The 144,179-nt window shown below is 37.0% G+C and overlaps 1 long non-coding RNA gene across 1 annotated transcript; it reads left to right on the top strand.

Moving 5' to 3' along the window:
- Positions 1-53,253: 53,253 nt before the first annotated feature.
- LOC118729452 lies at positions 53,254-112,985 on the top strand. Its single transcript, XR_006742765.1, has 7 exons — positions 53,254-53,670; positions 54,200-54,389; positions 55,426-55,553; positions 82,817-83,021; positions 102,854-103,053; positions 111,611-111,774; positions 111,878-112,985. It is a non-coding gene; the product is annotated as an uncharacterized LOC118729452 (long non-coding RNA).
- The last annotated feature ends 31,194 nt before the right edge of the window (positions 112,986-144,179 follow it).

The following is a 144,179-nucleotide window of genomic DNA, read 5'->3' as shown; positions in this document are numbered from 1 at the left end:
CTTTAAAATGTTAAAGAATTCAGAGAATATTTCAATGAGAACTTCCTGAAGAATCTAATAGAAAATAAACTTTAAATTTTTTCTTTAAAAATTATAGCAAAATACCACTACTGAACATTAAATATATTTGACTGAAAGATTAAGATTCTAAAAACTATAAGGATTATGTTTATATAAGAGAATATAATGACCTAAATACTGAAATTAAAAAATGTTATAACTAACAAAAGTTTGAGGAAAATAGGATAGAAAGTGAAAAGTTTAATCAGTGTTTTTTCTTATATGTAATAGAGGTAAAAGAAAAATCAGAAGAAACTGACACATCATAGTAAAGAAGTAAAAGTTTTATTTTACCAAAAAGTAATAAAAAGATAAGATGATTATATAAAACTTGGTAGCGAAAGAGAAGGAGAAAAGAGAAGGATGAAAAAGTAATAAAAATTTTATTGCTACTCATGGTAGGGATAATAACATCAAAGGAAATGGAGATTAAACAAATTATGAAAAATTATTATAAAGATAAACAAGTACAAAAATATGTATATTATATTTTCAAATTTATCAGAAAATATAGCAATAAAAATAAGCTACACTGTGAAAGGATTTAAAATAAAAACAGAATCTAAAAAAATAAAGTAACAAACCTAATTAGAATAAAACCTTTCTCATACAATTAAAAGCAAATGGTCTAATCACATTAAAAAATGGTGTAGATAGTCTCACACAAAAAACTTCATGTATGCTACATAAAAGACAGAGATAAAGCAAAGAGATTCAGAATGATTGGGAATAAAAAGATGGGCAAATGTATAGCAACTAAGCATAAATAAGAACAAATCAGGGTTGTGATCTTAATCTCAGATACCGGTTAGTTCAGCACCCAAAATATTAACTAAAACATACAAATGGCAAGATATATAATACCAAAGGGTACAATCCAGAAAGAAGTCCTTAAATCAATATGTATCTAGCAAATATCATTCCTAAAGTCAAAACTACATTTGATATAATAATAAACAGATGTAGACTTACTGTACTTTAATCCATAATACATCAAAAGTACAGAATACAAATACTAGTAAGTATGGTGGCTCTAATAAATATATATATCAAGACCTATAACCTGAAAGTAGGGAATGTCTCTATTGTTAAAGGTCAAATGAATAGTCATAAAAAAATTCATATTTTAGGTCAAAGGAAACATAAAAAAATTCAAAAAAGTTGAAGCAGCAGTGGCCCCAATGCAGCATAACAAAACCAGAAAACACCTAACAAAAGTTTGAGGAAGATAGGATATAAGGTGAAAAGTTTAATCAGTGTTTTTTCTTATATGTAATAGAGGTAAAAGAAAAATCAGAAGAAACTGACACATCATAGTAAAGAAGTAAAAGTTTTATCACCTATGAGGGAAAAAACGAGGGACATCTGTAATACTATTAACAATAAATAAAAATAAACAATCACCCACAACCCAGAAATTCTTTCTCAAACAACTCTTAGGTCAAAAAAGAATATTCAGAAATCAAAATTACAAATGTCTAAAAATCGACAGTTCTATGTATAAGAACTGTGTGATTTAGGTAAAGAAGCAGTCATTATACTGAGGTCATATTTAAGTACTCATATTAATAAACAAAAAGAAATTAAAATAAATTAATTGAGCATTCAACTCATGAAATTAGAAACAGATTAATAAAATAAACACAATGAATCAGAAGATGAGTACATATTAGAGCAAAAGTTAGTAAGTTGGAATACAGAATATATGAGGATCTAACAAATAAATCTAAAAGATGGACTTTAAGAATAATGCAAAAAGGAAACTTGGATGGCGGCATAAGGTATACACCTGTATGTGTTGTCTCTCACAACAACACCAGAACTACAACTAAAATACAAAATGTCTATCATCCAGAACTACAGGAAAGCTGGCTGAGTAGAAGTTCTACAACTGGAAGGAAAGATAAAAGTGTATTGAGGAGAAACCAAGATGGCGGCATAGGGTAGACACCCGAATGCAGCCTACCACAACAAATTTGAATTTAGAACTGAAAAACAGGGGAGGCATTGCCCTGAAGCGCCAGACGGCTGGCTGAGAGGAGGCTCTGCCATCTGGGAAGGAGAGAGAAGGCACGCTGAACCTCAGGAACTGTGAAGGTACAGAGAACTGTGTGCGCGAAAAGGCGCTGGCTTAATCCCAGTGAGAAGAGGAAGGGCCGGACTGAGATTGCTGCTGGCTTACTCCTGGCGCGGAGAGGGCGAACAGCTAACGCGGCTGGCTTTCTTGTCCGAGAGGAAAACAGAATCACCCTATTGCTCTGATAAACGGCCCCAGACAGGGAGAGGCCAGACTGTCAGGCAGTGGGCAGAGATCTCTTGAAGGTATGTGAAGCCAGAGGACATTACTGTGGGAATTGGGGAGGAGCCGAAGGGAAAACAAAGTTTGTCTGCACCAACCCGAGACTCCGCCCTACCTGTGGCTGAGCACAGAAGCTCTCCCACAGGCTGGCTTTCTCTAAGGAGGGACTTGCAGGAATCCAAAGCTTGTCTGCGCCTTTACCAAAGAGGTGCGTGCGCCTGCAACCAATCTTCCAAAACTCTCCATGAACAGGACTTTTCTAAGGTGAGACTGACAGGGAACCAAAGATTGTCTGCGCCACCCCGAGACCCCGCCCTATTCAAGCAGGTATGGAAACCCTCCTAGCTGAGACACTGCTGATCCTCACAGCCAATTGGCTTGGAGATCAACGCTTCCCAGTGATACCAACAATAAGCAAGGCTTAACAACAAGACTGCACACACAGCCCACAAAGGGCTACACCAAGACTGTCCACTGCAGGTAACTGGGAAGGCTGTGCTACTGGGCTCTACCAGAACACCTAGCACACAAAGCTATTCCATCAAATCAGGGAAACAACTAAAATGCAGACAAGAAGAAGGACACAAAGGAAGGAGATGGAGGAAAAGAAAAGATTGGACATTGAGTTCAAAACTAGTTATAAGGTTATTCAACAATATCCTAAAAAAGGCCGATAAAATAAATGAGACCTATGAGGATATGAAAAGGGAGCAACTAGAAATAATAAGGGATCAACAAGAAATGAAGAAAACATTGTCTGAAATAAAAAATATTATACAAAGTCCTAAAAACAGACTGGAAGATCGCAAGAATCAAGACAAAGATTTAGAACACAAAGAGCCAGAGAACACTCCTCTGCAGAAGGGAAAAGATAAAAGAATCCAGAAAGTTGAAGATAGTGTAAGAAACCTCTGGGACAATTTCAAGTGAACCAACATCAGAATTATGGGGATTCCAGAAGAGAGAGAGCAAGATACCGAAAAAGTACTAGAAGAAATAGTGACAGAAAACTTCCCCCACCTGGGGAAAGAAATAGACTTACAAGTCCAGGAAGCCCGCAGAACCCCAAACAAAAGGAATCCAAGGAGGACCACACCAAGACATATCATAATTCAAATTCCAAGAGCAAAAGACAAAGAGAGAATATTAAAAGCAGCAAGAGAAAAGCAGGTAGTGACCTATAAAGGAGCACCCATAAGATTGTCAGCTGATTTCTCAACAGAAACCATGCAGGCCAGACGGGAATGGCAAGAAATATTCAAGGTGATGAATAACAAGAACCTACAGCCAAAAATAATCTACCCAGCAAAGCTATCACTCAGAATCAAAGGACAGATAAAGAGCTTCACAAATAAAAAAAAGCTAAAAGAGTTCATCACCACCAAACCAGAATTATATGAATTGCTGAAGGAGGTTATTTAGGAAGAGGAAGAAGATAAAGATAAAAATTATGATCAACAAATATGTAACTATCAACAAGTGAATCAAAAACCAAGAGAATTTAAAAATCTGATGAACAATATTAACTGGTGAATATAATAGAATCAGAGGTATGGAAGGGGAGTGGACTGACAATTCTCAGGGAAAAGGGGAGTGGGGGTGCGGGAAGAGACTGAACAAAAACTGTGTACCTATGGATGAGGACAATGGGGGATGGGGAAAGGACAGAGGGTGGGGTGGAAACCTGGTGAAGGGGAGCAATTGAGGAGGGGGAAGAGGATCACATTTGTAATAATCTGAACAATAAAGATTTATTTAAAAATAATAAAAATAAATAAATAAAAGTGTATTGAGACTGAGTAGGAAGTGCAGAAGCTCGGAAAAGAAGAGGTACAGAGGCATGAACCTTGCTGGCAACTGGGTGCACTGTTTTTAAGTTCCCAGACTGCTCTGAAGAGTTTCCTGAGAGACTCTGGGGACCTAGACTCCTACAGGGAGAAACTGGACTATCTGGCATTGGATTGGAAAGCAAGGGTGGCTTTCTCACAGAGGTGCTCACAGGAATTGTTGTTACTGCATGGGGGGATAGGACTTGGGGACACAGAGATGCAGGAATGCAGAGACCCAGAGACTGCATACTGGCAGCCATCACTGTTTGTTCCTCCCTGGTGACTCCCTGAGACCCCACCCCAACCTAAGCTGTGTACAGCAGTATTTGCACATGAATGGCCTGCTCTTTCACAGCCTAACCTAACAAACTGCAGCTGGGTCAGAGAGCTCCAAAACTTCCAAACCCCATACAAAGAGGAGAAACCTGCAGATCTTGCTTTAGTTCCTGCTGGGTGGCCTCAGGCAGTGTTGATTTTGCACTTCCTTGGAGATCCAGGAGCCAGTATATGGTAGTGGTTGGAGCAAGACAATACCAGATTGCAATTCCTTACATCCATAAGTGACAAATTCAAGAGGCAGACTCAGTGAGCACCAAAGCCCCACTGAAACAAGTCCTGCCCCATAAGAATATCTCCAGCACAGCAGTTATTTTATTATCGACCCAGTGGGTCCTCACAGCCAATTGGCCTGGAGGTCAATTCCTCCCAGTGATATCAACAGCAATAAAAGCTTAACTACAACAGACTGTGCACTCAGCCCACAAAGGGGTGCACCAAGAATGTCCACCTCGAATAATTAGGGAGGCTGAGCCACTGGCCCCTATAGGTCACCTACCACACAAGACCACTCTATCAACACAGGGAAGCAGCCAAAATGTGGAGACAAAGAAACATGTCATGAATGAAAGAAATGGAGGAAAACAAACTACTGGATATAGAGTTCAAAACCACAGTTATAAGGTTACTCAAGAATCTTTTAGAAACCTCCAAGGAACTTAGTGAGACCTTCAAAGATCTTAATGAGAATGCAAAAAAAAAAAAAAAAAAAAAAAAAAAAAAAAAAAAAAAAAAAAAAAAAAAAAAAAAAAAAAAAAAAAAGGAAAAAAGAAAAAAAAAAAGAAAAGAAAAGGACCAGTCAGAAATAAAGTATGCACTATCTGAAATAAAAAAAACATAATATACAGAAATTCAACAGTAGATCAGAGGATCCCAAGAATCAAGTCAAAGATTTAAAATACAAGGAAGCAAAAAACACCCAACTGCAAAAGCAAAAAGCAAAAAGAATCCAAAACTATGAAGATAGTGTAAGGAGCCTCTGTGACAACTTCAGATGTACCCACATTCAAATTATGGGGGTACAAGAGGAAGAGAGAAAGCAAGATATTGAAAACCTATTAGAAGAAATAATGACAGAAATCTTCCTCTACCTAGTGACAGAAATAGACTTACAAGTCCAGGAAGTGCACAGAACCCCAACCAAGAGGAATCCAAAGAGGACCACACCAAGATACATCATAATTAAAATTCCAAGGGCAAAAGACAAAGAGAGAATCTTAAAAGCAGAAAGTACTCATAGCACTATCAACTGATTTCTCAACAGAAGGGAGTACTCATAGCACTATCAACTGATTTCTCAACAGAAACTATGCAGGCCAGAAGGGAGTGGCAAGAAATATTCAAAGTGACGAATAGCAAGGACTTACAACCAAGATTACTCTACCCAGCAAAGCTATCATTTAGAATTGAAGGTCAGATAAAGAGCTTCACAGACAAGAAAAAGCTAAAGGAGTTCATCACCGCCACGGTATTCTTTAAGAAGAGAAAGAAGAAAAAAAAAAGTTAAGATAAAAATTATGAACAATAAAGTAACAACAAATACATATCTATCAACAAGTGAATCTAAAAATCAAGTCAATAAAACACCTGATGAACAGAATAAACTGGTCAATATAATAAAATTGAGGGCATAGAAAGGGAGTGGATTGACAATTCTTGGGGGGAAAGGGGTGTGAGGGATGCAGAAAGAGATTGGGCAAATATCTTATACCTATGGATGAGGACAGTGGCAGAGGGTAAGGGCATGGGGAGGGGGAGGAACTGGATGGAGAAAAGCTATGGGAGAAAAAAGAGGAACATCTGTAATGATCTGAACAATAAAGATTTATTAATAAATAAAAAAGAATAATGCAATAACATTCCCACATATAATAAACTAAACTAAATATAATCCAAAAAGGAGGGGACCTAAACAAAGAAAATAAGAAATAATTGTAGGTAAGGAGAAAAATTAAGTAATCATACCAGATGACTTTGATCAACGACTTTGCAAATTAATTTGAAATTTTGGTTGTATGGATAACTTTCTAGGAAAGTGTATTTTATGAAAACTGGCTTCAAAAGAGAGGAAAAAAAACTAAACTAGTCAAATACTATAGAAGAAATTTGTTAAATAGCTTAATGTTCTCCCCATCCTTTAAAACAAACAAGCAAACAAAAACAAAAACAAAACAAAACAACACAAAAAACTACTCCAAGGTTTAGTGAAATCACAGTAGTTCTAACAAGCTTTTTAAAAAATAGTTAATTTTCATGCTATTTTTAGTTGTTCCAGACTATTGAAAAGAGAAAAAACTTCCATTAAAAAAAAATGTAGTAACAAAAACACTGATTCAAAATGTCAAAAAAAGAGGTTGTCCTGAAAAAAACACACCCTACAAACTACAAATAGTTTTATGAAAATAAATAAAAGAATCCCATAGATAGCATTTTTATAAAGAACTAGCAAGCATATTAAAAATAAAATACTTTTCCCGGGACCGGTTTAGCTCAATGGATAGAGCGTCGGCTTGGGGACGGAAGGGACCCGGGTTCGATTCTGGTCAAGGGCATGTACCTTGGTTGCGGGCATATCCCCAGTAGGGGGTGTGCAAGAGGCAACTGATCAATGACTCTCTCTCATCGATGTTTCTAACTCTCTATCTCTCTCCCTTCCTCTTTGTACAAAATCAATAAAATATATTTTAAAAAAATAAATAAAATACCTTTCTTTTATTTTAGAAATGCATGATTGATACTTTATTTGAAAATTTATTATTATAATTAATTGTATCAAATCTAAGAAGAAAAATTCTAATTATTGCCAAATTTGCTAAAATCAGGGTATGATAAAATAAAACATATATTATTGAGAGACACTCTTAATAAAATAGAAATATATGGAAAGTATAATAATATAGTCTTCTAGCTTCAATTTTTATCCTTCTCTTCTGACAGTCTATTTTTCACATGTCAACCACAGTGATGGTTTATAAATGGAAGCAAAATCACATTATTTCTCTTTTGAAGACCCTCTAATGTCTCTTCATTTCATGCAGAGTAAAAACCATCATCACAATTGCTGTGGGCTATCCATGATCTGTGATGCTGCCTCTATGGTATAGTCTCCTGTCACTTTCTGTCTGGCTTCTCTCTTGGACATACCAGGCACACTTCTGTTTCAGACCCTTACTACCCACCTTTCCTCTGCCTGGGAAATTCTTAGCTCACATAACTATATGGTCATAGATTTCAGAGAGGATGGGAGAAGGAGAGAGAGAGAGAGAGAAACACTGATGATGAGAGAGAATCACTGATCAGCTGCCTCCTGCACGCCCTTCACTGGGATCAAGCTCACAACCCAGGCATGTATTAGGTCTAGTAATAATCAATGTCGTTTTCTAATACTTTTTTAAATCGATATTATTTAAACAATACAACAAAATTTAATCAACAATATAGTTGCCGTTGTTTTCTACTACTTGTGCCCAATGCTCAGGAAGCATTTTAATCCCTCTGTTGTAAAATTCTTGTGATTTTGATGCAAAAAAATCGGTCAATGCATTTTTGAGGCATTCTTCATTATTAAATTTTTTTCCAAGAAGAAAGTTTTGCAAAGAACGAAACAAATGGTAATCGGAAGGGGCAATATCAGGAGAATATGCAGGTTGAGGGAGAACTTCCCATTCCAACTGGCGCAGTTTTTCAGCAGTGATTCTTGCAGTATGCGGTCGTGCATTATCGTGGTGAAGAATTACGCCCTTCCGATTAATCAGCGCGGGTTCTTTTTCTCTTAAAGCTTGGGCTAACCTTTCCAGTTGGGCACTATACACTGCACTTGTAATGGTTTGGTTAGATGGTAAAAATTCATAATGAAGAATTCCTTTAAAATTCCACCAAACACACAACATCACTTTTTTCGCATGCAAGTCAGGTTTTGGCGTGGGCTGTGGAGCCTCATTTTTGTCCAACCATTGAGGCCGCCTTTTCAAATTAACATACAGCACCCATTCTTCATCTCCGGTAACAATTTGCTCTAAAAACGGCAAACGGTTTTGACGAGAGAGGAGCGAACTGCAAATTGTGACTCTTTGATTAAGGTTGTTGTCGGTCAACTCATGAGGAACCCATTTTCCAAACTTTTGGACTGTGCCAAGTGCACGCAATTGATTGGAAATTGTTTTTTGTGAACAATTTAAAGTTGTCGCAAGCTCTTATTGGGTAATTTGAGGATTTTGCACCAAAAGAGCTTGAAGAGCTTCTTGATCAAAATTGGACACACGGCCTCTACCACTCTTGTCATCTAACGAAAAATTTCCCTCGTGAAATTTCTCAAACCAATGCTGGCATTTTCTGGCGCTAACTGCATCTTGACCAAGAGCACTACAGATGTTTTTTGCAGCCTCACTTGCTTTTCTTCCTAATTGGAACTCGTAAAGCATGCAAGCCCGAGGTAGCAAGAGAAAGATACATTTTTTAAAAATGTATTGTAATTTAGGCTTTTGTTTTTTGGAACCTAAGGAGAAGTTTGCTTTGGGTTTTGATTTTTCATTTGTCATATGTATAATATTTTAGGGTGCCTGTTTGATATGCCCCCATACAGAGCTATTTTGAATTTTAAGAGAAGAAAGTGTAGAAATTAAAATTTATGGGGGGTTAGAGGTAGAAGGGGCTATAGAAATGGTCTGTTCAATGCTTCTCATTAACAGATGAAGAAATGGCTACCCAAGGAGCATATCTGCTGAAAGAGTGGTGAAGAACTCTGGTTTTCATACCTCCTTTCCAGTGTCCATTCCCAACTACACGTGGTCATAGAGAAAGACTAGGGAAAGACCCAGTGTTAAACCTTACTTGTACATCAAAATTGGTTTTCTCCTTGATCTGGCTTAAAGATACAAAGATGAAAATAATCACATCTTGAAAATACATGAAATACATGGGTTTTATACAAACACCATCTAATAACACAAAAGCATTTCAACTTTCAAATGTATTTTCATTGAATTTGATTTTTTTATATTGTAGAGAAGGTACCACTTTCTATCTAAATGGCATCTATACAGCAGGAAGAGTTCACAAAGCTTGGGCATAACACATATACATGCTCAATTCCTGGCCTCTCCATTTATTAGCTAAAACCTTGCTCACTCTTAGAAACTTAAAAATTTGAAATATTACTTATACTTAGAAGTTTGTAATTGAATTAGAATTTGGTGTATTTATTTAAAAAATCAAAATATCAGTACCTATTTCATAGACTACCTGAAATATTTCTTGGGAAGTCAATATATAGATAAATATGCTTTTTAAGAAATATTAATAAATACTTCACAGTTGCTGTAAGAGGAATTTGATATAACAGTGCCTGGCATATAAAAGCTGTATGCTAAATCTCAATTTCCCTTCCTTCTAAAAGTATTAGAGCCATTTATGTCAGCTTGGGTGAGTTGGTTTTACATCCTATAGACGCAGGCTATTTGAGATCTCTTAAGAAGGCACCAATGAAAATATTTCATGTCAGTGTTATCTGACATGGAGCAATTATTGAGAATTTTTTATATTGAATATTTATTAGATGACCCCTGTAGTAATGGCTGCTTTAAAGGACAAGAAATCATGCGTGTGCTGTGATTGAAAATTACTGCTTGCTGGCACACCAAACTTTTGTTAATGTATTGATGGAGAGTATTTGCATACTAGGTTGAAAGTTATGTTGGTTTAATAGATTTGACTATCAACCAGAAAATCACAGATTTTTAGTACAAAACAGCAAGTCAAATTCAGTCTGCCTCATGAAGCATATTAAATTCTTCAAAAGGAGGCAATTGCTACATGACATTTGAAGAATATACCACTTCAGGCTGCAATGTTGTTTCAAACCTGGAGATTCTGGCTTTTTCCACATAGAACCCTATAGCTTTAGAGGAAGGCAGAATGTAGTGGGATAATTAACTATATCTTCCTCTGATTCCAGGTGCCATAGTGTTGAAAAACCATTGAACTCTGAATCTTGGGTTTTCTCCTAGCACTATATTAACATTGGACAAAAATGCCTTTCACCTTCAGTTCTCAATTATCCTATATAATAAAGCCTAATATGCTAAACGTCTGGTGGTCCGATCAGTCATTCAACCAATGGAAGTATAATATGCTAATGCCGCTCAACCTAATGCTGGCTATGATGTGCACTGACAACCAGGGGACAGACAGTTGACCAGTCACTATAACGTGCACTGACCACCAGGGGGCAGATGATCCGTCAAGTAGGTTAGCTTCCTGCTGTGGTCCAGCCAATTGGGACTGAGCGAGATAAGCAGGACACGCCCTGGAGCCCTCCAGTGGTCCCTCCCCTGCTGGCCAACCTCTCACATCCCTCCCTGGCCCTGACTGTGCATCAGTGGGGTCCTTCACCCTGGTCTGGGCCCTTTCACAATCTGGGAATCACTCAGGGGATGTCAGGGAGCTGATTTCGGCCCTATCCCACAAGCCAGGCAAAGGGACCTCACTGGTGCACAAATTTATGCACTAGGCCTCTAGTCTTATTAATAAAATCATAGAACTGGAGTAGACTTGCACTAAAGGAATAAAATTCTGAGTCAGTTTCACTAGAAAGATATTTTGCCAACAGTCATAGTGATCCAGTACCTGGATTGCATTATTCTATAAGGTAGTCTATAATATGTTTTTGTACATGTTACTCTTCTTCCACATAACTCACCTTAAAGCTTTTAAAGACACTGATATGTCCTCTGGTTAAACTCGCACTGCTCATGATCGCCTGTCAGCTAGATTCCTTAACTTTCCATAATACTCCTTATAGAAATTTTTCAGGACAAAGGATTGGAGGCCACAGCTTCTTAGCTGTAGGTCTATCTCAGGTTCAATATCTTGTCCATAAGAGGTTTTAAAATAACAATCTACTACTCTGGAAAACTCTTATCAAAAAAAAAAAACATATTTTGTTTGGAATAACTTACTTTTTAAAAAGTCCTGGGGGAGAGGCTCCCAATTAATTTTATTTGTTAATTAGTCATAAATTATGTAGTCCATCATCTCTACTAGAATTTTTCCTAGAAATTGACATCAAAGTCATTGATATGTAGTCTCATATAACCAACCTCTGTCTCTCTCTCTCTCCTCTCTCTCTCTCCTTTTTTTTTTCTTTTGTACCAGTACAATGTTTACCCAGATCTATAATATATTCTAGATTTTTCTCATTCATTTTTTTATTCCATAGTAAGAGGACCCAAAATGGTCCTGTTCATCATTTTCCTGACTTGACTTTTTTCAAAGTCCCGGAATGCTTTTTAAAAATTATCTCTAAATCCCTGTAAGTGAAAGGATGCAAAACTAGACTTCCAGGAAGCCTGAATCTGAATGCCTTTGAGTAGGGAATCCACTCTCCAGTCCACCCAGTCCTCCTTAAGCTTTCTACTTTCTTAACCTAGCATTTCCAAATAGTTATGCTACTGGACTAATTCATGAAGTGTTTTGAGTTTGCAACTCCTGTTAGTTTTATTCCTTTCAACCTGAGGTTTATTTTCCTTGTTAGTGAAAAAGGAATCACAAAAGGAGTTGCTGCCAAAGATTTCCTACCTTTACTCAACTATACTCTCCTAACTGTTCAGAACTGTTCCTGCTTATTTCATCCTAGTGACCAGGTGCAGGGATCTATGCACATTGAAAGGAAATTAATTAGAGGTTGGCCAGTGGGGCAGGACTGAGGGACATGGCCCAAGATGGGCCAGACACTCCTTGGAGTCAACCTCCCATAGTCCCTCCCCAGCACCATGGCTCGAAGGGCTCTGCAAAGTGAGTGGGATCCCTCTGGCAGGTGGAGTACCTCAGTCTGGCCTACAGGTATTGGGCTAAAACCAGCTCTCTGACATCCCCCAAGGGATCCTGAATTGTGAGAGAGCAGTTTTCCAGTGACCCACCCCAGAATCGGGCTCCCTCCTTTCTGGTTCTGGATGCATCATCCGAGAACCTCTGCTGCCAAGTCACCACAGCTCGGCAGTTCCTGCATTGCATGTCACAGCTACTGGTCAGATAGTGGGATGGTTGCTTAGCTATAGATATATTATAGATATAGATAGATATAGATAGATATAGATATAGATATAGATATAGATATAGATATAGATATTGATAGATATAGAGATGTAGAGATGTAGAGATATAGAGATATAGAGATATAGAGATAATATCAGCAATAACAACAGCAGTGTATTGTGAACATACTATAACCAAAGGCACTGTGCAGGGGGTATGGAAATGAATAAGATCTGTTCCAATCTCAAATCCTTGGTATAGAGTGGGGGAATGATATATAAAACTACACTTACAATGTGATGTGTGCAATGTAGTAGTTTTGCACATGGATTCAGAGGCCACACTGCCTAATTTCAAATCCTCTTTCCAACACCTAGTAACCATTTAGCACACAAAACATTTTTAAATTACTTTGTGTCTGTTTTCTCATCAGTGAACTGGAGGTAATGATAGTAATGATAGATAATGGTAGAGCTGATTAAATAATTAATGCATATAAAATATGTTGAATACTATTTGGCATATATAAAATCCTAATCAGTGTTTGCTATCATTTTTTATTATTAAAGTATGTGTAGTGAGAAAACATCTGACCCTCTTTGTGCTCATATAACCTCTCCCAAGTATTAGAAGTTCCTTTTCTTTGCTATAGCACTCTATGCATACTATTCCTTTAAAAATATATATATATATATATATATATATATATATATATATATATATATATATATATGTTATTTCAGAGTGGAAGGAAGAGGGAGAGATAAATAGAAACATCAATGATGAGAGAGAATCATCAGCTGCCTCCAACACACTACACACTGGGGATCAAGCCAGCAAGCAGGCCATATAGCCTGACTGGGAATTGAACCATGCCCTCCTGGTTCATAGGTGAACACTCAACTGCTGAGCCACGCCGAATGGCTAGTATGCTTTATTGAATCAAGCACTTTTAAATTGTATACTGTCAAGCAATACTGCTTTCTTCACATTTTTATTGATTTTTCTTCTTTATTTTTCACCAAAAATGAAGTTGAAAGAATTTCTCATCATCCTTGAGACATCTTCACTCTTCTGCTCCTTCTGCAACACACAGACTCTCACTTATGTTTCCCCAAAACACTGTAAAACCTGCATACATGGAGTATACATGTCCCCACTGTGGCTCCCACAAACTACAAAAAATAGGGGTGCTTTTCCTAGGGTACCACCAGTTTAACCCCCCCCCCCCAAAAAAACAAAAAAAACATTACACTTGGTACTTAGGGTCCACTTTTGGTTTCCGGCAAAACACATAATAACATCTCAAAAACATTTTGTTTTTAAAGAATTCAATGTTTTCTTATGGATTAGAATAAAACTCAGGGAATTAGTCCCAGTCATTGCTTATTCTATCATCTGAGAGGCAAAATGTTAGGACTGACTATAAATTCTCAGATTGTTCTTGGACTAGAAAGAGATATTCTGCACAAGTCCAGATTCTTGGTGTTACTCATCATTATGGCTTTCTTCTGTGGTTATTTATTTTATAAATTGTGTTCCCCAGCAATAAAATCTCCAGCATACCCAATGGCATAATTCTTTCCTCACTCATTTTCATTCAAGTCTTTTCTACTTGCAGGTTGATGCAGTTCTCTACTGGTATCTTCTTTCTTGACATACTTTGTTTTACTTCCACCGCTTTCATTATATATGTTGACTTTGAACAACGTTTACCTTTTCATTGTCATCGTCTAATCATGATGGTTAACATGTCAAACACCAGGAATACCTCAGAATAATTCTTTCTTCCTTGGTTGAATGCTCCATTTCAATTATTGTTCAAATAATGCTCATTGATATCTATGTGTTGGACGGTACATTTATTATTTATGATACATTTCCTGTTACTTGATAACTTGAGTACTTATTTCCTACTGTTCATTATTGAGCATAATAGCTTCTTCTCTACACTCTTGGGTCTTTTCCTCTCTCCCAAGTATCATTTTATCATCATTATAACCTGGTTAAAAAGTATCTGCTAAGAACATTTTTTCCAGAACACATCATTTGTTACCAAGAGTCCTTTATTCAGGAAATGTTTATCATGTTCCAGAAAGGCAGCCCTGTTTCTTGACCCCATAGATTTCTAAGGTTCTTAACTTTCTTGTTGTCTATAGCCCATTTTTCCACTCAATCTCAGTTATGCATGGTCATTACCCTTAACCTTGATGGAAACCATACTATCTCAATCCCAAATATCTCAGAGCTCCATCTCCCTTCTCTTCATTTCAATTATTTCTTCCATCATCAACCTTTTCAAAACATGTAATTCATGGATCCTAATTATTCTCATTCCTGATGATAAAAGAAAGGCTTCTCTTCTCTCCTTCCCGGGACAGGATTCCATAACCCATTAATAAAACCATGCTCTAGCAATTGGTCCTAATTCATTTTATCTAATTCTCTTTGTTGTTTTTCTTGGCAAAGCCCAAGGCCAGAACCTTCTTAAATCAAGCAGTTAAAGTTCATCAGGGGGAAAAAAAAATCAAATGCGCATCCAGGATTTTGTTTCATTTTAAATTCAGGATTATAAATCTCAAATCTGCCTAACAATCCTTCTATATATTTGATGAGCTCAAATTTCTACTCCACCAATGACAAAGACTCTTTGTGACAAAACTTTGGACAGGCTCCTCTGAGCCCTTTTGCGGACGAGGCTCTGACCTCACACTTTCTTTTTGTCTCAGTCCAATTTTAGGAAGAATCTTGCTGAGTCACTTTAGAGAAAATTCACCATCTTTGGTATGTGATCATCTTCAATATCTAATCAAATCCCTCATCCCTCTACCCTCTCTATCTTATCACCATGGCCTGCCTTCAGCAAAAATGATGTCAAGTTGTCTTACCCTTATTCTTGATGTTTTTTCTTAGTAATTTTCTATCCACTGATAACCACCCTCATCCTTGGCTATACATCCTCACTTGACTTTGTTGGATTTTGAGGTGAGTGAGTGGATCTCTCACTCTTACTGAAAACCCCCATTTCAGTAGTCCCTCTCAAATAGTAAGTCTTCTTTACTATTTTAACAAGTCATATTTTTTTGACACAGATGATATATTTCATACTTTCTTTTCAAACTCCCACATCTTTTCTTCTCCCCTTGTTCTTAGTTGATCATCTTGACTGGCACTTCACTTAATATATAAAAGCTTTTGGTCACTCAAAATGTATCCTCCTCTACCACCAAATCTACACACCTCCTGCTTCTTCACCCATCTTCTCCCCTGTTAGCTGTCCCTTCTCCGTAGGGGTGTCGAACTCAATCAGAGAAGGGGCCAAAATCTAAAATCCAGCCTAAATCGCGGGCCGAATGGTTTACTGAACAGTCATAAACTGTCATTGTGATGGAAACGCAGCGGAGTGCAGTGATGACAGCGCGGTGCGGGCCACATTGCAAGGCCTGGCGGGACGGATTTGGCCTGCGGGCCTTGTGTTTGACACATGTGTCAGTCCTGCCATCTGTGTTCCAAATCCCATTCCCTTTCCCTGTCAAAAAGCTAATTTCTTCCTCATTCTCTTTCTCTTCAATCAATAAATGATTTTTTAAATGAATGGATTACTCCCATCACTGTTAACATGCTCCAGAATCCTCCATATTGGAAAAAAAGAAAAAAAAGAAAGACATATCCCTTAACTCCATCTCAACCCTAAAGCTGCAGTACTATATGCTTTCTTTCATGATCAAACTCCTCAAAGATTTGTCTAAATATGAGCTCTATAGTTTCTTACCTCCTTATCATCCCTCAACCCAAGCTCCATGGAGGCAAAGATAATGTTTTTCGTTCACAAATGGAGATACACCCAATTACCAAAATGTCTGGTACATGATATATTCAGTAAGAATTTGTCCAATGACTGAATTAATAAATTTTAGTTGACAAGGTCTCTAGTGCTTCTTTGACTCCCATGTTAATCTCTGTGAAGTTCAAGAGTATGATTCTATAGATTGCTGTGAGATTTCCATGTTAATTATTAATTTGTGTCTTCTCACACTTGACCATTAGACACGGTAAATCAAGGGACTTCCTATTCCTTGACCTCCAAAGAATGTAACTAAAACAGTGTCTTTTTAAATGCCTACCTACCTTATCATCTCTTGGAATTCTCATCATGTAAGTCAATTTATATTTTTCTCTTTCAAAATCCACTTTACAGCTTATTATCACTAATGAAAGTGTAATGAAAAGGAAAAGAAACCTAATTATGGTATATAATTTGTTCCCACTGAATAAAAAAATCAGAAACAGCTAGCCTATTTAGGCTACATATTCTTTGAAAATTAGAAAAAAATATGAGGTGGAATAAAGTATATGTTATAATAACCATTATAAGATAGAATCCATAGATCTCTATATCTTATAGAAATTCAAGATTTTAATATAGAATATGTAATAATAAATTATATCTTAAGCACTTTCATGGAAATGTTCTTTTCTAAAATTACAATTATTTTTATATGTATTGCTATTTCAATAGTTTAATGTGTATATAAATAGAACATGAACTTTGGTGGTAACTGGCATTGGTGTTATTTTTCTCACAGTCTTAAAAAACATTCAGAACTATTCATGGTCAGTGTGACTTAGTTGCTTGAGCACTATTTCTTGCACTGAGAGGTCACCAGTTTAATGACAGTCAGGGCACATACCCAGGTTGTGGGCTTGATCCCCAGTAGTGGGAGTGCAGGAGGCAGCTGATTGATGTTTTTCCTTCATCGATATTTCTATCTCTCTCTCCCTCTCCCTTCCTCTCTCTCTAAAATCAATAAAAACATTTAAAAAATCATATTCAAAGCTAAAAGTTTACTTGCAAAACATCTGCATCATGACAAGAATTCAGTATGTAGGGTGGGGCAAAAGTAGGTTCCAGTTTTTTGTATGGGAAACAACACAGTAATTCATAAGTAATAATACAAGAATAAACTGTTTCACATACTCCCAACAGTAAACCTACTTTTTGACCCACCCAGTATTTAATAACATTTCCTTCAGGAAATGATTAGAATTATTCAGGTGTTAACATTATTGAGTAATATGAGAGTTGAAAGAAAAATCAGTATATTATTTAAAATTCACTCAAATGTTCAATGTTCATAGAGAGACATACATAAAACAACACAGAAGTAAATGAAGAACTGATCCCTCCCTTTATTAAGTATAGATAGAAATGCATGGACGTCTTCCATGGGCCTTAACTGTTTTGCTGTGGACAGACTAAATTAATTCACAAATGCAGCGCAGTTTTTTCCCAACAGAAAAAAAAAAAAGGTGAATCAGCTGAAAGATAAAAATGAGAATAAACACTGAAATAAACACTGAAGCCGAAACTAAAGGAACTGAAGTGAAAATGTTTTCATAATGAACTTTTATGTTTAACAAGCCCAGACACTTGGAACAGTGTGAGCTACATTAAACCCTTTTATGAAAAGATTATGTTTTGTATGATGAGTGTTTTAATATAAGTATGGCACACAGCGTAAAGTACAACTACATTTAACTCAAAGTAATTACAAGAATGCAGGCAACATTATTTTCTCCTGTACTGTCACATTGATACGGGAGAAAAAAAAATATATAATTCTTCTGGAACCTTCCACCAACATGTCTCTTTTCAATTATTTTTGGCAGTATATATATTGCGTCTCTGCCTCAGCTACCTTTTATATCGACAGTTGGTAGCACAAGCCTTGTAATGTACAAAGGGTAGCAGCTCTTCAACCAATCTGTGATAAAAGGGGGGGGGAAATGAAATCACTATGGAAACTGCAGGAAGGATCTAAAAGCTCTCTTTATAAAGTAAACGTCTGATGTTTGTGACTGCAGGGGTAAAAAATTCATAAATCTGTATGATGCTATCATTTCTGATTTGTTATCACTGCAAATGCCAACTGGAAGCCGCCTGACCTTCGCTTCATTAAGTGCGGTCTATTCAGAAAGAGTTACTGTTCAGCAGGAGGAGGGAGACGTGGTCTGCGGAGAGGTTGGGGGCTTTAAGGGAACAGTGTGAGATTCAGAGAAGAAACTAATTTGCTTAGAATGTTTCCTTTCTCTTCTCATTTGATTGTCTCTTCCTTTTAAATCCTGGTGACTTGATGGAATCAGGCACACGACTTGTTCTGCTTTGTGTTTTATTTTGCTTTGTTTTTTTCATTCAGAAATGGAGCAAATCTCAGACCTAAATTCAACTTAGAAAAGTATGTCTGTCTTTGATTTTGAATTGGGGGGCGAAAGGAGGGAGGGAGGGAGACAGAGAACAAAAACAAAAACAAAAAATGTTAACCTTTTCCTTTCAATCAAAATAGCACCCTGGACCCCCAGGCGGAACAGAATGAAGGTGGGGGTGACTATGCAAGCTCTGGTGAATTTGCTCAGACAGCAGACAGCAGCAGACACCTGTGTCATGAGAGAAACTGCAGGATATTCCGTTCTCAGAAGTTAAGTGAGTTGTTTAAATAGGGAGCTTTATATTTGATATTAATTCACCTGTGGAGGAGGGACGGTGGGCTCAAGAGGACACTAAAAAATTCTCATATGGGAAATTCTACAAATCCAAGAATAGCCTTAATTCAGAGGAAGATGAATATTCAAGTAAGTAGACCAGTTTCACGCTACGACACCTATTTCTGCAATGTTTATAATTGAATACTGCTTCACTGGTTAGAATTTCAGGCAATAGAAACTGGCTTTTTTTTTTTTAAGTTTATGGCAACTTTATTAGAGTTGTAATGCATTGAAATGTCAAAGATTGATGTGCATGGTAATTGATTTTTTATCGTCATGCTGTATTTAGACAATTATAAACATTGCTAATCTAATGTTTCAGGGTACTTAGGAACAATTAGCAATTCTGCTCTAATATCTCAAACACACTTTTGATGATAAATAATATACTGAGCTAGGTTCTATAAATCCTAAAAGGGATGTTGTGTAAATGATGATTAGAAAAATATATTTTGAGCCTTTCCCCCGCCCCCAGTGAAATGATGAAGGCTTTGAAAATAAAAACATAAGTATTCGGAAAGTGAGCTAACAAAAATTCAGCACAATAAGAAGGGAGAATGCTTTGCTTTATATTAATATGCTTGTTTAAGAGCAAAGAATATGACAGCTGCCATGCTAACTTTATTGAACTTCTACTACTGACTACTAAAGACTAACTTGCCTGCTTGTACAGCCTTTTCAACTTCCAGTGCTTTCTCTCCTGTTAGAAGAGTGTTAATGGTCAGTGATGCAGAAACAAATGGAAGTGTGTGTTTGGCCACCCAAACATAAGTACATGCATACTTTCATTTGAAAATATTTAAATGCCTCATACATACTGACTTCACGGATGTTTTTTTGTGCATATAATGAAAAGCAATTATCTGTGGAGAAAACTTGACTGGGTGGAAGGAAATTAAATTGGTTTTTAAAGACTTCCTTAAACAGCAGTAGCTCAGAGAAGCTCCAACAACATTTTAGCTTTAGGATTGTAATGACTTTGCTATGTTAATAAATCATGCTTTATCCTGATTTTTATCAAAAGATTTGGATGGGAAGATGGCACATGTTAGAAGGAAAGGGGAAGAGCACTTTCAAGCTAAAGTTTTGCAGGTATCGGACCAATATCTTAATGCCTGCAAAGCCCTGGAAACAGTTGTTGGAGAAGATAGATAGGTCCTGATTAAAAAAAAAAAAAAAAAAAAAAAAAAAAAAAAAAAAAAAAGGAAACAGGATAATATATGTCTACTAACAAAACTTCCAAATTGTAATTCCTGAAGGAAATAATTCATGTTTTAGAATATTCCGTGATGTACAAAATAAATGTAAGGAAATCTTTACCAACTTTTCTGCCTAATTTCCTTCTGGGAGTTTCCCAATGTCTATGATATGCTTTGAGTATCAGCTCCATGTTAACTTTTTTTATTGTGCTACAAGTCTGAGACCACTAGAGGACATTCACAGAAACATGGAAAACATATAGTTTCATTTATGCGTGCAACAATACAAAAACTTTACCTTTGTTATTATTCAAAATGTTAGCATTCTAGTCTCTGCATGTATGTTTTCAGAATTGACTTCCAGCAGCTATTATAGAATAAGAAAGGCAAAATACTCAAAATAGCTGACTGTTGACTAATTGATGAGTAAAATATTTCATTGAGCTTTTCTTAAACCACATATTTACCTAATTTAAATTCTGTGAGCAAGTTGATCAGAGAGACTCTAATATATATATATATATATATATATATATATATATATATATATATATATATATATATGTAATTCTGCTTCGGTGAAGGGATTGGCAGGGAAAATAAAAATAAATGCTTAAATAAATGCTTTTTCTTCTATTAATTGTCAAATGACAAATGTATTGTAGGTGTTTGAATGGTGTAAAATAGCCCCTAATATTTTCCACTACATTTTCACAGTCTTCTGTGAACAGTGTTTTTAGAGGTAATGTTTTCATTAGAAGCATACCTTATCCTTGATCTTAAACATTGAAAAGTTTGAGTTTATATATTTCATTTCATATATTTTAATTTATATCTCTCATGTTTTTCAATCAGTGATGTTACATGATCAGATTTTGAACATTTGAATGTAATCATCCTAATGCTTTCCTCTCAGACCCAGTAGAAATTTTGCCTCGCATCTTTCTCTCTCCAACTCCCAAGAAAGTGAAGTTCTGCAGAATAAGTTACTGGGGAATCTCTAAATCCCCTTGTCCAAAGGAGGTCTCAGAAGTCATTCATGGTTTTTGCCTTATTTTCTTTCTATTAGAATCACTTTGTCATTCTGCCATAAGCTTCTAAATTGCAGCCAGCCCAAATTTCGTGTCCATACGAGCTTTCACTCTCAACCAGAATCCACTCTCTCATCTCAAATTGGCCCACCGAGATGAGACAAAAGCTTTTAATTAGAATTTTAATATGTAATCCAAGCCATTTATAGATTATGCACAGAGGTGATCTCCTCTGTATTTAATAACTGTGTGAAGAACTTAGATAATGTTTAATTCGGTGGAGAGACTATTTTTAACTTTTCCTGGAGTCAGGTTACCTGCAATGTTCCCAGAGAGTCTCTTAGAAGTTCTGTAGGCATGAGGTTTATTGTGTGAATGAGTAACTGACTGTGTCTGTAGCAAATCCTGGGGGAAAATTATAAAAACTTGAAATATTCTGTAATAAAAAGAAGATTTTTTTTCTATTCACATTGCTTCTGGGAAACCTCATTTCATGTCTCTCAATTCAAGCTAAGTGGGTGAAAAGAGATGAATACCCAGTGGAGTGCCCGGGGAATTAGCCTACCTGTTAATGAGTGTACCCCTAACCTCATGTGTTTAGTCCTTAAAAACTCAGCACATAAAACCGTGGGTTGTTGTTTTTTCAAGAAACAGTTGGCACTTCATGTTGGATTTATGCTTGGCATGAATTATTTGGCAAATTGGGCACTGAGGTGTGAATTATAAACTTAGGGCTCTATAATAGGCTTTAGGGGTGTTCTGGGAGAAAACCATCTTTGTAGGGATTTCACCAAAAAACTTGATTGAGAAAAAAGGAAGGTCTTTTTCCCTCTCATGAAACAACAGAACAATATGTGCCTTGCAAAAATACCATTACCCATTTACACATACATACACACACACTTTGCAGGAGTGTATCCTGCCTTTTATTGAAATGTTCACGTGACTCTCATTAATGTTGATAACCCTCTGCACATGCCACCAAAAATAATGGACCCCCAACTGTGAGAACTGTCTGTATTCCAACATGTTAAGAGCTGAATATTTAAAATCTGTTTGGCACACCAAGCTTGGTTTTCTGAAGACAACAGAAGTTGGACAGAAAGATCAAAGAAGAAGAAAAAAAATCAAAAGCACCATAAAAGATAATGACATCTGGATGGGGCCTGGATAATGCTCTAATTAAATGTACTTACACCCAAGTCTTATCACATGCTCTGGAGGGAGAGCTTCGCTGCCCCTTTAAAGCACAGCATTACAGGCAGCCGTGGGAGCCTTGTATGGGAACTGCTACCTCTGCTGGGATCAGCTCTATTCTGTATGTGTGCCTGTAATCTGTCCTAATCTGTCCTCTACCTTCTTGCTCTTTTATTGAATGGGTTTCTGATATGTTGCTATTAAGAATATTGTGATAAATTAGGTTATCCCTACAGTTTGAAAAAATCAGCTTATCACTTAGATAAAGTAGGCTACAAGATTCTCTCGTTTCATTGCTGGCTCATAGGGTAAGATAGGTTTAGGAAGAAAACTTGTCTACTATTCTCCCTGTCCAGATAGTGTCTTCCGACATCGTTTCTCTTCAGAATGTAATAGAAGTTCTCCCAAGTACAAAGCACAAGGCAGACTTTCAGAAGTCATCAAGTCAAGCACTTTTAATTTCAAAAAGAATTTCTAAAGTTTACCTAAATGGGACAAAGTTGTAGTTAAATTAGTGTGACTTTTTCCCAAAAAAATGCTGGGATTTAGGACAAGAGACAGTGTAAAAGGAGGGAACTGTGTTTTCTAGGTTCTTTTTCTTTTTTTAATGGAGTTTTTGAAATGTCAGGATTTCTTCTAAGGTTTTCAAAACAATAAAATATACTCTAGATTTTCATAAGAAGATGGTGGGGAGTACATAGATATATACCGTGTATCTCATTACCGTTAACAGTCATGCTTGGTGAAACCTCATACTATTGCACTGAGTATTTGCCCTTTTAAAGTGATGCTCTGGAGTGTGGGTTTTACAAAGGAATTTCATACCTATCATAGACTCTGCAACACACCTACTATAGCTGAATATATAGCATTTCCTGGGGAAATGATAACAATGAATGAAATTGGTGTTTGTTCTAGAATAAAAGGCCAACATGCTTATATATCAAGTCTTTAGGGGGAGTATAAGTCCATTTCTTATCTTAACTCAATGAAAAGCTACTTTTCTCTCTTGTTTTCCTATTCCAAGCTTTTTAAATAGTGCTAAATGTTCAAATGTAAAGCATCGTGCCTTCTCTCACTCCTTAGAGGAAAATTACTTAGTTAATACACAAAGATAATTTGAAAAACCACTGTAATCTAGAAAGGTCCAGGAATTTAAAGAACCAAATGTACTCTGGGTCTCGGGGTCTATCAGGAGAACGTAGAACGAGTTAATTCTCTCTGACTTCCTTAATTGTGTTTTCCTGCCTTAGGTATAACTTTAACACTGGTGAGGCTTTGGAAAAGCAGGGTGGTTGGGGAGTGCTTGAGAAAGCAGTGTTAGAGACAGAGAGAGACCAAAAAGACTTTAGCTCCCAGAAAAATGAGGGGGAAGATTTTTGTGTGAAAAGTATTCAATGTACCACACCCCCTAGGCAAAAGATTGGGCCCCTTTGGTTTGGGTAACCCATTTATGTTCTGGAGTATATATATTTATATCCAGGATGCTTTGAAAAAACACAATTCCTATCTTCCTTTTAAAATTGGCTGTGCTGTTCATCATGGATATCAAGGTTTTCTTTTACTTCCCAAGTCTTCCCTGTGTAATCTAATGCTTCATTTCTTCCCAGAAAAATAAGATGTGTGCATTAAACTTAGCATTTCAATAACAGTCCTGAAGAGTTTCTCTTTGTGAAAGGCACAGGCTTAGTTCCTACCATGAGCTCATCTGCCTCATCTCCATTTATTTCTCCTGGGTGATGAGAAGACCTTTGCGTTGTCCAAAAAGCACTAGGAAATAAGGAGTTAAACTGAAGGCAGGCTCACTGGTTTGCTGAGATCTGTCAGAGTCTGACTGGCTGGCTACATATCTGTCTCTGGAACAATAGGTACCTGTATTCTGCACGGGCTGCTGGGCAGCACTGACACTCAGGAGAAGGTCTGCCTCTGTCTGTGCTTTCCTGATGAGAACCCCAAATGACAGTTCCACTTTTCAGTGGAGGAAGGAAAAAAATATCTGTCTGCTCTCTTGATGAAGGACAGAGCTTTGATCATTTTTATTCCCGCTTGTCTTGGCCGGAGGTTTTAGGTTCTTAGTCTCAAGTCAGCATTCTCTCCCTTTTGCGCGCTCTCTCTCTCTCTCTCTCTCTCTCTCTCTCTCTCTCTCTCTCTCTCTCTCTCTCTCTCTCTCTCACACACACACACACACACACACACCCCTCCCTCTCCTTTCCCTCTCTCCATCTCTCTCGCGCTCTCTCTCTCTCTCTCTTCCTGTCTCCCTTTATAGGTTCTGTGCAGGCAGATGTGTGTCACAGCTGTAACTGAGGCACAGAGCAATAAACATAGTGGAGCCAATTTCCACGATGGCAAGAGGGGCCACTGGAGGTGACAACAATGACAAGGACTCAAGGACTGTCCTTCTGACAAGTTTCAGGTAAGAATGTATTTCTACCTCGATTCTTGTGCTTTTGCATCCCTATGGCTGAGAGCGAGTCTCCATAGGGGAACATTTTTGTGAGGGGATCATCTCTGCTGTCACTGCCTGCAAACCTGTGTTCTCGGGGCTTTGTGTTACTAGAATCCTTGGAGATGAGGCGTGAACAGACTGGGCGAAAGGGTGAGCCGCTTTTTATGTCTATCTGGTGACATTTATCATGCTGTTTAAATTCATATCTGGAAGAAATTCTGTTTGACGATAATGAGCAATGTTTTGTGCAGCGTAGAGCATATGGCCATGTAGAATTCAAGCGATGCTCTTTCATTCTTAATTTGTAATTATTTTTACACTCAACTGTACTGAGGTCAGAGAGTTTTAAAAATTAATGAGCTTCCCTGTGGAGTTCAAATACTAACGTTCTGTGTGAGCTGCCACAAAAAGATAAGATTATGTTGGTATATTTTTAACTTAGACTTAACTGTATTATTTTGAACGCACTCCACTTGAAATATGTGAATTGTACATAAGTTTATGGAAGTCTAAAGTATATTCAGATATTAGTTCTTAAAAATTGTTTTCAATCATCTGGAGACAGTTTGTCAAAATTAGCCTATAGAAAATGATTACTTTGTGCAGAGACATTGCTAAAACTTAATGGACATGATTGTTGTGACAATGGAGAATACCTTTTACTTTCGAGGAAATGACAATAATGAATGAGCCACATGCTCCAAAAATCTGCAAAAGGGCTTTCCTTGTAAGTAACATACAAAAATTCAGGGAATAGTTAGTGTGAAATTTTGCTGGCACGAACAAAGAAACAAGTGGGCACATAGATGAGAATTCTTTGTCACAAAAACGAACCCGGGGCATGGATTTAGGAGGTTAAGTGATTCTACATTCTCAGTGCCCCTCTAACTGGGTGAGTCCGGACACTTAAAAATGTACCCAAAACTTTCATTTCCCACAATTTAAAAAGCATTGTTTATGTTCCAGATCCCACACATTGTTTAAAGGAGAGGGATTTAAAGCAGTCTGAGTATACAGTAATCGGGGCTAAAGATGCTTTTTATCCGGAGTTCCCCATTTACAAGACCCATTCTGAGCTTCCCGTGATATATTGTTATGTAAATACTGTGCAGCCAGGGAGAGCAGCTCTATGGAGATTCAATTTACTTTGAAAGTTGTTCATTATAGCCGGGATGAATGTTATTTATTTGATGTGATTCAAAGGCTGGAAATGACTTTTTCATTGTGGCACCTTTTGTAACGGGTGCAGGGTGATCTAATCTTTTTAATTTTGGCTTTCACACCAGTGAAGATGAAAAGAGATCTGAACTCATTTATCCGTTGCTAGGTCCTCTGGAGACCAAGTCCTGTTCTTGGTTGCTATGGCCAGTCTGACCTCAATCTCTGTGGTTTGGGGTGGGTGAGTGGGTAGTGGGGGGGGGGGGGGGACTGAAGCTGTTTCTTCCTCTTCTTTTTTATTTTTTATTTTTATGAGGAGCATGTACCTTGATTTATGTCCAAAACTGTGGCCGAACATCTTTGTCTGCGAGCGATAAATGGTGCCGAGCAATTCATCAGCTCTTACAAGTAAACACTGCTGCCCGCTAAAAATATGTTTTGTTCCGAGTTAATGGTATGGAACAAGGCAGCCTCCACCAACAGCTATCTTTTCCTTGTCGAGGGGGGGGGGGGGGGGGCCCTGGAATTTGGAGCGAAGTGGAGGAAATTGGCTTTCATTTTCCTGGGCATTAGCATCTCATTTGTGATTCAGCTGGTGCAGCTCTGGGTGGATCAGAGGAGGAGGATTGAGGATGAGAGGATAATCTTCCTCTTTCCTCACTTTCTCTCTCTCCAGTCTGGGCTGCGGATGCCTGGATTCCGCTGGGCGCTGGGAAGTCAGGAGTAGTGTCTGCTCTGGGGTGGGTCTTGGATCTGCCAAGTGCTAAAGGCACAGACAGGCAGGTGGTGTGTGGCTCTGGTGCCTTCAGTCCCAGGCTGGTTGTTGGAGGGGAAAGTTGTATCTCATTTTGGTGACTCCCAGGCATGTTCTACTAGTGTGCTAATGACGGGTCCCAGGACGCCCCCTTCCCCTCCAGAACCCCGATAGCAGAGAGCCCTGGTGATTAGAGGCTGTGGAGTGGACAGCCGTGCTCGGCAGATGAGCCCTCATACATTCATGTCCCCATCCCTTTCAAAACTGCTTAATTGAGGCTGCAGGGAGCATACTCTGCTAATAAGAGCGACTGGGACGGAGGAGGTGTCTGGAAAGGCATTTATTGCCTACCAGCACCAACAGCTAGCTTCCTTCCGAGAGTATGGCTCTGCTAGTGTAGCTCATTCCTTTTAATAGTGATATGCTAATGGTTTTTATTCTAAACCGGCCAGCAAGGAGCATCTTCAAGAAAAATGGGTTCCCCGGAGAAGAATCATCCTCCTCGAACTGAAAGGTAAGAATTCAACTTTTTTTTTTTTTAAAGTGCCGTTTTGCAAACCATATCATGCACTCCTTGTCGGCAGGCAGCTTTGGAAAACTGCCCTCTCAATAAAACTCTTCAAAATCTAAACTATTCTCTTGAAAGTGATGGTTTTAAGGAAGAGACTACCTTCGGGGAATTTTATTGTTGGTCATTGGCTGAAATCGCTTAGCTCTTTATTGACAAAATGCGATCAGGTACTTGGCTTACTTTCTGCCTTGAAAATAAGCAGTTTTTAAATTTTTTTTTTTTTTTTTTTTAGAGAAAATGCTCATCTTAGATAAATGATCTTTATTGTGTTTAGATTTTCTTCCTAGAACTAGTAAATAAGAGCCAGGATTTAGTAATGTGGAAGGTCTCCTCTGCCTTGAAATGCTTGGAGTTTTCAGAAAGAAGGCATAAGAATGCCTTTATTGGGTAATCACACTTACCCAACTAATGCTTAGTTCTCTTTACTTGAGCTGCAGTTAAAAGTTCTGTGCTCTATTGTACGGGTAATCATTTTGACTAGAAGCAATTTCTAAAAAATTGATTTTTGAAGGCATTTTTTAAAACTGCTGCTTACCGCTTTATGAAGACTGGGGTTTTGCAAAGCTCAATTGTGGCTGCTTAACTTGGGTTTCTTCAGGTCTTCCTGAAGATAATACTTTATTTAAGTGGTTAATGTCACAAAAAATATTTAATTCTAGCTATCCGAAGAAGACAAATACTCTCCGGTATGTGGTATGTATCAATGTATATATATGAGTATCTTTTAATATAAAGTGTCGTATAAATTTCTCATTGTGTTTTGCTTTGCTGTTATGTCAAAAGATTAAAGTGAATATTGGATAGTGCTCAATTTCCTGAAGTGATTAAATTCAGTCTCTGAAGAATCTGGGGAGAAGGCCTGTAATGACATTTTGATAGCTTTCATTTTAAGGTGTAATAGAAATTGAGTAAAATATTTTAATAGCTATTCTCTAATATCTCATTTCAAATACAATGTTTTTATTGCTCATTCTAGCTTACAATTTTCTGGTGATGATAATGTTGGCTGGTAATTGTTTCTTACATAGAAATCATTTTATCCTTATGTGAAAGTTATTTCTGAAAAGTCTTCATGCATATATTTCAGCTGAAGCAATTGCATTGAACTCGAGATAAAACAGTATTTCCAGATTCCTCCTATTTTAATTGGGTACTTCCTTACAAGAATTAGGTGTATCTTAAAGGGAGCAATATTATATATAAGATAGTTTGTTAAAGATGAAAAAGAGGCATACAAATCAGGGAAAGACTGAGAAAACAGAAGGAATAAATACTATGCCTATTACAAAATTGACTGTGCTTTCCAGTGGCATGTCATTTTTTAAGATTTAAATATGGGTTGAGAAATAATACATAGGTCTGTAAATATCTAGTTATTATGTATATCGAGACAGAAATGTAATAGGATTGCAGCCAACGATACAAGGACGATCTTGGCCCCTCAGGACTTTCAAGAGACGGAGACCCAGTAAAGCTAACCACATCACTTTTTAAGAATCAAATCTTTTGGGAACCAGAGTTGTGACATATTAGATCAAATTATGTAAGTCAAAATGAAATCCTTAAATCAGTCATTCTGTGCAACTTACACAGAGCCATTAGCTTCCAGACTGCATTGTTCTAAACTCTAGATGGAAATATTTTTTTTTTATTCAATCTAACTTAATGGCAGTGAATATTTAAAGTCAAGATAGAATATTTGTGCTGAATTGACACGCCTTCTGTGCAAATATTTATAGGAATAAAATTAAGCTCTAGGATCCGATAATTCTCCCCTCCTAATATGTTTACTAAATTTTCCCAGGTTTGCTTTCTTTTTGTAATTAATATTATTTTCCAAGAACTAGTGTGGCAGGACAATTTGGTCACTCTTCCTTTATTTCTGCCCACTATAATTTTGTCTTTTGTCTTTTCTTGGTGTGCCAACATTATCTGTCACCTAGAAAGTTCTATTGACTTTGAGGCTTTTTAATATATTTATCTAATTTGAGGGGGAACCCCAAAACTAGTGTCATTAGAAATTGTGTATAAAGTGCTGAGAGACTTGAATTGGCCGTGGGTTGATATTAGGCTATAGACTTTTCCCAGTGGTAGCAGGTAAATTCAATAACATCTTTCAGCTGCTTTGGTTTATTTTGTACAAAAATGGCAAACCTTTTATTTACATTGAGCATAATCTAGAATATTTAATACAGGGAAGGCATCACCCCAAATTCCTATTTCAGCATGATGTTTGATGCATGGTAAAGTTTTACCTACTGTTGCTTCGTGTGTTCATCACCTCTGAGATCCAACAGCAGATTTTAATTTGCGATGCCATCCGTGAGATACTTTGATTTCAATGTTAACAGAATAACTGAAGAAAATAAATGTGTGCTAAAAAGCTTAACTATATACTCTAGCATCCACTGATAATGAATTGAAATATTTAAAAATGTATTCAGATTTTTAAATGTGAACAATGTAGTTTGATTAATGGTGCTTGTAATTTTATTTTTTTTATCAAGAGATGGCCCGGGTATGTTCATAATGACCCAAGTCCTTCTAAAGTTGCTAGACTGTCTGACCTTACACCATATCTGTCCTGAACAGAAACTTTTTACATTCTTAATAAGTCTCTGAGCCATCATTTATATTATTAATGTTGCTGAGTGTTATTTAAGCGCATGTACATATGGTTCATAAATCCTTGGATTTCCTGTATTTTTCTGACAGTGGAGTTCACAGTCCAACTGCAAAGACTAAAATATACCATAAGGCTGGGAGTTTCCTTAGAGAAAGAAAGGCAAGGCAACACACCGTGGTCAGGGACATATGGTGTTTAATTATCACAGTCTCAAGGGTTTGTACATAGTTTACTGCATGCATCACAGAAAATACTGGATTTTCCAGAAAGATTTGAAGAATTCAATTTGCTGGAAATCTGAAACATGGAAAGAAATTAAGTAGTATAAAAACGTTCACGTTTTCTAAATAGATTTAGAAATCTAAATAGATTTAGAAATCTAAATAGATTTAGAAAACATTCATTCATTCAACAAACATTTATTCAGTGCTTATCCTGTACTAGACATTATTCTTGAGGCTCTTAATTTAATAGTCACCATTAATTTAATATTCATTATTTGGCTGATTTTATAGATTATAGGAGTGTCACCAGTTATTCATACATCATCAGCTAATCACATCACAATCCATATAATTTTGGATCTTGCATTTTCCTTGTCTGTTCTTTAAATGACTCTAAATATAATGTAGACATAAATACCAATTCAAAAGAATACATTGGTAAAAACAGTCATAATGTGTTTTAAGATGTTATCTTATTGATATGTATTTAGAAAAGCATTTCACATCTAAAAGCATCACACCTTTTCCCTCACTGCTCAGGCCCGCACTGCAGCAGACACTATGCTGGTTTCATTATTTTTACACTTCCTTCCAATGCTTCTTATACATCTTACACTTAAGGGACCTCTAATTCTAATTATTAATGTCTGACAGTTATGGTCTACATGCCAGTTAATGTGCTGGGCCTTTTGCCTTTGTTTTCTAATTTAACCCTTTGGATTACATTATGAGAAAGGTAGTATCACTCAACTATCCCTGCTTGTAGATGAGGAAACTGAGGCTTGAAGAAATTAAGTAACTCCCTGGAGATCACAGAGCTACTAAGCATCTGAGATGACTTAATACTGAGGTCTTTCAGCTTCCATTCATTCTTTTAGTCACTCACAAATATCATAGCGCCTCTTTGATACCGTAGGCCCATGGTGGGGTGGTGTTCAGAAGAAAGCAGTGGCTCTATCAGGCAAGTTTCTGCCCTTGGAATATGAGCTCAGAGCCACCTTGATGCTTTCATTATGTTAGCCCCTTTTGCATCTATGTAATGTCCAGAGGCAATGAGATAAATTTTTTAAATTTCAAAACTTCACTGGACTTCTCACCATTTGGCTTTCCTCTTCTCAACTGCGTTATTTCAGATTCCTAAATAGGAGCTTCCTGTGCTGAAAGACCGAGCAATTCAATGCCCTCAGGAAGTCCGCCTTGTGTTTGCGCTCATTGCTCCTGCCACTTACACACGTCGCCACTGCATTCTCTATCCCTCCCATCCTTCAGTGTCTGGCCAAAGCCCATGGATCCCACAAAGCCTTATAAATGAAATCCTAAAATTATTTTATCTGCATTGATCGGTGGACACATGACATTTTCAACAACGAATGTGATTTCAGGCTAGGTAGCTTTTCACCCATTTCCTGTGTCCCGGCAAAGAGTGCAGGGAGCAATCAGTAAAAGAAGAGACGAAAGTAACCAAAGTAAGATTGGAAGGTTTAGAAGGCAAGAACCCCATTGCCTAGCACAGTGTCTGGCATAGAGTATGTAGTTAATACACATTTGAGGCTGGGAAGAGGGGAAGAGGGGAAGAGAGGTGTTAAGGAGGGGAGAGACTGACAACAGTAGGAAGCAGCAGGGAAAGAAAAAGAATGTTTCTAACTTTGTAGCCGGGATCTTCAAAGGTCTTTACATTTTTGAGGGTCAGAGATTCTATTAAGGCATATATAGGCACACACAAGAATTTTTACTTCCAAATATATTTTTTGCTTCTTCTGAGAATAATTGCCACCCATCGATATTAATACCTCACATGTAGAATGAACTTTCTGCTTTTTTTTTTTTTTAAGAAAAGTGCAACTGTGATATGTTTGTATGTTTCCCATCACTATTCATGTCCATGAAATAGCTGATTCTAAATGTAGTTTTATTGTTTTATGCTGTATATGATTATTTCTCTCTCCCTGGGGATATTTTTCAGTATCATAGAAGTTTCTGACCACCCTCGTCCCCAAAAGAGCCATCTTCTTAACCTCTATAAAGTTTTTGTATGTGCGCTTTTTATTTTATTTTATTGATTTCAGAGAGGAAGGGAGAGAGAGATATACAAGCATCAATGTAGAGAGAGGATCATTAATAGGTTGCCTCCTGCATGCCCCTCTCCCTCCCCCCAACACACACCTAGAATCTATCCAGCAACCAGGGCATATACCCTGACCAGGAATTGAACTGTGACCTCCTGGTTCATGGGTCAACCATTTAGCCACACTGGCGAGGCATAACGTTTTATTAGTTAATACTTTGTGATGGATTTTTTCCCAATAAAAGGCAATTTAATATTCAAAATCCTAGTGCAAAATTTCTTCTATTAACAAGCAGCTCTTTGGTTAAATTTGACTTACATTTTTTAATTGTATTGAAATCTCAAGTATGAATACATTTATCAAGCCCAGTGCCTAAGGTAAAATTGAGGTAGAAATTTTACTTCGTAGGAACATCTAGATGAATATTTCTTAAAGCAACTATTACATCTGACCTCTGCTATGGAGTTACTTTATTGGCTGTGAGAGCCATGACTTGTGTACATAGATACAAATATTGAGCTTCCTTCAAGAAAGTACTACTAATATAATACATGTGCGACACGACCTAGTACTCCTGGGTGAAGCAAGCTAGAAAGGCTGCACCTTGATGCAGAGAGCATAGCCGGTGTGCACTCTCTAATTTATAGGGGAGCATTCTGCTGAAGTAGCCCCATTCTCTGGGAATTTCTTGCTGCTAGTTGAGATAAGTGAGGATAAAGCCTTGCCCCTGAGGCTTTCTTTGAGCCAACTTCTGCTTTGAAGACATAAGAAGTATTTCCACCAGTCTGTATTGTAATAGTAGCAGTTGAACAGTCCAGGGGAGCTCCAAAAAATGAAACAGTGCTCCCCATGCTTGCTGCAAGCTGCGTTGATGTCAGGGAAGTGCAGGGGATGGGCTTGTCTCCCCTTTAACCCTAACCATCAATGGCCCTTTCATTTTGACACTAATTTCAGGCATGAACCTTGGCACTCAGCTACAGTGTGTAATCGTTGGTATCTTGCTGCCACCTGGGTGCACAATGGAGAACAATATTTAGCCCCTGTGATTTGCCATAAGAACACACCACATGCAGTTGGAAAGGGAAATGTTTAATCAGCCAGTTTTCTCCACACAGCTCCAATCAGTTAGGTCGGTTGAAGATTTTATTTTCTCTGGATTAACCGGTTGTTCAGTCACTGTGACGATAAAGACCTTGGCTCCCTCTTGAATTCCTATCAGGAATCTTTGGGGACACTGCATATCCATTTGAATGCGCAAACAAAAATATATTTTTAAGTATCCTAAGGTAGAAACTCATTTAGGCCAAATTATTTTTTTTTAAGTTTCCCCAGTCCTCTGTTTTGTTGTTTGGCTATAAATTTAATATGAAAATAAAAAGTGGTGTATGAATAATATCCTTCCATTTTTTAAAGGATATTGTATGATGACGCTGTTGATCTTTAGGAGACATTTCGTTTGGTGACATTTACAAATATAGTTCCACGTCAGCAGCTTTTAATTTTAATTTTAAAAAATAACGAGAATGGTATAAATTTCAAGTGCCAAGGAAGTCACCTTGGAGATGTACACTTACATAAAGAAAACGTGAAACCTACCTCACTTCCCATCAGATGTTGTGTTATATTTAGTTTAGAAAAATAGTCTTTAAAAGTATTAGCATGGTATAAGAATAGGGCCATCTGTATAAATAAACAACATATCATCATATAGACTTTCAAAGTGTCAGAAATATTTACATCCATAGTTTAATCCTACTAATTCAATGCAGTGTAGCCCACTACAGTTCACCAAGGTACTCATTGGATTTCTAACAGTTCTAACATTTTAACCTCCCCCAGCCAATTATCTCTTTGGTGATGTTATTATTTGTTGTAGTTGTTGGATAAAGACAATATAGGAAATGTTGGACCATATGGCAAAGAATGTCTAGCTCTTTACCAGAAAACAAAATATTTTAATGAGCTCAGAATTTTTACATGGGTTGGGATTTTTTTTTTTCTTCATTCCAAGATGGGTAAAAATTGGTACAGAATATGATCTTTTTAATTAAAATGACATTTCTTTTACTCAAAAAATGTGATTATTATCATAAATTTGAGAACACTTCAAGTATTTATTTACTCAATTATTCAATTGACCTTTTATTTTTTCTCTTCATGGTTTTGTCTGACCAGTGTTGCTAAAGTCACTGGGGAAGATTTTACAAAAAGAGAAAATATGATCTTTCCCTTGTCAACTATAGCATAATTGGAGAGAGAAAAACAACTCAAAAGAACATATTGGGTAATGTAATAAAATTACTCTTAGCAATCAAACTTCAGTACTGTGAATGGAGAAGCTATTTCCTCACAGGTAGAAAGCAATCCTAACAATCAGATTAGCTTTTTGGCTCAGAATATTGTTTCAGATTATTTGTTGTGAGAACAATAATAGAACATTGAAAATAAAGACGAGTTCTTAAAAATAGATTTTACAATTTTCACCAATTGACTTCATGAGGACTCAAAATTAAGGAACTGTCACATGGTTTGTGATTAATTCAGTGAAACTTACAAGTATTTATTGTTGGTTTATAATAAAACTAGAAGCCTGGTGCACAAAAATTCATGCACTGGGGAGGGGGCATCCTTCAGCCAGGTTTGCACCTTCTCACAGTCTGGGAGCCCTCAGGGGCCTAAGCCGCAATCTGGCTTCCCTCTGGAAGAGGCAACCAGCAGCTGATCAGGAAATAGTGTTGGAGGGAGTGGCAAGAACTGTCCCCCACTTGCCCCTCCACCACTGCCAGTTGCCACCCCCCACCCTGCCATCCCCTCCCTCTGCCTGCTGGCACCTGCCTTGGCTGGCCTGGCACTGCCTGTTCACCAGACCTTCCTCCCCTCTCCCCTCCCTCCACCCTCACCTATTAGTTGCTTTGCATATTATGCTTTAATAATATAGGATATGAGGGAATGTAGAGTTTATCATTGCCATTATCATTGTACTTCATGACATTCTTCCACATTTTGGACACAAATACAAGCTAAAATGGTTTTCAAAACACTTCAACTTCCTTGCTATCTTGAGAAGACAGGCTAACACATTCTACACACCAGAACACTTTTCAAAGCTGTCTTTCACAGCATCCTCGGATGTGTAAAGCCCTGCCCATAGCTTTACTCTCTGGCAGAAATATTACACTATTCGCCGATGTTGATAAATCATCATTCCAAATAAAACTTAACATTAAGCAAAGACCTTTGGGATTGGTTTAATTCTTGGTTTCTATCTTGAACATAAAATTTTAGGATTTTAAGAATAAACAACAACTTTGTATGTGCATTATCATTTCCAAAGCCAAAGATTTGCCAGCCAAAGAAATTTAAAACTTAACTGAACACCTTGACATGTTTGCCTTTAGTTACACTGAGACAAGTGTGCTGAAAAGCCCAGACAGCACTTAATTATTCTCTTCTTTTATCTTGTGGAGTTTGTGTTTTGCAGACATAGAAAGAAGAGTATGGCCATTTTTTGGCCATTTTCTGCCTTCTTTGCTCAGGGATAGAAAAATGCTCATCCCATTCTCACCAGACATCTCTTGTGGACAGTATATGCTATCCACTAAACACTGAAGGACAGATGTTCTGTTATTAAGGGGACAGTGGGAGAGAGTAGCAAATAAACAATTCTCTGGTGTATCCTATTATGTGAATAGATACATAATGGGGAGAATCAGATGGAAGGATATATAATGAACCCCACTTGGAGACTAGATAGAGTGTTTTCTCCAGAATGTGGCAGCTCTCCTGGTGTCTTTGGGAAGCAAGGCTTAGCCCACACATGTCTTACCAGGTGAGAGCAGAGACACCCCACTTTCTCCCTCTGACTTGTGAATGCCTTCGGTGCCTTAAGTAAGGAACTCCTCTCACTGCTACCTGCCCTGGATTGCATTTCATTTTGATAGCCCCTTGCAGTAGGCACTTTTGAAAACCATGTAATGTAAAAGGTATGGTTGAAAGCTTCTTCAGTGGGATTTCTCCCTACTTCCCTCCCCGGTGGGGGATTTGGAACATGAAGACTAGTGACTTCGAGATACTGTACCTAGCCTATCTCTGAAATTACACATTTAGTCTAACATCATTTGGAAAAAAACAAACACAACAAAACACCAACCCCGAACTTGAGAAAGTCAAGATATTTTACATCAGGGAAAATGTCAGTCAGTCAAATCTGCAAATAAGAAAAGATAAAAGAAAATGTTTAGAAGAAAAAATATCTAGTTTTTTGTTTAATTACAGGGTCACCTATTCTCAGTTTTACTTGCTAGGTCATGATGCCATTTTCTCATTCAAATTTAATTTTTAGTGCTATCACTCTAAAAATAAATATGTGTTAATGTGGGCATCTTTACCTTATGCATTCTTGCAGTGGATGGCACACTCTTTGGTACATCTTCAGCATGCTCATTCATAACATTGTAACTTTGATATAGCTTGCTCATTGTCATCCAAGTCTTCTCCCCCAATAAAGTAGCCAAATTAATTTGATTACCGGTGCTTCTGATGGCAAATACAACTTCTTATGTTTTATCTAAAATATTTAAACATGAAATAGAAATACCAATACTACATCAATGCCAAGAAGCAGAGAGGTTTTTTTACTCCTTTAGTAAATTCAGATCTTGTCAGTAATCAATGAGTGTCAGCTTTTCAGGTTCATGTTCGTACTTTCAGGCTAGATTAACTAGTCACAATTTCAGTTATTTTTACATTTGAGTTTAATTCCCTGCTATTGGAGGGCCTAGAATGAGTTTTGAAAGTCTGATATTCAAGCATATACTTTGAAGAAAAGTTATAGATCACAGACATCCTTATATGAGCACTGGGATGGTGTGCGGGCATCTTCTCAGTTGTTGTCTCCTTTTCTTAGTCACAAGGGGTCTAAGTGAAGCAGAAATATTTAAGCCCAGAAGGATGTAGGCTCTGTCATCAAACCAAATCTCATTAACTGCTGTTACCTTGGAGCAATTAGTTGGCATCCTTGAAACACAGTTTTTTCTTCTGTAAAATAAGGATTATAATTCCCACATTATTAACATTTCTCGGCCATTTCCCACATGTCATGCATCAGATTCACATGGGCTATGAGGCAAGTATTATTATTATCCATAAATTACAAATCACCACTCTGAGACTTGGAGAGGCTAAACACACATACACACACACACACACACACACACACACACACACAAACACACAGCGCACAAAGTTCTTTAGTAGTGGGGCATCTTCTTGGTTCTTTTATTTCCATAGAATTTATTTTTAGGAAAGGAATTGCAGGGTGAAAATGTACGTTCATAATAAATGTAGTTAGTTTCCAAAAGGTCACTTAGTTTTGAGCCCTTAACGATGAGAATGAGTATTAAAGCCGTAATTTATAGTTCACCATGTTGCATGGCAAACTGATGTTGCCTGAGAGTTTGTAAGTGGCCTTGGAGAGCTATATGCTATGAGATCTGCTTTGTGCTCTTCTTCTTGAAAATGGTGATGGTACTCTCCTCTTGATGGGCACAGCTCCTTTTCAGTACAGATTCTGGATAAATGGCTGTTGCATGAAATTGAATGCTAGTCCACAAGGCAATTGTTATGCCTCCAATGAATAGTGGATGTCATTTCCAAAAGAGCTTGACATTCTCAGGGAAGAGTTTAATAACCTTAAAGATTTTATATTGGGATTTTTGTGACTCTTGATAGAAGAAAACAAGTAAGATATACTAGGAGCTTAAAACTTTTATTCTATTGTAGCTTCATCTGCTGCCATTCTCTATTTGTAAAACACTGCTAATTTCAGTGCCTTCTCCCACTTCATATGCAGGCTCTTGAAGTCTGTGGGATGTCCAAGTGAGTATAGAAAAACAAAAATAGCACAGGCCAGTTTTCTTTCTTTCCTTTTTTTTTTTTTTTTTTTTTTTTTTTTACTTTTGTGCTCTCTCTGGAGTTCACCCATGCATGATGTTCCAGTTGACTTCAAAGGCAAGTCTATGGCTGGATTAGCTCCACAGGACAGGGAGCAAGGTAAGAAACAGGCTTAGGGCTTTCAAGGCCCACTGGGGAGCTGAGAGAGCCAAGCTATGTAGTTACCAAGACGACTTGTTCATTTATGTCCACATGGAAGAACAGGTACATTTGCATAGTTGCTTCTACTTTATTGTCACTGTTAAAATAATTTTTAAAAAGATGACTGAGCAGTCCTTTAAAAGGTTGACTTATAACTATGTAATTCCAGCACTTGGGAACTTTAAAGTCAAATAAAGGAGATATAGATATAGTGAATTTGAAGTGAGCAAATACCACTAAAGTCATGAAGGCATGAAACTTACAAATCATAGAATAATTTTAGGTATTAAGAAAAGTAACAGTGTAAAGAAAGATGTGTGCTTGAAGAGTTATAATTAAGGTTTGCTTCCCTGATCTTGCCAGCAAAGGTAGACTTCTTTCAGAAGGCTAGAGTCAGGCATTGCAAAGGGAAGGAAGGGAGAAGACTGGCTGAGTTGAATACATCATCACAGATTTAGGTCACACTTTGGGAGAAGGCTTAATGGTAAAAGAAGAATGGTTGGATGAAGTGGGCATTGAGATGACTTGGCAGAGAAGAATAAGTCAGACTAGAGCAGGTTAATAGACAAAGCAGACAGGGCAGGGTAATGTGTCCCCATGGACTGTGAAACCAGGAGGAGTCTGTGATAGACAATATCGACATAGAAACCTAAGGAGGAAGTGGAAGTAATGAGGTCTATGGGAAAGCAGGGAAACATCCCTGGCAGTTCTGCTGTGCATTGACAATAAGCTTATTTATGATGTCTGAAAGCTATACAAAAGAGTGAGTGTCAATTTTAGGAAATCAGAGGACCAAGATAGAAGAGGTCAAAATAATCCAAGTAAATAATTGACCTATCCTGGGCTGACACAGTAAATGCAATGTTAAAAAGAAAAAGAAGAAGAAGAAAAAGGAGGAAATACATTTAGTAGTTGTGAAGGAAATAACCAAACAAAATAACGTCATCAACGAAATCCAACACAACAGAAAGAGGATTCAAAAACAGTAAAAGATAGAAAGGAAACAAAAGACATTTGAAGGTTTTGCTTCTTTGGTAGAGAAATGACAGATAGAGCAAGACTGAGTGAGGATTTACAGCAAATCCTAGAAAGAGAAATAAACATACTTATTGCATATGTTTTTTTTCTTCTGTCTCTAGAATGAAAAAGAGAATAAAGTTATTGCTTTGCACTTTGATTCATCCCTAGAACACAGAGTGTATGTTAGTTATTAACTGCTAATGTACTTTTTTGGTACCCTAGCTCTCACACACCAGAATTATTTGAGGTCATTTCATTTGGCATTGTCCAGAGAGTCACTACAGAAAGAAACAACTGTCTGTGTGGTAACCAAAGGCATAGACTTTGTATTATTTAACCTCAGATTGAATCTCAGCTGTGGTTATATTCTTCTAGTGAATAGAGCAGAAACAGAAATGAATCATTTGTCTCCAGAAATGGTCATTCTGACTTTTCTTTTGGCAACACTGGCATATGTACTCTGGCTAGAACAATCGCCCCTTGATTTACCTTCAAACCCTTGGTATTTGACTTTGAAAGGGAAAAAAATATTGTGTAATTCAAATGGGCTTCTCACTTGAAAAGAGAAAAGACTATGTATATAACTATCTTTTCTAATTATTACCAGTAGCCATTTTTCTCCCAAGATACATGCTATAATTTTATGATCTTGGAACCTACTCAACATTTGCTTCAAGATTCACAAAACATAATTCAATATAATTTCTGAAATCTTAGAAAGTAGAACAGAACTTTCAGTCTTGTTATTTTTTAGCTAGAAATTCTGGAAGAGGACACTATCAAAGGAAAGCACCTCGTTTTATAGTTAAAATGAAGGCTGAACTTAAAGAATGGATTTGTTGAAGGTCACAGGATTAGGTAGAGTCAGAAAAATCTCAAATATGTTCATATCCAGACTGAGCCTCTTTTAACTATGCTGTAGTGTTTCTTTCCAGTGCAGAAGATTATAAACTACTTTGTGCATTTCCTTGCCCCCACCTTACAATTCCCAGCATCTGGCACCTGCTTTCACTTCACAACTGAACTGATGGTTCTTGAATTGCTAAATCCAGTGGAGGTTTTGCATCTTTCCTGGATCTATCTGCACATTTAGCCCATTGATAACTCCTACCTTCTCTGCTCCCCACCTTCCACAGTGCCTTACTCACCATATCATCATCTAATCATTTATTTCTGTCTCTTTTCATGGACTTCTTTTCTTCCTCTTACCTACGTTCATCCTCAACTCATTGCTCTCCTCACTCTCACACTCTCCTTCCCTACTCTCATCTACTGTCATGATTACAATTACTCATAAATTTTTATATATAGACAAATCAGCTGCTGCCAATTCAGACTCAACTATCCAACTGCCTGCTGGTCCATTGAGCATCTTTCAACTCAACATATGTAAACCAACCTTCTCATTGTTCTCCTTCACCTCTCCACCCATGCTTTCTACATTGTTTTGTGGAACTCTTGTCCATTCATTCATCCAAACTAGAAAGGCACAGTTATTTTCCCACTTTTGCTGTTTTCCACATCAGACCCATTACTGGACCTACTAACCTTCCATCCTAAATACTTCTTGAAACCATTTAAGATGACCATCACTACTACCACTGTTATAGTTTAGAGCTGCTGCCCCTGCTGTGACTTCTCCCTTATTTGGGTGTCTGCACCATTGAAATGGCCTTTCTTCTACCAGCTTTGTCAGTGTCAAATGTCATCATATATACAATCCAACTTAAACCTGCCTTTCAAGATTAAAACCTTTCCATGTTTCCTCACCCTGCTAGCTAAAGTTCAAAGTAGTCTCAACTTAAATTCTAGCCTTAACTATGCTATTTCTTGCCTCTCTCTGGTCTTATCTCTAACCATTTCCTGTTTTAAACTGTGCTTTACAGCACCACACAACAGCTGGAAATTCTACAGAAATCATATCATTTATTTGTTTTTGCATCTCCTTTACCTCTATGCCATTTCTCACTTCTCTTTCTCAGTCCCAATCTTCCTTTCATGAGTCAACACAAATGTGTTACCTCCTCCAAAATCCTTTCCCATGTATGTCTTGTCACTTTCCATTCCAACTATCTTCATCAAGTCCTTTTCATATCCCAATTATGGCATTATCTATACCATTTTCTAATTTGAATTTTTGTGAGCTTTGCTGTCCATTCACAGCTGTTAGGAACCTGTTGCCAACTTATTCTACTTCCCTATTAACTTTAGGTGTCTTTGCATAGGAATTTGTTATAGAACTGAAAATAATATTTGCTAGTTCCACTGCTGACAACTGAGTGAGGATACAGCTCCTTTGGATATTGATAATTGGAGAGATGAATGGATAGATAGATATATAAATATAAATACATTATGAGATGTCTGTATATATTTTGCCTTTGGCTTTAATTTAATTAAGCTTTCATTTCATACAAAGAATTAGCATAATAAGTTTTGCATTCTCCAAAAATACTACAAATGTTATTCTCTCGGAAAGAAGAATGAGGTATATTTTATGTTAATGAAATACCAAACAAGCCCAGCCAACTTGCTGGGCATATTTAAATTGGCACATCTTTGGCAGTACGCTACATAGTATTTCAATCCATGCAAATATTTTGCAAAAATTTAGCTTAAGCAATTTTTCTTTTTTGCCAGATTATTTTCAGGACAAAGTTGGGAATTCAGAAATTGGGGCAGTTTTTACAACATTATCAACATTTCCAAAGACTAGTTAAATAAACTCTATTATTTTTCTAATCTATCAGCTCAAGCCTTTCTTTCTACTTCCATCATATACATCCAAACTTCAGTGCTTGGCACACATGGGTGTGGATGTAGTGGAAAGTTCAGATTTAAAAATACTGCTTGCACAGTTATTTCATTTCTAATTTATATTCCTGCTACCTCTGTTTTATTTATTCACAATCTCATTTTTATTGTTCCTCAAATCAGAAAGGGAATAAACACATATTCCCCTAGAAATCACTCTTAGATAAATAGATTTACTGTTTTCTTTAAAGACACCATCAGTTTTAATTAATATATTCTTTATTGTGTCCACTAACCTCTTCTCTTGTAGATCAAAAGTAGAATTAGATAATACACCAACAGATGAGCATGATTGTGTTCCAGTGAAACTTGATTTACACAAATCGGTGGCAAGCCGGATTTAGCCCACTAGTCCTTGTTTGCCTACTCCGCCCTTAACTCTTTTATTTTGAATTTTAAAGCCATGAACATAAAGACCAATGCTTCTATAATATGGAAAATTTTAGGTTATATCAAAGACAATGAATTCTTCAAGGGTTAGAAATGATTAATAATATCTAAGATATTTTCTGCATTTGAAGTTACTATTTGTACAGTTGTCAGTTTCTGAAGGAGAGTAAATAGATCATAATTCATCTTACACTCTCATCATGACAAAATGCTGGTTCATGGAAGAGGCACAGTTTTGAACAAACAAATATATAATTAGGACCCCAGAGGCCAACAAATAAGTTGATCACATATAGACAATATATCAGAACCAATTTTTCAAGATTCTTAAGTTCTCTGTTATTCCAAAGAATGCCAGATTAGCTGCACTGATGTTGGGATGCATATTGGTGCCATCAAAAGTAGGGAAAGTGGTGTGTGTTCCCGACTGAACCCACGTTCTGAAAGGGATGCTTTATAGGATGGATTTTATATAGTAATCAGGTATGGATAGGTTTTTAATATATAGAGTGCATTTCTTTTCTCCAATGCTTTAAATCTGTTTCATTAAAATTAAGAAGGGTAACTCTTTTAGCTGCAAATGTGGGCTGAGGAGTGTGACGGATTTACTAGTATTTTTGACTTCTTAGATTTGAGGTTATTATAGGCATCTTGTCCTCGGTGAAGCTTTGGAAGTTCTTGTGACAGGTAAGTGGCCATATGCCATAAAGGGTGCTCTCCACATCAATGAAAAAATATCTATTCTACAGAACTCTCTGATCAACATAGATAGTCATAGGCTCTATTACAAAAGACCTGTAATCATATTCAACAGTTCCTAAGTAATAGGTGCCTTAACTTACTCTTCTTGTCGCTTTTAAAAATTAATTATGAGCATAGTAGTCATAACATGGAAATTTAAAGAGTTAAAATTAAAGCAACTCCCTCTCCTCCTTCTGTCCCTCCCTCTTCAATTATGTAGTTCCCTTCCTATAAACAATATCTATTAACAGATTGACCTTTGTCTTTTTACACTTTTTCTTTACATACAATTGTCTATGTGTGTCAAACTTAACTGGGGGTAAAATATCTCTCTCTCTCTCTCTCTCTCTCTCTATATATATATATATATATATATATAGATAGATAGATAGATAGATAGATAGATATATACATATATATATATATATATATATATATAGAGAGAGAGAGAGAGAGAGAGAGAGAGAGAGAGAGAGAATTCTCCCTCATTCAGTTAAAGTACTACCCTATATATAACTACTTTATACTTTTCTCCCCTCCTTTTTTGACCACCATGCTGTGCTTATAATAATGCATATTTAAAAATATGCTTGTAGTGGTTAATTAAGAAGACAAAAATAGCTCTTCCCATAGGAGGGAAATGAACATCTACTTTCATTCATCTGGTTTTACTACTACTAGTTGGCTCACGGATAACTGTTGATAGCCTTGTTTTACCAGTGTTCTGCCAAATATATCTTTGGTTCTTACTGTGGCATATATATTTTATTACTGTGTGTTTATTCTTGTAAAACCATGAGGACCTATGCCTACAAATGTACAAATGCTGATTTCTTTATTTCAAGGAAACAATTGAGATGGCCAAGCTCAGAGTGGAGGTCATTATGACATGTATCTGCCTTTTGTGATAATGGCTACCTAACAGATACAGTATTCAGATGTTGAGCTTTCAGAATGGTCTGCCATTCTACAATAATTGCTACATGCTTTTAGCCATATTAACAAAGAGCTTCTTCAGCCTTATGTGCAGAAACCTTTATACCCTACTATTCAGAAATAGCTATTTTAAAATTTTTCAAATTCACTGGCATCTCTGTTCTCTGCAAGACCTACCCATCTATTCAACAATGTCAAACTGTGATAAAAACAGAAGAAAACAAGAATAGATTCTACATGTCACTCAGGTTAGCTGAGAGATAAGCTGAGAAAGCAAGAATTAGATGATGGAGGAATAAATGTACCATCATTTGAAAAAGAACTCTCCTCTTTCAAGCTATATATAACTTTTACATTGCAAACTGAGTAAGACTATTAATAGTAATAATTATAATAACACCTTACATTTGTCCAGTGCCATAGAAGTTACAAAGTCTTCCTCAAGTTTTAATTCATTTTATATTTTTGACAGTTCCATCAATTAGTCAGGATAGAGCCTATTATTTCCTCCCTACTTCCCACCTTTGCAAATACTTCCTGCTGCTCTTTCCCAATATGGTGATTAAATGCAGAGAAGTAAAACTCACAACCTTTAATATCTCCTAAAAATCCTGAGGTTTGGGCATCCTACTTAGAGATCTGTTAGAATATGGGAATTTGGAATTTCTGCTGTGGCCCAACATCCCCTCAGGGAGAATACAAATCACTGTAAAGATCAGGTCAGATAACTTGGAATTATTGAGGTGATGCTACTTTGTTGAAATAGTGATGAGTGACACTATTAAAGATGGATAGCATGGGTTAATTCCTTCAATTTATGCTTAGTTATATCACAGAGTCATTTGGATTCCATCCATCTCCCTTGTAAATTAGCCACTGATAATCACAATTGTGACCCTTAGGTGAGATAAGACAATGAAATGCCTCCCCAATTATTAAGAAGTGTTCATTTATGTCCACTCTGTATGTAGTTTTGAGTACTTTACTGCATTATCATTACTTGCAAGTTGGTCACCTGCATATATGATATATGCATAAGATTAATGATGATATTTCTTTGGAAGAAAACCCCTATTCCAAAAGCTGAATAAATATAATTATAGTTAGAAGAATTTTTTCTAGATTTCTGTTCGGTGTCCGTGGTCTTGACTTATTTGTTCATTAGTCATAGATGCTGAGTATTTATATAATGCTTTATCATGGATCAATGTTTTCACTGTCATATCCATTGTCCAATTTATTATATAAACCTCAAAAGGTATCATTACCAGCATTGTCTAAAATAAGCCTCAGGGGCTATGTGGTGTGCTCAAAGCCACAGGCTCATACGAGGTAAAGAAGACACCCAATACCATCTTCCCAAGTCAAAAACTCTTTCTGTCAAAGCTCAGAGCTTGTGTTAGGTCACTGCAGCCAACCGTGGGCCTCTCCATGTGGAAGCTCATTGAGATGAGTTTCTTTCTAGTTCCAGTCAGAGGGACAGGTATCAACCAACAAATCAGAAAATGTGTTGTAATCCTATTATCAGTAAAAAAGGATAATGTCCCCAATATTAGATAGTGTTCCATCCACTGGGAGAGGTGCATAAGATGCATGATTTTGTAGAGAGATGGCTTTAGTTTCCCTACCACATGACCAAGACGGTGACTGAGTGGGACCCTTTGTGAGAGCCCTTTACCAAAGTGAGAATAGTGAGCTTTGAAAGGAAATGTAGGTGTGGGCCTTCTCCACTGGCCATGGATACAAAATAGATTTTCAGCCTTTGCTGAAAAGAACAGGCAGTGCCCATCTTAAGGAGACAAAGAGCTCTGAACACAAGGTTATCATCACCTCTCCCTTTTTTTTCCATTGCATTCTAATCAGAAACCTGTTGTTAAACAGGCTGCCCTGGTATTAATAAGTGACATAGAAAAGTCACTGCTGATATAATAAAAGGGCACAAGAAGGTGAGGGACATTTCTGAGCAAGAAGGGTCTTTGACAGGAATCATGATCTGTGAGGAACAAACAGTGCCTGGGAAGTAGGGCTGGTGTTGCAGAAATAGAAACCTAAAGCATTAGAGCAGGCTTCTGCTTTTTAATGACATATTGCTGATGCTGAATACTAATTTCCAATTAGGATAATGCTGTAACAAAGCCACCCTGCACTTGCCCATTCTGGAATATGAAAGAAAAATGTTTTCTGTATTTATCAAGCCCCTTATAATTATTTTTGGCATGTCAAATATACTGGGAATATAGAGAGAATAGTACAAGATTGGGGGGAACCTTTTCTAATGCGATGTCAAGTCTTCAAAGAATTGAAAAAGCAGCCCCAGAAATAACCATGCTTTAAGTATGACATTGCCATTTCATAAACCAACAGAGGAAATATTGAGAGGCATTCTCTCAACATTCTGGGATTAGTGTAATTTTGAACAATTGAGCATAATGGCAAGATTAAGCTTAATGTTGTGCTCTATGACTTGTGTTTCTATGAAATTGTAAAACTTGCCAAGCACAGGAAAGGAGAAATGTGTAGTGATGGAATAGGAATAAGGATGTGGGGAGCTGGTCATCTGGGTTCTGCCCCCTCCGAACTTATAGATATGCAAATTATTTCATTATGTCAAAATAGCAGAGATGAAACCATCAAGGTTCCCTAAGAATTTTCATTTTCACCACAGAGAAAGGTAAGTTTTGCATTTGAACTAGCTGAGAGTAGGTGAAGTGTTGTGTCATTAAAATTTATGATCAGAATTAATTCACATTCATTTCATTAAGGGCCAAATCACCTGGGTTGAATTTGTGTGGGGGAATCATAAAAAGAAAAAGAAACAATAATGAGAAATGACAGCAGGTCCTCAGAGTGTCCAGTGAGGACCACTCAAAGATCTGATCTTTTTCTTTTTCCTTTTTGTTAATGTTCCTGTTGGTATTTGGAGGTTGTTTGTTGTTTGGAGAATCAAGGTCATTTGTTGATACTTGGGTATGATATGAAATAAGTAGAATGCCTTCTAAAACCCCTCAGGTAAAAGGATTAAAACAGCCTTAAAGAAGACCTAACCATGGGGCAATAAGGAAAAGTAAGACTCCTATAAGAGAGTAAGAATGGTGCTTGTCAGGGATGATTTTGTGCCTGGCTCTTTGCTCAGTGGACCTGATGGTGCCCTTAGATAGAAAGCCTGCGCATGGGATAACTTTCCCATGAGAGTGGCTGAAAGGGTCCACTTTGTGATCTGATGGCTCAGCATCTCAAGTAAGAACCCAGATAATCTGGCTGGCTCCTTACTACTCCAGTTCTCCGCATCTTCTGGTTGCAGAGCACCTAGTTCAGCACCTCTTTATGCCTCTGTAAGTGTAGGTCAGGGTGGGGAACCTTTTCTTCTGCCAAGGGCCATTTGAATATTGATAACATCATTCTTGGGCCATACACAATTATCAACTTTAAAAATAAGGCTGCTATCTATGGCCAAATATTTAATTAACTCACCCCTTATGCCTTGGCAGATCAAATTATTGCATGGGACTTACACAGCCCATGGGCTAGATGTTCCACACCCCTGGTGTAAGTAATTCCCAGCTACAGATGTTGACATCAGTTTGTCTTGCATGTTTCCTGGCCTTTCCGTTTTCCTTCCAATAATTAAGTTGCTATCATTATGGGTGTTTTTTTTTTCCTCTAGCTTTCCAACCATCTTCTGCTTCCATGTGTTCTAATCCTAAAACTGCCCCACACTCAATGATACTTTGGGCAGATAAGTTTTTCTGGGGGCACACCATGCTCATCAAGAGAAACAGAGGCTGATTATTGCTAAGACCTTATTTTAGAATGAAAGTCTGCTGGTCTGTGAGTTTATAAGTTTGTACCCTCTGAACATTGACTCTTCCATGGGGCAGATGTAGGATTCAAATTGACACCTTGCATGCTTTGTCTCACCATTTCATTTCCTGTATATTCTCTTTATACCAGATGAGGCTGCTCTGACCCATTGATTTAAAATTTTAATTTTTGATTAGGTTACTGCTTTATACCTCAACATTTCCTTTCACCGGGGATTGCCAAAGAATATGCCATCTGGGAAGGCACTGGGAAGTGAGACAAAAGTTCTCCTCCTCACTGCCAGCTGCTTGGAGACCAGCAAGTGGCTCTTAAGTCCTAGGGCGTCTGGACCACAAAAAGACAGTTCAGTGATTCCTGGGAATATCCAGGCGAAAGAGTGAGCATTACCTCAAATAGCTTCTCTGTGATTCTCCTGCTGGCCTGCAGGCTCCTTGCTCTCTCAACTGACATTGTGCCCATTTTAGAACTAAAAGGAAAAAAAGGCTTCAATCTTTCCCTTTTTCTTCATATAATACTTACCGAGTAGCTCAGTGCAAGTGGGCATTCAGTGATCATTTCCTTCTAGTACTTGTATTATTTCCTCTTAATGATGGAAATTTCTGGGCAGTCATTTCTGGCGAGTAGCCTATGTGGCCTCAAAGAGTTGGGACTTAAGCATAAGCCTAAGCCTTTACAAAATAAAGAATGGAAAGGAGGGGGGAAAAAAGAAGAAAAAAAAAAAGAAAGAAACAAGCAAGCTGAATACATGGGCAGATGGGGAGATAATTGTACTACAGTGGAATCTGAAAATTGTTAAAATTGCTGCCCAGGTCAATTTCACTTCAGTAACTCTGTATAGACATCTGAATGCTGTTATTTAGAAAATTAAGCAAGTAATCCTGTTATGTTAGTTAAAACCTAACCTTTATACAATAGAAACACCTACTGGCCCTTGAGGTGAATGTCCAACAACAGTATGAACTCTGATGACTTTTCAGGTAGTTTGATGGATTCTGTGATTTGCCTGTGCATCACACAATAAAGGGGAATGAAATTATATGTGGACATATGTCACAGTAAATATTTAAAACTAAATTATCCCTGGGTGGAAAGGATTTCCTGTGACCACAACTGATTTTCCTAAAATCTATATTAATACTTTCACACCAAAATGAATAAAACTTTTGATTGTTAGTGCTCAGTTGTAGCTAGAGGTTAGTCTCATACAAGCTAAATGTATAGTAATAGTAATAGTATACATTTATTGAATACTCATTATGGACCATGTAGTGGGTTAAGCATTTTGAATGGATCCTCAAAACCCTGAGAGGTAGAACTATTCTTATTCCCATTTTACAGATGAGAAAAGTAAGTTCATAGAGAGATAAAATAACTAGTCCAACTTGCAAAAGGTGGTATCAGGGTGTGATCTCAGGAGGCCTGAGTCTATGAGGCAACAATTAGGCACATGCTCTTCTCAGAGGCCCTGTTTAATCACTTTTATTCTTGCTGTTTCTTTCTTATTTGATATTTTCCACATTCAGTGATCATCTTCCAGAATTTAAGTTTTGGAGGAATAAATACTCTTTTGAAATGATGACCAGTGAGAATTAATTTTGCTTCTGACTGCACCTAACTTATTCTGAGAAAAAAAGATGATGGCTCCATGTGAAAGAAAATGCCAAGTAGATAGCAGGAAAATGAGCCTAGGAGTCAGAACAGCTCAGACAATAAAATGTAGTCTCTTGCATATTAATTCCACTCACATAGGAAAGAAAGAGGCAATGTAAAGAAACCAGTTTCTGATATGGATCTCCATCCATGATGGCATGGTTCGGTTGCCATGACCAAGCAAGGGGAAAAGAAGCAACATGATAGAGTAGACTCTGGAGCTAAGCTGCCTGGATCCAAATCCTGGCTCTACTACTTCCTGCCATATGATCTGGGGCAAGTTCCTTGCTGCCTCTGTAGCTCTGTTCTGTAAAAGAGAAATAATAGGACCTACCTTATAGGGTGGTCATGGAGATTAAATGAATTCATGCCAATAAAGCATTCAGAGCACCTCTTGGCGTGCAGTAAGAGCCCCACAGTGCTGTATCTTCACCATCATGATCGTCCTCATCATGAGGCCCACGAATATTATGTGGCAAAGATAGCAACAGAGGTTTTATATTTAGATATTCTCAGGGCTTTTATATAGAAAGAGAAAATAATAGACTCGATTTATTTTAGACTTTTCTAAGTGAAGCAGTTCTTAGATCACCTAAATTTTTTTTGGTTTGAGTCTAAGTGGTAATTTATAAGTTATCCAACTAATATGACTCAGTCTAAAGGAGGAATGTTGCTCCCAGCAGAAAAAGAGGATTTAGCAAAACTTAATTGAACAATTGTAAAATAGAAACAGCCTGACCACTATCCTGAAAATAGGAGTGGAAAACAAAAAACAAAAGGGGCAGGGGGGGGGGGGGAGAGATAATTCTGCCTGCAAGTTCCAAGTGATCAGGGAGACTGGAATTTGGAGCTTGGCATAGCAACTTTATGGTGGGGTGATATTGGTAAATCATAGCTCGTGAAGCACAGTTCTGATAGATTCCCACCCATTTAAGTCTTCCCCTGTGTTTCCTGCAAGTCATTGGACTGGATTCTTTCTGACACCCTCTAAGGGCATCCTTGGGAGGTGAGACAATTAGATCCAACTCTGCCAGCTCATAGGTGAAGAAGCCTGGCAAAATTCCAGAGGCGATTAGTGTTGAACCCATTATTTCACAGGGTTGAGTGTGTTTGGGTGGAAGAAGTGAGAAGCCTATAATTTCATAGCTGCTAGTAGAACATTTCTGCTAAACCTCTTTTTCTTCTAGACTTCTGAAAGGATCTCACATTCAAGATGATTTGAGGGCATTGCACCCGCAGTTGTTACTCAGTCTTGATGGTGCAAGTGGGAAGAATATAAATATTTCCTTCAAAATATTGATGATCATTTTGACTCATTTTTTGTGAGATCTATTAATAAATCCTCTTCTCAATTATGGAAACTTTGGGGGGTTTTCTCCCATAAATATAAAATTAGAGCCATAAGCTTACCTTAGACCAGTTAGGAAAAAGTATTACATTTTAAAATGGTGCCACCACTGTTCTGCTGAGAAGAAATGTGACATGGGTTAAGCCAAATTTTGAGTGATTGACTATTTTAATGCCCATATTCACCCTTGCCTGTGAAGTGGAAGCATTCTTCTTATATTTATAGGTCCTTTGAATTACATTCCAAATGACTACCATGCAAATAAATTAGAACCGCAATCATGCCATGCTTTTTCTTTGTCATCATGGGTCATTGTCATCACATGCTTAGTAATTTCATTGCACTTGTGTGATTAGGGGGAGATGTAACACCAAGCATCCATGGGTCAGCTATGTGGACTCTAGCTGCCAAAGGCGCTTCTCCATCTGAACAGAGCGCTTTGCTCAGCCAGTGTAGACATGGCCTGATAAACAATGGAACTTCTCCCCTGAGAGCTGAAGTTTGGATTGATCTAAGTCTTTAACTCAGAAATGTACACAGTTTGATGAGCAGTTTAAATGCCTTCCTTTTATCAGAACGGGAGCTTAAAGTGGCAGTAATATGAAGAACGGCATCATTTATAATGAACTTGAAAGGCAGTAGCACTCACAGTTGCACAAGCTAATCAAGGGTCTATCGAATCAAAGTTTTACCGTAAGCTTAAATATCTGTGACAGGGAGGTTGTTCTTGCAGGCTTACATCTGTCAGGTCTTAACACTACACCTGTCAGAGTGCCACATGGCCTTGTCACTTTTAACCAAGATGTCACAGATATTGTGGGAAGCAATCTGCTTTGTGTTTTCTTCTCTTGGATTTTACTAGGAAAAGTGAACGTGAATGGATGTGTGTTGTTGTTTTTTTTTTAACACTGCATTTTTATTTTGCAGATTCTCAGGCTGATGGAGTGATGATGGAGTAGGTTGACAACTGTAGTTTCTCCACTCAGTGCAGAATGGCTGCAGGGAACAAATGCAGACATGCCCAGAGAAGTCTGCCCAGGGTGAAACAAATATCTTTGAGGTTTACATCAGGTGTGTGAAGAATGCTGGAAACATGACTTTTGGGTGGTTTTTTAAAGTTTTCTTTTGCATTTATATATGTCAAGGAAAGTGGAAAGGTTGGTGGCTTTTGCCTGTTCTCCCAACTCATTTAATGCTATAAAATACCCCCGAAAAGCTAACCTAACCTCTCTCCTAGGATTTGCTTTATTCTACTTTCCTGCCTGGCTGGCCCTCTATTTCATCAAAATTTTAGACTTCAAAGACACGATTGTATTTTTTTTCTCTAGTCAAAAAGAGGTTTGTTTTGAGATATTTTAAAAATTGGAAATTGAAGTTTGATAGGCTTTATTTACAACTTGTGAATTTACGTAGAAACATAAATACTATTGTTAATAAAGGTGTTAGCTACGAAGTACCAAAGAAAACATCATTCAAGTTATCTTTATAAATATATGTTCACATTATCTTTAAAAGGTTGTTAAGTGGCTCAGAAAAAGCAAGCAAAGGTACCTTTCTATCAGAAAATGTAAATCATATTTCCTTACAGGATGAAGTTTTACTTAAAAGCCTCTGTTTAATTCACTCAGAAACTACACAATTGTTGTTGCTATATTTTGTTAGAAAGGAAGGAGAGGCTGTTTCTACAGGTGTCATAGAAAAATCAATGCTGAGCCATGGATTATTGGGTCCCATAGAACCATGGACACATGGCAGTGAAATTCTTCCCAAGGTGAGTGGGAGCATTGATTTTCCTTCTCATGCCTGAAGAAATATGACACAAGGAATGGAGGCTACACTTAGACTTAGAGACAAGTCTAGTTTGAAACTATGCCTTCAAAAAATTAGTGACAATTTTTTTTCCAAAAAATAAATGAAGAAACTGAATGAACACTTGAGAATATAAATGTTTCTCATATGTTGCTTCTTTTCTTTATTCCTTTGAGTGCTTCTGAAGGGGGTGGGGGGGCGGAAATGAACTATTTGACCAACAATTTAACTGTAATTCAGAGCCAGTGATTTCTTTGTGGAGTAATTGTGTTACACACTATAAAACAGTCTCTCTCTTAAAACAACAACCAAGAATGCAATAGATCTTCAGCTTCTAAGAAAAAGCATATTATTTATACATTCATACTTAAAAATATGAGGTCACCTCTCATCTCCCTTATTTAAACAGTGCGTTTTACCAGCTAATTTGTGCCTGAATGTTTAGACACATACTTGCTTATTTGTGACTTATTTTACAGTTTCTTCTAAATTTTGCAAAGTTGAAAAGCTATACCTAATGCACTGGTTGTTTTGCCGCATTGCTTAGCATTCCATCCACGCAGGCAGGCGGTGTTCCTAGGTCTGGAAGGATAAATCCCAGGGGAAGTGAGCTGCAGAACATTTTATGCATCACTCATTCTATTATGGGCCCTCTGCTGCTCCATCTCTACAAGGTAAGAGATTTATTGTGCATTGGCTTCTGGAAGTAGGAAATGACGTATGCTAATGGCTCTCACTTCAAAGTGTATGTGTTTGGAACTCATAATGGGGATTGTAGAAATCGTTTTATAAGGAAAAGAATAATTGGAACAATTTAAGTCACTCACACACTCTCTAGCACTTTCATCTGTCCCCAGGTAGCATTTGGTTGTTCTACCCAGAGACCCAGATTCTGTAGTATTGTCTCTCTCATGTTAAGTGAGGTGGAAAATTGGTCATTTTTATAATGAATTCGAGCAGAGTTATGTGATTGAGAGATAATTCAGGTCTCAAGGTAGAAAATCACCAAGTTACCAGTTTCCTATGTCTGGGGGTAGATATAATTTGAGTTTTGATATTTTGTGGGATCAAAAATTGATTCTGATAAATTAAAATATGCTAACAAGTTCATGGTAATACATAAAATTACCTTAATATTATTTTTTTATTGCTACACAGTGGAAAATTCTTACTCTTTTTTTTTTTCCTATCCTAAATTTTCAGACTGGCTGAACCAACAACAATAACAATTGTTTACAATTATACTCTCTAACTTTGGATTATCTAGTTAATACCCTAATGCTGATTATCTAGAACACAATGTCCAATAAGAAAGACTATTTGAATGCTGCTACTGCATTAGTAATAAAACAACAAAGAAAAATGAAACATTCTGAATGTACCATCTGATGAGGTGAGATTTTGTTCTGTCCCACTAAATGAGATTACATTTGATTTTATGTCATTATCTCAGCCCCAAGAAAGTTTTCATTTATCAATTTGACACATGAGCCTATAAAATAAAGCTTCGTATACATTGTCTAAACTGTGACCAATTTAAGACATTTAAAGCCAAACTTATTTAATGGATTTTCATTATGTATTCATTACATTATTCTTATTATGTTTCATCCTTTCCAGCTTAGAAAATTATGACTCATTAAGCACACACATATTTAAATAAAAATAAACTATGTACATTATAATTGTTATGGAAGGGACAGGCATACTATTCTCTAACTTTTGATAATGTTTAACTGTTGATGTGTGAATTCTTAACTGTGAACAAACCAAAAACAATGACATACTTTCAAGTGCTTTCCAGTTAAAATGGGAAATATAGATCTGGAAGTAAGGGCCAGCCTTTTATTTACTGTTGTAAAATATAACATCTGCATGAGAAGAAATAACGTTCAAAAGACAATGAAGAGATAACAGAGGAACTGGACATATGGAAAGCCCCATGTGTCTGTAGACACAATATAAGGATATTAAATATCTAGCACTTGTTATTTGGTACCTATCCATCAAAGTGGTCAGGTGTTCTCTTTGTATTCCCCAAATATTAGTGTTTTCAACACCGCTTTTATCTTTATATCAAAGTCTCCCACAATATTGTGAAATATGCTTTAATATCCATATCTGAGTAGCATGATAGTAGTTATTCTCTCTTTGGGTTAAGCACATCACATGACATTGCCTAAAATGTTGCCAAGACGATTTCTTCTAGATAATTTATAGTTTGTAAAATATCATAAATCTGCAGGGAAATGTGACGATTAATTGAAGCATAATTATCCTCCATGTGAAAGCTGTCTAGGATGCCACATTGGCCCAGCAGGATGTCTTGGATTCATTACCACTTTCTTAGTTTGCTTTGTCATCATCCTCCAAGTCCTTTCTGGGTCCATCTCTCTTTTGTTTCCCTTTGACTCTCTATTGTATTCCAGCTGACAGTAAAAGAACAGACACTGAGCAATAAGACTGCATGGCTACCTTGTCCAGAGCCACCAGCTGGGAGTTAAGTTGACTAAGGTTGTGAAACCCCAGCCCATTTGGATCACAGCAGGCATGGCAGGTAAAAGTATTTCTATATTAAAGTGCACACTTTGTTTCTTTCAGGTTCTTGGTCTAATTTCTCTTGTTTGCCAGTTGTGGGGGAGAAATGAAAATAGGTCGAGGGCCAAATGCCTGGGGTATTTAATCAAATGCCCAGCAACTCCTGATGATAGGATGCTGAAATTTCACTTTCGAGGATTAACTATGGTGGCTTTTGTCCACCCAAATGCATGTCTCCTTCTACCCAGCATGTTGTTGGGCCAGTTTCTGCCACTGCCTAAGTACAATGTGGTAGAAGAAATCCAACTAGTTTTTAATAATAACTTCTGAGTGAGAAGAAACTAAACATGCAAGGTGAAAATGATCATAAAATATAGGTATTATTAGAGTTCCTCAAACAACCCAGTTAAATGCTACCGTTTACTTCTATTAAAACAAGACATTGAGAATTGATTTCACTGTACACTGTTAATTTGATTACTCTCTCATAAGTGGTAAGTATAAACCTCCTTAATTAGTGTATGAAGCTCATTTAATCAAGCAAATATCCTAAAGCATATCACTATACTGGTCCTTGACCTTTTGACCTGTCACCCCTGTCCTGTCAGATGCCTTTTTCTCATGTCCTTGCAATGAGAGCTTAGGTTTCAGCCTTTCTCTGTCAGCAGCAGACTGAGGAATTGTCTCCTTGGGGGCATTTCCTTGCAAGTGGTGAAACTGGGATGAATAATATCAGTTTGCATTCATATTGGATATATATTTTAGGAACCTTAAGAAGACTATACAAGAGTCACTTAGGAGGGATAAATGTAATATACATTTAAGGTGGAAAAACTAAATTGTTGTGATGTGTCAAATTAGAGTGATAACATCATAGGTCACTTTATATCGATAGATATCTCTAAATATTCCTCAGCTAGTTTCCACACGCCATTATTGAACTAAATTTCACCAAGTCTCTTTCTCACAGTGTTTAGAGCCTTCATGTTCATCTTCCTTCTCTGGAGTGTACCCTAGTTTGTTCTGTTTTATGTTCTGTGACTAGTCTATGCATATATCTTAACAGATTAGATCTAAAGTTAACAGAGAGTGCCAGGGAAAGCTAAAATAACTGTTTTTGAAGTTTTAGCAAAAAATACACACAACACAACAGCATAGAAATTATTAAAAGCCCTATGGATACCTATACCATGGCTGGACCTGGAATCTTTTCAACAGTGTAAGGTTCCTTCTATGTTATTAGGTAGATCAATTCTGTAGCCACTTTGGCCTCAAGTTCAGAAAGAGTTTTTTTATTTATAAATGTCCCTTGGGGTCCATGAGGAATCTGTGATACTCATTTATTTTCTAAAGATAGATTCTGGATCAATAGTTTCAAAATATTTCAGAGTTGCCAAGGACTTCTCTGTTTGACCAGCTCACACAGCCATGGACATGCCCAGATTCTCTCTGACACCTAACATGGCTGACCCCCACCACACTTTAGTGCATTGAATGGCCTGATTGTCTAATAGCATCAGGCCTAACATTTCTCTAGTTGGTGCTGTCTGGTTTTCAAAATCCCTTTCTCAGGAGAGTCATGATTTGGGGCAAGGGGAAAAAGGACAGGAAACAAGGATAATGATATTGTTGTGATTCTTTTTCTATTTGTTAAATGAAAAAATGCTGGAGAATAAAATGTCTTTCTTTTGGTTTTGGCTCAAATAATTGTCTGAGATGTGAATCACAGCATAATCTTCATGAAGAAGAGCAAAGGAAGGAATCGGTTACCCTTCAGCAGCTCTGGTTCTAAGGGACCCACTATGCTATCTGTTAGTAAGCTAAAAGGAAGGGTGCACCATTCCTCTCTAACATGACATAAAAGAACAGTTCCCTTAAAAGAGGTTCATTTTAAAATAGGAAAGTCAGAGGTCCATAATTTAGGAGAAATACATACGGACATATATTCATATGCATATACTTGTCCAAATGTTTCAGCTAAGTAATAAAATGGTGGAGAGGAGAGAACAGGACTCCCTAAGGGTTTGGGGCTGTTGGTGTTGCCTTAAACAGGCACCAAAGCAAGTCCATTTTTAATTTGAAGCTTTGGGTTTTAGATTAGATGTTCACTCATACTTTACATTCTGTTCCATTGTGTATCATGATAGTTTTATTATTTTTAAAATTTTAAGTTTCTTACCTTTGAGAAGATCTGGTGTTTGAGACAAGTGTGCTTTGTTTGACCTTTAATGACTTATTCAGAGAACACTTATTGAGCTTCTACTATGTGCCAGCCACTATTTTACCTCTTTCCCCCAGTGCTATCTTAAACCCCAGACACTTTTATTTTATTCTGAAAAAGCACAGAGTAGACATATACAAGGCTGTGAGACTGATGAATCGGCAGTAGACAGGTGAGTTGTAAATTACCATAATAACTTGATACTGCGCACTTCTTTGCTTTTGCCCAGGGATTTTATATGATCGTTCTCAGAATTTAGCAAAAAGCCTCATCAAAGTTATAAATTTTTATTAAACTTAAAGCTATTCCTTCAAGCTTTAAAGGTTACCTTTTCATTGTTTTGTAGAGATACAGAAAGTTCTTATTTTCCATTTTTAATTTTGACAAGAGCTCTCTATGCTTAATGTTTATAACCTTTTGTTTTCACTTTTCCCTCTTTGTTTTCCATGTTTTCTGACAATGAAATGCTGCATTTTTTTTCCCTTCAGAGTCCAATTTCATGTACTTGGTATGTGTTAAACCAGGAGATTAAAAACTGAGTGGATAGGGGGCTCTGGCTTCTTTGCTGCAGAGCCTAAAATATAATGTGCGTGTGTTATGATAGAAATATTGCATCTTGCCAAAACTGGTTTAGCCAGTGGTAGAGCATGAGTCTGTGGACTAAAAGGTCCCAGGTTCGATTCCGGTCAAGGGCATGTACATTGGTTGCAGGCACATCCCTGGTGGGGGGTGTGCAGGAGGTGGTTGGTCGATGTTTCTCTCTCATCGACATTTCTGGCTCTCTATCTCTTTCCTTTCTTCTCTGTAAAAAATCAATAAAATATATTTTTTTTAAAAAGAAAGAAAGAAAGAAATATTGCATCTTAAGTTTAGGACACAAATGTACTGGTTGACTTAGAATTGTATTGACTAGTTTGAGTTTTTACTCTACCCCTTTCTAGCTATATAAACTAAATCTGTTTCTTTAGTTATTAAAAGAAGCAAGTAACATACAAACCCAGTTGGAATGCTCTAAAGATTAAATGCAATAATTAGTGTAAAGCACAGTGCTTGGCTTATAGTATAAGATTTAAAAAAATGTTAGCAATAATCTTTAGTGTTACTATTATTTATTACTTGTCTGTGCATATAGACATCTACTCCCAGAAACAATTTTTCTATAGGATGCATATTCAAAGAATGACAGCTACTGTTAGGCAAAATTGTGAGGAAACAGATCCACCTTCAGCATTGCCAGTTTCTTTGAGAAAGTGCATTCTTTACTTGTTCCCTTCAAAAGTCCAGTGCCCTGCCTCTCATCTTTTCTTTCCTGCAAAAAGACCTCCTTTTAAGTAAGGATCTAAATGTTATCTACACAGAGGACTAGATGGTTGAGAACATTGGAGGCGTTGTCCTTGTAAAGGTCATGACCTCTTATCAAAGATCGAATACCAGGCTGGTGAGATGGTAGGTATCTGGCAGCTGCTGGAGACATTTGTTTGTGGGGTGATCTCTCCCTTGCCTTCTGGAGCTCTCCAGAGGTAGGAATGGTTAACTAGGCCAAGGGGTGTGGTTAGTTCTGCTACCAAAGGTGCCTGCTGGGGCTCTCCTGGGGGTTGTCTGACATCCTGACATCCTCAAAGGCTGCTTCCCTTTCCAGGCCTGGGGCCATTTAGGAATAATCCTCACCCCCCCAGACACACCTTTTTTTCCCCTTCCCATTTGTGTCTGTGTGTTTTTGGATCTAGTTATGCCTGAGACCACAAAGGAATGCCTGTATTCCTTTAAACCTTTTCCCCTAACACTGTTCTTTATTTTTGGATATACAACCATTATTTTTTCTACCCACATCTCATCCATATATTCATTTTTAGTTTCCCATTGTATTTCTTTTACAAAGGCATGTGCTCATGATTTAAAGTTTTCAGACATCAAACCATTATGCTGAGACATTCTCCCAGAATGGTCTTCTTTTTTTATGTAACTCTACTTCATCTCTATTTTTTGGTGCACAGATTTGAGGGTTTGAAGGATCAGGTTCAAGTGAAAGGTATGCTTTCACCGGCAATCTATGCTTGGAAAACCAGTTTCTCAGCCTGGGTTTGTCAATGAAGTTGGAATAACAAGGTCTGTCATGGTGTTGTAAGAATCAAATCAGTGTTTTGTAAACTCAAAAGTAATTAGAAGCCTTCTGGCCTTCTTTTTGCTCATCATCACTCCGCCCTCCTCAAGCAACATTTTTTAAGGGAGGGCAGTGAAGGCACACATTATATGAATAGTTTGTGAAAAAAAGAGATAGGGTCATCTCTCTCTGACATCGTTGCTCATTACTGAAATAGCTATTGTGTGCTTCTTTTAATCATGGTCAGTTTCCTCTGCCAGTGTGATGACCCTTTAATGCAGGGACAGCCCAGAGGAGAATATTCTCAAATGAAAATATGAGGGGAAATGTCCACTAGTAGACAAGAGGCCAGCAATGATGGGCTAGATCTATAAGCAGCGTCTCAAAGGATCCTGTAGAGCTTCCGTATGATCAGGCTGAGATGTACCACATCATTCTAAAGTGTAGATTAGGACCCCGCATAACATTTGCAGGGTCCTCTACACAAGAAAGATACAATAAAAGCTAGTAGATTTTGAGTACCTACTATGTGCAAAACACTTTTAATACTAATAACTGCTAACTTTGGAGTTCCATCATACACCAAATAGGTACCGAGTGAATGGCAGGCTTATCCAGTTATCTAATCCTTACCACTTTTGGACACTGGGATTATGTCCATTTTATAGTTGAGGAAAATGAAGGCCCCCTGACACCAAAGGTAGTGTTTTCTGGATTTCCCCAAAAATTTGTGAAAATAGACAGCATTCTGTGCATTTTACAGATGAGGTAATGGAGGCACAGAAGGTTTATGTAATTTGTCCCCATGGCTCTAAGAGGAGGAGCTGGAATCCCACACACATGGACCTGACCTGCTGCACATTAGGCCACACTGCCATTCTGAGTGCTCTAAATCTCAAAAAGAACCTTCCCCTCTCAATTTACATTTTGTGTATTGATATTTTCATAAAATTGAATAAAATAATTACTGGGGACAATATAATTTAAAAAGATATACAAAAACTAATATTCTATCTTTTATTGTTTCATTCAACAAATATAAAATTCCTCTGTATCATTGCTGGAGACATCTAAACACTTTCTTATGATTTCTGGCTTGTCTTATGGTGGACCAATAACAAAACTGCTGCACCAGCACAGATGCACAGGAAATGCTTTGAAAAGAGCAGCTCTAGACCATGGGGATATGAAGAAAAGGCAGTTTCTTTCTTCATTAACAAAAGGCTTATAGTCATAGGTTTAATTTCAACATTTACTAGTAAGACCTTGAATAATACCCAAGTTGGCAATTTACTGAAACACAGTTAAATATTGAAAATCAAGACCTCTATTTTTGCATTTTTTTAAAATCTCTCTGACATTAAATAGAATGTGTTTAAAATATACCAGCAGGAATTCAATTAATTTTGGATGGAACACAACTATAATTTGAAGGCCTATCCTCTCATAACCTACATAACCAAGAAATATGGACCATTGTAAATTAGCTTGTTTGATAGAATAGAGATTCCAATATATTGCAAGTATATCACTTTCTCTCCAGAGGACAAGGTCATTGTCATATTGATTAATTAATATTCTATCCTGCTGCATCCAAGTAAGTTAAAGAAATGAGAAAGAAACAGGATAACAAAGCCAGCACAGCCAACATTTCTGTTTAGTTCCCACAGTGACTAAAGAAAGGCTTGTTACCTGCTTCCTGTTGCTGGGCAGAGTAAGTTAGCTTAATGATGGCTCCTTCTTCAATAATTCTGAAAGCAAGTCTTAGAGTAGAATGGCCATGAAAAAATACCAAATGTGTTTCCCAGAGGAAAACATGGTCTGTAGCAGGTACCATCTCTGCATCCATCTGTAGCAGTATCTGCAGGAGATAAATGAGAGATAATGGCTTAATAAGGAGAACATATAGATTTGCTATTTATAAAATTTATTTAGCCTGCCTCAAAACTCTTGGCTACTAAGTAGACTTCGGGTGGGGCCACCCAGCAATTAAGGGTCATTGATGAGGAGTGTCAATACTACAGTAAATGTCAGCGAAAAGTGTGACGGTAGCACATTCCTGTACATGACAAAAAACAAAACAAAACTGTTAAGAATAAACCCTAGAGTCCTATTTTTGTCCAGACACATGCTCAATACCCATCTAGAATCCTGCAGTTATGAATATGAATAAAGACAACTGAACATCTGAGGAAGTTGATAGCGCTAAAAATATGTCAGTCACTGTTCATTTATTAAGAGAGACTGATATACTTAAAACACTATTTTTAAAAACAAAACTAAGAACTTGGCATCATGCCTTTACATGTGCCAGTGCAGCTTTTCTAGGGATTGGAGACACTATAGTGAATGGAAATACTCATTCCCTATTCTATTCCAGACAGAGAGACAGATGTCCATCTAGTGTAAAATATGAGACAACCACAGGTTATGTAGAGGGTATGGTGGGTGTAACTAACAAGGAGATATAGCTAAGTCTTGGGGTATGTCTGAGATACTTTCCTCAGGAAGTAAGTTTCTAGTTGGGAACTGGAGCACCCATGGAAGCTAGCCAGGAGTGAATAGAGGCTGAGATTGGGCAGAGGTTGAAGTCCAAAGATAGGAAGGAGTGGGAGAAGTTGTTGAGCTAGGATAGAATGTCATAATAGAGTAGTCCTGTTGGCTAAATCTCAGCATATAAGAATTGGGTCTATATCCCTGGATTTCAAAGCAGTGGAAAACCACTTACCAGGAGACCACTAAGAGCTGCTGCCAACTCAGAAATGTTCCAGAGGTCAGTGCCCCTTGCATGTTCCCCTTAGTCTATCACAATATATTTGCTCACATCTGTAAAAGTGTGGAAATGATACAGGATGGGGCAAAGTAGGTTCAGAGTTTTTTATATGGAAAACAATACAATAATTGAGAAATAATAATACAAGAATAGACTCTGTTTTGAACACTCACAACTGTAAAGGATGTATAATATTATCATAAAATACCAGCTTTTAGCCTTGACTTTTATATTACTCGTAATGGAAAAGTCTGAGTATTGTAATTTTGTTTTGAAATGTGAAGAAAGAAGTTCTTAAAGAAAAAATTACTTTTGTTAATAGAGGTCCCATATCTTGACTTATTTTTGCCATATCTTGTAGATCCCGATTCATATGGTTTCAGACTTCAATTTGTTTTATATCCAGAATATTAGCATAGGAAAAATGAATGATTTCACTCATCGCCACAATGAGTTATACCCTTTGAAACAGAGAAAATGATGCTTAGACTTATTCTATTATTAGAGAAGGAAATGGTAAAGGGAGTAATATAAGAAGGATTACCTTCCTAGGGGTCTTGGTCACTGCTGTTTGAGAGCCTCTCATTTTAATCTTCATGTTAGATTCAGCTCACTTTTATTTTATTTTGCTGTTGATGACCCATCAAAGGTTTTAGTTGGAAGATACTAGGTTCTCATTTTCTCTCTAGGATTCATATATTTTTTTGAAATAGGTGAAATGTAGTTGTCAGATGAATAAAATTATTTATGTGTGTAAGGCAAAAAATCAATGTAATTCCCTTACAGTATTCACACAGCAATTAAAAATATTAATATGCAACTCCTGTATTATGCTCATAGAATCATAGAAACAATTTTGAGTTAAGAATATAACTTACTAATCAGGTAATCAGTGCTGAATGCAAATCTTAAGTGAATGATTGCTTGCAAAGAACCAGTTTCCACAAAAGTAGAAACAAACTTTGGCAGCTGCATAGGGCTGTGTGTAGATTTCTATCATTGTAGTGTACCAGGTGCTTGGATATGACAAGACTGAAAAAGTTTATAGTGAAAACTAACTGAGAGTAACACTTGTTTTCTGCAGCAATGAATACTTGTTTTCTGCAGCAATGAATACTTCTTCTTACCCATCAACTAACAAGATGTATGTAGTAAGTGATGCATATTGATAAGTTGATAATGCACAGAGGGTTTCTGCTTCATACAGATTCTTCTAGAGGTTTTAGTATAATCTAAAAAAAAAAATTCAGAGCTGGATTTAAATTTTGGTATCACCCCATCATGACAGGGTGTTTAAAATGAATTTAAGAAAATTTCTACTCATATAGTTCTTATTACAAAAAGAATCAAAACGTGATTTTATGAATTTTTAAATAGAATGGAAACAAAGTATGGTCAGATCCAGGTATATAGAAAGCAGTTTATTTTCTTATGTATTTCCAAGTAGATAAATATACAATCAATGTAAAGCCTGGAGGTGTGAACCATTTACAATATGTATCGACTTCTGTATATATGAAGTCTTTTTAAAATTGAAAAATCATTTACTTTAATAAAAGTAGCCATTATAAGTGCATTTAATGGTACATTATATTCTAATATATGTCAGGTAGATAGATTGAAAAACATACACATTCATGATCACATAAGATTTTATATTATAGTATCGATATAATGGGCAGGAATATATTAGTTACCAAGCTATCTTGTTAATTGTCCAAATATAACTTTATAAATGACTTTAGGATCTCCTTCCTTTTTACCTATTTAGCCAATTGTAAAAGTGGTCTTTGTGTTTAATATAATAGACATATCAAAATGAAAATAATTATGAGTTTATTTCCTTATTTGGATTTTCCCATCACTCATTTTCAGTGATTAATGTAAAACATGATTATATCAAAACTATTTTTCAATTCTATATTTATTCTTTATATCCTAGGCATTGTGGTAGGTTTTTGAGATAGAGATGAGTGAAGATCTCTTAATTAAATTACCTGGAATTAGAGAATGATCCAGGGGTATGACAGAAGGACAGTGGGGCAAAATCTAACAGTTGAAAGTAATAAAATGTAGTAATGAAGGTAGAGACTACATAATCAAGGCATATAACATTGCTTTTATTTTTTAGTACAATATCGGAGGTTTCTGCAGAAAGACTTAATTTATTCTGTGAGCTCTAAAAGAAGACAAATATTTAGACAGGAATCAGCTACTCTTTACTAGATTTATCACTATATAAGGCGGCATCAGTAGAAGAGAGCTGGAATCACTGACTTAATGTTCTTGAGTTTGTGTGGTAAAGTGATTCTCAGAAAGTTCATCCTTTGAATAGGATTTCAGTCAGGAGCCCATCATATCTTGTTTCAACAGCCATCTTTGTCATTGCTTGAATTGTCATTTATACTCTAGGTAGGAAGAATCAAGCTAGACCTTTCAGAATGGATAATTATAAATTTTATTCATAAAGACTCCATTATAAGAATAGGCTGATACTGGAGTTCCTCTGTTCTGTTTGTGTCTTAAGTCAAACATTTAATTGACTGCAATAGACAATTTTTAAAGCCTACCTCCAAGTAGAAAAAGCTTTTTCATTAATACATTCTTTGGGTGTGACATAGTGGGACTGAAACTAAACTTGCTGGCCTGGTTATGCACTCAATCACTTAAATAAAAATAAGTCACTTTATATCTTAGGGTACTTCCCTCCCAGATTAAGGCTGAGAGCCTGCCATATAGGATAAACCTCTTAGATGGGCAATTAGGATGGTTCCACCTCCTCTGGCTTCCTTTCCCTTTCTTTTACTGTCATTCCCCCCTCTCCTCCCATCTCCCCTCTCCACCACCAATACTGAATGAGGTCAGAATATTCTGGAAACAAGTATATTCACATGTGTGAACTTAAACAATCTCTGTAATGCTATTTTTACTGAACTGTATTTATATTTTATACTTATGTTTATGTCTTACCCACTAGACTGACCCATCTTGTGCCTTATTTCTTCAAATTTCCATGATTTAACCTAGTGTTTGACACATAGTGGGTGATCAATAAAGATTTGTTGAATAAGTTAATAAGTGAATAGATCAGTTAACATAAGCATATTTACATTCTGAGACTCCTAATGGAGGAAGCATTTACAGAGATTTAGTATAATTATCTCTTAAGATGGAATGATCTGCCATGTTAGATACAAGGAAATACATTTTATTAATTTGATATGTTTGGTAACTTCAGAAATTATTCTTGTCATTTTAGTGAGTTACTGTTAAACTTCTATGAGAAACATTTTCTGTCAGGGCCAACAACAGATGAAGGCATTAAAAAATCCTATTCATGTAGACCAGAGGAGGGCTGGTTAAGCCCAGAGAGAAAATAAGATCTTTGGTTTTCATTGTTGTCAACTAATGAATGATTTCTATGAGTCACTTATTTACTTTGTAATTGAGCAAGTCATAAAATGAATTGAGCATCCACAGATTTGTTGCAAATGAAGATGAATTACCATGTGCTTTTATTAAATAAGAAATTGCATTTTCAAGATAGTTAAAAATGTTGGTACATTGTATGATCATAATGCCATTATTTGAACAAATGATTTATCCATTTTGTATCGGTAGAATATTAGTTAGCCTATTTGAAGGAAATATTTTCACTAAATTGGCAGGTGCTTGAATTCATTGGTCAAAAATGCCTTTATCTTTTGTCACACAGGGACTTACTTCCAGAAACCTGGTAGATGATATAAACATTTATAATCCATGTTTACTCTATGTGAAACTTACAAAAATGATCCAAATTTAATTTTTTTCAATTTATTCCTAGTCTATCTTGGCTCGTTTCCACGAAACAAGTGAATGTGTTGAGTTATTTTTCATACACAGTTTTTCTAAGTTGAATTTAATGGTTGATTTGTCATTATGCACACATGGTTTATTCACATGGAATCTATGATTTGAGTCTTGTTTCTCCTCTTCTAAACTTTATTTTTAATTATTGTTTACGATATCAACCAGCTTCTGTTATAGGAATGACAATTCAAAATTTGATATAAATTTCAAAGTTGAATTCTCTTAGAATTTTTTTTATCTCTAATTGTTTGAAACTATAGAGCAGAGAAGGGAACATATTTAAAGGAGAACAGATTTCTATTGAGAATTTATGATAAATTCTGAGAAACTGTACTCCTCTTTACCAGGACAATATAAATTATTTCAAAGTGTTTCTTTTTAGAAATTCCTTGACATTATTTTCTATTTTCCATTATTATTGTTTTTATTTTTTCTAAAAAGGAGAGTGTGGAATAGTGGGAAACAAAATTTGATCCTAAGATGCCTGAATATCATTCCTGACCTTGGGATTTACTTATGGTGTGACTCAGGCAAGTTATTAATCTGCTGGGTTTCAGTTGTTTCATGTAGGAAATCAATGTTATTTGGAAGAGTAAATGAAATGACTAATTATAGAAGGATTAAAATTGGAATGAATTGACCTATAGAGAGATGTTTACTTTGTAGTTGTAAATTGGGGCATGTGATGAAGACAAATTGGATTCTTTGAATCCATTAAGTCTCATTGGCTAACAGGAACCATTGTTTTAAAGAAAAGTTTAGTTCAGTATACTTTTAGCTACTGTAACCACTTGATCTTAATCAAGGCAATATTCAGCAGGTACAAAGCTCTATGTTTAGATTTTCTTTTTAATTGATTTTATGAATACAGACTGTAAGGGACCTGGCTTATCAACAATGCACATAAGCAAAGATCTATCTGCTTTAAATTACTGCTTTATTCTTACAATTAATTTGCCCAGTATTTATTGAGTGCCTACTATGTGCTCAGAACTGCTATGTGCTCAGAACTGGAAATGGAGCAGTAAGCAAAACAGACAAGAATGTTCCTGCCTTCATAGAGCTTCTGTTTTAGTTAATCATAAGCTCAACCCAACACAAAGTCAATGATGCTGCTATGAAAAAAAAAAAAAAAAGGAAGTGGGATTCACTTTTCTCTTCCAGTTTCCAACAACAGTCAATCAGAATTCTAATGCGTTTAATGCATATTGAACACACTTGTTTTCTTGTTTCTTTTCGGTGGTAAATTGAAGTATCTTGGTAAGATAGGACCATGAACATTTGAAACCACAAGCACTGTAAATGATGTGCTAGTAGAAGTGTGTGAAGCAACTAGATAGGTTATGTTTAGAAGAGAAAAGGGCGGCAGCAAAGGACAGATTACCGCAAACACTGAAGGGGCTGATCCAACAGAAAGGCAACAAACTGACTTTAGGTTGCTCCAAATAAAGGACTTGAAAACAAAGAGTGGCAGTCTACAAAACAAAACAGTAGATTTTAGCTCAAGACAAAGAATTTTCAATCTAGAAGAGTTATTCTGTAGATAAAAGGTTGTCAGGGGGCAAGGTCCCTTTTTGCTGAGAGGGAGTTGGCAGGATCTGGAAGAACAGGGTTGGACTCCTCTCTGAGAGGGAGCCTGCCAGATGTGTCTTGGATTCTCCAATCCCATGACACCATGTTTGCTCTGTAGTTAACTATTGTAATCATTGACAGTCCCAAAACTCAGAGCCAACTTATTTTCAATGACAATTATTGCTCTAGGTTTCTGACCTTTAAAGGTTTTTTACAAATTTGTATCTCTAAAAGTGTCTCTCTCCCTGGGAGAGGTAAATTTTATATGAAAGGAGAATGAAGCCTTTCTTATTTATCAGCCATATTAAAGAATTTTGGGGGGTGTCTGGATTTCACTGTTGCATTTTTAAATAAAGACTCCCTTGGAGATGTCCAAATCCATTTTCTTGTCAAGATTGATGACAGGTTATTCTAATGCCCAAATATTAACTTCTGTAATGTATCTATATTTTTCATTGGCAAGCCAACTGTGAATTTTCTGGATTTCGATTAGCTTGTCCTAAATCCCTGGTAAGCTAAATTTCTCTAATAGTCTTCAATTCGTTGCATTAAATGTCTGTTCAGCCTTGGAAGATATATTGATTTTTTTTTCTCAGCGAAGTGACAAATACCATTTTCATGACCATAATAGAGATTGATTATATTTTATGGTACACACAGAGAGAGCTGATTTCAGTGTGACAACCTTGGGGTTTACAAAAATAAAAAAAATCATTTCAATTAATAATAAAGTTAATAAATCTATCTGTTGCTGGAAATAGAAGTATTTTGAGAGGGAAAGTGAAACATTCTGTTCTGCAGCTCAATGAACACTGGGAAGATTTAAGACCAATTTAAAGATTTTGCAAGTGCTGGTTTTGTGATATCTTAAAAGTTGATAATAATAGTTTTTAAAACTAAAGCTATGATATTAACCCCCAGCACAACCTAAGCATGTTGCATGATAGTATTTATAATGAATAACATTTTTCAATTAATTCAGTGCAAAAGTAAATCATAATCAAGATCAACTATATGTGAAATATAAAATGGTCTATGAGGAGCAGTCTATGTTTCTAAATAATTTATATAGCCTCAATTTAAAATTCATTCTAAGCTTTTTACAGGTAGACCTTAACTAGAGCTAAAGTTATATTTTTTTTATTATTCTGCCTTGCTGTCCAGTAGCTTTTACCTTATAATCTAAAAGGTATTTTAAAAACAAATGGAAAATATGCATACATGTCATAAACTTTACATATGTAAAGGATACATGCTATTTTTTTAGAACTAATAGAAATAAGAAACAAAGGTTAAGCATTTTAAGGTTTTGAAATAGTTATGGTGGACCCAGAAAACATTGTTAGGGAAGATTATAGAATTACTTTTGTGGGGGTGGGAAGGGAGGAGGAACCTTTAAAAAAAGGAAACCAGATTTTGTTTGTTTAGGGATATTTCCCATTTGTTCATCTTCTATCCCTGTTGCCTAACTTTATACCAAAAATAGTACCTAGCACCTCTTAGAAACTCAATAGTACTGTGTTTGTTAAATGAATAAATAAATTTTCTTAATAGCAAAAAGAAATACATATAATGTTGTTAAGGTACTAAAATGTTCCATGAGATTTTACTATTTTACCTCTAATATTTTCAGCTCTTACATAGCTATAGGGTGATAAATCTTGGAGTAGGATTGGAAGGGGGGGTGGATAAATTAGTATAGATGAAGCTGAAGATATTTACACATTTTCTGAAATATATGCTTACATGTTAGGTATAGTTATGGGGGGAATGACCTTGCCTGAGGATTTGAGAAATTATTAAGGATATTTTAGTGACTTACTCTTTTGTTTTTATTCTATGATTGTCTGACACATAGAAACACTATTCTTTTAAAAATATTTTCTAATTATTTCACAAGTGTACACTTTGTTTCTTCAATCAGCTCCTTGTTGGTGAATTATTTTTGTTCATTCCTAAATGTTCTCTGTATGGACCAGACTGTACCTTTGGGTTCAAAGGGTTTCTAAAACTCCATACACTGGAGAGATGAAACCTTTAGTTTTAACATACCATTTCAATAATAGCTGACTGGTGGGTTTTTTTTTGTGTGTGTGTTTTTAATTATATATCTAGAGAAACCCTTTTTATATCATTTTTAAATTTTATTAAAATTTCTAACTTTACATTTATGGAAACGATACTTTGCTTAAGAACTTCATGTTTGCTTAACCAGTTCACAGTATATATTGTAAAACATGAACTTAAAAAAGGATTTAAATAAAAGAACAGTGGGACTTGCTAATTGCCATCCAACTCTATGAAACTCTGCGGTCGTTTTCTCCTCATTATTTCCTATCTGGAATAGGCTTGGGGAAACTGTTCCTTTCACTGTAGCCTATACAACCAGCAAAGGTGTCCCATCGGAACTATTAAATATATGAAAGTGTGACTTACACCATCTCTATTTCGTATTTTACTTTTCTCATATTTCTTAAAATTGGAGTAAAGCTATAATCCAGATGAAAACCAATTGCTGAAAAATTGAAAAAGCTGAAAATATTTAACTCTAGAAAATTTCATATTGAAATTACAGGTTTGTTTTTAAAAATAATATTTAAGAGTTAAAATAAATTACCTGACTTCTAGAAAATACATAAATTAGTTTTTAAATTTTTAAAATTGCTAAGTTGGTGTAGGAAAAAAAGCTTCATCTTTTACATAGTATGCATTTAGCAATTTAAATAGCATCTGTTGGATGTCATTTTGAAAATGAATTGCTATTAAACTTAAATGTAAAATAAGTATTTGTATTCAGCATTTCCATATATTATGTTATGAATTTGTGACTATAACTACATAGCTTTCTGTAAGACATATGTACTTGATGTAATTATTTTCTTACTGATATTCTTATATAGTGTTTCCTTTTTCCTGTAGATTAAGGGTTCTGTGAGCATATGCATGTGTGTATTTGCACTTCTGTAGTTATATTCTGAACTAGACTTGTTGTTGTTGTTGTTGTTGTTGTTGTTGTTAAAGAATGTGGGGATTTACAATTTTGGTAGGCATTATAATTTTGGTAGGCACTATTGATACAGAGGAAATTCTGATAAAATTCTGGGTTATATTTTTGAGAGAAATAAAAATATTGATATTTATTTAGACCAAAGGTAATTATTATTAGCACTCACTTAGGTTAAAATAAAAAATTATGGTTTAGACTTATTGATTAGCATTTCTTCATGTCTCTCAACCCTCTTTTCCCAAAGTCCTTCTAACATATTCTTCAGTTCACTCCCCCCCAATACTTTTAAGGTTCCCTGTTGCTGCTAAGCAATTGAAATAATATTGTAATTTGTGAGTTTGTTAAGAAATCCAGTTCTCATCCTTGATTCTCATTCACAAGGTCTGGAGTGGGTTGGATCATCTGAGTTTTTAGTAGGATTGCCAGGTCCCTCTTCAGGCTGCATCTTGAAAAGGACTGTGGAAAACCAGTTTATGTATAAGTAAAGAAAAACTCCTCATAATTATGTGTTAACATCATGCATGTTTCTCTGTTCTCTAGCTGAATAGGATGACTTGCTCTCTGACTTTGGATTCTAGATTTTTCTATCTGTGTACTTAACTCTAGAAAACCCTTTCTCTCCTCCTTTACTTCTCTCTACATTATCCTTCATGTCCTAAATCAAATCTTACCTCTTAAGTGAGTTTCATTTCTCATTCTCAGAAAATTATGATTTCTTCAGCTGACAGTGGTCCACTTCTATAGCATGTATTTACATCATACATTCAACATTTAGGGTTTAGCGTTTTTCCTTATGGTTACCATGTAATTATCTGTATCCCTCAGAGTGCCTTTCACATAATCAACACTGTAAAAAAAAAAAAAAAAAAAAAAAAAGAGTAGTTTGAGGAGTAAGTGACACTGTAATTAAACAGCTAGGGAGCATGTCAAAAACTACACTCCAACCCCACAAAACCACTTCTGGATGTTTTGCCACTTATTCTACTCTTGAGAGACTCTATGCTTGCTTGTTTAGGTAAATAAAACCAAAGCTAATGCTTACTATATATTTGGATCTGTGAATCACATATTTAAACCATTCTACATGGAGTGCTTGAGAAAGTTAACCCATACTAATGGTAAAGGTTTAAAATTTCATTTGAAATCTAATGTTATAACTCTATACAATCCCTCCTCCCTCAAGTAGGTCTGTGTTCCTAAAAGCCACACCTGTTTAGCTTTCTCAAAAGAAAATTGTTTTTATGTTTAGAATAATTTCTTATCTGTAGCTACATCATAGCACTGGGGCACAACCATTAGAATAAATGTGACATTTGTCACAGGCACAGAACCTTAAGTGCATCTGAGGCCCATGCTGTATTCTTGCTATACAGAACCAAATGATATAATTTAGCATAGCAATGAGTATAACGGGGCATGGTGTTCATAAAAATTGGGGTATACTTCATGCTACTAAAAATGGTAATTTCCTGAGAACGGAAAATGGAACTCACGTAATTTACTGATATTATTCAAGCTTGATTCAAGGAAAACATTATTCACTGGAAACATACTTTGATCATAAGGGAGGCATCTCCCTAATACTGTTCCACAACATAGGCAAATTAGCACTACCTATTTTTTCTCAATTTTGAAAAGAAAGCACTTGGTAACTCACCTTGGGAAAAATGAAGGTGATTTATTAATTAGTCATTTCACTGGACTGAAACCATCGTGACCAATACAAAAACATCCACGGGACATATATTCCTTTCTCTTAAAACTGGCAGTTTAATACTGTGGCCGGCTGGTCTCCAGTAGGTTTGAAGGTGGAGGAGCAGGTGTGCTCTTCCAAAGTGTCTTTACAAGTGTCTCAGTGGGGCTTCCCTCCATGCCTCTGCAGGAGGCAGCTCATCTGTTTAATCCTTATGTTTTCCTCAACCTTTCTTATTATGCAGACAGGGTTCTGAGGCTCAGCTGGATTTTGACTCTCCCAATGAATTGATGGGGCTCTTTGATCTTAACTGTGTACTGCATCTGTTTCATCCTTCCTCTTCATGCTTAGTCTTCCAAACTCCCATTTTGGCTGGGACTCTTAAAATAAATGGATAGTTATACAAACAAATAAAAAGTGCTATTTAAAACTCAGCTACAGACTCCATTTTTCATTTTGGCTCTCTCTCTCTTGCCCTCTGTCTCTCTCTCTTTGTTTCTTCCCTCTCTTTCTCATCATAGTAAACTTTCTTGGGGGAAAAATCCCCAAAGCAGTTTAATTATGTTACTCTGTAAGAGAACACCAGACATGAGAATATTTAACTATGCATGTATGAATGTATATGTGCTCTCTAGGATCAGATTTGCATAGAAATAAGAATGACCGACGATTACAATTTAGTCAATTGCATGGTAGCTTCATATCATATTATAGACCACATCAAGAGCAAAAAGTATACAGCTTACTTAGAAAAATTTACCATTGAACAATTGAGATCCTATTCCTCTTTTTGATGGGAGTGAGGGAGACAGAATTGCAGAGAAAATCAGTTAGAATCAGAACTAATCTATATGAAGAATTCATTCTAGGTCACTGGATGCTAAAATATCTTTTCAACAAATCTTTAAAATTAAATGTGTAGGTTTTTGTGTGAAGTAGGAGTAGAGGAGGGATGTTCAGGGAATAGCATGAATTGTTTGCTTACCCACATTAAAACATGTAAAGTTATGATTAATTCAACTGGAAAATATCAAGTTTTTATCTGAGTAACCTTTGATAGTCTAATCTGGTGTTTTGAAGACTTGTATTAATTATTTTTTATTTTTTATTCCCCATAAATCTTTGTTTATCTTGGAATGTACCATGATCTTGTGTTGATAATATAATGTCAAAGTTGTCATAATAATTATAGCTGAGCAAAAACCTGCTGTTTCCTAAGAGCCAGAAGCCCTTGAGAGTGTTATGAAAAGGTCTTTCTTCAAGAGGAGGGATGTGATATGACCTTCTATTCTACTGAACATGTCTTTATCCCAACACAGATACACTAAAAATACTAATAATTTTTAGTAAAATGTCATACTAAATATTTTCCTTAGGAAAAAAGGGATAAGATATAGAGGAAATTTGATCCTATAATTAAAATATTTCTATTTTAAAACATATTTAACTAACTTTCTTTTACTCAAAAGTATCTCTCAAGCCCCCACATGGCACTCTATTCTGAACTAGGGAGATTTTCTTCACTATTTTCGTACTTTCCATATGGAATCTGAGAATAACTGTGCAGGAAGGTTACTCAATCCTTCTTTAGGCAGAACTACTCTGAGACCCACTAAAGGTTACTCTCCTCTAACCAGTGTGTTTATCTTGATACCAACTGGGATGCACTTTCTTTTTTTTGTGTGTGTGCGTTAATGTTGCAGTAGGAAAGAAAAGACCTCCCAACCAGCCAACATAAGATATGTGTTTTCAATGCATTTTAGTGAGCTTCCCTGACTTATTTGGTTTAGCTTCTTATATCACACTCCCAATTGCTGTGTTCCCTCTGTAAAATGTAGACAAAAATGCTTACACTCTCAGTCTATAATGATTCTGTGCTTCTTGAACTTACAAAATGTACAATTTTGCCTTGCCCTCATGAAATGGAGCAGCACACACTAAAATCTCAATTTTTCCCATGCCCCTTTTGTGTATATGAGCTTTATATATCTGTAAAAGCTTCAGTAATGTCTATCTGGTTCATTGATGTAACTAACTCCCAGATCAGTGCAGCTCACCATACTGGAATTTATTGAAATGATACCAAATTGTGCCCTGGTTTGGTAGTTCAGTTAGTTAGAGCACTATTTCCCAAACTTTTGACATATGTGTACCCTTCTATAATTTTTGTAACACTGAGTACCCCTCGTACTCATGAGAACATAGAATAGGGGCACTAAGCACAGTGCAGTGCATATCCCCACCAAACTCCGGTGCAATGTGTACCCCCACCAAACTTTTCCCATACCCCTGGGGATACACATACCACACTTTGGGAAACAACATGGGATAGAGAATCATCCTAATACGCCAAGATTGTGGGTTTGACCCCTAGTCAGGGCACATACACTATTCAACCAATGAGTGCATGAAAAAGTGGAAAAACAAATTGATGTTCACAAGATACTAATTGCTACCTGCACATTTCCTTGTGTTCATCAGTTCAGACCCATATTCATTCTTAACTTACTTGCTTATCATTTCCTCCTAATAGTACTTGGGTAATTCACTTGAACTCCATTATTCTATCTAAATGTGAAAGGTGATTTTTTACATTATATTCAAGAGACGAGAGGGAAGAAAACATTTATATCAGTGGAGATAAAGCTCCTAACATTCACCCTTTATAGGCTCTCTGAACATGCCTTTGGTCTATGATGCCAACCGTGGCCTCAATTCTTGAACATCTCATGCACCTATGTACTTCCAGAGAAACAGCTTCAGCTTAGCCAGAACTTACCAAAGGCTATCTTATTTTGTCCGAAAGACCCATTAGTGGATTATGAAATCTACTTAGTAGATCATAATCATTTAAATTTAAAGAGGAGATAAGAGAAAGACTATTAAGGTGCTGTTTGTGATAAGAATAAGTATAGTTTCATAAACATGCTTTTTCAAAACCATTCAGAGTACATGTGTGGTACTTGGTTGTATTACACATATATATTTCCTTGCCATGAATCCAGTAAAAACAAACAAACAAACAAAACAACAAAACAACTGAAAGCCTGAAATACAAAACAAAACTAAAACTGAGTTAGCCACATAGTAAGATTTGCCTGGATGGTGGGTTTTAGAATTTAGAATAGTGTTTTACTATATGCAAATTCTATTATTGTTTTTCACCGGTTATTCTGAAGCAAATCAAAGGAATTACCTGATAGCAATAGAAATAATGGAAGCTTAGCAAATATTTCCAGAATTGTTGAGTTAAGACATATGAGCTTACCGAGGGAGTAATATTCTTACTGATCCAGGGGTCCTCAAACTTTTTAAAGTGGGGGCCAGATCACGGTCCCTCAGAGAGCTGGAGGGCCGGACTATATGAACTAATTCCTACTGTAACACCTAGGCTGCGCTCACTGCCCAAAAAACCTGGCGGGCCGGATCAGACTCCTCTGCTGGCCGCATGTGGCCCGCGGGCCGTAGTTTGAAGACGCCTGGAACCATTTAGTATTAAGTAGTTGTTTTAGAAACAACTATGAATATTTAGTTACAAAAGGATTTTGTTAATACCTTATTTTTGGTGTTGGGCCAAACAGAATGTCTCTAAACTATGACTACATACTTACATACTTGTGTTATAATAAGCAAGTAAATAACAGTTATCACTCTTCTAAAATATCTCAAGGCTAACATCTTTGCCTTTTCACTTAAAAAGTCTTAAAAAAAAATGACCCTGACATTATGCATGATATAATTGTTCTTTTTCCCTCACCTTTGCATTTACCAGGACTTAGAAGAACTGTAGCTGTACCTTTATGGTACACTAGAATTTTATTTTATGACTAAGAAACATAAGTGCTGTTTAGCAAGATTAGCATGAGAATGAGAAACATACATTTGTAAGTGGCTTGGTATTTATTGTGTTCATTACCAGGCATGTCGTTCTTACTCTCTATAAAGTCCATAATGGTATATAACCTGGTACCCTGTTACTAACAACAGCACCCTTACTTCAGAGTCATCAGACATGGGGAAAGTCAGGCTCCACCCCAGACTCACTAAATCCAAATCTGCATTTTAATGTGATCCCTGAATGATTTACCTAATCATGGTTGTGGGAGAAGTGCAGGTCTATAGGATAAATATTACCAGTTGCTGTGTGGACCTGTATTCATTTCCTGGCTAACACTTGCTGTGGAAAAGAAACATCAGCACGTGGAAAGAACCAGAAAATTTTCATACCCTACAACTGCAATTGACTATCTAATAGGATATGAAATTAACAATGATGTCAGTGACAATGCCGCTAATGAGAGCACCCATTACCAAGTGTTCCCATTTGTTGTCCATTGTGTCCAGTGTTTTAACTAGTCTGTTTAACCATCATCGTTCCCCTATGAATTCAGTGCTGTTTTACAGACGAGGCAACACAAGCCTGTTGTCAAGTCAAGCATTCCCATGCATAATATCTGTGATTAGTATTTGTCCTGTAGAAAAGGCTGTTTCAAATAGGAAGCAAATGTATCACTTGGAAGATGCCTTTGAAAGTATCAATTGACATCTGTTTAGATAATGCTTATGATCAGCAATGAATTATCAAAGTTTTAAGCCCACATAAAACTTTAAGGTGATCAGTTTACAATTTATTATATAGTAGGTGTATGCACTATGCTGCATCTTGTGCCCCATCAGAAGCTTTTGGCTTTGCACATTCTGCTGACATTTGGGAACTGAGCCTTGAGCGTCACCTGCTTGTCTGAGGACAAACATTTGGATATTTGGAACATGAAGAGAAATGACTCTAGAATAGTGCAAAATGTAGGAATGCAATTTGCCTCTCTTGTGCTGAATTAAATCCTTTCTAAGGAAGGCATCCTTTGAGAGAGGAGATGCTTCAGAAGTATCTGTCGTTTGGCATTTAAGGGGTGGAGAAAATGAACTCCTGCAACACATGCAGTTGAAAATAGTATTGAAATGAAAGATCAAAGCAGAAGGTAGCGAGGTCATGTTATGGTTCAGAAAAAAACAGCTCTGTGTATCCTGTGTACCACTCGGCAGACAGAAGCTGGTGAATTGTGCCTACTAGCATGGGAGAGTGGAGGATGTCCAGGCTTGTTTATGGAGAAACTGAAATATACTGGTTGCACTTTTAAGTAGGAATAATGAAAATTTTAAGTGGAATTTGTTAATGTTTTAAAAACAAATATGTTTTATAACATATATAACAAATTCATGTAGTAGCAAATAATATACTGTTAAGAGTAGTTTTTCCTCCACTTCTGCCCCCCATGCTCCTGTTTCCCTGCTGAAGCAAGCACTATGAGCAGTTTCTTGTATATTTTTCAAAGATAGTCTTTTTTTTTTAAATATATTTTATTGATTTTGTACAGAGAGGAAGGGAGAGAGATAGAGAGATAGAAACATCTATGAGAGAGAGTCATCGATCAGCTGCCTCTTGCACACCCCCTACCGGGGATATGCCCGCAGCCAAGGTACATGCCCTTGACAGGAATCGAACCCGGGTCCCTCAGTCCCCAAGCCAACGCTCTATCCATTGAGCCAAACTGGTCTCGGCTCAAAGATAGTCTTTAAATATAAAAACATCATGTACAAAATACTCATTAAACAAAATGATAAAATATGATACACATGGTTCTACACCATTCTTCTTTCTCTTAAAATGCATCAGAGGAATAATTTCATATCAGCACTCCATTCATTTTACAGGTACAGGTCATTCCCCAGTATCGATATATTATACATCATTTAACCAGTTACCTTTGGTGACTTTTTTACATTATCCTCGGTCTTTTGCTATTACAGACAGTACTGCAATGAAAATCCCTTGTCCACCTGTTATCAAACATATGTGAATATATGTGTTCTCCGGTCTTCACAAAGTCCCAGTTTAATTTTATTGTACAACAGCTAAGCAGTGATGAAGAAATAACCAATGAGCATAGGAGGCAGAACCATACTAGTAATTGCTAACATCATTTACTCTGTGGTAAGTACGTGATAGTAGTCATTTAATTCTTATTACTCTATGGGGAAGTTAATTTGCTGTTGTTGTTAATTATTTAAGTGAGAATGCTGGAATTTAAATTGACCCAAAAAGCTTGATTCTAGATCCCTGGCTGCTATTGTGGGGTTGCACTGCTGCCCAGCCATTCCATTGCCACCTCGTCAATGACAGAGCATGTACTGGATACTTACAATGCACTTGACATGTATTATTTAACATTCACAATAGCATTGTGAGGTGTTGTGGATTTTTTTTTTTTAATACCGTCTTAATGAGTTTAAATAACTTGCCCCAAGTTCCAGAGTTAAGAAGTCAGGAACCAGAAATGGCGTGGAAGCAGAATGTCTGACTCCTGAGACCACAGCATAACAGAGACAGGAATTGAGGTATTTGAATTTACATCCAACAGTCTGGAAGACAGAAACACAATTAATACTGTATTTTTCGGACCATAAGACGCACTTTTTCCCCCCCAGAAGTGGGGGGGAAAAGTCCCTGCGTCTTATGGTCCAAATATAGCCTACACATATACTTTAAAAAAAAAGTTTTTTTACTTGCCCGGCTCTGTGTGGTCTCTGTGTGCTTGCCCGGCTCTAAAATGGTTCTAAATGCTGCTGTTTACTTTACAGGGTTGATTACATGTGTTTATGACTGTGATGTTGGGTTTTAATGCACATAAAATATTTTAGGACACTATTTGTTTCAGAATCTTTTTTTCTTCATTTCCCTTCTCTAAAAACTGGTGCGTCTTATGGTCCGGAGCGTCTTATGGTCCGAAAAATACGGTATATGACTGAGACTTAAAGGAACATATTCAAGTTATTCGGAGGGATTAAAAAGGGCGGTTGCAGGGGCCACTGGAAGACAGTTGGTGGCACATCTGTAATCACATTCGTAACAGAGTGGGACTTAGTGGTCTGTATGAATCCATGGTTCTCCATAGACAGTGTGTCCAAGTCTAGATTGCTTTGTTTTCACTGACTGCTCCCATCTTTCAAAACCCCATACCTATACGTCATATTTGTATAACAAACATTTGTGATGTAGCACCAGCATGTCTTAGAGAAAGGTGATTTTCCTCTGAGTTTGAATTTGTGCCCACAGGGAACAGAAATCAACAAGTACCCACCCTGGGAAATAAAAGCAAGAACACTGAGATTTCTCCTGGTGTCCATTCCTCCAGGTCAATTTCTTCCGAATCACCTGAGTTTTTCTAGCATTGCCTCATTTAATTCAGTTACTTTTATGTAATGCCTCAGAAAAAGTAAAAGATATAGTTAATATCAAAACATATGCCTAGACTGTTTATTTGGTTATTATAGTAAAGATAATGAGGAAGCTATCATACATAATGAGTATTTACTGCAGGTCAGAAAATATGCAAAAGGTGTTATATGGGTTATCTGGTTTAGTACCAAATCCCTGTCAGAAGGATATTATTATGATTTTTGTTCCCGTTTCATAGATGTGGTTTTTAATTTCTATTTTTTTTAATTCACAATCATAATTGTGTAAGGCATGCTTTTTGCCTACACAGTTTTGCCATTCCACCTTGAACAAATAAAAAAAATACTTTCTATATTTTTAGAACCTATTTTATATTTTTGCACCTGTCCTCCCAGTCAATGTCCAAGGATACACAGCAGTTAATATACTGTGTATAATTCTATATTCTGACTTTTTTCCATTCAGTATAGTCATAAGAAGTTGGTTTTTCAGTTATCTTCATTATCACATAATGACTGCATACGAGTAATTGCTACAATTTCTTTAATAATTCCCCTCATTAGGAACATTGGGTTGCTTCCATTTTCTCTTATAGATGCTACTGCAATGAAAAATTTTGTGTACATAATTTATTTTATTGTCCTTTCATTTCCTAGGAGAAAGGCCCTTGTTCAAAGAGTAAAGGCCTGTTTAACTCATTCTCTAACTTTCGGAGTTAGAATTATTTTTATGGCAACAAATAGTGAGCCTTATTGATATACTTATTTTATAATCTTAAATGAAATGTCTACTTTGAACCATTTTTAAGAATTACCTGTTTTTTAGTATAATAGAAAAGAATATATGCTAATTAATATATAGTAACCAACATAGGCCTAATGAGTGATGTTTTTGCACTATTTAATTTATTAGTAGGTGACTTAGACTTGGAGGAGGATGGTGTGTACAACAAAAGTATTCAATCATCAAGTATTTTTTGAGAAACTGCTATGAGCCAGGCCCCATGATTGTCCCCAAATTGAGGATGGTGAATGTGAAGGGCACAGCTCATTTCCCTACAGAACATTACTAAGCACTCATATCTAAGATTGTTTTGTCCTTGACCTTGTGCCAGAGCACTCTTGTCCTTGTAACACTTCTGACTGCTTTCTTCTTTTGCTTTTATGGACTCTGACTCATTTCTTAGGAGCAGTGCAAGGTACAAAGGGTAAAGAATATCTTACTTCCAGAGAGAGATATGTATATATAATTTCTAAGAATTCCCGAAACGATATTTTCCCTCCCATCTCTGTGTTGGTGGGATTTAAGAAACATCTTTATTTTTCTAGGATGAAAGCATTTTGCTCTGTACTTTGGGAATCCCTAAATTATCTTAACCCCATGGCATATATCTTACATTGCATCTAAAACACTGATCTTTTTAGCATTTTAAGCTAAATAAACCAAGTACAGGGACTTTAGACCCTTCATTACAGGAACATCCTCATATGAAAATAAAATGTAAATTTAGGGTATGAACCATGGTTTATTAATACACTGCACTATAAGTGCAATTTTCACAAGTAGCGATAACCATTTTGGTCCCTTTAGGGAGTCAAATGTGTAGAATTCCTGTTAAACGCACTTTAGAATTGCATTTTAACTTTCCACCAAGTCCTTGCATCCCAGAAAAACCTACTAATTTGTTGAAGACTATAACTTTGTCATGCTGTATATTACTCTGTTTTTCAACTCTGCAGTGAACAGTTTTTACTTTACTGGTACTTAAAATTTCAATGGGGAAAAATATCATTTAGTAAATATGATGTTGGGTTTATGGCTCACTATGCAGATTAAGCTTTTTCCTGATCAATTGAATGTTTCACTACCAGAAATGTTGTTATATCATTTTTATAGGAATGTTATAGTTGTTACCTAATATGTATTTAAAGTTCAGTAAATTCATTATATGCATTTGGGTGTATAATTGCCTATTGATCTATTGCTTGATAGAATTACACTTCTGTATGATTCCAGTGGACTGACATTTTTTGAGGGAAAATTTGTATTAGGGCATAAAGATAAGTGTCTATTTTTCAATCCAAAATTGTATAAATGATTCTTAGCTGAGATGCCCAAATTAGTGTCTCACATTATTCTATACAAACATAATTTGAATTTATATGTGAGGATATGTTCCAGAAATTGAAACCTATAGAATCCTGCTCTTGGTTTAAAAAAAGGGACACTTGGAGGCAATAATGTCAGAATGCCACTTGCATGGGTTGAAGTAAGGCTACTTAGCTATAAAGCTGGCTCCTCTGGGTAACAATCTGCCCATCTATATTAGCAAGGTAGCACAGATGTGGGTAAGAAAGTACAAAGGCATCTGGAAAAAGAACTCTGAAAAATTTCTTTAAAATTTTTCTTAAATTTCTAATATCCCATATATTTAACACTGAAACTGAATGTGTCCTCCCTATTGTGACTTTCCACATACTGTTTGAACTTGAACCCTTAGAACTGCATGTCTGAGAGCTGAGTGTGTTCTTGGTCCCAAATCACTCTTGTCACCGCTCGGAAAGCAATGCAAGACAATAAGTAGTATTCACCTGATTGCTTCCCTGCTCCAAGACAGCTGGTGACACGTGTCTCCCTGATAACCAGGAGCTTCAGATCTAAGGCAGGGATAAGGGGAAGCGAGGAGCTCCAAGAATCTAAATTTGACAGCCGATGGCTGAGGAGAGGGTCAGCAGGGAGAGAATCTGTGACACGTCTGAGAAAGGAACAAAATTTATCTGCTCCGGTTGCAATGATTAGATGTCTCTTTGTCTGGCTTTCTTACAGCGGTTGACTGATTGTACCCGCCAGCTGGCTAATATCATAATTAACAAAGTTGCTACTACGTTGGCGAAGTTTAATTGAAAAATTTGCCAGTGATATGACGGCATTGTCACGAAGATCACAAGGGACACAGAGCCGACTTCTGCTCGAGGTGGAATGGCAAAGCTGTGTACGCAAGCGGAGAAATCACAAACTTGTTCGGCCAAAGGTCGGTTTCTTTCCTAATTCTACATCCTGGGGATTCTTATTCAGATTGTTTTGTGTGATGGTTGGTGGGTTCTGTTTGGTTGCATGAACAAAATAATTTATAGAAAAGATCCGTATGCTTCTTGAGTACGTAAAGCATATTTTCTGAGAGCTTTGGTGGTGCATTTGTCCCCAAATCTGGAAATTTAGAAATATAATGAAATAGCTTTTCGGTGCTGAGAGTTTTGCCTCTTGTTGTATCTGGCTAATCTTTATCAGGTTTCAGAATAATCACTTGGTAACAAATGTCAATTGAACATTCATATGGGGTAGCGTTGGATTTATTTTGTTCGACAATGTAAAAGCTCTGCTCTGTCTCATTCTATTGCATCAACATAGTTACAGGAGCAAAAAGAAAAACGAGCCTAGTTATGGAAGATGTAGAGGTTCTATTTTAGTTTTAAGAAATGCTCAGAGTCGGGGATGGAAGGGCTGAAATCTTGATTTTAATTAAACGAAGTAATTGGGGCTTTTTACGTTTAGAGAGACCGGTATTTCTTGAAATGGTGTGCTATTCCCCCAATGCCAGTCTGACCATTGACCGTTTTACCTGTATTTTCTTTTCACTGTAATTTGCTCTGCTTGATTGAATATTCAAGCTCTGGGGAGTTTCCCAAATTAGAGCCATCACATATTGCTGTTGGATGAACATGAATACCGGTGAAGAGGGACATGTGCCTCTGTGTATGTGCCTGCGCGCTGCCTCCGAGAACAGAGGCAGGAAGGCATCTCAAAAAATATGCAGAAGGCAAAGTTTGGCTTATTTATGCTGTGTCACACCGCTGCTGTCATAGCAAGGCAATCAATTTGCTATATAACTCAAGACATACATTAAGGTCCTTTTATTTTCCCTATGTGGTCATTCAGGCCACTATATAATGGCAAAACACACACGCACACACACACACACACCAGTTTGGTTTTTGCCTGTTATTCTTTGTCTTTCATGTTAATAGCAGGGTTCAAACATCGTGAAATAAAATTTTGGAAACAAATTAATTTATACCATGTATATTTTTAATCAGCCCATTTAAACTTACTCATGGTTTTATATTCCTAACCATGGGAGACTAGTGGTTTGTGTAGAGTTATTTTAAAATTTGACAATAAAATTTTATATTCTCAAATTTTAAAAGGGAATCATGTTATGATATGAATTTTAGAGTTTTCAGTGTCCAGATGTTTTCATAAAAGCCACTTATTGAAATTTTGCTGAACATTGACTTGCATTTTTAATATTTACTGAAACTGAATGAGGTTAATAATTTTTTAAAAAGCTGAAAGTGAAGCTTTCAAGAAATATTTGATTGTTTTCCAGGCATCATTTTCAGAAAAGAATGTTATTCTCATAACAGAAACCCTCTTTTATTTTTCTTTGACTTCGCATCTTCCTCCTCCTAGTATTTGGTACATAATAGGCACACAATTTGTTTTTATTGAGTGAGTGAATTAATGAATTGAAGTCTTTCTGCTGCTGTTCAAATATGGTTAATATTTGCTTCCTCCAAATCAATAGTAACTTTTGTATGTGGTAAACATTATAGACAGACACAAATAGATGAATGGTATAAGCACAGACAATAAGGAGGATTATGTTCATAAAATAATATAATGTTGTTTTAACCTAAACCTGTATCGTGTTTTATGTAATTGAGATTTGCTATTGTATCAACTCAGTTGGAGTAGCAGAGGTCTATGAGGATTAGAAAGGTCTAGGAAAGTGGTTCACGGGTAATGCACCCTTTCCTTTAAACAGGATTATCTCCTGAGATGTGTAGAAATGAACTCTTGTCAGAGTTTCAAAGGAATTAATATTTTTTGGTAAAATGTGCTAATGTAAAGAGTTAGATTAGTGGTGCATAATGAGAGCAATGCATTCTTTCGCATGGAAATAGGAGTGTAATAAATGTCCTGCAGGTGATTGGAGCTGCAGCAATTTTATTGAAGATTAAAGTTTGATTGACCTTTGTTAGGGTGATTAACCCTTCTGAAATTAAAAGCCAGAGCTGAATTATTCTGGCCAATTTAAATGCAAACATTGAGCAGGTTGTATGTCATTCAAATATAATAATAATAAAAACCCCTCCTGTTTTAATTTTCAATTTTGCACGTCTCAATGGGATGCTGTTTGGAAGGATCATAGCTCTGGCAAGAGCATCTCTGTGGCAGAGAATATAGAATAATGTATAGATAATTAGGATCATATGGGAAGAGTCCCAGGCATCACTCCCTCTATTCAAAATATCAAAACCACCATCCCAACAAAAACAGGCAATCTGAAAGCAGACTGCACACACTGAAAATGCGTGATCTCATTAGAAGACAATCTAAGAATATCCTGAAAAGGTTAGGAATAAATAACATTCTAATCCAATGCCAACCACCCAAGCTGCATATTATATCCATACTTAATCTTTATGCTGTCTCCTAAAAGTGAGGGCTGTTTGTTACGGTTGCTTATGAAGCTGTTCATAAAAAGGAGATTGCTTCTGATGTCTGGAATTTCATTGCCCATGATCTCTGATAGTCTATGGATATATTCAGTATTTCCATTAAGTTAAAAAAAAATGTCATAGGAGGAGCAAACGCTAGTTATTTACAGAGCCATTTAATGGTTTGGTTTTATTTTTCTTCATTAAATTTTCCTGAAGCCTTTGAAAAGTTGCATATTCACATTGCTTCAAAAGACTGTTTCCATTTTTCATAACATATTAAATTTTCTTTATTGCTAAGTCAGTGAATATTTTTAGGTTCAGGTTCCCTTTTATGTGTCTGTGAACTATTAAAATGATAATAAAGGCTCTCTCTTCATTCCATATGTAATTTATTTCTCTCTCCTTTTATCAAAGAATTCACTCTGAATATGTCGAGGTAGAAAAGTCCAAGGTATTATAATATAAAAATTAAGAAGCCCCAGGTGCTACAGTTTATTTTGCACAAGCTTTTCATGTATCCTTTTAACATGCTTTTCAAAGACAGGTTTCTACTCCGGGCCTATGAAGAAAGTCAAAGATGAAAAACTTGTGATAGACTGATCTTATTCAGCCAGCCCAGTGAGTGGCATCCTCCAGAGAACTGGATAATACCTTGCAATACAGATTAATAATATGTTTAACTAAGATCTGTTTGCTACAAGGATACTGTCCTCATTCTTAATCGTGGGGCTAGAATTTAACCTCAAATTGTCAACAGATATGTCATTCTGTACTTGCCTGATAAAATATAGATTTTCAGCTTTAGCTTTTGGTACATTGAATTGTCAAACTTAAAAACAAATCCAGTTGTTCCATGATGACACTAGTTTTCTTATTAAAGATAATCTTTACTAAAAAGTAAACATGACTGCTAAATTAAATCTCTAAAATAAGCACTATTAATTCTTCAGATATAATTCAATAACTGTCTCTGATTTGACTATTCTTATTTTACCACTTACCAGAACTAAACGAAAATCATTTTGGACATTAAACTGTGTTTCAAACACAACATTCTCTAAGCACAAAAAGCTAATGTGTCGAACTACTGACAACCGACATCCTTTTCTGGGTTTCTGTTAATTATCGGCAATCTTTTCCATAGGAGAAAATCATGGCTCGAAAAGGGGAAATTCATATTGTCTTAGTGTAGAAAAATGAATTGGTGAAAGAGCAAAGACAAATAAGATTATATTTTGTTAAATCCCAAATCCAATCATTTGTTTTGCTTTAGTGTGCTTGGAAGACATTTTATTTCTTTATTGCCTTTCTTTCTGGCTATCTGTTCCCTCTGGTCCTTCCAGTTCCAGATCTGATGTTTTTTCTTATAGCTGTGAAGTGACATTCTCTGCCATTAACAAGCCAAAATTAATCTGCTTGATATTTTTATGACCACATATTTTGGTTGGAGTCCTTCTGTTTAAAAAGCAGGCTGCTTAAAAAAAGAATGACTAATAGTGTCATTTAATCATTTATTGTTTGTGAGTCAACAATTGAATTCCACTAAAACTTTAGAGTAAGCTGACCATAAACAATTTTATTGTGTGGGGCTAAAGAGAGCTAATTGAGAAATTCAAAGATTTTCAGAGTTTTTCAAATCATTAACAGTCAGAAACTAATCACATGAACTTTTTCAAGATAATAGTCTCTTTAATTATAGAATAAATGGGTTGAGTAATTTTGGCTGAGTGAATTATTTATTGTGATTTGTTTGACAGAATAATAAAAGTACTCTAGAGACAGTAAGTGCTCTGTTGTTACATTTCCAGCTAATTGTGAAGGTTAGTTTCCTAGAATTCATTTTCAAGTGAATTGGAAGCCTACCAAAGGTAGTGTAGTGTAGTGATGCATGGCCTATTGGTGCATCATGATATTTGTATGAAAAGGATCATATCATCTCTACATATTATTTTAGAACCCAGGGAACTGCTTAATAAGATAACTTTGACTAAAATGCATTTGGCATGAGTATTTCTAAAGCCATCACTGACTGACATTTATTCAATTTCAGTAGTTACTTATTGAGCACCTCCTATGTTCCAGGTATACCCTCCAACCCAGAGAGGTGGGTGTCTGAGCCAAGTGTTATGGACCAGAAACTGAGACTCAGGACAGAGAGTGATTTGCCATAAGTGAGACAGCCAGTCAGTGACACAGCCTAGGTGGGAAGCTGGTCCCGTATTTCAAGACCTTCTTCACCAGGACTATCATTGTAAGATTCATGGCATTTCCACTGTGCTAAAACTTGGTGTCTATGAGCACAGGATTTTTAGATGAATTAAAACTCTTTCTCTAAATGAATAAATTTACTGAAATTAAGGAAATAAAATGAATTACCTCTCTCTTGATTGATGTCTGAGGAAAAGAGAGAGAAGTGGTTTAGAATGCCAAAGATTATTCACTGGCAGCTCCATCCAGTGAACTTCACTTAGGTAGCTTATTTCATGGAGACCAGAAATAGTCTTCCCCAAATATTTATCATTTACCGTATTTTTCGGACCATAAGACGCACTTTTTCCCCCCAGAAGTGGGGGGGAAAAGTCCCTGCGTCTTATGGTCCAAATATAGCCTACACATATACTTTAAAAAAAAAAGTTTTTTTACTTGCCCGGCTCTGTGTGGTCTCTGTGTGCTTGCCTGGCTCTAAAATGATTCTAAATGCTGCTGTTTACTTTACAGGGTTGATTACATGTGTTTATGACTGTGATGTTGGGTTTTAATGCACATAAAATATTTTAGGACACTATTTGTTTCAGAATCTTTTTTTCTTCATTTCCCTTCTCTAAAAACTGGTGCGTCTTATGGTCCGGTGCATCTTATGGTCCGAAAAATACGGTAGTTCATTAAAAAACAGTTATTAGATGTATGTGCTTACCTACCTTTCATTTAAGATTTATAGAATAATTTTGCTAAACAGCAGCAAAGTCAGAGGTACCTTTTCCCACCCCATATACTTTCATTGTCTGAGTGGTTTGACAATCCATTGATAAATGTGCCTCCATGTTTATAAGTCTGTTAGATTTCTATTTAATAGGGAATTATTTATAACAAATGTGTTTAAAGGAATATGTGGGGGACATGTTTTTAATAAATATAAATAATAAACATACAAGTTGTACAGGATTATCGCCATATGCAAAAAAGACATTGTGATAATTGTCTAAATAATTTTGGTTCTCATTTCTTGACTTTTATGAGAACAAAATAGTTAACCAGTGGACCAAAAAGTAAACCTCTACAAAATTAGCGTAGGGGGTTCCAAAAGTTTGGAATTGATAGATAAATTTTCACTTGGACACAGGGTCCACCTTTTGAAAGTTGATTTATTTAGTCTGTAAACTCACTGAGCTTGGACCAAAGAAATGTGATAGATCTAAATCCATTTCTGTATTCCATAGAGCCTAGAAGAATGTCTGATACATGATGGGTACTGAAGAAATGTTTTTCAAATTATATTGAAAGAAACTATTACCATTAAAATAAAGCTAGAGAAACTGGACTCTACATTATAAAGGTCTTGTATTTGCATTAAGAAGTAAATCTAAGCTTCAGAGTCTGAAAAGCTAAAGAAATTGAGAAATATACATATACAGAAAAGTAGGTAGATATAGTTATGGATATGGATAGAGCTACAGATAATATTCCTATACATTCTTCAGAATGCTTTTTAAAATGGTACCCTTGTTTCTTTTACTCCACGCCTGTTCATCTCACCCAGACCATTCATTAGTCACTAGTTAATCACAACTTACTAACAGTTAAACTAGTTTTTATGACTTGATAAGAATATTTAATAAAAATAATCTGGTTGGGTTTTGTTTGGAGAAGTACAGAGAAAATAATTCATAGTATTCATTTTGAAACAAGTAAAAATGTAATTAAAGGGCAATATGTGGAATCAGGGAAGTTTAGAAGTATTTGCACAAAAAGAAGAAATTACTCTTATGAGTCTTAACTGAAAATGAGAGTCCTTTGCAGCAGAGAAAATTAGTATCTAATAAAAACACACAGAAAAAATTAAAAAATAAGAACATCTTCCCTTAAACTTGCTGAGCAAGATGAAAGAGCAGGTTTGTCCATCTCTTCCAAAGATAGATAGATACATAGATAGATACATAGATAGATAGATAGATAGATAGATAGATAGATAGATAGATATACATACTTTGGAATTCATTAATTGTTTGAGTCCTGCTTGATAATGATTAAACCCTTAGGCAAATGTGAATCAACTTTAGTATGTAGAAACACTGAGGAAAACATTTATGAAAAATACGATCCAATTCTGAAAATATAAACCAATTAAAGTTTGAGATTTAATTTAGGAATTTTCACTCAATCTGCATGATGTATATATTAATGATAATTTCTCTCCCCTCATTCTTCATATTTATAAGCAAAAGGAGATTTTTACTTATTGGCATATTACTGAAAAAATCTAGCTTTTCTCCAAAATTACACATTTTTTGGCATAAATGGGCCTAATTACCTGAATTCAGTTTTGATTAGCAGTGTTAATTGATGCAGCTGTGGATGGTATCTGTTTACCTAAATTACCATGTGCAAACAGCAATATGTCTGGAAGTGAATATGCTGAACTGAAAATACTAATTAGCTAAGACAGATTGTTATTCAAGTCACATTGTGAAGCTTTTTAATGAAAGTCCGGATGTGTCAGGGTTTTATGATATTCAGACAGAAATGTCTATATTACATATGATTTCTAAATTTAATTCATAAGAACAGATGGGATGTCAGCCAGGGTTCTTCTGCCTTATTCCAGTATAATGTGAATATTTTACTCAACTGGAGATAAATTCGTGGGGGCCAGGCGGGCGGGGAGTTGTAAGAAGGTTGTCATGTGCTTTGACAACATGCCAGCCCTGCACATTCAGACTCATCTATTTCTTGACCAATATATATCCCAGGTTATAGCCACCTCCTGTCCCAAAGATGAAGATAAATCAACCTGCCAGCTTAATCACATCAACTAGCTAATTTAATCAAATCCAATAGCAGGAAGGTTAGTTAAACAGACAGCTTTCACTGACTAGTATTTTATGGGTGTTTTCTTTTTGCATCCCAAATTAATAATAACAAAGTTTGATCATACAGTTCTTAAGAATCAATGAACAACTCACAAGGCTGAAAGATTGCCTTCAGACCATCTCATCTTTAACCATTTAAAAATAGACAGCAATGCAGTGCTTATTTTAAAGTACCCAGTCTTAAAGCTGCATAGTCTCTTCTGTGTCTTTGGTTCCCATTAACTTTGTCCTGAAGCATGACCTGCTTTGCTTAAGGTTTCTCTCCGAAGAAAGCATTAATCTTTTACCATCTGCTCTGGCACTCAGCACTCATTAACAGCAAAGTGACTTAGAGGCACCCAAAGATTATAGTAAAGATCTCTCACATCATATAGAAAAGAAATAATGGACCCATCTTCCCTTTCTCAAGAGGTTGAATAACTATGCTTAATGCATAATAAGTCTCTTCTTCCCAAAGGCTGTGAAAATAAGGCCTCTTGACTCAAACTTAAGAGTTTAAAATCCCTTATTAGATATTTTAAGATGCCATGAGCAAAATGGGGATAATTTCCACGATGCAAATTTTAACATAATTATAGTTTGGCATGTTTAATTTAGGTTTAAGTGAGAATTATAATTACCAAAAATTGGATTATATCAATTATGCTAATTTCTATCCCCAAAGTTTTGTGTAATTTGGGATCCCTAAGATAGGTGTAAATCTAGCAAAACTACAATAGAGTCTAATACTAAAATTAAGAAATTCGTTGAAAATGACTCTTTACATCTTGGCTACAGAAATGTTCAACTACTGTTAACTCACCAGGAAAACATGAAGTGCTTGAGATAGCTTAAACCAAAACATGTAAAAGGGACATTAAATCCTGCTTGGACCATTTGTGTCCTATTTTCTATATCGATAGCAATTGTAGCATGTTATTGCTATTTGCTATTCAATGAATCTAGTTCCAGGTTTTTTTTTAAATAAATTCTATGCTATAGTGCTGATTATTTAATAATATGATTTGAAAAGTCATCTTCAGAATTGTCTTGCCTTAATTATCATTTTAGCCTTAGTCCTTTCAAATATGCTTACTCTAAAATTCCTTTATTCTTGTAGTTTCTTTATTCTTGAAAACTTGAAAGGTCCCCCCCACCAGTGATAGTTTACTGAATGCTTTGTGAACAGCCTAAGAGAGTTCACTGTTATAGAAATAAAATGTGTGTGTGTGTACACATATATTCATAAAATCACCTATGCAAGAAGTTGAATTTAGACAGTAGAGTGGGCCAATCGGTTTGATTGTTGACTGTGTTTATGTTCTGTGTTGCTGGATCCACTAAAACAACTGCTAAATAATGTCATTCTGTTTTCAGAACATAGATAAAAGATAAATCTCTACCATGAAGTTCAGTTATCTATTCCACTCAGAGTGATGACTGGGACCCTCTTTTCTCATCATGAAATTCTCTAAATATTTTAGAGATTCTTTTGTCTTCATGTGTAGATGTGAAATTGTTTTGTGTCACAATTTTTTAAATAATCTTTCTTGACACATGATCATTTCTACACAGTAAACCTTCAAATGGGAAAAGAGGTCAGTGATGTGAAATTCGAAATGGAGTTAAGGATTTTTATCAGACATTCCAATGAATTGTCTTCAGGCAAATCATTTAACTTTAGTGTGCAAATTAGTTAATTTTAAGAATAAATATAGCTATCTTTCTGATTTATAAAGGATTTATCGCTGTGCCCAAGGTTCATTGGATCTGTAAATGAAGTGTATGAATCTTTTCTTTGAACTCTAATTGGCATGTGAGCAAAGCAGGTCAGATTGAGTTAAAGGCTGAAGGACATAATCCTTTGAAAAAATTTTGATTTAGTTTTATTACTTCTAAGTACTGCTAATGTATTCTAAAATTAATTTGACTCTTTGACTTCTTCCTTTATGCTGATTTCTTTCAAAAAGATAGACTGTGGGCTCCCTAAGGGATATCTTTTATTTCTTTGTCAAATCTTCCCCTCTGCCTTCATCTACATTCCTCAATAAGAAGTGGTGTGCACACAGTAGGAGCTCTCAAGATGATTCTTGATAAATAATGATGGCCATTAATCCCATTTATAACTCTTAGTAACCTACATTATAGGATACTGTGTGCTGCCTGATCCAGGGGCTGTAAACCCTCTAAAGACATTTTTTTTAAAATATATAAAGTTCCTGGTTATGTTTTAAAAAGTTGTATATTTTTAATCACTTTTTGTTTTGGTCAAAGGAACCCTAACATTTCACAAAGGATAGGATTCATTTGAACTTGCTTCCTAAACCGTGTAACATATGCTACTCTTGAATTAATGCAAATTTCAAATGAATGTGATTTGAATTGGTAAGCAAAGCTTTGTAGACAGAAATATGTAAATGCATATTTTGCCTCTGTTATTTGCAAGCAGTGTGACTGTGGGTGTTTTCTTAATTCTTTGGGACCTTAGTTTACCCATCTGCAAAAGAGAGTTAATAGAGTGTTATTATGGTGATAAACTACATAATGTATATAAACACCTTAACCCAATGCATACTATCAAGTTGACACTTAATATATAGTATAATTGATATAATTACTGTATAAAATACAGTGGCTCTGCATAAAAAATAATATAGGCAATTGGAGAATTTCTTAATATACCATTTAACTCAAAATTTTATAAAGTGATTTGAATTTCCCACCAGTAAATAAATATAAGTCCATTTTCACCAAGCAACTATGTGTGTACATGAATATAAACATATCATTTACATAAGAATGAAATTAAAAGCCTGCCTTCTCAAGGTATGTTATCTGTAGACATCTGGCTTTTTCTTTTCTAATAATTTATTACAGCTATGTAGCATTCATAGCTCAAAGATAATTTTTTACATGTTATCACATGTAATCCTTACAGTAACAAGATAGGGCAGGTGACATTCCATTTTTCTTTGCACTGAGGTTTACAGAAATGTTAAGTGACTTACTTAATGTTTTACAACAGTGAGGGACAGGAAAGAAATGAAAGTAGGAGAATACACTCTGAATCTTTTTCTAAACTCATTAGGAAAAAGAAGCTGATAATGTTTCTCCATTCAATACAGGCAAAAAGTAAACATCCTCAGTGACTATTCCTGCATTTAAGTATAGAGCCCAGTAATGAGTATGTTAGGAGAGCCAGGACATTATTCAGGTTTTTCACAGGAGGATTGGAATTTGTTTCTCCTCAACAAACATTTATGAGGATATTCTGACTCATTGCATTATTCTCAATAGTTACACATTGTCATTTTTACTATTATTACTAGAGCTTAGGTGGAAATGAGGTAGTCCATATTTGGAAAAGCTGGGACCAGAAACTTGGGTAACTTTTAGGACTAAACAAAGGCTCAGAAGTCTGAACATGGGCACAAGTCTAGGGATTTCTTAAGAAATTAGTGCCTAAAGCCAGATTCCAGAAACATCTAGTCTTTCACATAAGGAGATAATCACAGAACAAGAAAAATGACCCAAGGAAGCCATTGCATCCATTTATAATTTATTATATTGAGTAAAAATATTGCACTGATTCATACGGTATTATAAAAATTTATATATATATAAATTTATATATATATATAAATGCAATGCCTATAAGAATTTTAAATAACTATCCTTTTATAGCAACAACAATATAGTTTAATTGGCAAATTATTCATCACTTAATTTTAAGGACCTTAAGTATTGCATTTATTCATTAATGTATTTATTCAACAAACCTTTCTTTCTGCTCTGCACTGGGTAGTGAAATTCAAATGTGGTCTTTGAAATCAGATGATCTGCGTATACGTCAGAGGTTGTCTACTAATTAAAGGCAGGACAAAGTATTTGAATCTTTAGCTTGCTTATCTAAAAATGTAGGTTTGATCCTGATAAGAATGATATGGGGATTCACAGTATTTGTAAGGCACTCCTCACTGTGCAGGGTACACACAAGTGCTATTATTTCATGGAAATGAACATTCCTCCACTGAAGAGACATAAAAGTAGACTGGAGATCCACATACCTAGAGCAACTAGGGAATTCTAGTATGGCATAAATAAGTACAATCTAAACTGTTTAGACTCCATAGGTGATGACAAAAATTAGATATAGGAAAAGACTTAGAGAAAGGAAAAACAGTAGCAAAAATACTTTCTAAACAGTGTGGTGTCTACCTTCCAGCCATGCCTTTGTTCATTATATGGAGCCTGATAAGCATCTCAGTGGAGACCACTGTTAATTTGGGAACCTACATCTGTCCCATTTAAATAGGACCGGTGCCCAAACCCAAAAACACACGGAACACGACTTCCCTATTCAGTATTATTGAATAGGATAACATCCGTCTCTGGGCTGTGATTCATGAACTACATGGACCTAATTGACGCAGGGTTGTTGCCTTTTCAGATAGCACGCATGGAAGAGTTTCGATGTATTTGGACTTGTTCAGAGTTCTTATGTCCAGAAATTCCAAATTAGATTTTTGTCATTAGCTTGTCTTAAGCCCACTTAATGAGGTCTGCTGGTGGAATGCCTTTTATGTTTTGTGGCCTTTATGTTTAGCCTCAGCTACTCTCAACTGTGGCTGAGAAGTTAATGAAGTTACCACAGTGCTTGCTTGTCTGCAGCTTTTGAAACACACCTCGTATGTGTTTGGGTATTTAAATTCTGTTTTCCAGCTTTTAGGGTTTATATCCTCGTGGTGCATTCAAGTGCTATGGAAATAAGACCAGATGGATGTGACAACCAGCCATTCGGGAAATTACATACACATTACATTTCAGAAAACCAGAGTACATATGTCTATCTGGATGCATTCATATGCCGGATTATTTTTGCTGCATCCAAATGGTTGGGATTTCAGTGAAACCATTACCTAGAATGTCAGCTAGAGAATTCCTTTCAGAGGAAAAGCATGGCCTGCAGTGAGCTGTTTTATTAAATGCGTTGAATATGGGGACAGAGAAAAGGTCACTGCTTTTCTCAACCTCCTTTAGTTTTCTCCATCACACTCATCACTACAGACATTACATTATACATTTGTTCAGTGTATCACTCCTCTAGAATATAAACTCTATAGGGACAGGTGATTTTGTTCCCTTATTTAATACTTACATAGTACTTAGCACATAATAAGCATGCTGTGTGTGATAATGAATAAGCTGGATATGACTAGGTAAGGGAATGATATTTAATTCCTCTTTGTGTTAAAAAACAAAACAAAACACAACATGAGATTTTCTTTCTTCTTTTAAATAATGAACACTTAATTGTTCTAATGATGACCATGCCTAATGATTACTACTATGTATTAGGCACTGTTCTGAGCATGCTCAAAAACCTTTGGTGTGGAGGTTATTATTCTCCCTGTTTTATGGTTGGGAGATTTGAAGCACAATACTTGGACATAAGAGATCCAAAATTCAAAGCCACAAGCCTACTCTACTACATCTCACCAGTTATTATATAATGTGGCTTCTATGATTTAAAAATAAATAATCTCAGGGATGTATCTACATTTTCAATTAGCAAAAGTCATCACATAACAATGATCCATGAATTCCGTGCTATATGTTTAAATATGCTATTCAGTTCAACCTGGTGGTGCAAGGGCAATTACTCCCATTTCACTCTGCTAAGTAGGAATCTAAAGAGGCAATCACTTTTCTTATTTTCTATTACTCTCTTCATTGATTAGTCTACCTACTTGCTCTTTTGTGGAAAAGGAAAGAGAAGACAGGCTATATGATAAATGCTAGCTAAAATGTGGTGTTAATACTGCCCAAAGCATATTGTGAAGCTGGATGAAAAAATTGGTATTAGGGACTCTACCTTGGCTTATTCATGGTTCCTCAGGTTTCACGCTTACAAACACATATAGTGATCGAAGGTTTAAATTTAGATTTGAAGTAATATATTATAGAACTTTGAGCCACAAATGTGCCTGCCCAATAGGGTCTGGGTAAGCCCATATCAAAGATAAGTTTCTGTACTTCAGAAAAGACCTCCATATTGGTATAGGCTTTGCCCCAGGTGAGTGCCAGAAGAAATAGAGAAGCCAAAATAGAACTGCAAATTGGTGAGAATCACCTCCAGATACATAGGTATTCAGGGAGTGGATGTATACAGAATGTAATTGATGGCTGATAAATCTTCAGAAGAGTCGCACAGTTTTCAGGGACTTGTTTGTGTCCTGGGGAATGCTGTTCCATAGCCAGAGAGACCATATCATCACTAGAATTGGGAATTAGTTCATCACCTGAATGTTTTCCTGAAATCTTATCTATTATTTCTCCACACAACAATATTATTTTACCAGTTCATTTCTGTGATGTTTCCTCCTATCAGTTCAGGTGTCCAAATCAATCTTCCTGCATCTTTTCTTCTCCTGAATTTATCAGTTCCGTAAAATCCCATTTCGAAATGAAATAGCTTTATTTTGGGCTCACATAATCCTGTTGAATTCTTTTATATAATATGTATTTATATGCGATGCACTCTTGACATTACCTAATACAGTAGGATATCAATTCTTTCTCCTACTAACTGAATGAGATAATTCATGCAAAATGCTTGATGATACTAGTTCATGGTAAACACACACAAATCTCAATAAATGGCATCTATTATTAAGCATTGATTACCTATAAACATATTCAAATACATTGGGATAAAATTGGAGAAATCAATTTTTTATAAGACCTTGTAGATAAGACCGTGATTATTCCCATTTGGGATCAGATAAACAAAATTATATTTTGTTTATATTAAATTATATTAAATTATTTTATTAAATATTTATATTAAATTATTCTTTTGGACTTTGTAATCATACTATCTCTAGTCTGTTTCCCCATAACTTTCCTTTCATATATTATGAAATCTGCTGGTTTACATCTAACAATCATTATTATCATCATCATTATGATAAGAGTATCTCCCAAAACCACTATCGATATTCACAGAGAATATAAGACACTTCCCTCTCATTTTCTTTTCTCTCCAACCTTTCATAGTAGACATTGAAAGTAAAGAGGACCCAAACCATATTATTAATATAGGATGGATCTAAGATTAAGAGTCTGATTTTCAGATGGCACATCTTAATGATAAATGTGCCATTATTAGTTCAGCAGAGTATTTTTAATAACACCTGCAGGTATGTCACACCTTCAGAGAACAAATTTTGGAAAGGGCTTTTTTTAACTTATGTTATTGAACCTGACCTGAATGAAGTAGACATTTGCTCCTGTGTCTGTTCCGTCTTTCCCTCCTTTAGTGACTTTGAAAAGGGTTCTCAGGCATTGGCCTCCAGGTGCCGCAGATGGAAAGGCAAGTAGGTAAACCAGGGTGTGGGGCCAGGAATAATTGCTTTTTCATTAGGATTTTAATATTGCAAGAGTATAGCTGATTATGAGACTTTTTTGGAGCAGCTTTCGATTTATAACAAAATTGAGAGGAAGGTACAGAGATATCCCATGAACTCCCTGCCCTCACACATGCATAGCCTTCTCCTATTATCAACATCACTCACCAGAATGGTACATTTATTACAAATGATGAGCCTACATTGACACATCATTATCACCCATAGCCACATAATTTACAAATTTGCAATAGAGTTCACTCTTGATATTGTACAGTCTATGGGTTTGAACAAATATATAATGACATATATCCATCATTATAATTAGAACATGCAGAACATTTTACTGCCCTAAAAATTATTGTGCTCTGCCTATTCATCGCTCCCTGCCTCTCATTCCTAGTAACCACTGACTGTGTGTGTGTGTGTGTGTGTGTGTGTGTCCATAGTTTTGCCTTTTCCAGAATGTCATATAGTCAGAACCAAACAATATGCAGACTTTTAAGATTAGCTTTTTTATTTTTTATTTTATTTTATTGGTTTTTTATAGAGAGCAAGAGAGAGGGATAGTTAGAGACATCGATGAGAGAATCATCGATCAGCTGCCTCTTGCACACATCCTACTGAGGATGTGCCCACAACCAAGGTACATGCCCTTGACCAGAATCAAACCTGGGACCTTTCAGTCCGCAGGTCGACGCTTTATCCACTGAGCCAAACCAGTTTTGGCAAGATTAGCTATTTTCACTTAGTAAAATCTATTTGAGGTTCCTCTGAGGCTTTTCATGGTTTGACAGTGTATTTCTTTTTAGTACTGAATAATATTCTGTTGTCTGGATCTACCACAGTTTATTTATTTATGAACCTACTGACCTGGTTGCTCAGGTCATGAACTTCGATGAGGAAAAAAAATCTAAGGATGAACAATCTTCTCATTAATGTTTCTAATACAACAACGTTATTAGGATTCCACATAAATATGTCTCAACAGTTTCAGAGCTGAAGAAGAGATAAATGGGGCACAGTTTTTACAAATTATTTGTGTCATTGGATAGGATGAGAAATGGGGATATGCCTGTTTCTTATTTAAACAACAGTTCACAGATAACAAAACATTCCAGATACAGGACAGGCTTATCTGTAGGTACCATGCTGAGAGCTTAGTCATTGCAGACACAAAAGGAAGTGGGGAATGGAAGAAGATGATTTATTTAACACTGAAAGAGATGCCCCTCAATCATTATTATAAGTTAACTATTGTTCTTTTTCCATCTGTGGGAGTAAAAAAAATAACTTTCTTCCCACCTCAAGTTCTTCTGGTTGGGCTAATAATCATGTTAACATAATACAAATTAACAAGAGAAAATATCCAAAATTTATTTGTAATATGCTTGTAGGTATTCCATAAAATGTGAGACCGGAAGACACATTGGGCAATTGAGGTTTATATGCCATTCAGGATAAAGAAGAGGGAGACAAGGGGTTTCAAAGGCAAAGCAGGCAATTCACAGGTAGATGAGAAAAAGCAAACACGTGGGCAACAAGAGGGGAACCCAGCAAGTAGCTTTGCTAGATTTCGCCCCATTTGCCACATTTAGTTTACATTTTGGTGATGTTCCCTTTCTTTTAAGTAGGTTTTTCTTTTCTTTTTTTCTTTTTTTACCTGAATTACTGTAGGCAAGTAAGGGAAGTTGGGCCAAATCTTCTTTCTGAGTCATTTGTTCCTTAATAGTCAATTTGAAATCAATATCCCAAAGGGCAAACTTGGGGGTAGTAAAACTTTGGTCCATATCACATGATATATACCAAATTTGGAGGTCATCTTCATCTTTAAAAAGCTTTTATCTTAGGTAGATGAACATTGCTGTTTTTGTTAGCGTATTTACTTAATGGTTGAGAATATCTGAAAACTACTAATGTGTGTGTGTATAGAGGAGATTTAATCTTTTACAGAGATGTTTTTAGGTAATGTTAGTGTCCAAGTAAATTTTTCTGACTTTGACTATTTTGTGGCAGTAGCAGTAAAGAATGATATATTTTGGCCAGGTATAAAACAAATGTAAATTCTATCAACTGACTTTTAAAAATAATCAATGGAGGTTGACCTGAAAGGTTTATTTTTATCAAGTTCTAATAGACTTTAAGATCTGAAAGCTGCCAAAACCAGTTTGGCTCAGTGGATAGAGAGAGTCGGGCTGTGGACTGAAAGTTCCCAGGTTCGATTCTGGTCAAGGGAATGTACCTTGGTTGCAGGCACATCCCAGTATGGGGTGTGCAAGAGGCAGCTGATCAATGATTCTCTCTCATCGATGTTTCTAACTCTCTATCCATCTCTCTTCCTCTCTGTTAAAAAAAAAAAAAAAAAAAAAAAATCAATGAAATAAAATAAAATAAAAGATCTGAAAGCAAAAAATTTGGAACATCAATGAAATAGAAAGATTTCAGAGTTTGTCCAGTGCCTGGCTACTCACTTTGAATACTTTTAACCTCTGAAAACATCTGGCCATCATTAGCATTAGGAGAAATGTAAGAAATCAGAATATTTTTTACTGGAACAAATTTATAGGGTTTTACATCCATTTTGGATTATAGAAGAAAACCTGTTTTACCTTACCAAATGACTCATAGAGCTTTGCGAATGCCTGTTTTTTATTTGTTTGTGAAACTAGCCCTTTTTCCTCAAAGCTGGAAGTCATTCTCAGATAGCATGCAGGCATTCAAAATGTTTTTAAATCCCAGAAGCCACTAGCTTTGGGTTTATTTACTGATATGTGTCTTTCTAAATGTCAAAAAACAAACAAAAATACACTGGTCCTAAGGGCAATAAACTAGGCCTCTGTTAGGCCTAGCTGATAATAATAATAATAAAAAAAAGAGGAATAAAGGACTTTCAGCAGGAATAACCTGCAAATAATGTCTATCTAGAATGTATGATCACTGAGTTATTTTAAACAGAAAAGGTGAAACACAGGATAACTATTTTGTGTTCATGCAAAGCAGCCAGAACTTTCTCAGGAACATGCTAATTACATACTTAAGTAGGTAGCATATGTGTCCAGAAAACTAATATGTGAGGGTTTTTCTTAGCGCCACCCCCATCTCCAGTCTCACAACTCTGTGTCAGCAGTATGCTAAGTATTGGTGAGATAATATAAACAGTCCAGAAATTGATGAGTATGATTTGCTGGACATGTAATTGTTGACATAATAGCAGGTATTAGGTCCTAAGAGTAGGTTTAAGACCTATGTTCCACAGAAAGAGAATGAAGTGACATAAACCAAGTTGGAGTTTCAAATCTCTACAGAATTCAGTGTTTTGTAATTAATGTGTTCTTTCCCATTTTACATGCTAAAAGACCAAATCACACAATGTTTGTGAAGCAACTAAGTGGCACCAAACAAAAGTCTAAAGTTGAAAACAATTTAACAAAATCAAATAGTATTATTGGCAAAGGACCTGTTCTTATTTGTTATAAATGCTGTATTAATAGACATTAAAAATAACTAAATATTAAAAGAAGCAAAACAATGTGTATGGTATCCAGATATCTGGATATTGATTGTGTTTTGACATTCCAAATTTGGTTCGTTCAAGGAATTTAACTTTGTCAGATACTTTAAGTATGTCCGATAATCCTTACTTTCTTTGAATCATGTAAAATGTTCACAGCTTTCTGTCAGTTGCCAACAAAGTTAAAATTAAACTCCTGCTCTTGGCTTCATGAGACAAATATTTCCATAAGGATTTTTCTTGACCTTATTATTTCCAGTGCGATTTATATTACCATCTTTGTAATCCCATTCCACCAGGGATCCAGAACAAAACATCATATTTTGTGGTATCTCTCCTTAATAAATGTCTTTGGGCCATATACTCATCCATGTACATGCAATGTAGAGGTAGAAAGTAGGCTTGCCAAATCCTAGAATCTCCAAATTATGGCATTTTCACTAATACCATTGCGGAATGTGAATTTATCTACTTTTATTGAGCACCTACTAAATTTCAGATAATTTGTATACAGGGTGGGATAAAAGTAGATTTACACTTGTAAGTATGCAAAACACAGAGTTTATTCTTGAATTATTATTTCCATACAAACAACTCTAAATCTGCTTTTGCCCTACCCTGTATAAAATTTGTAATTGTCACAACCCAGAAAAGTAGACAACACTATCATTATTTTGTAGAAAAAAAATTGAAATTAATTACATTTAATGAACTTTTCTAGAGTTATACAGATCAGATTTTTAAATGGGGTTGACTCCAAAGACCATATTCTTCCAGTTACACCATAGCATGCCAACTTACTACCTTGAGAGACTGCACCAATTTGAAATATAAAACGAATCAATCTTATTCAGGGTCCATTTTTAACAAGCCTAAACCCTCTTTTCAAGTGAGACTCCTCACTCCTCTTGGTAGTTGAATTACCAAGCATCTAGGGAAAGATAGAAATTTACCTAAAGGGAGAAAAAGAGAATATTAGATCTATTTACTTGGTGGTGCCTCGTAGAAGAAAAGAAAGGAAGATACTTGTTTTCCTGCTGATTTTTCTGTTTAACAGAGAATAGGGGTGTGTGAGGAGTGGGGAGGAGGTAAAGGGCAAATAGAGAATGTTGATATGGTGGTAATGAGCAATGAAGAGTTGGTTTGGGAGGAGGAAATAGTTTTCCATCTCCCTGGTCATTCCACCTTTCCCTGAATGAGAATATTCTGTTTGGATTTCAGACTAGGGTTGCCATGCGAGAAGTGTATGTTAATTTTGTATTTTCTCATAACTTTCTTTTGGGGATAAGCATTTTGGTTTTCGGCTGTTTATTATTTCAGAGGCATCTATATGCTAATATATTTATGCTAATTATTTTCATGTTTCCCCTCAGGTTATGCTTCATATCACCCATCAGGGAGGATCATCTCTCATGAAAACTTTTAAATTTGATTTTGAAAATTATTCGGAAAAATTTAAGCGGTGCTTTCTTCTAATATAGGAAAGAATATGCTCTGGAGATTCTTATAATTCAAAGAAAATGGATTGGTAAAGCATTCGGGTTCTCATGCTGCCAAAAATCCTCTTAAGCAGGTACACAAAGCATTTACTAGTATCATTGTGACATCGAAACGTTGGAAGAATAATTAAAATAATAATATAATAATAGGTTTTCAGGAATTGCTAAATTTCAATGTTTGATCCAGAGAGAAGAAAGGAAAGGCTATTTTCATTATCCACAGCTTCTGAGGTGTGTTAATTGCTTCTATTGCTATGAATACTATATTTTAATTGTATGTCATTGTTTCTTACTGTCATTTCTAGAAAGTTAATTCTAATAATATTAATATCTAAATCTGATTTTTTGCTTACGGGATAAATGAGGTAAAAATAACTTTATAATAAGCTAGTTTGATGCTTTCTTCCAGCTTTATTATTACAGGACATTTTTTATGAGATTGTAATTTTTTTTGAGAGTAGGTTGCAATAAAAAAATTAAAAAAACATATAGAAGTCAGCCAATTACCCTGTCTTAAAACTATTTTTTCCAGACATCTTCTTTGGAAGATAACAAGACTAAAAAAGCTGATTTTGCAACATGAGATATTAAAACTTAGATCACTTGAGGGGAGTTAGATTTCTCCCTTTTGTTCCCAACCATCACAGGGTTGAAAAGAAAAGGCCCCATTTCATGCTCACCCCTATTATTCTTTGTCCTGCTTGGTGCTTTAGAAAAATCAAGGAATCAGAAGCACTGGTGTGTGTGTGTGTGTGTGTGTGTGTGTGTGTGTGTGTGTGTGTGTGTGTGTCATACTCCAGCCTTAAGTTCATCATGGGTTCTGGCCTCCTCCTTACCTCTTCCTCTCTCTACCTTTTACTAGCTGCACCTAATCTCATTTCTATTTTTAAAATACCTTCACTTTTCAAACTCAACAGTGCTTCACTCCCCAAAAAGTGCAGCCAGATGATGCTATTTCCCCCTCTCAGCTCATTGTAATGCCCTTTGAGTGCCAAGACAACTTTGACAGTAGGAGAATTAACAGTCAGGGCTGGAAGAAAAGTCTTCTGAAAGGGTGCCTGACAAGGAAACTAGGCTCTTCTAGCTTAGACAGGTTCCTGGACAACATATGCTAGAACTAGCAACCAGCATCTCAGCATTTACAGTCATCATCTCTTCCCAAACAGGAAGCAACATTGCTGTGGGCCCATTTGATAAGTTAGCTAGAATACACCATTGTCAATTAAAGGTAAAATAACATTTTGTTGAAACCTGGCTAGATTTGGTACATTCTCTTCCAATAGTTGATGTATTGAACTTTTGTGACTCAACATTATTTTCCTTTCCATTCTACTTATTTGCCTGTGGCAATGACAAAATAGCTACACATTTTCCATTTTAACATTTTGTTTGGAAAAGGATTCATTGAACATTACACAGTTGATCTTAAGGTAGTCCCAGCTAAGAAGAAACTTGCTCTTCTCTCAACATAATTTAAACATAATTCAAAAAAGCAATTTGTGTACAATTATACCCAAATTTATTAAGTGTAAGGTGAACCATGTAATCTGATTAATGAGGCTGCTCTGACTGTATTATTTTCTTCATGAACTAAATTCCATGAACACAGGAAATACATCCATAAACCACTGTTAGCTCAGAGCTCTAGAAGATGGCTATGTTTTGTGGCTATTCACAAACTTTTGGCATGCCTGACTTAATCTATATGAGTAAGGAAATTTGATTCAACACAAGTCCAGAAATGCTGCATGATCTGAGAGGCGTAACACTCCTGAGTCTGCCAATGATCATGAACTTTGTTAAAGGCACATGGCTTTGAAATAATAGGAACTAGATTCAGAGGAATTTGGATTTTGTCTCACATAATTAGTTTCTTGACCTACATGAGTTTCATCGCATCCTTGAACCTCAATCTCCTTGTGAAAAATATGAAATTAAAAAAATCACATTTATTTTATTTAAATTGGCTGTGAGGATTAAATGAGATTATATAATTGTATGGTGCACAAACAAAGTAAATGCTGGACTAATGGTCAACACTTCTATTATCATTCTTATTTTTACTCATAATACTTTTAGGATTGTTATTATTGATATTATGGTTGTATGAAAGGTTCAAAATATTTTTCTTTGGATAGCTTAGGTCATGGAAATCAAAAGTTGACACATTAGATTCTTTCTCTGCTAGAAACATAGGGCCTATGAAATGAAAATGTGGAAAAGCTTTGATTTTAAGTGTTATTCATTGAAACCTCTATACCATCACATTCATTAAACACCTTTTCTTTTGTTATTGTTGAATCTAATATGCTACACAAGAAAGATAAAAAAATTTAAATCCCACCAAATATTTTTCTTGTTTCTAACCAATGCCAAATATTCAAGATAGAAAAAGTCATTTACAAGTCAGATATTTTTACCTTCGCTTTCAAGACTTCAAATGTCTAGCTAATGAGCTGGTTTCCCCACTTGTCTTTTGGGTACCTGATATTAGCAAAGCTATTTTATAATTTGCTACTTGTGTTGCTGACAGTGGTGGCCTTGTTGATCACAGGGTATAATTTGAAATTCCAGAATTTTATGAAATGGGGGATTGCTTAGCAATTAGGCTTTCTATAGGAAAAGCCATCTTGTTTGAAAAGCCATAGGAGACTGCTAGGCCATCTTTATGGAGCCAGAGCATCATATGAGAGTATACGATTGGGTCTCAAGGCCATTAACAAGTTTCAATCTTGCTGCTAAACAAGGGAAGAATAAATAGGCTTGTGTTTGCCTCCAAAACTCATGGCTCCTCACAGACAGAAAAGTCAGGTGTTACTTAAACTTTTGCAGGGTTAGAATGGATCCTGCCATTCCGTATTGAAGAGTCAGCTTTGACTTTTAATTGCATGCCAAAACAAAGACCCACAGATGCTTTTGTTAACACAAAGGTTTTTATTACAAACAAGCCCTAGTAAAAAGAGAATTTTTAAAATTTGTATTTAGAATGGTTCTAATCACAATAGAGGCTTCATTATTTTAATTGTATAGTTATGTTTTAATTAATTTTTACCCTTTCTTAGGGATTTTCCTCTATTATGAAGCCATCCCTCAAAGGAAATGCCAGCAATAAATTAATATCCACACCCTGGTATTTCATTTTAAATATACACACTTAGGTGAAAGGGTAGCATCCTTTACCTTTCACAATGCCTAGCACATAGTAGAGGCTAGATAGATAGTAATTGAGAGAAAATGGCATTGTTAGAATTAGAGCAATACTTCCCTGTATTTCATTTCTATCCTGCCATTCTTCAGTGAACTTGGTGTAATTTCTCCTCCAATGGGCAAGATCTGGTACTTTTCACAGTCACAAGTGAAAGAGAGAACAAAATAAGAGAGATTTTCATTTATAAGATTGCCTTTCTCTTATCTACTGTTCTTGCCTCCCAGACTGTCTGTCTGTCTCTGGAAAGCAAAGTCAATAAAAAAAAAAAAAGATGATTCGAGTTGGCGTATTACAAATGTACACCCTTAAACCATGAAGCAGTAATGCTGTGCAGGAAATATTTTCCTGACCTTTTCAAATTGCATCCAACTGTCTCGGGAATTTCTCAGTGACTAGAGGTAATAAGGTTCAATACGTTTTACTGGCTGGCTTCAAATTTAGTTCCTCCAAATCTCAAACTTATCTATTCTTGCATCTTGGCCCTGGCATCCATTCAGCACAGAAATCCATGCAACTAATCTTCTTTTTCTCCTTCTCAGGTTTTGCTAAAGAATCACACTGCAATCTACAACTGCTAACTGTCCCTTCCGAAACAAAATATTAGCATGGGAAGGCTAGTGGGTGTGATTTCTTTTGGAGCCCTTACTGAATGTAATTAGCTTTTAGATTTCATCTCCATCTGAAGTCTCAGTTTTTACCTATATGATTTATACCTCACTAATCTTCATTAGATGAAACTTTATCAACTTAACTATACCATGGGCACTCTGGAGAATGTTAAAGTGGCAAAAATATGTGAATTTCCTTCATGTTAAATTGATTTTAGCTTTTCTTCTGTGAGTCCAAATGCGATGGACACACTCCCTGGGTAAGGATGGGAGTCAGCCAGGTGTGGCGTGCTAACAGGCAGCTGGGCGGCCCCATTCTTCACCATGCTCTCTGAAGGGGAACAGAAAACAGAAGCTGGGGACACATTTCTTGACCTCACGAAAGTGCTGGATGTCTGAAAGCTTTGGCAAGGAGTTAAAAAGCTCGTCTTACTTTTCATATTTAGAGTGTCTCTGTGCTAATGTGATCCTGGGGAGATGCCTGTGTTTCCTCATTTGTAGGACACACCACATTCCACACACACTCTGTTCTGTGGCTTCCATTCATAGCCTTTGTTCTGCCTTCTGCAGCAGTGATTAGATTCTTGGCCAGAAGTTCCTGTGGTCAGTGGAGCTTGGGGCCTCTTTCCAGAGCCTCTCTGTTCATGGGCGAACAGCTACTAGGAGGAGGAAATCTGTTTGAAGTTGCCCTTCTAAGAGTTTGTATGTGCTCAGACAATAATTGTCAAGTTCGATTGGCATAGATATTTGGCTTTATAAAAGTGAGATCATGTCAAACAACATGATTCGGACAACAAGTTTAGAAGGAAGAGGATGAAAAGCAGATATTCTAAAATTTACAGGAGTGTATTTTTTTCTTCAAAAAAACAAACAAACAAACAAACAAAAAACCAGTACATTTGGCCCTTCCTATCCATGGTCTCACACCCATGAATTCAATCAAGCACAGATTGAAAATATTTGGGGGGAAGTAGTTAAACTGTTGCTGACCTGTACTATGTAGTTAGGCTTCTGATGGTTGCATCTGTATTGAAGACATACAGTCTTTTGTTTCTTGTCATTATTCTCTAAACAAAACACTATAACAACTATTTAGTATGTAATGTCTATATTTTATCAGGTGGTATACATGATCTATAGGTGGTTTAAAGTGTACAGGAGGATGTGCACAAGTTATAGGCAAATACTACATCATTTTATGTAAGGGACTTGAACATCGTGAATTTTGGTATTCATGTGTATGTGTTGGGGGTGGGGGGGTTCCAGAACCAATGCTCCATGGATACTGAGGAATGACTATATCCTTATTCCAAAGTTTAGCTTATGATATAGCTTATCTCTTCCAATTTAAAAAGCAAATACATTGGTACTGATGAAAGTGAGAAGGATACACAGAAAGTATGTTTAGAATAAAGGTTTTGTGAAGTTGCTATTTTGTCATTTAAATTTCAATTCATCTTGATTCACAACCCAAATTGTTCATGTCTCCTTACAACTGGAGAATAGTTAGCTGTTTTGGGGTTTTTGTTGTTGCTGTTTTTTGTTTTTTTCTTTGTTTGTTTGTTTGTTTTTTGTTTTTGTTTTAGTAGAGATGAGGCATTTTGGCAGTTTTGCATCATCAGATCTATTCAATATTTGCAATGTGGGATAGTGTTTTTATGAGCGGCTGGGGAAGGGTCATAAAAGACTTTCATGTGAGGTAGCTAGAGCAGGCCTTTTCCTCAAATGGAGCTACAGGACACCTGCTAGGTCATTAATGCACATGTATGTATGTCTGCATGAATGTTCCTTATTAGATATAGCTGCTCTTTACTGGTTTATCACAGATAGCTCACAGTAACCTGACTTAATCTTTATTGGAACCTGATAAATAGGCTCATCTCTCCTCAATTTATAGGGGCAGAGAGGTTTACTACGGTTAAAATTGAGTTTGCTTATAAGTGGCAGGGGTATGGTGGGAAGAGAACTATTTTCTCATGAAAAGGAAGAAAATAACTTATTTGTTGCACTCAGTGTGTTTTTAACAATTCCTCCTCCTTTTTCTCTTCCTCCATCAACTATTCTTTTCTTTTTATGTTGCTTCTCCTCCTTCTACTTTTTCTTTTCTGAAGGAGAAAATGAATCGAGGCCAAGTCTTTAAAGAACTGTGCCACTTTAAAGAAGTGTCTCTTCCTTGGGACAGCCACTCTTCTCTCCGTCATCGCAGAGTTGCTTTCTGTAGAGTGACTTATTTTAATACTTTGAAAGCTTAATACAGACTAACAGTTTGGGCTGGTGGCTTATAGTACCATTAGCATAGAGGCATTTCATTGCCTTGAAATAATAATACAAGTGGCAGGAGATTATACAATATATTCTTTTGTCAGCTCATGATTTACCAGGGTAAAAGGTGGATTGAGGAAAACAGATATTAAAAGGTATTTTTGTAGGTAGCACAGGAAACCCATTTCCTTTTCCTTTTTCATTGAATATATTGGAGTGACATTGGTTAATAACATTACATAGGATTATGGTGTATAATTCTATAAAACATCACCTGTATATTGTATTGTATATGCACCACTCCAAGTCAAATCTCTGTCTATCACCATTTATTCCCCTTTACCCTCTCCTGCCTCGCCACCCTCACCCCCCCTTTACCTCTGATAATCGCCATACTATTGTCTGTGTCTATGTATTTTGTGGGTTTTTTTTTTTTTTTTGGTTCAATCCCTTCACCTTTTCCACACATTCTGAAATCCCGTTCCCCTCTGACAGCTGTCAGTCTATTCTCTACAAATCAAAATATCTAGGAAATTCAATGCCTTCAAATATAAAACTAAAATACTCTTCTATTTGCCTTACATATCAATATTATAAAAATAAACATTCTTGATTTCCCAAAGAGGCTTGTTGCTGAGGCCTTAGCTCAGTGGAGATATGGATGCATAAGGATTCCACTTTTCCTCTCTGGTGTTGCCTGGTTCACTGCAATCTGCTCCTTGGCATTACTTATTGCAGTAATGGGGCTTCTTGTGTTGCCACAACATCACTTGGTATCTGATGCAAGGCCAGCAGCCTGATGGGGCCCCATTTGTTCCCAGGCATATCAGAAGACAGAAAATTGATTCAAATCTAAGTGGAGTGGTAGAATCTCAAAAGCTCTGTCACCACTGTTCACTGCAAACATCTCTCTTCCTAGAGCCAGTGTTCTGAAAACCTGGAAGCATCTAACTTATAATAAATATCCCCCTTAAACATTTCAAACAGATCCACAGGAAAAGCTTCAGATGGAAATCGAATGTCAAGTATATCCTCTCTCTTTCTCTCTCCCTCTATTTCTCTCTCTCTCTCTCTCCCCTCCCCCCATCTCTCTCTGTCTCTCTCTCTGTGTCTCTCTCATCCTCCCTCCTCCCCTATCTTAAATATGCATGTGATCTCAGTACAGAGTTCTTTATGTTTGCACAAGGCCCCTTTGATTCCCACTATACCCCTATTGGAAATAAACTTAAAACAATATAAACAAATACAAATAAATTGCTCTGAAACTGTCTGCCACACACAGTTCACCTTCAACACTTTGCTTTCCATTAGGGCTTCGGGAATGGACATGCAGCCTTGGCTTTCCATCTGCAGGTTTAGCAGTGGTGGCACCTGCCTGTACCTCTGTGACATACTGGCAAACTCCACTTATCCTCAGAGCTGCAGCAGGATTTACATTTTCTTAATTGGGACCCCACAGGTCCCCTGAGGGATTTCCTCCCCTTAACAAGGCGCTATATCCACATGGACATAGAGTATAGTCACTGTGGCCTCTTGTTATGGTCAGAAATATCAACATTGGTATATAAAAATATAATATAAAATTAAAACAATACCTCAGCTAATGGAGTTTCTAGGCTGGGCTTTTGATAGTATTAAGATCTCACCATTTTTCTCAATATTTATCTTTGGAGTTAAAGTGATGTCAGCAGAAATTCAAATTGAATACCCTTCCTTCTTCACGGTATTTCCTCTTCGGTTGTAATTCTGCGTCCCATTGCTTCTGGAAGTAAGGGTGACTGGTAGGAATACCAACTACCACATCTTATGAACAACTAAACAAACATAGAGGTTTGGGCACTCTACATAGAAATGTTATGGTTTTACCATATCCCTTCTTTTCAGCTGAATAAGTATAAGATCAACTCTGTCAAAGTGCCTGGGGAAGCCTTAATTTTATTAAAACTAAATAAGCTAATACAAAATTAACAAGTAAATGCCCTTTATCTTCACTCTTCATGTCATTACCTCGAACATCCAAGGGCCACTGCCTTATCTGTATTTATGGTTACAGCGTGTGTATGTGCTTCTCCCTTATGCTATTTTTATTTTTTTTGTTACTGGAATTCATGAAGACTTAATCATCAGCCTTCTAATTTTCCCAAAAAGAAAGAAAAATGTTGATTTATTGAGCTGGCTGCAGGAAAAGAAGAAGAAGATGATCAATCTGACATTATAGGTTAATAGTAGGGAACAAAGCACATTCATAATTAGAAAAGAAAAGGACTTTCCTTGTTCATTCCAGTTTATAATAAAAAGCCTTTCGCCAAAGTGTCTTAGAAAATAATGCATTCAGACTGAGTCGAATTACCGCCTAGCAGATTCTATTTATCTGTAGCTTAAAAAGCAGCTGCGTTTTTGTAAAAGGCAATGAATGTGGCAGTCCTACTTAAAGGTAGAAGAAAAAGAACACCCCTTGTTTTGTAATAAGGGGATTTTCAATTTAAAAGAGAGAGCGAGCCTGTTGTGTGAAGTACGGTTATTACATTCACTGTATTCTATCTCACCCACCAGGAGGCTAATAATGAAGGGGCCAGGGAAGGAGGCCAGTGCTACGAGGGTTATCTCACAGCCTCAGATGCTGGATAAGTCGAACGAGGCAGAATCGCGTTTGGATGACATTCAGAAAGGCTGGGGTGATTATTTGGAAGAGAAAAGCCTGCCTATTCTTTTCCAAGGTAAACAGTTCATTTCATCTGTCAGCTGCATGTTGCAGTATAAAAAATATGTTTATAGAAAGATATCTATTAAAGGTTGCATTTTTAAAAAAAATCATTGTAGGTGTGTGACTATCCCCGTGGCCTGCCGGTCCAGCGATGAATTGCTAGACAAAGGATGCCCCTGGAACCTCACCACACCTTCTAAAGCCAAGCTTTGAAGAATCTGCCAAGCTCACATTTAATCATGAGAAAGAAATTATCCACATGGAGTCAGCAGAAAATGAGAAAGTAGAGCTCTGTGCTCCGAGTAATTCCAGCAAGTGCCAAGGGGCTAGTTGAGGAATGGCTTCATGAGGTGAATATCTTTAGCTTGTACTTAGGGTTTTGGCTAGCGTATAATCATTTTCTCTTTTAGAAACAATGACTTGCTTAAGTGTCTTCGCTAACGAAAATGTGCTCGGAGCATTTGTCAGGATGTTGACAGGTTTTGTGTCAGTCTCGTCCTTGTTGTTACGTGCTATTTTATGTATTAATTTTACATTTGCAAATACGCAAAAATCAATCAAGGTGAAGAGGCTCCCCCAGTCGATGCCTGAGTATAGCTGTCTGTATCTGTGTGTCTCGCTGTGAGTGCACCTCTCTGTGTACGTGATGTGCCCTTGTTCTTGTCTGCTCTCTGTTGTGCACGTTGATTGGGAGGACTGGCCAGCCCGTGGGTTCTCAGATGTGGTCCCAGGCTTTCATTTGATTTTTGGACCAGGAAGAAAAGAATGTGTCACATCATGATTAATAGTTAATCTGAATTTTCAATTCGTATGAAAGGAGAAGGGGGAGGAGGAGCTCAGCCCAGTGATGAGACTAACCTTGTCCCTTTGGGAAGAGCATGATTCAAATTAAACATCGCTTTCAGTGTGAAATTAGTTTGAAGGCTTCTTTTTTTGGGGGGGGGGGGGGGGGGGTGTGTGTGTGTGTGTGTGTGTGTGTGTGTGTGCCTGGTTTAACTCCTTGATGGCTGCTCTTGCAGAGACAATCACTTCCATTCTGCCTCTGTGCCCCAGTCTGTTCCCAATAGCCCAGAGTTCTCCCTTCATTTATTGTTCCAAAGTTCAGATCCAATAAATCAATAAAAAAATATTAAATGTTTACTATTTTTAAAGTTTCATTATTCACAAGATTCTTCCAAATGATGTTATTTCTTAGTGTTCCAAACTAATGTTGCCAGTAAATGAGACAGAGACAGAGAGACAGAGAGAAGGATGGATGGAAGGAAGGAAGGAAGGAAGGAAGGAAGGAAGGAAGGAAGGAAGGAAGGAAGGAAAGAACAAAGGAAGGAAGGAAGAAAATTTTTATTTTAAAGATAATTTTGAATTTTGCAAGGGAGGAGAGGAAAGCAAGGTAATCTTTCAAAGGATCTTCTGGGTACCTTCTGCTCTATGCTAGTTCTTGTTGGCAGAGTGAGCCACAGAGAAATAACAGCAACCAAAACACAGTTCTCTCAATTCTCTAGTTTCCCACATAACTAAGGCACAGAATTGCCATGCCAACCTGCAACAACTTTGGCTCCAAGTGAGCATGGGCCAGGACACTTTAAAACTGCCCTTCCTTACTTACAGGACTCAGGCTTATAGAAAAAAAACCTGTCTCTGGAAGTGCTAGCCTGTGTGCCCATGTGTGCATGTCCTTGATGCCACAGTTAGGCATCCTCAGGATTTGATGTACAACTGATTTTCCCCCTTTGGGGGAAAGGGAAAATATTGAAAAAGCTAAGAGACAGGGTTATTCTCCCAGTGTATTTTCAAAATAAAAACATTAGGGCTTTTGTAATTCCTTTCCTAAAGGATGGAGAGGTGTGGTGGGGAGGTGAGCCATCTGGGGTGGGCTGTAGTGGGGGAGGGAAGGCAGCTGGGTAGAGGTAGAGGTGGAGAGGGGAGGGAGAATATAGAGGCAGATGAGCAGCTGTGTTTATTTTAATACATATCATTTAACCCTCACCTAAAACCAAATTGGAGAGGTTTGGGAGTGCATTAATCTGGACCCAATTAACATGTCTTTCTCCTTCAAAAGTGCAACCTGAGATTAATGAATATAAACTAGAGTTTCAGAGGCAGTGCTTAAATCATTTGCATGTTTCATGCATGATAATTGAATTTATGTATGCACTTCCTTTCATTTAACTATTTCCAGTCCCCTCCCTGTGATTCACATAAATCAAGTTTTCATTATAGTAACCTCTAGGTGGAAATTGCTGGCCTAGACCTTACTCCTAATGAGAAACTCAAGTTTTTGTTTCTTTTATTTGAATCTGCATAATACAATGGGGATTTTTAGAAAGCAGAGGGCAACACTCCACAGTATGGGACACTGTTTCAGGAGCTGGTAAGTAGGCACTCCCAGTTTATTTTTGAAAGGCGGTAAATCCATGGCAACTTAAAGCACTGGGTCTTCAGTGGTCCTGGAGAATTGGTTTGATGTGGCCACTTTCAAGTGTATTAATAATTCCACAAGCAGTGTCACTTTAATGCAGCATAAAGAATGTCCTTGGGCTCCAGACCTGAGTTATTTAGATCACTCAGGGATTTCATGCACTGTATTGTTTCTGGTAGAGTTAGATATTTCCTTCATGTATGGGGGTGAGGGATGGTGTCAGCCTCCATGAAGGGCTGTAGGTAAGCAATTAGCACTTGTGGTCCCTTAGCATGCTTTAGAGTTTTTTCTCTCCTTTTCTTTCTTTTTTGTTACTAAGGTATAGAAGGCTTAATGCTTAGTGCAAGCAGGTGCTCAAGCTTCTCCCCTCCCCACCTGTTCTAAAATGAAAAGGCTGAAAGTTGGCTGTGGGCATGGAAAAACGTTTCCCGGGGAAAAGAAATTGAAACTAGAGGCTTGAAATAAGTCCCCTGGTTTCAGTTTGTATCAGTGATTTGTCTGTCTTCTGTCTTTCCTCATGTGTTTCCAAGTCCAGTGTCAAAGTGATGAACTTTTCTCCAGGAATTCTCCCCAATGTCCTTTGTTTTTGGTGAATTCAATGGTTGCGTGTTGCTGAGTGTCTCCTGGTCTTGTTTCCTGGTCCTTGTAGCTAAGCATGTTGCTGAAGGATGAAATCCTGCTTATTTGTGATGTCACAATTTAAGTGTGCTTCCTGTCACTTATGTGTAGTTTAAAATGTTCCTTAATGTAGCATGAAATGATTGGTTAGTGTAGAAATGGTTGTGAAGTCATGTGAAGAAAATAAGTTTTGCATCCGACCAAGATAAATTCACTCTAGTGCTTTATGGCTTTTTATTCCTATGTGATAGTAATAAAGTCTCATGTAGGGATGGAAGCCATGAAATACATTGTGAAAAATCATCACCTAAGAAGGGGCCATCAAGATAGAAAACGTTAGCCTGTGTGGCTGTGGACATGATGCAGAAACGATTTAGTGTATAGTTTTGCTACATGCTTGGTGTTCCTTTGAGTTTCCTTATCCTCAGATTTTGACAGCTAAGGAATCTGGGTTATAAGAGTTGATTCATCTTCATAATCACCAATTTACTTACACATTTGGGTTTGTACATTTCTGTTTACCATACATTTTCCCTCCATTTTCTATTAATGAACATGCTCTAGGAAAACTATTGATAGCCCACCAGACTGGTAGGCAGCACTCAGTCCTCCTATGCCTTATTTCTCCTGGTGTGGTCTTTCTTCTGAAACAAAGAAGACATTGTCAAATCAGACTTACCCTCTTGGAAATGTGGTCCAGATTGCTCTACTCCCAAGCTCCAAAAAAAAAAAAAAAAGGTATATATGGGTTGGGGTAAATAAAGACCTCCTCAAGTCCATAAATCTACTATGAGATGGTTTCCACTTGTGGGTATACTGTTGTCTAGAAACATCTAATGTAAGAGGAAAGAAGGAAGGCTTTGGTGTGAAGTTGGGTTGTAATCTTTCTGCCACTCCAACTTTATGCCCTGGGCAAGTCATTTAAACTCTGAGTCTCTTTATCTTTAAAGTGGGGAGAAAAAAATACAGCTTATAAAATTGTTGTAAGGCATGTTTTTTTGTGTGTGTTTTTTTAATACCTCAAGAAATATTAGGTTCCTTCCCCTCTCTCTTCACTCTCCCATTTCTTTCTCTCTCCTTCTCATGTCCTCTCCTACCTTTAGATGTTAGTCTAACAATGAAGAATGTCTGCTTGCAAGTTCTTTCTATATGCGCCTTAGTTGAATTAATAGTTTAATTTTTTTAATTGAACTGTTTTCATGTTGATCATTGACTGGTGGGTACACTTACTGTTTTCTGTATATATATATTTTTTTCCTTGAACTATTTTAATATTGACTTTTGAACATACTCATTCACTGGTTTTATGTATTGTTTTTCAGTGAAAAATTCTAATAAAAATTATTTCTGTTATCTTTTGCCTCTCCATTTCTTCCACATAGTGGGATTTTAGCATGTCTCTTCAAAATGTCTGGGCCTCCCCAGGAAGATAAAGAATGCCTTTTCTTTAGAAACTGCCCATTGGCAGTGTTAAGAGAACTATATTCTCTCTGCCTTTATATAGCAATGTGCTTGTGGAAATTTGTCACTTTGGTTGTAACTTTGCTCCTAGTTTAATTTATAAATACACTAGAGGCCTGGGGCGTGAAATTCATGCACTGGGGAAGAGAGCATTCCCTCAGCCCAGACTGCGACCTCTCACACTCCAGTACCCCTCGCTCCTCACCACCTGCCTACCCACTGCTCCTTAGAGCTGTGCTCACCCTGTGGAGCATCCTGCATGAGCATCTGTCCCCTTGTGGTCAGTGTGCATAATAGCAACCAGTTGTTCTGGTTGTTTCACAATAATGGTCACTTAGGCTTTTATTATATAGATAGAGAGTATAATTTGACTTAATCACTGAAGTCCATAGAATTAATTGTGGATAAGGAAAAGGATTAGGAAGTAAAAATGCTGAAACTTTAAAAAAGTATGAGATCTACTGCTATAAAAGTAGAATACAGTGAGCACCAGTGGCACCATATTTGTATGTGATTATTTTATTATAACTGAGTTTGATTTTTAAGCCTCATGCTTACTTCTATAGAACAAGATCCTAATAATGCCCCTAATACTTAGTAGGTATTCAAATATTTGTGAATAAATGGAAGAGAAAGAGAGGGAGGGAAATAAAGAAGTACAAAGCTATATCATCATAAGAAATACTGATATATGGTTAGGGAAGTAGGGCAAACACACATACGTAGCTAATGGTCTACTGTAAGAGTGAGGAGAGTTTAATTTTGTACTAGGCCATTCAAGACAAGATGTAATAAGTGACATATACAGAATTACTATAGGAACTCAGGGATAGGGAAGGTCCTTAGAACCAGGGAATGATCCATGTCAAGATTTAGACCATCATCCAGATTTCCATAGGCAAGAGTCAAGGATTAAAAATTTACCCAGGAATTTATTAAAAGCTCAAGTGAGTGGGTGCTTCTCACAAATTTTTCTTACCAAGTGTTCTACCCTGGAGAATGTCTTTATTTCTAAATATCTTCACAAATATCATTAGAAGCAGATAGTAGATTTTAATGGACACACTTACTTAGATTAATTAATCACTGCTGGATCTCAGTGGGCTGCAATGACCTATGTGAGATAGGAGGAGTCTAAGCTGCCAGCATGCCTACAATTTCAAGGATGGCCATGTGTTTGCCCGCTTTGCCCACTCCTTTGTCCTTGCGTGGTGTTATTTAAACTCCAATAATTGCTGTAACTATGAGGCAGCTTGTGCAAAAGTGACTGTCTTCAAGAAGGACTCAACCTCTCCTAACAGCTCTGGATATTGAATGTGTCACCAGACACTGGCCTTTCCAGGGTTATTGGTTTGCCATGAATCTCATATTCCTAAGTAAAGTGCACACAAATGTGTTGGCCAGAAGAAGAGAATGTCGCAACAAACACTGATGTCACTCAGCAAGTGGATGAGTAAATCTCTATCTGGCCAGTGGTCATGGCACATGCTGGAAACACAGCATCAGAAAAGAGTAGGAGTGTTAATATTGGGCAAAACAGTCTTTCCCACTTTGTTTTCTTCCCATTTGGTTATCAGAGGCTTCACTTCATTAGAGGTCCAAGCACATTACCTTAATCAATGGAAGATAACATCACAGGAACTGGGTTAGGGCATTTGAAGCAAAGCCACAATTGCCTTACACATTCAAACCCCAAATAACACTATTGTGAGATCTAAAAAGGTAGAATAAAGAGTTGAGAAGTCTTCTCATTTTTTGGATGGTCTCTGGCGCTCTAAATCATGGCTCCAATGGCAAAGACTAATATTTTAGTCACAATTTGGACCTTAACAAGTAGGTATATACTCTGAGTTATCTTTGACCCATTGGAGATGGGCTCATTCTGGCCCACACTCTCACTTATGCACCTTTATCACCAAATTCACTCACATATGTATGTTGTATGTAAGGTGTGACCAAAGGGGAGGTTCCACCTAGGATCAGAGTGGGGTCTACACCGAACAATAGAACCCAGAACCTCAGTGAGCCCCAAATAACAGCCTTTTGCTCATGAACTTCAGATTTCCCATATCCAAACTAATTATTGAAGGATCTGTCCCAGACCCTGTTCTTATAGATTAGAATATCCTTGGGCTTGATATACTGATGATGACCAAAGGGTGAGTGGGATGAGGTTTGAGAAAACAAATCTCTTATGATTCTACTGAATGACTCTTCTCTCTGACCTTCCATAAGACATAGGACAATCCAGAGATGGAGGCCACAGATGCCAGGCCTCCTTACCTTTCTTTTCACCGTTTGTCCTTATCAAGACAAATATAGAATAAACAAGAGGCCCAGTACATGAAATTCGTGCACAGGGGGCTGTCCCTTAGCCCAGCCTGAACCCTTTTCAATTTGGGACCCCTTGAGGGATGTATGACTCTCTGATTAACTTTAACGGGCACTCAGACATCCCTCTCACAATCCAGGACTGCTGGCTCCCAACTGTTTGCCTACCTCTGCCTGATCATCCCCTAACCACTACCCTGCCAGCCTAACTGTTCCCTGGCCAGCACGATTGCCCCTAACTGCCCTCCCCTGCTGGTCTGGTCATCCATATTTGCCCTCCCCTGCCAGTCTGGTTGTCCCTAACTGCCCTCCCCTGCTGGCCCAGTCACCCTTAACTTCACTTCCCTGCAGGCCTGCCCCCCTCCCAACTATCCTCTCCTGCAGGCCTGGTACCACCCAAGTGCCCTCCCCTGCTGGCTTAGTCTCACCCAACCCTTCTCCTTTGCTGGCCTGATCACCTACAAGTGCTCTCCCCTGCAGGCCTGGCCCCCCACTGTCCTCTTTGCAGGCCTGGGTCCCCCCAACTGTCCTCTTCTGCAGGCCTGGGTCCCTCCAAACTGTCCTTCCCTTTAGGCCTGGTTCCCCACAACTGCCCTCCCTGAAAGCCTGCCCCTCCCCAACTGTCCTCTCCTACAGGCCTGGTCCCCTCCAAATGTCCTCCTTTCAGGCCAGGGTCCCTCCCCAACTGTCCTCCCCTGCAGGCCTGGTCCCCTGCAACTGCCCCACTGTTGGCCTGCCCCCCCCCCAACTGCCATCCCCAGCAGGCCTGGGTCCCACCCAACTGTCTTCCCATGCAGGCCTAGTCCCCCGCAACTGCCCCACTGCAGACCTGGTCCTTCCGACTGCCCTCCCCTGCCGGTCTGGTCATCCATATTTGCCCTCCCCTGCCAGTCTGGTTGTCCCTAACTGCCCTCCCCTGCTGGCCCAGTCACCCTTAACTTCACTTCCCTGCAGGCCTGTCCCCCTCCCAACTATCCTCTCCTGCAGGCCTGGTACCACCCAAGTGCCCTCCCCTGCTGGCTTAGTCTCACCCAACCCTTCTCCTTTGCTGGCCCAGTCACCCCTAACTGCCCTCCCTGCTGGCCTGATCACCCACAAGTGCTCTCCCCTGCAGGCCTGGGTCCCCCCTCCCCACTGTCCTCTTTGCAGGCCTGGGTCCCCCCAACTGTCCTCTTCTGCAGGCCTGGGTCCCTCCAAACTGTCCTTCCCTTTAGGCCTGGTTCCCCACAACTGCCCTCCCTGAAAGCCTGCCCCTCCCCAACTGTCCTCTCCTACAGGCCTGGTCCCCTCCAAATGTCCTCCTTTCAGGCCAGGGTCCCTCCCCAACTGTCCTCCCCTGCAGGCCTGGTCCCCTGCAACTGCCCCACTGTAGGCCTGCCCCCCCCCCCCAACTGCCATCCCCAGCAGGCCTGGGTCCCACCCAACTGTCTTCCCATGCAGGCCTAGTCCCCTGCAACTGCCCCACTGCAGACCTGGTCCTTCCAACTGCCCTCCCCTGCTGGCCTGGTCTCCCCTAACTACCCCCCTACTCTCCTGGTCCTTCCAACTGCCTTCGCCTGAAGGCCTGGTCCCCCCCACAACTGCCCTCTCCTGCTTTACCAGTTTCCCCTATTACACAGAATACTGTGATGAGAAACTTTTGTCAGTCAACTTTTATCCAATTCTTCCTTAGGATGAATTTTTAGTTGTGGAATTACTGAATCAAAAGTTAACAGGCATTTTTATGGCTCCTCATATATATTACCCAATGGCTTTTCCAGGCATGTTGTACCAAGCCATACTCCTATCAGGAAGTAAATGTCAAAAAAGTTTTGCTTGACCTTTTTTAAAAATCAGTATTATGCTGTTTCTACAAAGTTAACCAGAGTCCCTTGTTCCCTTAGTTCTTTTGCTTTATTCATCCTGAAGCTATCAAGTAGTGATATCTTTATTTACTTTGTCAAATTTTATTCTAGGTTTCTAAAATAAAATAGATTATTTTAGAAATGGAAGGAAGTCAGAAGTTATATTTTCCCTTGTCTACATATGAAGGATTGAAGTTCTGAAATAATACTCCTGGTTTCCAGCCAGGGCGGACCGGAGGGACTCAGGACTGCTGACTCTCAAATCAATACTTGGAAGTATTTAAAAACCATGTGTTAGCTAACAGAAATCAGAGTATATCATGCTAAGTCTTAACTTGGTGTCTAACTGTTCCCCATTAAAATTAATGTCAAAATGTCCACACGAGTATCTTGATGTTGAGAGGTTAGATGTATTTATGGTGTGGAGGATATAACTTTTAAGTTGAACTACCTGTTCCACTTGCTGTGATAACTTGTGTTAGAATCTGTTGTTTATCTTAGTCTCCCTTGCACAATCTGGCTCCTTCACATTTATCTTCTCCCTGAATTTTCTAAAATTACAAGACAACAAAGAAACTAGTAGCATTTGTTGTATTTCTTTAAATAGGAGTAAGACAATTAGATAGCTGGCCTTTTTACCAAAGAAGAAGGTATTATGTGTCTCTGGATCTAGCACAGTCATTTGGAGACTTTGTGGCAATGGCTATTCAAACCAGCAACACATTTGTAAAAAGGTATGCACTTTAGAGGAAAGCTATCTTCACAGGTAAATAATCTCTTGTTTTCTGTAGAGAAATGGACACTAATGAAAAACTTGGAATTATATTTTCTCATTCTTTTGAAATCCTCAAAATGGGATTTATTTTTCTTTCTTTCGCATGTATATCGCTTTCTAAGATTTCTTTTCAGATAAGATGTTCTTACCTTGTTCATGAATTGAATTATTACAAGAATGCCATAGCTGAAATCAAACAGTGGTTAACCTCCATGATAAACAAAAACAATTGACAGAGCCCTGTTGATTTTCAGATCTTGAGGGATGAATCATTTGATAGCTAAGACTCAGGGTCCTCATAAAAACCATTAGTATATGAATACTTGTCATATCCTGTGTGCCTACTCTAAATGCAGGAAGTCTGAAATTCCAAACAATTTATTAAAAAAAAAAACACAGTTATTTACTGATAAGCATTAAGGTTTCTAAAGAAAATGTAAGAGCCTAAGTTAAATAAATAGATAGCTCAAATGGACAGGTGAATGAATTTTAAAAGTTGTTCACCATAGCTGTATGGGGTAGATGTGTACATGTAGGTAATAATATATCTGTTACTTTCAGGAATACAAATTTATTTTAAATGCAGGGGCAGAAAATTATGAAACTTAACTGAAAGAAACCAGGCTTTGCAAGCACAAATAATATACACATTTCTTGGTTATGGCCCCTTTTTATCTAGAATATAGAAAATAATTTTAGTTAATATTTTCCTCAGTTTTATCAAATCCAAACCTTTAAAGCCAGCTGGACCCCCACCATCTGTCAGCAGCTTAACTATTGCAAGTCTAGAAAATAACCTTCTCTTAAGATATTTATGATCTCATCTTTTCTCACTCCATTTCTGTACACTGAGTTGCATAGGAACTAAGAAAACTGTAAGCCACATCAGCCTGTTTTAGGCCATGGTTTTTATAAACATCCTGATGGACGCTCTCAAACATCTCACCAGGAAGTTATTGTCCACATTTTCTTTTTTGCAGATTTGCAAACCAGGCCTGAGAGGCTGTGATTCACCAGGCTGCTTTTCACAGTGTTCTCATTATATGCCCTAGGTCAGTCCTCAACCCCCGGGCATGACTCATACGAGGTATGCAGGTTATTAAGATTATATCTCTTAGCTCCCAACCCACCTTCTAAGTTTTGTATGTGGTGATACAGTAGAATCCCTTCACTCTTACTTATCCCCAAATGTCTGAGAGCTGAGTGAATGCCCAACATCCCTTCCCCTCCACACATACCCTTTTCCTTATTTCCTTTAGTGTTGAACCTGCCCAGGGAAGGGAGGACTTGTGACCCCCAATCACTGTTCTCCCCTTTATGGACATTGCTTCTTTATGGGCATTGTTGCCAATTCCCCCCCCACCCACCCACCCATAATTCTTGCTAAAGGTCAGAATAATGCTAGACAATACAGAGATGGACCTATCAGAGAAGAAAGTCCTCTGAATACCTGAGCAGCAAGCTTCCTGGCACCCTCTTAAGAAAGCAACAAGTCAAGGGTCACTGGGACCCTGTGGGAGACAGTCTAGACCTTGTCTGCTTCCTTGTGTGGACAATGCAGTTGGGAAGGTCTATATCCTAACTATACTAGGGCAGGTGTCATCAAGAATAAAGGAGAGCCTTGGACAGATAACTCAGTCAGGTGGTGCATCATACTGTACACCAGAAAGGTTGTGGGTTTTATTCCTGGTCAGGATACATACCTAAGAGATGGGTTCGATCCCTGGCTGGGCACTTATAGAAGGAAACTGATCTATGTTTCTCTCTCACATTGATGTTTCTCTGCTCCCTTCCCCCTCCCCCCCCCCCACCACCTCTTTTCCCCTCTCTCTAAAATCAATAAAAAACATCTTTGGGTGATAATTTTTTTTTAATAAAAGGATAAAGGAGAATGAAGGAGTAGATATTTCAAAGTGACTCAGCCATCCTTTTGCAACCCATGGAAACTTTAATAACAGAATACAGAGCCCATTAGTTGACTGATGAACATGGCAGTGGTATTACAGACAGAGGCCCAACTCTGAACTGTATGTGTGACCATGAGGTCACTTACTCTCTTGAAGCCCCAGTATCTCATCTGTTATCTGGTATCATTTCCATCCTTCCTTCTCATTTCAGGTTGTTTTAAGGCTCAGCTCAAGCAACACATAAGCATAAATGCTTCAATGAATTCTAAAAACTAATTTACTTTGATAGAAATTTAATGGAGATTTTCAATTCATTCACCTGTCCATGTGCCATGCTCTATGCCAGGGCTGGGGATGTCACCAAGAACAAGGCAGACTCAGTCCTGAGTAGGAATGAATGGAATGGGGAAAGGGGAGGAGGGTGATGTCACAGACTGAATAAATGGTCAAAGTAAAAAAAAGAGTGTGATGAAAAGTGATGCCCAGGGTTCAGTAGATGTAGGGAGTGGTTCCTTTCAAAGATCAGGGAAAGCATAGAGAAGTGACATTTAATTCAGCCACAACATCCTAAATATAAAACTAGAGAGCTGGTCCTCTCATTCTCTGATTTCCACACCTTAAGTAAAGATTCAATGTCATTCTTTCTACTATCACACAGATGTAAAAATAAAATTTAAATGAATTCTTAGGCAAAGGACAGTAACATTTTACACAAATCATTTTCCATTGTGATCCTCCTTGGCTAGCAGAGTAGGGCTCAGTAGCTACCAAACCATGATTGGGAGATGCAAATCCATTTTTTTCTGATACATATAAAACAGGAACCATAGCTCCATATTTTTTGAGGGGATAAAAATATATTTCCTTTTGCTATATAAAAATACCAAAGGCTTCTCTCTAAACATTAAGAACAAGTCAGCTCTGACCTAGACGGTTTTGCTCAGTGGATAGAGCATCAGCCTGCAGACTGAAGGTTCTGGGGTTCAATTCCAGTCAAGGTCACACACCTAGGTTGGTTGGGGCTCCTGCAGGAGGCAACCAATAGATATGATTCCCTCACATCAACATTTTTCTCCATCTTTCCCTCTCTCTTCCACTCTCTCTAAAAATCAAGGGGAAAATATCCTTGGGAAAGAATTTAGAAAAAGAAGGAGGAGGAGGAGGAGGAGGAGGAGGAGGAGGAGGAGGAGGAGGAGGAGGAGGAGGAAGGGGAGGAGAAAAAGAAGAATAAGTCAACCCCCTCTAGCAACTTTCCTAAATAAATCTCTCCTCTCTCCTTCATGTATAAAACTTTTTCAGAAAAGGGTCAATGTGTGTAACTTGGACAATTTAACCACTTTGGAGTAAGAGTAAAATTACAGGATGTTCTTTATAAGGTTTTTGCAAGGGTTAAACCAATTATGTCTTAAAGTAGTGCCTAGAACACAGTAAGTATTTTACAAGGGTAAGCAAATATTATTATAAGTACATCTCCTTTTTCTTACCTCCTACTTACTCTCAGTTCACTATAATTTGCTTCTAATCCATGACTCATGCCATAAACAGCTCTACCTAAATCTAAGGATTATTTCATTCTCATTACTGACTTCTCCATCTACCATGTCTATCAGTGCTTTTTAAAAAATATGTATTCTCTTCTGTTGGCATCTGTGACATAACAATTTCCTCTTTTTCTTTTGATCTCTCTGGCTACTCCTCCATTTCTTTTACTGGCTTTTTCACCTCAGGCCAAACATTTAATATGAGTTATTCAAGACTGGGCCCATATATTTTCCTCTTCTCTCCCTGTGTAAGCCTTTTTAGGCCCATGGCCTCAATGACTTCTTCCAAGATCTGAGTTCCAAATCCACATACATAACTGCCTTCTAGACATATCCATTAAGATATTTCAAACATATATCACTTGAAGCATGTTTAACACAAATTATTTTCTTCCCTAAATCTGGGCTTCTCCACAGTTTCCTATATCAGCAAATTATGTCCACATGTATAAAGTAGAAATCCAGGAAAAATCTTTGATACAGTTCTCACCCCATTTCTAATCTAATTTCAAGTCTCCATGTGTCTATTGAATCCATTTACTTCTCTGTCTCCACTATCACTATCCAAGACCAATGTGCCTGAATGACTGCAATACCTAGAGCATGGCATTTTGGGGTTTTTTTCTGCACCTTCTCTGGGCCTCAATCTCACAATGCAGCCAGACATAGCTCTTCAATTCAAGCCGAACTTTCTCACCTTAAAACCTTGTAAGGGTTTTTCCAATGCTGTTAGAATAAAAGCCAAAGTAATCACTGTGCCCTCCAAGGTACTAATGGATCTGGACCTTGTCCACCACTCCCAGTTCTCTATCTCCATTGCTCTGTGTATTCCATCCAACTGAGTGCTCCTCCATCCTTCAACATGTTCATTCTTTCCCACCTGTTCCCAATCATGGCTGCCTCTATCTAGAAGGCTATCCATACCCACCACTTCACACCCCCACCCCTCTTTCTAGGGAGGGACATCTATTCAACCTTAGGATTTTCCTTCCCTGCTGCAAGTTTTCCAATCTAGATCAAGTTCTACTCTCACATATTCCCACCACAGTGTGTTTCTTTATTCCCGGAGATTTAACTCAGTTTGTAACTAAGAATATTTCCTTAATGTAGAAATACAATATAGGTTTCATGATTAATTAATGTTCTTGTTTCAAAATATAACAGTCTCCATGAAAGAAAGGACTGTTTCAAGTATTGCCCCTATTTTTTTTCAGCATTTACCAGAGAGTCTGTTTCACAGAAGGAACTCAATATTGGTTAAATAATTGAGAGAATTTTTTTTTAATTATATATATATAGTATAACTAGAAGCCCAGTGCATGAAATTCATGCATGGGTATGGTCCCTAGCTAGGCCTGGACTGCAATCAGGACCATCTTCCCTGGCTACCAGCAGCTGGCCCTGACCCCTGTCACCACTCCCCTCCCCCACAGTCCCTCCTTTGCCATTAGACATTTGGAGCCTGCCTACCAGGGGGAAGGACCAAGAGGTCAGCCATTCTTGCCTGCTTGCTGGCCCCACTCCCACCATGGGTTGCCCTCTGTGTGTAGGGTGTCCTGAGGGGCAGGGGCCTTGGCCTGGCACCACATGCATCCTCCACCACCCATCTCTGGTTCCCCATTTGCCACTGGGTGAAGGGAGCCTGCCAGCCGGGTCCTGAAAGGACCCACCAAGTGGTGGTCGGTGTGCCTCATAGTGACTAGTTGAGAGGTCCTTAGGGTCAATTTGCATATTACCATTTTATTATATAGAATTATATTTCTTCAATATAATTATCAGAATATTCCATGTTCTTTATCAAAACCCTCAAATCTCTTCCAAAGTTTGATCTTACCACATTCCAGAAAAGATTTAAAGATTGTAATTTAATTTTTGGCTAAAACAGAGCCAGAGTTTCAATTCCATAGATGTAGTTTTCCTATAAAAATGAGATTAACTAAAGTAGAAGTTGAAAAAATTTCAACGTTCTCAAATCATGTACACAAGATTCAAACAGGAGTGCAGCTGCAATTAATTTGAAACCTAAATTGTATTTCTACATCAACAAAGATAGAAATAATGACTCATTAAGTAACTGCTATTGTGACATGAATTCATGCTGTAGTTGAAGTACTTTGCACAGCTGTAATCTTAAACTAACTTCAGTTTTGTCACATTCTTCAATTTTCTGATTGATTAAATGGATTATTTGACATTTTGGCAGATCACAGAAATTGCTGGATAACAAAGATTCCTTTCATTCCTCATTATTCACTCTCTTTGTGCTTAATGCAAATTCTTTAGAAACAAAGGTGTGATATTTCCTTTTCTACAATTTTATTTTACTGTTGTATTTTTACTGATATGGTAGCAGTTTCTACACCAAAATTTCACATTGTTAACAGCATTATCTCTAATTAAAATATAATGCATAATGAAATATCACATTCTGACTTTTATATTCTTGTCACTTAGAGGATTATGTACTTTTATATTCTTGTCCTTAGTGGGGGGAAAAAAGGATTTAAAAAAAAAACAAAACACTCATAGATAATGAAAAATTTCTTCAGTTTTGGCTGCCCGTGCCTTCATCCTTTGGGAGACTAGGTATTTCCAGGTGGCTGGTTAAATGATGGTTTGGAGAGTGTTTACATTGATTAGACTGGCCAGCGGAGAGTGTTTTGGTTCCAAGCTCATGTTCTCTAGTCTATTCATTTAGTATTGATTATATAAATATTGTCCCTCACCCACTGGCACAGCCACAGACCTTCATTTACCACCTTCATCCAACTTCTGACCTATATGAAGTTCCTTAGTGTAGCCTCTCTAATCAGATTCTTGTCTCTTCAAAAGGAGAGGAAATTTGGTGTAGGATGACTGCTTAGATAGCCTACCCTGACAAACACTCACTGAGTTTGTTTTAAGTGATGGGACCTGAATGAGACATTAGAAACAGACACTAAAAAGAAACTGACTTCTCTTTAGTCTAAGATTCTCAGACTTAAATAGGGAAAGTATACTACTTAAATGATGTAGTATAATAACTGTTATATTGGAGGATTTAATCATCTCATACCCAGACTTAGCAAGCAGGGACAGCTTGTTAAGGAAGTAAAATCTTAGCTGAGTTAAAGAATAAGGAGGAAATCAAATGAATAGAGGTGAAGAGGGAACTAGAGCATTCAAAATGAATCATCCAACAGGACAAGATTCAAGATAGGTAATCAATTCAGTACATCCCAGGCACAGGCTATAAAAAGGGCAGCTAAAGAAGGGATTCAAGTAGAGACCTGAAGGGTGTGTCAAACCAGGAGCTCTATTTTATCTTTGTATGCAATAAATAGCCACTTAAGATTCAGAAACAAGGAAGATTATCATCAGCTTTGATTCTCAGGAAATTCTCTATAGGGTTGAAGGTAAAGATAAAATGGAGGCTGGGAGACTAATTAAGAGCCTGAAGCAATAATCCAAGAGATAATTTACCAGGATTTGAACTACTGGGGTAGCAATGGAAATGGAGACCACAGAGGATAGATTAGAAGCTATATAAGGGGACTATTAGGCAGGAATTTGCAACCATTAAATGTAGGCAGGGAAGGAGAAGCTGAGTTGATGGCAATGCTTAAGCTTCCTTGGGCTCCTGAGTAGATCCTCTCATGTTAGAAAACATATGCTTCCTATTGACAGTGCTAATTAAAAATAGCTGGACATACTTCTGGATCCTTGGAACTTTATGTAGAAGGGATCCATAACATCCTTTAGCTGGAATCTTTTTACACTGTGCAAGAGATTTGAGACTATGACCTTTTACATATATATATATATATATATATATATATATATATATATATATGTATGTATTGTTTTTTTACAGAGGGGAAGGGAGAGGAATAGAGTTAGAAAGAAACATCAATGAGAGAAACATTGATCAGCTGCCTCCTACACACCACGCCTCCCTAGGGATGTGCCCACCCTTCCTGCCAGCCCCACCATGCCCATGGCCGCCACCACCACCATCTCCACAGCCAAGCCTGAGCTGCCACCACTGCTGCATGACCTGCCCCACCCCACCCCATCCTGCACACATTGCCAGTGTTTTCCCTCCAGCAGCCACAGCCACCTTGCTTTCCACTTTTCCTCCTTCTTCCTTCTATGCTTTCTTCAGTCTTCACTCCTCCCTTCCTCTGCATATGCAAATTAACCACCATCTTTGATGGGTTAATTTGTATACTTTCTCTGATTAGCTGGTGGGCATGTTGTGTAGCTGAGTGATGGTTAATTTGCATATTACTCTATTATTATGTTATATGCCACCCTTCCCCTGGATTTATCTCTTTTCTAACACCTGAGAGACTGTACTGCAAGTGGTTCCTTTGCTTAACTGTTATCCTCACTGGACTGTGAGCCCCTTTAAGGCTGGAACTGTGTGTTATGATTCATTACTCAGACATTCATGTGCTCAATGTGCTCAACATTCATAGTGTCTACTATGTGTCAGGCACTAATTCATTGCATGCTCAGAACCTTGCATAGTGCCTGCCTGGTACACAGAAAACTCTCAATATATGATGAGTTGAATTCAGCATATGATTTAGTTGGCTACCAATCAAAGATTTCCATTTTAATGTAAGGAATTCTCAGAGTGTAACTTTTTTTGCAGATAAATTGTGTAACCTTTCTACTCATGTGGCCCAAGAATTAATAACATTAGCATCACTTGGGAGGTTGTTAGAAGTACAGAATCTCAGGCCCCAAATGAATTAGTGAATGAGAAATTGTGTCATAACAAGAGCCCTGGAGATCTGTGTGCACAGAAAGGATTGAGAAGTGTGTCTCTGGAGAGCCAGTCTGAATTGCTATACCCATGGGTAAGTAATATTCAAATGGTGACTTCCCTGTATTCCTGATTACACCTCTGTGTAATCTACTCCAAGTTAAACTCTCATCTCACAGCCACCACTAAGCTCCAGTCCCAGAGGGGCACATCTTCTTCCTGCCTTGTTTTATCAATCTCTTGCCCTCTGGTCAGGCTGCATTGTGGCAATACCCAATGTGGACAGTAATAATGACTGCTATTTTTTTTTTAGTATATTACAGTAAATCTTCAATTTTGTAGACCTTAGTCCATATGTCATATGTGAAAATTAACGCTCTGTTAATTTTAAAATGCTTTTAACCAAGATTTGCTTATAATTCACTTATTTTTTTGTTATAATTCACTGTTATTTTAAACAAATTTTAGTGAATAGGGTATATGTTGGGAAAAAACACTGTAGCAAAATAAATATTACATACCTACAACCATAGTCTCCACATTTAAATCCAAGAGTCACTGCTCATAAATAATTTTCCATGAATGATTAGCATGTGATCACACTGCATCTTGGGGTGTTTGGTTTTGTAGTCACATGACTTGATACACTGCAGCAGTTTAATGCGCAGGCCTATACATTCCCACTGATGCTAAGTCACCACCCAGCCATGTGCATTTGTTACTTGAGGTGATTGATGAATGCACTTATTAGACCTATTCAGTATCAATTTAACCTGTTAACCGGGAAGTTCCCTTTTTAATTATGCAACGTACAACGGGTGCATACTCTTTCACTAGGATGTGTCAGTACATCAAGCCCAGTGGACGTAATTTTATATTATTATTTTTTTTATTTATACTTAATTAAAATAAATGAAATGTATATTTTTTCATTTATTTATATATAAAGCACAAAGGAAAATACAAAGTTACAAACAAATAGAAAAGAATACCAACAAAAAAATGGAAACATCGAATTAAAAAATTATAAATTTTATAAACAATTATAAATATTACAAAAAATATATACTTCTTATTTCTATACACAATAAAAAATATAAAAAGTTAACAATTACAGAACAATAAACAAAAGCACACAAATAAAATAGAAATATTGAGTTTAAAAAATTGAAATATAGATGTAAAAATTCAAAACTCAACTTCCGTGTGATATATTTTAAAACAATTGTTGATACATAATGCTACCTTACAATCCGGACACCAGTATGTAGATTCTTTCCTAACACCTTTTTTGTAGCAAACTCGGCATTTCCTGGATTTAGTTTTTCCTATATCGCTTTTATTTGTTCTGGAAAATGCCTTTCAACTAAGCGTGATGGTTTAGATGTAGAGCTGCTTGTTGATGTCTTTGGATGGGTTTTCACTATGTTGTTATCTACCAATTTCTCTACACACTCTATCAAAAAGTGTAATCGATCCAAATGACTTTTATCTTTTTTGTATAAAATATATGCATTGAAGCAGCACATATCAATTAATCGTAGAAAAAAAATTTTATAATTTTTTTTTACCCTATTATGGGCAGCCGTGTAGGCCACCATAACTTCATCTCCCAAATCTACGCCGCCCATATTCTTGTTATAATCCAGGACAACATTTGGTTTTTCTTATCTTCTTTCTCTCTTTTCAATCATTGTCTTTTCGTCATTATGAATAGAACTGAGCATCAATACATCTTTTTTATCCTTCCATTTTAAAACCATAAGTTTGTCTTTGATTCTTACTATATGTTCATTTTTCTGTAATTTTTTTTTATTTTACTGGGGATTTCGACTCTGTTTATCCTCATTGTTCCAACAATGTCTGTATTGTTTTGACACAAGAGTTCAGCCAAATGAATTGACGTATAGAAATTATCTAAATAAATCCTATACCCTTTATTCAGTAAGTCATGTGTTAACTCCAAAACAATTCTTGTTGATTGTTTCTCTTGTGGGTAGTTCGAACCATAATTTATGTCCTTGCCTGTGTATAAAATTATATTTTTTACGTATCCAGATTGGCTTTCACTCAAATAAATAACTTCATTCCAAATCTAGCTCTTTTTGTAGATATATATTGTTTCCAAGATTCATTCCCTTTCCATAATAAAAGAGATTCATCTATGCATATTTCTCATTCACATACATAAAACTTTTAAACTTTTCTGACAAATTATCAATGATTGGATCAATTTTATATGTTTTTCTATTATATAAAGGTTGGAGATATAAAAAATATAAGTAAATAATATATAATACGAAAATAGGTAGGTAAGTGTAAGTACATAACCGTCACTGCTCACCCAGAACACGTCCACCACTCTCAATAGCGAAATTATACTGATTCCCTCAGTGTCTTAAATTCATGTCCAGACATGTATGGATGACTAATACCTTTGTTGTTCGGAAATATATGTCCCACCCGTTTCAGGGTGCAACATATATTTCAAGGACGTATTCACCCGTACCCGATATTGTTTACGTTTGACGTATTTATACGTCTTGCTCGGTTAATAGGTTAAATTTATAGTAATACATATACAGTAGAAAGCTTCTGTGAAATTAAACTTTTCATATATACTTCACTTTAATTACACAAACGTGTCTACTTAAGTAAGAACAGGTAAACCAAAGAATTTGTCAAATTTTTGACATACGCATTCATCGGAAAACTTACTTTATTATATAACAGATTTTCAGCTTTAATGGACACCCCATCAATTAGTCTATTATATCAAGGTTTTACTATAGTGACTCACCGTTGGTGCTTTGCAATCAAATTGTAGTTCAAATCCTGACTCTGTCACTGATTAATTGATATTAAAGCTGCTTTATTTTCATTTGCATAGCATCCATTTCCTCATCACTAAAAGGAGGGTAATAATAGTATCTACATCTTAGAATAATGGTGCCAAATAAATGAGGTCCTGAGTGCCTAACTCAGTAATGGACACAGAACTCACTAAGTAATCTACAAAAATTCCACCTATGGAAATCCTTTTAAAGTTTCTAGCATAACCTGCGTTGAGCGTCCAGTCGGTCCATCAATCATTTCTGTCATCACAGCCAGTCACAGAAATGACCGATGGACCGACCGGACGCTCAACGCAGGAGCTGCCCCCTGGTGGTCAGTGCGTAGCCCTTCCACAACGGTAGCAGCCGCTCAGAGTGTGGGTCCACAGCCATTGAGCTGATGCCCACAGGCTGCCCCCACCAGTTTACAAATCACCGCACTAAAAGATGGCATTACTAAGCACCGTCCTTGTGGTGGGCAAAGTCCGGGTACTCTCCACGGAATCTCAGATAACCCGAAAACTCATCTCACAGGGTTGATCTAAGGGTTTCTATTCATAGCTTTCAGAATGGACTGAGATTATCAGCTTCTAAGTAGTTGAGGGAAAACACACACTGCTCCTTTTTCATTCTCTTCCTCCCACCTTCTTGTAAGAAAAGACCAATTGGCTCCCAAGGCCCTGCCCTGAGGGCTGTGCGGAGAGCTCACCGGGCCTCAGCTCCAAATGAGTCTGTCTTCCAATAGCCTTTACACCTAACACCACTACCTGCACATCTTACTCAACCCGTATCACTGACTGAACACCTGCCCAGGCAATGCCTGGGTGCTCACAGAGCAGCAGTGAGCCAGCCGCCCTGTCCTACAGAGTTTGCGTTCAGCCAGGAGAGACAGGAATGCGGGGAAGAAACAGCCTCGGACAGACATGAGGTACAGCTGTTAGAGGAATGAAGCCACTTAGAGGCTCTGTGAGGGAGGGGCAAAGGGGCCTCTAGTTCATTTTATAACATTACTGAGGGAAATTGGACTGATGGAGGAGAGCCAGGAGGATGCCTGGAGAAGGGCATCAGGCAGAGGATACAGCCTATGGAGAGGCAAAAGGATGAGGAAGAGGCTGAATGGAAGGGGGTCAAGGTTGGGTCAGGGGGCACATTCTGCAGGGATCCAGAGGTGAGGAGGCCCAATACTCCGCTCTGCCCCTGGAAAGGCAGGATCTCCAACAGCTACTGGCAGAGGGCTGTCTGTTTGAAGGTCTGATTGTAAAACCCAGACCTCAGCCGAAACTGGTTTGACTCAGTGGATAGAGCATCGGCCTGCGGACTGAAGGATCCCAGGTTTGATTCCAGTCAAGAGCATGTACCTTGGTTGCAGGCACATCCCCGGTGGGGGGTGTGCAGGCGGCAGCTGATAGATGTTTCTCTCTCATCTCTCATCAGATATGTCTCTCTGACTCTCTATTCCTCTCTCTTCTCTGTAAAACAATCAATAAAATATATTTAAAAAACAAAAACAAAAAACCCAGATCTCAGTTTGAGCTCCACACAAAGGATGTGTAATGTTCATGACCAGCCTCCCACGCCAAGGTCCAAGAGGTGGATCATTCCCACCATGCTGCCCTAATCCCTCCACAGCACCCCTCCCGCCCCCCAAGCTCTCTTCAGTGATGACAAGTACTTATGGGAAACAAGCAAATTGTTTTATTTTTGGTACAAAAAATACCAAAACATTGTACAATATTATGGAAAGCAAACTGAAAACTAGGAAAATGAAGCCCCCTTTTGGACACACAGATAAGCTGTGCTGGGAACCAGGTCACGGGTGACACAAAAGGTCTCAGGGCCCAATGCAAAGGGCTACCCCAAGTGGTCTGATTTCAATCCCCGACTCCAGTTTCTAGGACAGAGAGGATCCCATACCACAGAACAGAACTGGGAGACCAGCCCTGAGTTCCGTGGCCTAAGGCAATGCTTTCAGTGCTTCTGGAGAAAGAAATGCTTCTGAGATGCTAAGACAAGGCCATCAGCATCCAGATCACTGCCTCCAACTCCCACCCTGAATCTGTAGTGCTCCCGGCTCTGCTCCTCGCTCCCTCCCTCTCCTCCTCCCTTCCCACGTGAATCACAGATGGCCAGAGACAGTATCTCATGAGTGTGTGTTTAGAACTGGCTCCCTTTTCTCCCTCCAACTCTGTCACTGCAAAACTTTGCTGTTTTGGGTAAGTTGACTCTGGAGTGTTAATTCTCTCTCCTTTAAAATAAGAACAAGAGCCTGGCAGGCATGGCTAAGTGGTTGAAAGTAGGCCTGTGGAGGTCAAGGTTTGACTCCTGGTCAGAGTGCATCTTCAGGTTGTGGTCTTGATCTCCAGTGTGGGGCGTGCAGGAGGCAGCCAATCCATGATTCTGTCTCATCATTGATGTTTCTCTCTCTCTCTCTCTCTCTCTCTCTTTCTCTCTCTCTCTCTCTCTCTCTCTCTCCCTCTCCCTTCTTCTCTGAAATCAATGGAATATATCCTATATTATAAAAGCCTAATATGCATATTGTTCCCTCAACCAGGAGTTCAACCGCTTGCTTTGATGTGCACTGACCACCTCGGGGTAGCACAGACTATGGTGGCATCAATGATGAGGCACTGGCAGCAGACTGCAGTGGAGGTTTCTGAGACCACAGGGGCAGTGCTGCCTGCCCAGTTTTTATAAGGTGCCACTGGGTGACCCAGAAGCCCATGCTGCACCCTGGCTCCAGTGTCTAGCCCAGTTTACCACATCTCAGCATGGGGACTCAGGCACCATGACTCAGGCAGAGGGGGACAAGTGGGAGTCTGGGGGCCCAAGTGCTGCCCATAGCCCAGAGGTCAGCTGGGACCTGCCCTTCCATGTCAGACACTCACACTTCAATTGCCAGCCAGGCCTAGAGAACATACCTGTGCACAAATTTTGTGCACTGGGCCTCTAGTTTATTTTATAACACTACTGAAGATTTGTGATATAGAAAGTTCTGTAGCATGGAGGATGCAAAGATGCAAAACTCAAGTCTAACAAAGGACATGAAATAACAGCAGACAAATTCTCATATTAAAAGGGAGCATCCCCTAAGTGGTTTTCAGTGGTTCTTAGTGTGGCTTTTATAAAATACTAGAGGCCTGTTGCAGGAAGATTCCTGCAAGAATAGAGTTTCCTGCAGCAGTCTCCACCACCCTGCCTGCTTCCCTCCCTTCTCCACTGCCTGGCTTGCTTGCTTCTCTGCGGTTTCACTTCCTTCTGCAGCCAAGTGAAGACTTCACTCTGTGCCTGGATATGCAAATTAACTGCCATCATGGTTGGGTTGATTTGCATATTCACTCCTGATTGGCTGGTGGGTGTGACTTGTGGGCATAGCAGAGCTACAATCAATTTGCATGTTTCTCTTTTATTAGATAAGATTGATGTCAACTCCTACACTCACATATTTTGATTCAATTGGCCTGAGCATCTGGTATTTTTTAAGTGTAGTAGGTTTCAAACATAAGAAATCCAATGAGAAAGAAACTATTTATACACGAGATTCATAGAAAAAGCTCCATAAAAAGGGTAATATTGAAGAAGAAATATAATAGTCTCTAAACTTAATGAGGCATTATACTTTTTATTATAAAAAATTTAAATGGTAAAGACTATTTTGAAAAGAAAAAAAAAAATCAAACCTATCCCAAATCCTATAATTACTTTATTTCTGTACAGTTGTCTCCCCCTTTTTTAAATATGAATATATATTTGTCATATTGAAGCAAAGCTAGTCAATTAACATGTAATCTGAGCTACAAATGCAAGCCATACATGTAATTTTAAATTTCCCAAGATCCATATTATAAAAATTAAATGATGTAGGTAGAAATAATTTTAGTAACATATTTTATGTAATCTAATAAATACAAGTAGCATTTTTCCAACATGTGAATCAATGTAAAGTCAATGGGATATAATACCTTCTTTTTATATACAAAGTCTTCAAAAGACAGTACGTATTTTACAGTCAATGCAAATCCTAATTCAGACTAACCTCATTTCAAGTGCTCCATAGCCACATGTGGCTGGTGGCTACAATGTTGGACAGCATAATGCTAGCAGATATAATCTATATAAGACATAGAAGGGGTTCAGAACTAACAAATATATTTTAGCTGTTATTATTATTTGTCTTTGTTGTTGTTGATTTAGAGATCTGGTTCAAAACAAATCCCATTGAGTTACAGACCACAGTGAAGATTACATCAAATACTGACTTAAGGAATTTGAATTTTATTTAACAGCCACAAGAAAGCACTGGTGATTTTGAGTAAGAATATTAATTTAGGTGGGAGATGTGAGCTGAAATGAAAGAAAGGGCAACCGAAGGTGAGAAAACCAATTAGAAGTCCAATGGAGAGGTAATTATGGCATGGACTCCAGCCAAGGCAGGGGAAATGGGAAGAAAGGAATAAATGGGATAAGGTTCACAAAGACATGATGATTGATTTCATTTGGGATTGAAGTAAAGAGACAATAATTGTCAAAGATGACTCCTTGGCAGATGGGAAAGTCAGCCAGGGGGAAGGGTTTGTCTAGGCATATGGGAGTGATTCTGTTTAGGTTTAGTCATATTGAATCTGAGGTCCAAGAAAGATGACTTCCTGATCCAAATGTCTAGCCAGCAATGGTGATTAGAATGTGGACTTGGAGCTTAGCTAGAGTGAAAGTTGAAACTGAACAAGAGAGTAGATAACAAAATAGAGGAGAATGGTGGGGAACTATGATAGCTGTCTTTAAATACAGAATAATTACTATTTGGGAAAATTAACACAATTTACTGGTGCAGCTCTGCAAAGCAAAAGTAGCATGCCTCAGGAAAGTTAGAGAGAGGCAGAGTTTAGCTTCTTAGGTAAATAAATTATCTAACATTTACATAATTATTGATACATAGAATAGGTGGCCTCAAAAGATAGTAGTAAATTCCTCAGACTTTTATTGAGCAAATTTTTCGAAATAAAAGCACGTGTAAATACAAATCAGACAACTTTCCTCCGTTCTCAGTAGACTTGGCATCATTCCTATAAGAGCTTATTTAAGCTCCAATTTTAAATACACAGCCTCAGTAGAAGGTTAACCTCTATTAAACTTTTAGCACAAGTTTCTGGGCTTATGCCATACCCACTCATAGTTTAACCATTGGCAGACAGGTGTGATTAGCCTTGGATCAATCTCTCCCTGCTATCTGAGTCCTTCCAACAGAATATTCTCTGAACTGGGTGGTTCCTCTATTCTCCAGCCAGGTTAGATATTCTCTTGGTAACTATTGTATTAAGAGGCCATTCTAGGGAGGGTTAATTATTCCCTTTGCTCCTTCTCCCTCTCCTAGGATTGAATTGTAATCAATAAAAAGAACATTCAGTCAGTTATAGGATTAAGTTGTGTTATAATTTTTGTATGAAATGAAAGGAAGTAAAATCTGAACCTGCTTGATGCTGCATTCTTTCTCTCTCTCTCTCTCTCTCTCTCTCTCTCTCTCTCTCTCTCTCTCTCTCTCTCTCTCTCAACCCCTCTTCTATTTTCTCCTTCCTTCTATTATCCCTCCCTTCTTTCCCTCTTCCTTCTTTCTTTTGAATATCTGCTTATTTTGGGTTGACATTGGAAATGCTAGTTGTTAGCAAGAAACCTCAGTCTTTCTCTCATTGAGGATAAGGAGATTTTTCTATTCCATCCCCATTGGTTTAGAAAACAAACAGGATTCTGTGAAGATTTGGGATATGCCAAGTGGCACCCTGTGTTTTTTCTTTTTGTTTTAGGCCCAAATCCTTGAAGCAAAAAATGTTTTGTTGATTCACTTGGCCCAGGCCATTAACTACATCGTCCTCTATGAGAGAGAGGACGATGTAGTAGATAAGAGCATGGGCTCTGCAGTCAGGCTGTCAGGTTCATTTCCTGCTCTACACACACTAGTTCTGTCCTGGATCAGCTGCTTAACCTCTAGGTTTCTCCCAGTTTCTAACCTGTAAAATAGTGAAGCATTATTTCTATAAGTTATGTGGTTGGCACTGAGGAGAAAGCAGTAACAAAACAGGTAATGATCCTGTTGTGATAGAGCTTACATTCTAGCAAAGAAGATTAAAAAAAAAAAAACCCACACACAACACAATAAATATATGATTTGTTTAGTGGGAAGAGCAAAGAAGACAAGCAATATAAGATAAAGGGATAGAGAATGATGGAAGAGATACTTATTCTTATGGGACATCATTAAAAAGAGTAATTTTTCAGCAAAGACTTTGCACATATCTGGGTGAGGCATATCTACACTATGGGAACAGCAGGTGTAAGGCCCTTATGAGGGAAGCCTCTTTAAGTATTCAAGGAACAGCAAAGAGACAGCATAACTGGAGGTAAGTGAGGAAGGAGAAATATGTAGAGTGAGAACAAATCACTTATGGCTGATAGGCCATGGTACAGAGGTTGGATGGCATTGTGAATGAAATATAAAGACATTAGAGGCCATGGGTGGGTAGCTCAGTTGATTAGAATATACTTTTGATACACCAAGGTTAGGGGTTTGATCCCTGGTCAGGGCACATATAAAAATTAACCAACAAATGCATCGATAAATGGAATAACAAAACACAGTCTCTCTCTCTCTCTCTCTCTCTCTCTCTCTCTCTCTCTCTCTCTCTCTCTCTCTCTTCCCCTCTTCTTCTTCCTCTCTCTAAAAGCAATAAACATTTTTAAAAAGAAAAGACATTGAAGTCAGAGATGACTGCAAAATACTTTGCCAGTGCAATTAGAATTTTGTATGGTGAGGGAAGGGAAGATTGAAGCGAAAGCAGAATGGCCGTCCAAGAGTTTATAGCCAAGTACATCACATTGGAGAACCTTATTATATTTTTAATTGGAAAAGTCAAGTAGGACTTTTAGTGCAGTCTATGCATTTGGAGTGCAAATGTTGCTGTGAGTTTATATGAGATGAGAACTGAGAATTGACCATTGAATTTGATAACAAAGAGGTCATTAGTGACCTGATGGAGATATTTCAACATTTTAATATTTCAACAGGAGAATGAAAGCCTGACAGCAGGGAGTTAGAAAGGGACTGGGGAGATTCTGCTTCTGTCTCTGATGATTGAGCTTGCAGCAAACTGACTTCCTGCTGAAATAACAAGAAAAGCTGGATTTAAAAATCTCTTTGAAGATATCTGAGATATACTAAAACTGAAGATACTTGAAAAGCCACGTTACAGAAAGGATGGATGTAGAGAGAAGCTCAATATTTGATGCAGAATTTTTCCCACTTAAGGCATTTGCTTATTCATAAGTGGGACCAGATATAAAGGCTTGGAGACTAAGCAGAGTGTGATAGCTAAAGAATTAAGAAGCTGAGCAGACTTGTGCAGTCTAATAGAGCTGTAAAGACAAACATTTAGAAGTTGGAGGGCTGGTGTGTAGCTCAGCATTTCTTTTGGAAACTCTGAAGGGATTCACTCTAAGAGTAAGAACGAGCAGAAACAGACCAACCTTTCCACCAAGTGAAGAAAGGCCAGCTTCTATCCACATATGTCATAGACTGGGGTTAACTGTCTTCCAGAAGCAAAAGATACATCCTCTGGAGCACAGGTGCCCAAGAGAGCTTTCTGCAATCATTGAAATGGCCTATATCTTTCCCTTCTAATAAGGTAGACACTATGCATATATGGCTATTGAGCACCTGAAATGTGACTAGTATGACTAAGAAAATAATTTAAAAGTTAACTTAATTTTAAATTATTTGATTTTAAGTAACCACATGTGCCTAGTTACTATTATACTGGACAGAAAAGCTCTGGAGGAATATACGATCTTACAAAGCCTCAAATTATCTTTGTAATTTTTTAACATCTTGCCTACTTTCAATCAAAAAATTACCAAGCATGTCAGAATAGAATGGCAAATGACCAAAGGGAAAGGAAAGAAATCATTAAGGAAGAGAATCATAGATGGTGCAAAGGCATAAACTATGATTAATGTATATTTTTTAAATTTAATGAAAAGATGGGGAATTTCAGAAGAATGCTGCTACTAGAAAAATAGATGCAAATGGAAATCCTAGAAGAAGATCTATAAAAACTCAGTAGATAAGTTTAATCATAGGTTAGAAGCAACTGATGAGAAGATTAGTGAACTGAAACATGGGTCAGTAGAAAATGTCTGGCTTGAAGTACAGAAAAAGAACTGAAAATATTGAAAAACACCTACAAGACATATGAAACAGAGTGAAAATGTCTATCATACATGTAGTTAAAATACCAGAAATAGAAGAAAGAGAATGGGGTGTAAACAATCATTCAAGACATAAGAATTTTCATACTTGATGAAAGGCTTTACTACACTTAGGAGGGTTGAGCTGTGACGGTATACATTTCAAGGTAATTGGACTCAGACCAGTCCCATAAATCTTTTCATTTATCTGTATAAGTTTCTGGTCTTAATGAATCAAAGCACTGTACCAATAGAAGCTGGCATAAATCTACATTCAATGCTGGATTGGTTATCAGGTTACCCATATAAACCCAAATAGTTGACCTTCTCAGAACTACCATGATTAGAAAAATTAAATACAATTGAACAATGCATTGAAGAAACATAAATGAAAGCAAATAATTATTTTGTGTTGAACACCTGCCTGCCCTCCTTATCAGACTGAAAACTGCTGGCATAAAAAGGATGTGCTGATTCTGAATAATTTATTCACCTCCATTTTGTTTAAGACAATAGACGATGGACCACAATCTTCAAAGAAATCTGCTCTTCTCCATATTAATCAAAACTTCTCCATTTCTTTGAATTTTTGTTTTAGAGGATGGGTATAGAGAATGGAAACACTGACAATGAACTGGACACATGAAATGGAAAGCTTTCTCAGAAGTAAAATAAAGGAACTAGAAAGAACCTAAAGGTATATATAAGTCTAAAGATTTGGAAGAGAGATGGTCTAGATTGGGGGCTAAGGGGGTTAAAGGTCAACAGGGGCTCTTCTAATTTCCTCCTTTAGCCAGAACTGTCCCGAGTGTTCAATTATGATTTTTTTGGAAGGAATGTTTCCACTGATTATATAAGGGGGAAAAGACACTGTGCAAATAAAATGGTAGGTCACTAGTCTAGTCCGACCCATTCAATGAGGAAACTAACTCAGAGATAAGAACACAGCAAAGTTTTAATTTATAATTTTGTGGAACTTCAAAGCCAGTTGTTTTGTTTTGGGTTTTTGTTGTTGTTGTCACAAATAAAATAAAATAATAAAATAAAATAAAATAAAATAAAATAAAAAATCCCCCAAACTTTATTTAGGAACAGTGCTCATGTATGAAGCCTTATATTAGTCTGGTTAAGAAAATCACCCGGTTATTTTTACTGGTGAAGAAATCAGTAATCTGAAATGACTTAGCATGGGACTAATGACACTTTATATATAATTTTAAGAACAGTTAAATTTCTTAATTACAGACACTCCAGAGACTTGGAAAAATGGCTAAGTAATAGCACGTCATTAATTCTAAGGAAATACACCCACTAGATTCACAAGATTGCCAGGTTAATATGGACCATTAGAAATTAATAGTTTCCTTATTCTTAAGCCACAGTGAACTAAAACCTCTACCTGGCTGCACTGGTGTCCACAGTGATTCATTTGAATATTTTATGCTCCCACTTCACAACCTTCAGAGGTTAAGAGAATTCAGTACGCATTTTGAGAGTTGGACATAAACTAAGTAGAAGCCGAGTCTTCAGAGCTGCACATTCTAAAATAAATCTTTTAAGAGAAGTCATGTGTATTCAGTGCAAAATTTTAGAAGAGAAAATAAAATATGGCACTTCTTATATTACTTTTACTTTCAACCAGAAAAGTTGAGCAAACAGTAATGCACTTCTTTTTATGACTTTATAAGTGTCTGATGGGCTGAGAAACACATTTATGTTTATTTTCTTTAGCCTTGATCAAATTATCCTTCAGCATTAGCTATGAAAGCCTTCAGGTCTTCTGGTTCTTATAATTCAGGCAGAACTTTGCCTTCACTAGCCACAAATACTATACAACCGTGAGAAGGAAATTGCAGCCACCCAATGCATCCATGTTCTTTATTATCAGGATAGTTTCAATAACACTTACTGAGTACCAACGGCATGTTTTGTCATGTGCTTTACATTATTATCCCAGTATCATCCAACCAACAACCCTAAAAACACAGTAATTATATGTTTTATAAAATCAGACACTTAAATTTAGGAAAATAAATTGTCCAATGCTACTGAGTTCATGGGAACTCCCCATCTTACTTTAAATGTAGTCATGCCTGAATGACTATGGTATTTAACTCTGCTCACAATATAGTGGCCAGGAAAAATATTATATCATATTTGAACAACAATGCTTTTTATTTAGAAGTTCTTTGTACCACTTTTCATATTTGATCCACCAAACTTTCTAGTGAGGTGGGATGATGGGGAAACCTAAGACAAAAATATAGATTACCTTCATCTTCAATCTGTGAAGCTAAAATTATATATCCTACTAAATTATCCTACAAGAATAAAAGTGAAGTATGTACCTGTCCAGGAAATGATAGTTACATGAATTCACAGCTGTCCCAGAAAAACCAAGAATCTACATTTTTTTTTTAGCTTTAAGAAATTTATACATTGCTAGAGAAGATGATGTGTCCATTTTCTCAATTATTTTCATTAACTTATTATTTTATACTATGTCTATTAGTACAAATCCTTCTCCACATTGTTATCTGATTAACATACCATCAGCCTTGATTATACTTTTACTAAAAAATTTTCAGAGATTGGCTGTCTAATATTATCTAAGTCAAAAGTCAGCAAACTATTTTTGTAAATATTCTGTAAATGTTTTAGGCATGTAGATCACATATAGTCTTCTCTATTGTTTTCTAAATCTGTTTAAAAATATCACAACCATCTTTATCTCATGTGCTGTACAAAAACAGGCTCTGGGCAGACTTGCCTGGGTTGTATTTGCTGACCCCCTATCTAACTCTCATCTTGTTATTCAATGACCTTACTCTCTCTGCAGGTTTTCTTCTCAATGCTATCCTGCAGAGACACTGATGTATTTAACAGAATAAAATGTATTTACTATAAGCAATAGAAAAGGATCATATATTGTCATTCTGCTATAGATTGACCTGGTCCAGAGACTGTGCTGGCCAGTGGTATTCAGAAAATGTTCTTCTTTAAGAAGGTTATTATTTAAAAGCAAAGCAGTCAACTGTAGGCATTACCAGTTCATACTTATCCGTGGAATTATGTTAGATATACTAGACTACAAAAAATAATTGGGGTCTCATCTGAAATGTGAATGATTCCATTTAATCTTTGCATTTTATGAATGCCCAGAGCAGATCAAGCCCTGGCCTAATTGCTGGGTCACAAAGATGCATTTAAAAGTCATTTCTCCAGAGGACCTTTGAATGTATAAGAAGAGAATTTAAGTGAACCAGTCAAAGAATAACAGTTTAGTTCATGATCATCAGTTTCAAACTACTGTCTATAAAGAGAATATTGGTGGCAAAGTCTAGAGATTAATCTTAAACATTTACCTAACACACTTAAAAAACAACAACAAAAAGGAAGCTTGGGCCAGACAGAAAAAAAAAAAAATGCTTGGTTATGTCATGATTGTTTTCTTTTGTCTATAATTTACACAAACATTTAAAATATATCTGTTATTTCCCCAGGTTCTTATTTGTTCAGATATATCTTTATACTTTCTGTATCACCACTAAATTTAGGGTGGGCATAGATTAAAGACTGTTCTAATCAGTCATGTTTTCTACTCAAAAGGTGGCTGTTGTAAGTCGTGTGTGTGTGTGTGTGTGTGTGTGTGTGTGTGTGTGTGTGGTGTTGGGGGAATGTGTACTGTTGTTGGTAATGAATA

Source organism: Pipistrellus kuhlii, unplaced genomic scaffold, assembly GCF_014108245.1.
Source record: "Pipistrellus kuhlii isolate mPipKuh1 unplaced genomic scaffold, mPipKuh1.p scaffold_m20_p_3, whole genome shotgun sequence".
Taxonomy (NCBI): Eukaryota; Metazoa; Chordata; class Mammalia; order Chiroptera; family Vespertilionidae; genus Pipistrellus; species Pipistrellus kuhlii.
The sequence above is the reverse complement of the archived record's forward strand: the minus strand, read 5'-3'. Positions and strand labels throughout refer to the sequence as shown.